This window comes from Trachurus trachurus, assembly GCF_905171665.1.
Source record: "Trachurus trachurus genome assembly, chromosome: 9".
Classification (NCBI taxonomy): domain Eukaryota; kingdom Metazoa; phylum Chordata; class Actinopteri; order Carangiformes; family Carangidae; genus Trachurus; species Trachurus trachurus.
In genome coordinates, this window is record NC_139895.1 from 20603393 (window position 1) to 20741624 (window position 138232).

At 39.9% G+C, this 138232-nt stretch overlaps 4 protein-coding genes across 5 annotated transcripts in view; all 4 read left to right on the forward strand.

The window, feature by feature from the left end:
- The window catches only part of egflam (EGF-like, fibronectin type III and laminin G domains), a gene marked incomplete at both ends in the record, with an annotated part of 20287 nt that extends 4016 nt beyond the window's left edge, over window positions 1-16271 (forward strand). Inside the window, 25 exons of one of the 2 annotated variants that reach the window (XM_083978318.1) lie at window positions 1-33; window positions 1428-1514; window positions 1985-2011; window positions 2231-2348; window positions 2456-2591; window positions 4579-4745; window positions 7601-7675; window positions 8300-8412; window positions 8603-8853; window positions 9583-9770; window positions 9878-9978; window positions 10069-10169; window positions 10847-10991; window positions 11114-11303; window positions 11849-11974; window positions 12441-12684; window positions 12795-12906; window positions 13414-13530; window positions 13712-13892; window positions 14328-14351; window positions 14533-14611; window positions 14860-15003; window positions 15139-15222; window positions 15877-15980; window positions 16120-16271. The exon at window positions 1-33 is cut by the window's left edge and continues 77 nt beyond it. In XM_083978318.1, coding sequence (XP_083834444.1) covers window positions 1-33; window positions 1428-1514; window positions 1985-2011; window positions 2231-2348; window positions 2456-2591; window positions 4579-4745; window positions 7601-7675; window positions 8300-8412; window positions 8603-8853; window positions 9583-9770; window positions 9878-9978; window positions 10069-10169; window positions 10847-10991; window positions 11114-11303; window positions 11849-11974; window positions 12441-12684; window positions 12795-12906; window positions 13414-13530; window positions 13712-13892; window positions 14328-14351; window positions 14533-14611; window positions 14860-15003; window positions 15139-15222; window positions 15877-15980; window positions 16120-16271 — 3099 coding nt within the window. The remainder of the gene's footprint in view (window positions 34-1427; window positions 1515-1984; window positions 2012-2230; window positions 2349-2455; window positions 2592-4578; window positions 4746-7600; window positions 7676-8299; window positions 8413-8602; window positions 8854-9582; window positions 9771-9877; window positions 9979-10068; window positions 10170-10846; window positions 10992-11113; window positions 11304-11848; window positions 11975-12440; window positions 12685-12794; window positions 12907-13413; window positions 13531-13711; window positions 13893-14327; window positions 14352-14532; window positions 14612-14859; window positions 15004-15138; window positions 15223-15876; window positions 15981-16119) is intronic. The other variant, XM_083978319.1, reaches the window with a different exon arrangement.
- Window positions 16272-19859: 3588 nt separating this feature from the next.
- LOC310991010 (putative defense protein 1) lies at window positions 19860-25093 on the forward strand (the record flags this gene model as incomplete). Its single annotated transcript, XM_083978578.1, has 5 exons — window positions 19860-19864; window positions 23071-23171; window positions 24191-24306; window positions 24549-24658; window positions 25063-25093. The coding sequence occupies 5 exons, from the start codon at window positions 19860-19862 to the stop codon at window positions 25091-25093; spliced, it is 363 nt and encodes a 120-aa protein (XP_083834704.1).
- A 5943-nt stretch (window positions 25094-31036) lies between these two features.
- opn4xb (opsin 4xb) lies at window positions 31037-36853 on the forward strand (the record flags this gene model as incomplete). Its single annotated transcript, XM_083978431.1, has 9 exons — window positions 31037-31200; window positions 33055-33188; window positions 33314-33517; window positions 33749-33920; window positions 34016-34177; window positions 35337-35444; window positions 35638-35812; window positions 36055-36201; window positions 36446-36853. The coding sequence occupies 9 exons, from the start codon at window positions 31037-31039 to the stop codon at window positions 36851-36853; spliced, it is 1674 nt and encodes a 557-aa protein (XP_083834557.1).
- Window positions 36854-40691: 3838 nt separating this feature from the next.
- On the forward strand, window positions 40692-104408 carry pdlim5a (PDZ and LIM domain 5a). The gene is made up of 17 exons (XM_083979320.1): window positions 40692-40806; window positions 41761-41846; window positions 47811-47851; window positions 48246-48485; window positions 61364-61515; window positions 78740-78779; window positions 80401-80822; window positions 85017-85037; window positions 85169-85186; window positions 85683-85855; window positions 86091-86127; window positions 95952-96034; window positions 99714-99915; window positions 101720-101900; window positions 103477-103597; window positions 103762-103877; window positions 104080-104408. The coding sequence occupies exons 4-17, from the start codon at window positions 48387-48389 to the stop codon at window positions 104167-104169; spliced, it is 1755 nt and encodes a 584-aa protein (XP_083835446.1). The 5' UTR covers window positions 40692-40806; window positions 41761-41846; window positions 47811-47851; window positions 48246-48386; the 3' UTR covers window positions 104170-104408.
- The last annotated feature ends 33824 nt before the right edge of the window (window positions 104409-138232 follow it).

Here is a 138232-nt window from a genome sequence, read left to right on the forward strand (position 1 = left end):
CGGCGACACGTCAGCACCATCACTGGATACAAGGTATTGCCACAAATTGTGCTTTTACATTAAATAACAAAAGACTGACCTAGTTGGACTGGTTGTTTATTCTAAAGTGCCCATAGATGTGACTGTGAGCGTGACTGGCTGTTTGTCTCTATATGTCAAACCTGTGATAGACTGGTGACCAGTATAAAAAAAGATACTGCAATAGGATTTGTGTTACAGCCGGTCACATATTTTATTCTCAATTTCTTCCAGCTTTTAACATTTTTATATAAGTCTAGTTAAGATGTTTACAACCCAGTAGTCCTTGCCTTGAGGGTTTACCAACATAACCTTGCCAGGTATCACACACCAAAAAAGGCACAAACTCTTGATGTTCCTTTTAAGACCCCTTTTTTCGGAAATGAATTAAAAGGTTTTCCACTCAGAAACAACAACAACAACAAACAACTTCTGAGATACTTACAAATCAGATTTCCCCTTTTTTCCTAACGTGTGCCCATTTCTGTCAGCAAGCCACTAACATGAATGGCCCCCCATATTTCTTCTGCTTTTAAAGTGCCTGTCAAAACCACTGTCCAGCAAGATGGCCTTGAGGGCCAGATTGATATTTTGAAATTTCTGGTGTTTTGATGGAACCCTTTCACTGCCAAATTTATGCTTTTTCAGAGGCAATATAGCTCTGAAAGATATGGTCTAAAATCTTTATTTGGTGTCCACCCCAGGCGAGCTGTTTTTAAAGTACTGACAGTATTTGCTTTTCTTGGTCGAGATTTAATGGACATAAATTTAGCAATATGCATCGGTAGGCTGTTACTCTAGGTTTCATGCATTATTGTCTGTTCTTTCTTACTTTTTTCTCTGACATAGCTTTTAACTGTACTCTTTGTTCATTCCCTCTGGTGTTTCTTTTTATATATATATATATATTTTTTTTTTACATGATATAATGTCTTAACAGAAACTAGTTTTCCTTCCTTCCTTCCCTCCTTCCTTCCTTGCTTCCTTCCCACCTTTCTAGTGTTTGTTTTGAGTTAACCATTAACAAAGTGAGGATCAGTATGACTGTGTGTGCTGTGCTTTTGACCATATGTCCGCACTAAGAGGATTAGTCAGCTACCTAGCTTCCCCACGACTCACAGATTTGTGTTCTTTTAGGCAGTCACTTTGGAAGTTCATAAATAATCCTGTTTCCTCATAGTATTTCCTCCTTACAATGCTTTGTTTACATTGTCACTACCAAGTCTTGATCTCTTGTGAAGTAGCTGAAAGGTCTAAAAAAAATGGTGCTTTGATCCTGCACAACAGATGTGACATTTGTGAATGTCAGTTGAACCAAACACTGCTCAAATAGGCTTGATTTTACTGGAACAGAAAGATGCTTTTTTTTCCTATTAATATGTGTTTGTATGTGTCTGGATGGTTTTCAGGTCTTCTATACAGAGATGAGAAATGGCAACCCAATGGGAACAGCATCTTTGTTAGAGGTGCCTCTCAGCTTGGACATGCTGACCACTGTGAGTGTACAGAAACATAAATTTTTTTTCTGTGTGTAACTTTTACAGAGTGTGTGGTGGCACCACTGCTGCTTTAGCAGAGCAAATTCTTCAAAAGCAGCGTAACCTTACATTCAGATGTACCGTAAATAAGCAGAAATAAAACACATTTAATTAAATTGTTAATTGTTAACAAATCCGACAAAGACAAAAACAAAGAATGAATTGGTCAAAATAACATGTAGTGTCTTGTGTGTGTTGCTTCATTACAGTGAAAACAATTACTTGAGTTTAATTTAACAGCTTCTCTTTTAGTCATGCATGTGGAAGACTGCCTGCCCAGGAATTATTTACCCAACAACATGACAATTAGAAACACAGCAACTAGAACCTTTGGTCAATGTTTGGATGAAGTTAATAGTATATCTTGGTGTCATGAATGAAAGATATAAAAATTCAATCCTTACTGTTATGTTATGTTTTTCTTGAAGGGGCAATTTGATGGTCAAGCCAGCTTTGTAAGTATCATTTAGCCTTTTTTTTTTTAATAACTTAGACCCTGTCACTGCTTTATCTAACTGTAGGCTAGTTGACATTTATAGCTAGATTTGACAAATGTCCACTTCCAGGCATTGTCTTTCACCATCTTTTTTTATTATTATGGCCATCCTGTTTTTCTGTCTTTCTTATCTATCTGTATCTTTATCCCCTTCCCTCCATATAAAATGGTCTTCAAGGATGTGGACATTGGTAAACTAAAGGTGAACACTAAGTACAGAGTCAGTGTCGGAGCTTACGGCTGGGCAGGGGAGGGCAGGCCCAGCATGCCCAGAGACATCAGCACCGCCACACATGGTAAGAATATGTGAGTAGGTTGAGTCCATTTTACAGCCATTGCTAATATTTCTGTTGTAGGATTATTAATAACTGTGACTGATATCAATTTTGCTCTCCACCATCAGAAATGTGCATGCCCCCATCGCCCCCCACTCAGCCTGTTGTCATGGCTGTATCTGACACAGAGCTGGCGTTGTCATGGCAGCAAGGAGAGAGCGAGGGTAGCGCACCTGTCCTTCACTTCCTGGTGGCTTACATCAGGTCAGTCATAAATTAGGCTGTCAGGTGATTCATGGAGACTCCCTCTGAAACCAAATGATTAAAACCAACTGGATACGTCATAATTATTATCATTATTAGTAATTTGTGAATGTTCAAGATGCTAGCTAGTCTGTTTTAGCCAATGGGAGAGAGACATGCTCCCCGTGTTCCTCTGCTCCCAGTCTTTGTGCTAAGCTAAGCTAAATGCAAAGCAAAATGAATAGAGACTGAGACAAACAGAAGCAGAATTTAAAATCTGCTTTTTAACTATGAGCACCATTATAATAGAAGTTTAAAAGGTGCACTAGAACACTTGGTAACACTTTACTTGAAGGTATCGTCATAAGAGTGACATGACACAGTCATGAACGTGTCATAAACATTATGTCAATGTCATAACGTTGTCATTAAGTGTTATTCGGTTAACCCTAACCCTAAACCTAACCCTACAAAAACCGAATGACACTTAATGACAACGTTATGACATTGACATAATGTTTATGACACGTTCATGACTGTGTCATGTCAGTCTTATGACGATACCTTCAAGTAAAGTGTTACCGAACACTTTGTGCTATAAAGACACCATGACTGATGAATTGTATTTTTTTGGGCAGAATATGTAGGAGTGCTTTATTGTCAGAGAGATAATCAGCTTTAAATTGCAACTTAACAGAACTTTTAGCATAGCGCATTAATGGAGGTAGATAGCTGTATATTTAGCCTCCTTAATCAGACTCTGTATTGTCTCACTGTCACATTGCTTTAATACAGACTACACAGCTCTCTTTTACAGTGAGTTTCATGAGAACTGAGCTGCTCTGTATAGCGTAACCATTTGTATTTTTGACATGAGGGTCAATTGGGACATGAGAAGAAATGAACTTCTTACTCTTGTCTAGTAGTTTCCAGCCTCAAACACACATACTCTCACACACACACTCTCTCTCACACACACACACACTCATAAAGGAATTTCCTATTTCTCAATGACAAGGAAGTTGAGGTCAGAAATAATTTGCTCCGAGTCCTCTGATGATTTGCCAGACACCAATAAAGAAGGCAGATTGAATTTTAAAAGGTCCCCATAAGAGTTGTTTCTGAAAGAAAATAAGAAAATAAAAAGTTATTAACATATAAAAGAAAACAAACTTTAAAACACCGTAGTGTTGCCCTTCATGGTGTAAAGTTAACACCCTGTGACTAAGCAAAGGGAGAAAGAGAGAGAGATGGAGGCAGAGAGACTGTCACTTAGTTTGAGAGACTGGATGTGAATCATTGCCTGTTTTTTTGCATGGAGTGGGGATTTTCCACACAAAAGGGCCGTGTCAGAGGCACATCTTTCCCCTCTCACATCAAAAAAGGTCTTGCTGAAGGGAGACATTGACTGATGATGAAGATGACTATTCAGCAGATAGCTATAGCTCCAGGCGCCACAGATCTGCACACAAACATGGCAGTTTGAGATGGAAGCTGGAGATGATAGCCAAAAATATAAAGTCCAGGAGATTATCACTTTATTTATTTTTTGTTGAAAAGTATTCAACGTCCTCTAAAGCGTAAAATAACATGTTGAGGCTTGAGGCAGCTCAAAATGAGTAAGATAATGAAAACTGCCTTGATCAATCGCTCATTTGGTTTTGTTTGAAAAGTGGTTCAGTATTTTCCTGACTTTGAATTTTGCAGAGCCACAGTTGTGCTTGTTCCTTTCAGGTACACAGAGCAGCAGGAGGAGCACAATCAAGTGCCTGAATAGAGTTTTGAAACATCCCACACAAAAGCATATCATCATCCTTACAGCAATTATGTTGAGTGATGATTTTTATTGATAATTTGTACCAAAACCAAGACCACTGTTTTGTTTTGTAAAATGCCACACACAGATGTAACAGTGTCAGAACCCAAAACTGTTTAGCTACCTTTATTAGATGAATTGGCCATTCAGTTTGTTATTATATATCTTATGTGTCCTTTTCCCTTTTCTCAGGCCAGAAATGGACACAGAGTGGACATATATTCGTGAGCCCATTGAGACTAACTCCATGGTTTTGAAGGGATTAATACCAGAGACGGAGTACCAGTTTGTTGTCCGGGCCGTCAACGTGCATGGGGTTAGTCCGCCGAGTCACATCAACAACCCTGTGCGCACTCTTGGTAAGGCCAAATGTTGATCTCTGAGCTTAAATCTGCTGTGATTTTACAGCCTTGAAATCTTATTCCCAGCTCCCTTGTTACCGTGGTATCAACTACATCGCAAAAACAAGTCAATTTCAGTTTAGTTTCAACATCACACCCACACAGAATTAAACAGACCATGCTCATTTTTGCATCGCCAAAGTTATCCTCACAATAAAACATTTACTATGTTCAACCGCACTGTGTAAACCCCAGTGTTACCGTGGAGACAGTCATCCTCTCCCAGCAGTGTGAAGCAACGATGAGGTTTTGAAATTGTAGAGTTGAGGCATAATTCACAGGGGACACCAACATGCAATGATTAGTATTTAGAAATTCACCCTGTATTGCACAATGTGCTTTACTTTATTCTGTCAGCATTTTACCTTTCCCACCTTTCAGCCTAACATTTGAATAGATTAAGCATATGTCTGCTTTTATTAATGTATCATCACAGTTCATTCCATAACATAACATCTAGATATCTTGACATTTTGATGATACAGTAGATTTTGCAAATTTACCACAACTTTGCATTATCTCTTCTGTCTTACCTCAAATATTCTCACAGAACCCCCTGCAAATCATCATGAGAAGGTCGTGCGAAAAATCAATAAAATAAATAGCACTAGACAGTTTGACTCTTTCAGCATTTGCTTGAATGTAGGACAGCACCTGGCAGTGTGTCAGTCCGTTTGTCCGACTCTTGCCCTGGATGATGGAGATATAGAGCAACAGAGTCATTAACTTTATTATTTTTGATATAGTCGGCGGCTGGTGGCGTGTGGGGGAGGGGCTGATTGATATTAAATCACACAAACACACACGCATTCACACAGGTGTGTGGGAGATGTACACAAATATGAAAATAAGCAGTGGTAGCAATATATTAATGGATTAAGGTTCATGACATTCAAGCACTTTACCTACAGATTAGTTGCCATAATGTATGTATGATTATTTAAATTAAACAGTCGAGTATTTATAATCACACACAGGCCACACTGCATCACACGCTCGGTCTGCCATCACACTGTTGTGAACTCCTCTGACGGCACTAAGTTCCTTCAGTCCTGCTAGACCGCACAGAGACCTACAGAGGACAGGGACAGAGATAATAGCACAAAGAAGTTAAGAATAATGTCAATGAAAGTTACATGAAACAAGATAAATGGAGTCAGTCAGAGGGACACGGAGAGACAGACGGACAGAAACGAGGAGATAGAGAAGCGTGGTTTCTCAGCAGGGGATAAAAGCGGGTTACGTCCGAGTCTCATCAGACAGGATTAAGGACGGAATGCCAGACCCCTTTTCTGCCTGTCCACACCCCTGATGGAAACACACACACACACACACACACATACACAAGCTATCACAGAGAGAGCAACAAGAAAAGTATGTCAGTCAGTCAAGCCCACCCCCGCTGTTCACTCAAGCAGTGGTGCATTGTGTGTGTGTGTTCCTAGTGGTTAGAAAGAGGGAGGTATGGATTGAGGGGGATTGTTACACAACAGCAGATTAGTTTTCTGAGGGATTTTTGGGCTTCTCCCCCTCCCTGTATGCCAGCAGTCAGTATTCAGGAGGACTTAATGTTATTAGACTTTACAAATTAGCACTTTAAATCTTGGCATCCATTCAACCTTAAAAGTCAAATTTCCCCGAGATGTTTTGCAGCTAATTTAAAAAAAAAAAATCCGTATCAGTTGACTGATATCACTCCACAGTGCTACACGAGGAATGATACTGTAAAATGAAGATGGACAGGGAGGTGGAATGGGAAGTAAACGAGGGGGGGGTTATGTTATGTAAGCTAAGATTAAGCGTCCCCAGCGTAGCGTGGAAGGGAGGGGAGGTGTTGCATTGAATGTGCACTTCATTGTTTTTTTCAACTTTTTGTACTTAAGCGCTCATCCAAGACTAGTAATAATACACTCAGTATATCTCAGTATTGTATGATATGAAAAAAATATACATAAATGTGTAGTGTACGAGTAGATTTAACATAGGGCCTACTACTGTATAATACTGTCCATCAAATGTATAACCAAATTACATGTAATTGAACTAACAGTGTAACTTTCAGAAGCCTATACTGTGCCATTTTGGTTTGGTTTAATGCTGAAACCACAAAAAATTGCAAACTATTTGCAAACATTATTTTTATTTTACCAATTGCTTCTCTACCGTAAAGCCATCTTTGACAAGACTGCCTGCTGTGAGCACACCCCAGACGATGCATTTGTCAGGCAGTCAGCTCCACGCACTTGACCTTTGTGCAGTGCGTGTGCCAAAGCCAAGGGCAGGTGTTGCCCAGAGCTCACACAGTGGCAACATCATTATGGATAAACCTCCTGATTCTCAGCCTGAATCCCCATGGCCATTTTCAAGCAGCTGTTGTACACAAAACCAAAGCTGGCATTCCTTTCTCATAAATAGCTGAGTATTTATTCCTTCTGGTGTTTGACCTGTGAACAAGAAGACACTTTTTGCAAAAAACTGCATCTTTTTTTTTTTTTTTGCCATTTAGTAGCTTTAATGAATTAAACTAGAGTTCTCCTTGAGTAGCTTTGCAGTTGTTCAAAGCTACAGTGTGCTTTCAAACTATCCTCCCCAACACTGTGTACAACAACACATTTAGGTATTGAGAACAGGGACATAGCAGGTCTGTGGGCTTTCAACTCAAGAACCCACTTACATCACATAAGTTAATTGGGCAAAAAAAAAGAAAAAAGTTAGCAACTAATTAATTAAAGTGGCTTTTGCAAAACATGATTTTTTGGCAGTTGCCTATCTCACTGTATTCACTGTCTGGCTTTGTCTTTGTACATTATGAGCTCCCTATGGCACTATTCTGTATCGAGGAGACACCTTTCAGTACGTGGTGCGGCAGCCTGGGTACAGGCTAACAGGTAGACCCACTCAGCCAATAGCAGCTGTATGCTTTCTCATCATCCCTATTATTATTATTATTATTATTATTATTATCATCATCATCATCATCATTTTTATCAAATATGGTCACATGTTTCACACCATGATCATTCGTCATAGAAAGAGCCATCATTCCTCAGCAGCTCCTTTAGTGAACCAGTCATCGTTATTTGTTGCGAAGGTCATGGTCATTGTCGGCATCACTTTGCAGTGACTGAAATGTCATTGTCATATGTGATACTGCAAATGCAAGAAAAGTCCAAGCCTGCACCACTGGCGCAGAGAAACAGCGATTGATTTTTATGAGCCCCTTCCGGCCACATAGGAAAGAATAATACAATAAAAGAAATGGGGCGTAATTCTAATAGCAAATGGTTTTCAATTGATGCAGTGGATATGAAAGTAAATATAGACTTTACTGTGTGTTTGCAGTGTCACCTCATTGACCTCTTTGCTCTCCAACCATGTGATTCTCCGACCTGCATTTACTGCATTTAACACGTGTTTTTCCCTTCATTTTACCGGTGTCACTGTCATCATTGAGGTACTTTAACAGCATTTAATAACAGGCGTGTTATAATCCTCTATGACATTCTTGACAGGCTCATCAGATGTTGGCAGTGGTGATTATGGACGCTACATCACAGACTCCGGGATCAAAGACGACGATGGCTTCGACGTTGATGACTCTGATTATGATATCTTTATTGAAGAGGTGGGTTTTTACGTGTCAGAGTTTGGATAGTGATTGCTGAAATTTTGAGTTTAGTTAGACTCTGTGAATCAAATTAAATTATAACGGTCGAATTAGCTGGAAAAAGAAGTGATGATAAAACACTTTTATGTCTGAAATATTACTCTATCCAACTTTTTCTGTTAATTCTTTATTCCTCTCTGCTTCCCAGTTGAAGCCATTCCCAGGTATCAGTCAGGATAACAAGAAATCCCAGCTCCGTTCGCGCTCTGGTCCCCCATCTGGTCGGAACGTTGTTTACCGTATGAACACCATCCCTCCACGCAACGTCACTGCCCCACCAGTTTCCACCACCACCACCGCGTCCATTCTGCCAGATTTCTCAGATCTGGTCTTCCCCACCACCTCAGAGCCCAGTACCACTCCTGACACCACAACTACCGCCCCACTCACCACCACCAGGTAAAATGAACCTTAAAAGCTCTGGTTTTCCTTGGTACCTTGGTTTTACTGACATTGTTGCACTGTATTTGATTGAAAAGATGTCAGTGCTGTTTGTCAACAGCTAGAGGAGTTAATGGCCTTTCTCTTTAAGGAAAAGTTGAACAGGGTTAGAGTCTTTTTTCTACAAAGCAAAAAAAACAAGACAAAACAGTCGTATCAGAAGGTTTTCTCAACAAAATCACAATTATTATTGATGTTCCTTTCGCTCTCTGATTGCTAGATTGTTGATTTTCCTGGCTTTCTGCTTAGTCCTAAAAGCCACCTCCAATTTGCTTTTTTCATGCTCGTCCACTTAATTAGTTGCTAATGACGTTGACTGGAGCAGTGCAGTGAAATATCACATCAATTTAAGTTGCTATTTTGGTCTAAATGCACAGCTTTAACTGGAGAAAAATATAGGCTGGCTACTATCCACTGTTCATTTACATCAGTGTGGCACTTCACTTAAAGTGCAGATGTAAAATGGTATTTACAAATAAAGGTTGAAAAAGCAAATGTCACTTTAGATAAGGTAGTTCAGAAAAGCACGAGGACAGAAGTGACAGTGCAATAAAAATGTTGGAAGACTGTTATTAGCTATTATTATTATATCAGCTGTTTTAGACTTTGCGGTGTAAAAACCTTGCTTCTTTTCCAAACCTGAACCTGAAACTTCTTCATCTTTCTTACTGTTTGCATCCTCCCCAGCATTACTTTGCCCACCACCACTACCACCCCAACCATGTCGCCCTGGAAAGGTGACGTGCCTCGTATGTACGACCTGACCTGCGACGACACCGTGTGTCCTCCAGACAGCTTCTGTCTCAGTGATTATGACAGCGGAGGTTCACGTTGTCACTGTAACCTCGGACGAAGAGGGGACACTTGCTCTGAGGGTGAGGGAGAGGCATATTCGACTGTCTGCCATACTTTTCGCAGCTACTCCCACCGGCTCTGCAACCATGAATTTATCATGATATTTATCTTTTTTGTTCTTCTCCAGTGATGTCAGTGAACTTCCCCAGGTTCTTTGGCTACTCTCACATGACCTTTGAACCCCTGAAAAACGCTTACCAGACTTTTCAGATTACTTTGGAGTTTAAGGTAAGTGAATGAGCTGATTTATAACTTTTTTTTTTGTTTTCATCCTGACAATGATGAGAATATATTTCAAACAGTTTCTCTCTGGTGTAGGCAGAGTTAGAGGACGGCCTGCTGCTGTACTGTGGAGAGAACGAACATGGCCGTGGAGACTTTACCTCTTTGGCCCTGGTGCGAGGCAAGGTGCACTACAGGTGAGGAATACAGTGACTCACATTTTGTTTATCCAGCGTATATAACTGACGGGTTCAGACCGAATTAAAAGCAACTGCACATTAAGGGCCAAATAGTGATTACAAACCACATTAATAATAGTTGTTACTCAGTGAAACCTAATGTCAAATAAAGGTGAAAAGAAAACTGTTTCAGTAATAAAGCTAACAGTTACCCAACAAGGGAACCAAACCAAATATAAATGTAAGATGTACATGCCTAATACAAGATTTAATGATACATTTCGACCATAATACATTGCACCTTAGATGTATTTTATTACTGAAAACTATATACCTTCAGTAAGCGGTTACAATACAGTAGGTACATACAGTACAGAATATACCTACAGTATGATACAGTAGGGGGAAAAGTTAAGCCTTTTGGGAAACACTCTTACGGAGAGTTAGATTAAAAGATTGATATCACTCTCATGCCTCTCCCTCCAATTTAAAGCTTTTTCCTGGGGAGTGTTAGCTTAGCCAAACACAAATTATGGAAGCCCGGGGATAAACAACTACCCCGGCTCTGTTAGACTGGCAAACTCCTGGGGTAAATTTAGTGTAAAACATGTTGCAGATGCACATAACTTTATCTTTTTACAGCATGTTCTCCATGAATATATACATAACAATTACCTGATTCTTTTCCCCTTTAGGTTTAACTGTGGTACAGGAGCAGCTCAGATAGTCAGTGAGAGTCGTGTAGTCCTTGGTCAGTGGCACACAGTGACTGTCTTCAGAGACGGTATGAGCGGCTGGCTCCGCATGGACAACGACACCCCTATATCTGGACGCTCACAGGTAACAACAATGGCATCTGTTAGTTTTAATAGCAAAGGATATGCCGTCTATTACTAACAATATTAGCTTAGTCAGTGTGTTTACAGTAATAAAGGATGTTCTCTTCACTCTTGCCGTCTCAGGGCCAGTATACAAAGATCACTTTCCGCTCCCCGCTGTACTTGGGGGGGTCTCCGAGCACATACTGGCTGGTCAGGGCAACAGGGTCAAATCGTGGCTTTGTTGGCTGCATTCAGAGTCTGACTATCAACAACAAGGCCACAGACATCAGACCCTGGCCTCTGGGCAAAGCTCTGAGTGGAGCTGATATAGGTGAGCAAGCATAACATGTAGCAGTGTCCTAACTACTTTGTTTGGCTTGATACATAAATTATTGTAGTAAATTTAGATGACATTGTTTATTCATTGGACCGACTGATGATATTGTCATTTAGTTCAAATCTGAGAGCATAAAGTGACACAGCATTCATCCTTTGGTTAAAGTAGCTGCAACAACAAAATACATACAAACATGGTAACACAAGAACAAAAACGTCTGGTTCTAATATTGAAATAGACGGTGACACATGGCACCATGTCAGAAAAATAACAATTTTTGATAAACAAGTTTTGAACAACTTGCCTCTCTTTCTAATGGCCAATTTCCCAAGTAGAAATGTTGAGGTGAATCAGCCTTCGCAGAGGACTTTTAATAAAAGCAATGAAAATTTGTTTTTGCCAGCTGGAAATAAAACCACCACTGAAACTGCTTTTTTTTTTCTAAATGTATAATTTCTATACGTGGTTCCAGTTCTATGTATGGATACATATGTGGAGTTTGGCCCTAATCACCTCATATCTCCTCTCCACTCTACCAGGAGAGTGCAGTGACACTGTGTGTGACCTGGTCAACTGTGCCAACGGCGGCGCCTGCTTTGCAAACCGTGCTGACGGCTTCATCTGCCTGTGCCCACTCGGCTTCAGGGGAGCACTTTGTGAAGAGAGTGAGTCAACTCAATCTTCCATTTTCTCACACCTACACATGTTAGACACACTTGTTTACAACAGGAGTTTTGTACCTCTGTGAAAGCAGAAAGTGAAATCTCTTTGAGGTTTGTTCGTACTTGATGGCTGTCATAGACTTTTCACACACACCTTTTAAGGTAATTACCGAACAGTTGAGTGCAATATAAAGAAAATTGGTTGAGATGAGGATTATTATTTCCAATATAGAGGCAGAGGGATTGATTGCATGTCAGACCAGCTTTCAGACAATACAACCTACCACTTTCCTTCCCTCCTCCACATGTCCCTTCTTTCCATTTTCTTCTGTTCTCATTGACTTCTTCCTTTTCCTCCCCTTCACTCTTAATCATTTTAATGCTCAACGCCTCTTCTTCCCCCATGGCCCAAATCCTTCTCCTTCCTTCTCGCCTGTTCTTTTCTCTTATCTTCTCTCATACTCCTCAGGTTTCTCACTGTCCTCGCCGCTCTTCAATGAGACAGTGTTTTCATACGCTGTCATTCCCTGGCCTCAGTCCTCTCAGAGTTATCTGTCCTTCACCGAGTTCGAGCTGACGTTTCGGCCATCGATGCCCGACGGGGTGCTGCTTTACAGCGATGACGCAGGCAGCGGAGACTTCCTGGCTATAAACCTTGTGAACAGATATGTAGAATTCAGATTTGACTGTGGCTCTGGAGGAGCGGTCATAAGGTACTTGATAAATCCACTCTCATTCTAGTCTGTGCCCCTTTTTATTTTCCTCTTCCACTTACATTTTCCAACTAAATGTCACATGCTGAATGTAATGGTGTGCGCCACAGGAGTGAGGAGCAGATCAGTCTGGACTCATGGCATGAGCTGAAGGTCTCTCGCACAGCAAAGAGTGGTATCCTGCAGGTGGACAGCCAGAGGGCAATGGAGGGCATTGCTGAGGTATTTTTCCTTCAGTTTACTGTAGTTTGTTGCATAAAGTTAATTTGTGTTATTTTTGACCACAAGAGGGCAGAAAGACCTCATAATGAACTCAGCAACGGCACAGTCACACACAACTTAAATGTGTGACATTAAATCATTTTAATGACCCCGTTTGGATCCTGAAAAACTCCAAAGACAACATCAGGCTCTTTGATGTGCCATATTAACTAACTCTCCAAAGTGAAAGACATGAGAGTTTTACCTCTGATAACAAAATACAGGTAAAATGCCAACACCTGTATGTGATTTGCTGCTACTGCATCTTCCATAAGTAAACTTCAACCAAGTGCAAAATATATGAGGAGAGGAAATTATACTATACATGGTCAAACATATTAATTCTTAAGCAAGTATTTTATAAGGAAAGCATAGCCTGAATGGCATTAATATTTATGAACATATTCATTTATATGGCATAACTAGATTTATTCATGAACGGATGACATAACTAATCTTTTCCTGCAGGGAGCTTTCACTCAGATCAACTGCAGTTCACCTCTCTATATTGGAGGAGTACCAGAGTATGATAAAACCAAGAGGACAGCAGGTGTAATAAAGCCCTTCACTGGAATTATACAGAAGGTACGGCTATATATATAATCTGTATACTGTGGGGTCCAGAAACCCGAGACAACGCAAGTCACCATATATAAATATATCATCTCTGCAGCCACAAAGCTGACCACTATGACAAGAGTCTCTTTAAACCTTTTCACCTTTTCTTGCTTCATCTCCATTTTCTGTGTTCTTTTCATCTCCCCAGCTGGTGCTCAATGACCGTGCCATCCCAATAACAACTGGCACAGCAGGTGGCGTCAATGTGGCAAATTCAGCCCACCCATGTGTCCAAAGTCCCTGCGCTAATGGAGGGACCTGCAGGCCCAAGTGGGACGGGTACGAATGTGACTGCCCCCTAGGGTATGATGGCAGGCACTGCCAGAAAGGTCAGTTGCACTACACCATTATTGTACCTACATGCATGTTGTGCATGGTACTAAGTCAGCTGACATATTTATAGAAATTATAAAATGGCTGAAAATCAGTAGTTGTTGTTGTTGCTGTTGGCGTTTCTGTGTTTGTTGAGTAAAACTAAGGAAAAAAAATGATACATGAACTTCTTGATTTAGTAAAAAAAAAGAAAAGAAAAAAAATGCTGCTGTTTTAAAATCAATTATGAATAAGGTAACAAAGGCAATGTTTTTTGTCTGTATTATATGTGGATTGAACCATGTGATACGATCTTTCCATTTCTCGTGGATTAAACCCTCTCTCTCTGTGTTATCATGTAGTGTCATGTAATGTCGTACAGAATGATACAGTGGACATAATCCCTTAAGCCTGTCTATGCCTTTTCTGTTTTTAATGCTTTCACTGAGCAGAGTGTGGGAATTATTGTTTGAACAGTAAGTTTGCTTGTATGATTTCGAATAGAATACCATATACTCAAATACACATATACCCTCCCAACATACATGTACCCTCAGAGTATCAGTTTTAGCTTTCACCTGAGCTTTGGCCACAGATACACAATGATGCTGCCACCTTGTGGTGGCATGACATAAATACAGTGTTTTCTCCACACAGCTGTGACTGAGGCCATTGAGATCCCACAGTTCATTGGGAGAAGTTACCTGAACTACGACAACAGCGATATCCTTAAGAGGTTGGTAGAGAAATGTGTATCTGATGATGAGCCTGCAAAGTGACTCTGAGATTTCTCATGGGGAACTGTAATTAAACACCAGCTGTAAACACCAAAGGTCTCTAAAACTTTCATAGCAAACCTTTGCAAACCAATTATAAGGTGAAAGAACCAGGAGTATTTCTTCTCACTGTTACGCCAAAAGTGATTGCTGTGATCATACTGTACTTGCTTATACATACTCACGTGTAAATGTGCTGTTTTCTCAGGGTTTCTGGGTCCAGGAACAACCTTTTCATGCGATTTAAGAGCACAGCCAAAGACGGCTTGTTGCTATGGCGAGGAGACAGTCCAATGAGACCCAACAGTGACTTCCTGTCCATGGGGCTTCAGGATGGCGCACTACTCTTCAGGTATTTTGTGTAAAATATACCACTACTCATTTGTTCTAAATATACACATACACATATTTTTCATCTGGGCAGTACCTCACAAAAATGAACCCACTGTACCTTATATAACTCCTTATAAATGTTTCCATGTTGCAGCTATAATCTGGGCAGTGGTGCTGCTAATATTATTGTCAATGGGACCTTCAATGATGGAAAGTGGCACAGAGTCAAAGCTGTGAGGTAAGCTCAGTCTAAAGAAAGTCCAATTTTTAGTAACAAATCCTGCTGAATCAATGTCAATGCTGTGGTGAACACAACACACATGTGGCCATGTTTTGTTTTCACTTGTCTTCACCAATGTATAACACTAAAGCTGCACCAGTCAATTTCCTTGCCCACTTGGGGGCAGCAGAGTAAGCTCTAAAGTCGCCACTGATGTACTTTCATTCATAAACATCATATGATTATTTAAACATCTTGCATTAACATTAAACTACTAAACTACTACTAAAACTCACTACAGAGCTGAAGGAAACTGTACAGTCAAGTGATGATATTTATCTGTGGTTATGTCCTTATGAGGAACCCCATTCATGTTCCACAGTCATTTGATCACTGTTACTTGTTACTCACATTGTTACTATAAATCTAATGATTAGTGCAGCTTTGAGAGCAGGATATAACTTTTCCTGCATGGGACATTCAGAAACACGTTGATTTTCAATCCATGTGGAACTTGGAAAACCCCCAAGGAGGACAGATTTAATCTCTACAATTATTTTGTTGTTTTGGTATTTACAGTCGATGTGATGCACCAGTCCAAGAATGACATAACTTAATCTTTGCACTGTTTCTCATGTTTATAAGTTGACCATTATCACTTCTTGTCTTTAGGGACGGCCAGTCAGGGAAGCTGACAGTGGATGACTATGGAGCAAAAACAGGCAGGTCACCGGGAAAGATGAGACAACTCAATATCAACGGGCCTTTATATGTTGGTAGGTATTGCTCACAACCCCCAGTCGCATAGGATGCTGCACATACATTGCACATCTACTCGAACCAGTTTTGATTTCTACATCTCTCTGTATTTTCCATCATCTCTCTTTCTGTTTTCTCTGTGCTCTCCTTCTGAAGGCGGGATGAAAGAGATAGCTCTTCACACAAACAGGCAGTACAATGGAGGCTTGGTGGGCTGCGTGTCCCACTTCACACTCTCCACTGATTATCACTTAGCGCTGGTGGAGGATGCTGCTGACGGCAAGAACATCAATACCTGCTCCAACTAGAAAATGGCCTCAGCAGATGAAAGCTTCAACACCATCTTTAACCGGAGTGAGCACCTCGACCAGCTGATTTGTCATCTTGAAACTGACTTGCCAGCACCAAATGAGTGAAAACGAAAACAATATCATTTTGGTTCAGGGCCGACATGGTATAAAGTCCAAAAGACTAACAACATTGTTACTTTGTGTGCAAAGTTTTCAAACCAACTCTAACCAGCAATGTAAGGTTTGCTTTCACGTTAACAACTTGATGAATTGCTCTGAAAACCAGTTTTGGCTCGTGGCAACAAAAAAACAAAAACAACAACAACCAGAGGATATTACAAAGCACAAGTACTCTGAAAGGAGAGAAAAAGCTTAGCATTATGGGTAATGAGGGTCTTTTGAAAAATCTTTTGAAGGACATTTTTTTCATGGGATGATTCCAATTGACTTTATCTTTATTTTATTTTATTTTGTTTTTTCTACTGTAAATCCTTATTTGATTGCTGGAAGAACCAAGTGATCCGAGGGATCAAGAGTCATCACAAGTTTCTCATGAACCTGACCTAGAGCAGCTAGCAGAGATAAACTTCTTTGTAGAGGATTTTGGTTGTGGCCCTAGAAGATTTCTGTTGTTTTTGTTGTTGTGGCATTTGTATTTCGTGATGTATTATCAGTCCGTAGAGTCTGAAGTCAGATTTTTTTTTTATAGGTTACTAGTTTTGGAGAGTGAAGATATCAGCTGCACAAAACACTTGTTTCTTTGTACCTTCTTTTTAGTTGACATGGTCCCTTTTTTTATTTGGAGCTCTCAGATGCTAGTCACATGAAAGTCTAATGTTGACACAGCGCAGCCACCAAGTCATGAACAAACTGGGCATGACAGTCTGCTGCTATCATTTGACACAAACTGTGGCCGTCAGCTTTTAAGATGAGTTGCTTTGTATGTTTTGTTGTCTCACCAGAGAAAAATAGGTCAGTACTCTTATTCAAGCATGTTTCATTGCCAGTTGCTTCCCCAACGCCTAGGCTTTAAAGGGATCTTTCTGCAAATGATTAAAATTTGAAACTATCACAAAAACAATTATTATATTGATTTACCACTTAGTTATTTCAGGACAGTGAAATTCAATATTTTCAACACGTGAAATCTAGAAGAGGAATAGTGAAAGAGGTTCCTCCGGTAAAATACATCATGTGACTGTGGCTTGTGAATGAACATGGTTTCCACTGAGCAATGACCCACAGCGTTGACTGTCTACTGTACAAAGTGTAGCATATTTTGACTGTATGTATTTGATGAAACATAGTAAGTATCTGTAGGCTGTAGAGAAAATGTTGATGTAGCTTCTGTATGTGTCTGAGGATCCATTCAAAGCTCTAAGTTTAGGTTTATGCTCATTGCCAACTTTTGTCAGTTACTAAAGCCAGATGATCCAAATTTGTACACAGGACTGACCTGGGTGCAGTTGAACTGGGGCGAGCAAACAGAAACCACTCCGGCTGAGTGCAGACAGACCAAAAAAAAAAAAAAAGTATAACTACTTGAGCCTTAATAACCCCATAAATAATCCCCAGAAAATAAAATAAAGCTAGTGTATCTACAGTAGGTGCTACCACTCGTATGAATAAAAAGTTAGTACAGGCGGGTCTGAAAGATTGTTTTTCAGGTTTGCAGTCACCTCCCATTCCAAGACAAGGGAGTAAATGAAGGAAGTTACAGTAGATGGTGGCAATCTTATTTTGCAAGTGTCAGCCTATAATTTGTTTCTCAAAGTCAATACAAGAAAGGTTCACTGTATTTGTAATAGATACACTGTGACAGCTGCCTGTCAAAAACTGAACTATTGAAAATAAACTAATCTAAACAAATAGACAAAGAAGTAGTTATATAACTTGTTAATCGAATTGTGTCATGTTTTGTCCTAAACAGTTATGGCTCTTGGTGTTTTCATATTTGGAGGACGGCTCAGTTCAAACACCCAGAGGTCACAGTTCACAAAGCCTCAGCTTACTGCAGCCACCATGCTTTTTATTTGATCAGCATCACCCTGTCTGTGTCTCTAATCACTTTACACATCGCATACCATGACAGCTGAGGTCAAATAGATTGTGTGTGTGTGTGTGTCAAGGAAGGTGAGAAACTGAAAATCATGGACAGAATTTGTTTTTATTGTGGTAACATTTATTCCAAGAATCTTTGTAAACAAATCCCATTGAGACCAGAAAATTCTACAACACAGTGTTCCTGCTTCTCACAGTATGGTCTCCCATAGGAGAGGCAGCACACGCTCACCTGCTCTACTGAGAGTTGCTGTGATCCTCAGAGACGTGGATTACACAACAGTCATCTGGGATTTTTAACAGCTGTTCAAACACTAACGTCCTTCGAAAGGTCTTCAAATTGTATCACAACGTTCATAGAAGAAGGAATGATTCTGCTGCGGTCAAACAATTCATGTGTAGGAAAAGAAATCCACTATACAGAACAAGTGAAAGCTGCTTTTTTCATGGCTGACAAATCCCCAGTTGCGGCAACAAGGAACCAAATAATGTGGGTTTCAAAACTCTCAGATACATGGAGGGAAGTCAAAGGCATGTTTGAAGACTTGGTCCAGTGTTAAGCTGTGAGGAAATCTTCTCCTATTACTTTACTTTACTGACTTTAATCAAGTCATTTTAGTAGTCTGTGCTTAACCATACCATCACCACATGGGTCATTTTGGAAACAACCGACCTCCAGTATTTACCTGTAATTGTGATCTGATGAAATGCTGCAAACGCTCATCAGCAGCCCACACAGATATAAGAAAATTCTTGTGCCACATTACATACTGTTTTTAAACAACAAGAATGTGTTCAGTAGAAGAATAGTCCCAGAGACACACTGAATACTGAATGCTATAATTTTCTTTTTACTCTCCCCTGTTGCCTGTTTTTATTGCAGTGTTGCCCTTTCTGGAGGACCTTTCAATCACAGGCAAAGCTACAAGATTTGACATTATATTTCAAAACATTCTGGTTGTTCTGTGACAGCCATGTGGCTCTGATGTTTTTCTATTACAGTTTTAAAAACAGGGCAGTTTGATGCATTTTCCCGAGCAGCATGTGGACTCCTTGAACCTCGACTTGAAGGTTAGAGATTGCTCCATTTACTGTACAGAGAAGACAGTGTTACAACATCTGTATTGTGCTTGGGTGAACCCTTTCACTTGTGTTGAAGATGTACTTTACGCTCCTGGTCACAGTTCAGTCATAGTTAAACAGAAAGAAGGACATTGTCTCACTTTAATTCAGCTCACAGCTCCATCATATTAATGTGACTATGTCACCGACTGTGTTGCTCAGTGGAATTTTATATTGAATTTTATTCGATTGTTCTGCTGCTGTTGTTCCCTCCTGTCACTTATAACTGAAACACACACAAGAACATGTGCACGCATCCACATAAACACATACACAAGTGTCCCCATTTCTCTGGGGCGGTGAGTCCAATGATACATTTCTACACCTGAAACCAGAGTTACATTAAAAACATACAGAGACTCCACACCGACTGATTGGCGAGGGAATCCAGCTGTTTGCTGTAGGTGAAACCTTTTAGTCATAATGAGGTCAGATCCCCATTTGATCACAGTTTAAGATTAAAGGTAACCTTCACTATAAACCTGCCCTATGCAATTCACTCATGGTAACGATCCAGTCACATGACTAATGGGTTATAATTTGGTTTTATGTGGTCACACTGTACGTTCTCCACTGTACCTTTTTTTTTATTAATGCCATTATCGGAACAGTTACCTAAGCTGCACCCTAACCCTAATCCAGTTTCTCACTCTGGTGGTTTCTCTGCTCGACTTGAATACCATAGAAAATCATATTACATACTAGCAGGAGCTGTATAACCTCGTGCTGCTCTAGTTACAACTATAATTTCCCCTTACATCTCATGCAGTCATGTAGATGATTTCGGACACAACCTCAGTTCCCTCTCTTTAAATGAACACACTGGCTCCTTTGAGTAGAGCAAATGAAAACTAATCAAAAAGCAGTGACAATTGAGTTTTTCAGCCGTGTTGAAAGAGATGAGATTATAAAATCAATATATTGGGGAAACAAAAGGATTAACATAATGAAGTGAAAGGTGGAGGATTGATTGTATTCTATTTGCACTTTTTGCTATGGCTGTAAAAGACGGACTGGGAGAACTGGATTAAAACCAACAACTGGAACACATTTGACATCCATTAGACATATTATCAAACTTGCGTGGAAATGGCCGTGCACCTTCTGCTGGTTGTTGTGCGTCTGTACTGAGTTGTTGAGCAGATTCAGAGTGCCTCAGGCTTTAACTTGAGGAGATGGATGGAAAAATAACAGGAAAAGTCACTTGACCTTTGTCTGTGTGCACAGTTCTTTTCTTTTTTCTTTTCCTTTTTTCATTCAGCCTCTGCTCACATCAGCTTTTAGGAACTGCGTTACCAAACAAGGGAATGTTATGTTGAATTTTTTTCCTCATGTTCAAGACCCCTAACATAGCAGACTGCAGTTAGGGGTGAAGGGGAGGAATCAGATTCAGTCCTACAAAAAAGCCATTTGTGTAACTTGAATCATCTCCATTGACCTCGGCCTACCTTTCATTGTTAAATCAGAGAAATGCAAGTACACCCCTGTTTTTCTCTTTGATATAATTTCAGTTTCATTAGTTACCGTCTTTGTTTCTTTCTGGTTTCTCATTTTAACTACCGTTCTCTTCACTGCGACTGTGAAAACGCCAACTGGAAGGTGTGCAGTAACAAGGAGAACAGAGCGTTCTGTTACAAGACCAACCCACTCTGAAAATGCATGGAAAATGAATAAGTTAGCATGTGCCCCATCAATGATTCAATTAAGGAATCAATGATTGATTAAGCTGGAACAAAACATTATCACTCAATGTAGCCTAAAGTCAGCCTGTAAAAATGATCGAACTGCTACAACTGTGACGCATGGGCCATAATGCTTCTTAATGTAACTTGTAACATGTAGCCCTCAATAAATGATGAAAGAGGAGAGCAATGTAAATTTAAAGCGATAGGAGCCAGACAGAAGGTATTCTTCTCAGGTAAATGCAATCCCCACAGCACTGAGTCCATCCATATTACTGTAAAAGTCTGCTTCCTCCTCATGGCATTGAGTTCACACCAGCTGTGAGATGTGCTATTACATGTAAAGCAAAATGTACATAAATATTCCACAGGCATCAACTGTGACATTAATCATCAAGTCAAATCAAGTATTTACCTTAAGTGATGCCTGCGTGACATTCAATAGTTTTTTAATCGTGTCTTTATTCTTGTTTTGTTGCAGACAAATCCCCCTTTCTTTCTTTTTTTTTGGAAAGAAAAGATTAAACAAGTTTTAAGAAGACAGAAAGACACAATCAACTCCTGCACTGCCTCACTCAGAAATACACAAGTACTACTGCAAATGAGACACTAATCCTTTAAGCACAAAGATTACACATGTGCATGAACTAAGAGGAGGGATATTTTTTTACTCTGAAACCCTTTTAGGATGAATGCAAAATCAGAGACTCAAGAGATTTTTACATACAGACATTCTGAGCGATATTGTTTATGCTCAGTATATGAATGGATGAAATTTAGCACTGGACTGAATCATAACATATTGATCTCCAAAAGTGGAAGCCATGCCATATTTTAGGTGGGCCTTGAGTGTAACGTGACACAGGGTCTGATTGAGGACACGCACACACACACACGCGCGTGCGCCAAAGACAAGCAGGAGAAAAGAACTCAGACTCAAACCAGTGTAGAAATATAAATCTTTTACTAATCATGACAACAGCGCATCAAGTGTCATCCACAATCAGGAGCAAATGACACTGGAATGTGGTTTTTATACATCTGCTATACTTGAAAACTATCATGCTACTATAGCTTTAACTTTCACTATGACCTACCCAGCTCTAGATAATGTTGTTTTTTATACATTCCCTTTAAAGTACTATAATGTAGGCTAGTTGATTGGAAACTTGAACCTACACCATGTGTTGTGGCTCAACATACTGTATGGAAACGCCACACATAGCTGTCTGTCAAAAACACACCAGTTAAATATTATATATATATATATAATTGTTTCTGAGAGATGTGGTGGTGCTGTACTGTTACCCACAGTTTTTCTTCAAAGTTCAAATCTTTGCTCTGTTTATTTGACAAATGGAAAATGTGCTGAGACATGAGGCGTTGAGCGTGAGGTTTGGCTCTGAGCAGGGGTTCTGGAGGATTAAACTGCTGCACTTTTCTAAACTTGCATATTATTTAACATAATGTACAGCCAGCAGCCCACGGCAGAAGATATATACTGCCAAGTCAGAATGTTCTCCTGTGGCAAATGCTCGCATTGTCATAGGATGATAATAATAATCCATCCTTTTTGTGACTTTTTTTGTTGTTGTTTTGAGCTGTGTTGTGCATTTAATGGCTTTCATAATTTTAAAAGCTGCTTTAGGTAAATGTTGCATTTTACAGACTACGCTTTCTCTTCCTCGCTCCAAAACACAAGTTATACAAATTACAGCATTAACCTTTGCATTGCCCTGAAGGATATGACATTGAGAGAGTGCATGTGAAATGTGAAAAATGAGTTGTTTTTGTTGTGTTACTCTGCAACAGTATCAGTAATATTTCCTGGCTCACTCCTGTGCAACATTATGAAACGCTTCTTTCAATCTGCAGCAGCTTCTCATTCAGCCTGATGGAGTTGTTGCTGCCTGTTCTCCTTGAGCGTCAAGTGCTGTGTTTTGTCGGTGTAGCCATCACAGCGGTGCTCCTACTGGTGCCTGCGAGGACATGCTGCCTCACTGGGCCATTGGGGTGATACCTCAGACTTCACCAACAGGTCAGCCCATTACAGGTAAGAAGTCATGGTTGCTCTAAGACAGGGGTCTTCAACGTTTTTCAGGCCAAGGACCCCCAAAATGATGGAAAGATGGAGCAGACTATATTGTATGAAATTGTGTTTTATATTAAACTACACATGTTTGTGCATTGGATACTAAGCTAATAAAGGTTCATATTTGAAACACGGAAGCTACAGTGAGTGGGGGGGCGTCCCAAACAGACCTTGTTAACTGATATCAATGCCAATATCGACAATGTCTGTCAACTGCATGGTAATTATGCAGGCTATTGAAACTGACGTTTTTATTTAAAAAAAATGTTGCGACCCCGCTGTAGTACATCTGCAGACCCTCTGTTGAAGACCTCTGCTCTAAGAAACAATACAAACGTTACAGTAACTATAAAAAGCTTTTAAAATCAAACATAAAAATAATAAATACAACAACAGGCAGATCAATGTGGATGTATTATTCATTTGAAGCAAGAAGATAAATAAAGTGAGTGAACATTTGCAGTGCTGAAATTGATCAAATTTCTAGAATTATTTTTTACATTTGACACGGTTGGGAAATGTATCATTTTTCAATACAAAAAGATAATCGCTGGTTTGAGTAATAGTATTAAGAGTAATCTTCAATTTATGAGTTTTAGTCTGAGGGATTTTATTCTTGTTTGAACACAAGTCTCAGGTTCTTCTGCTCTACTATGTCTATTTGGGTTTTCTGTGCTGTCTTCAGATTTCAGAGCAACGTTACACATTTCAAATGTCAAAATCCTGTTAAGTGAATATTAATGTTAATTTTGACAGGAGAGTAATATTTTTTACATTTTTACATGTATTCCTCTCTTTTTACTGATATTGATTTGCTATATAGCCTCATTATTATATTTTTCTTATTCATACTTTAAAGGCCAGGTTTTATACTAACAACTGTCTGTTGTGAGATTGTTTTATTTGAGTCCAACACACCAATATTTCAAAGATAATTTCTGTTTAGTATCATGTGAATGTTTGTGTTGTTTTGTGTGCAGTGACCATCAGTGGACCAGAGTACAGCGGTGTGCTGCTGGAAGCCCAAACAGGCGGTGGCACTAACACCCTGGGGAGCTGGCAACTACTTCCTCCTCAAGACACAAAGTTTCTTGAGGTCACTCACATGCACTTAAAGCTGGTAAGTGCTAAGAGAGGATATGATGTGCATGTTCAGGACCTAAACAAGTGCTAAACCACAACTACGTAATATCCCAGATGGCCTGAAGTCCTCCAAATGTCTCTGTCTCCTTGTCTCAGAGAACTTCTGTTGTTGTTGTGACTTGTTTCATAAGCAGGTTAGACATTTCCAGGAGGAGCCTACAGAGGCTGAAAAGTGTAAATGCTTTATGTTCATGGTGCTCAGGGACTCCACAAGGTGCTGTAACTCATTCCAACACCAACCTGAAGGGCAACGTTACCCTGTACAGATTAATAGCACCTAACTCTCCAAGCCCTGTCCACTTCATGTATAAGGGAGGAAGACACTTTTTCATCTGTTCTTTCCATTACAAACATGAAGCTACATAGATCACACACAGTCATGTCCGTAATAGCAAGATTTTCCAAATGGCTGAAGTCTTTGCAAACCTTGTGCAGTGTAACTAAGTAGGGTGCCATGTTGCAGGAAGCAGCATTTTAATCCAGGAACCTCGGAGGAGATTAGTTTCTTTACAGCTGTATAAACATGAAACATTGCTGCAGTATTACTTTGTGTTTCAGGGCCACGGTGGCTGAGCAGCACACAGTCCTCTGGGTTAATGTGAAAGCCACCACTCTGACATGAGGTAGGTACGGCAGGGTGACACATGAAAATAATTTCCAGGGAGAAACATTTGAGATTATTTGTCTTTATCCTCTGTTTCTCAAGAAGGTCTCGGTTTGGCAGTGAGTTCAAAGGCTGAAGTAAAACCTCTGCTGCTCCTCGTCATAGATTTTCTGATGTTTCAGGTGCTGGGGGTCTGTGATGTGAAAAGAAAATATTTCCAACAATTTATTTGAACACTTTCTATTGTATGCTGTGAAACGATCCTTTTTTGGTCTCATGTCAAAAAGCAGTGGCATATTTTTCAGATTTAGCTCTTGAACTTGTGAGCACATACTAAATATCAATGTGCTCCTTCCTTAAGTAATACTTTACCCTGTTCCTCTTAACAACAGACTTGTATCCACTCGCTCACCAAAGACATCAATTTTAAATGCACCTGGGCTGAAAATGCATCATGCAGTCTCATCCATAGCTTCTAGAGTATGAATATAAGAAGACAGGGTCAGCCGAACCACTGCCACTCCTATTATAGTTAAAGCAGATATCAGTGGAATGTTTTTGTTAATATAAGTCCTAAATAGTCCTATTTTCCGTCAGCAATCACTTACATGAAGTATTTCAGCCTAAACACGAGTCTCTCCGTCACTCTGCTCTGCTGTAACCCGAGGAGAAAATTTTCCTTGTGGGATACAAGTGTTATCCAATGAGGAGAGAGAACGGCATGAAGGGCTGTGTGTGCAGCCAAGGGATGCGCGTGAATGTGGTGACGTAGCACGAGGACCAATTGATGCCTGACAAGGGCGGGGGCTGCTAACTCATGGTGCGTTCAAAGAAACTCGTACTTTGTGTTTTTCCTTCCTGTGAAGTCATACCAGTTCGATCTGGTACGAGTTCACGGGTCGGAAGTTACGAGTGGCCGTTATAGGGAACTTTCACAGACAACAGGATGGTAAAAACACGAGCTACGGGTTACCTGGAACGCTACCAAGTCGTAGTTGTGACTTGAAGCTGTAACTTACGGTTTCAAAAGCCTGCCTTGAACGCAGCATTAGCCGAAACGGCCGTGAAGCTGATATCTGCTTTAACACTTAGCATAATGATGTAACAGCAGACAGGGTGCACTCTTGTTTATTCTTACTGAACTGAATCCCTGATATCTGAACTATGGCAAAATGTGTCTGTTTTGTGTAATGAAATCTTATCATATATTATCATATCTTATCATATATATATATATATATATATATATATATACTGTATATACTGTATATACTGTAAATATATATATATATATATACTGTATATACTGTAAATATATATATATGCTGCTGCTATACTAATAATAATAATATTATTAATATTAACAATAACAACCCAGAGAACGCAAAACAAAGACAGAGAGAGATGGACAGGAATAGTCAGGGCTGTGGTGGTGTGTTATTGACTGAAACTCATTCCACTTATCGAAGAGCGTGTTGTGACCTGCTTTTTCCACATGGTTTGATCTATAACCCAGATTCCTAGTATGGTAGTTAACAGAAATCCAGGCAAACACCAAAGAGGCTTAAGACATGCATTACATGTGAGATTTAAAGCCCTTTACCATATCCATCATTTCCTGTTTGACCCGCACTTCTGTGCTTCACATGCTGCTGCGCCTCATACAGTAACATCTGCGCCTGGAACCAGGGAGGCAAGTGGATGTCTAAAGCTGCGTTTTTTTATCCACAGACTGTTTAGTGTGACAAACTGCACATCATCACAATGAACCTCATACAACAAGTGCAATTTAAGATCGATAGCTCTATCTAAAAATACATGAAAGCAGCACTGACTGAGCCTTAATACTTTAATGATGGCATTGAAATGCAAAACTTGTGTTTGCTTGGAAAAATTCAACTCCTCTAACAGCTCCAGTGCAGCATCCAAACTAAATTGAAATCTGTTTTTGTCAGTGAAAGGCTGATTTTGTGACTCAATCCTCCAAAGCCAAAATGTTTCAATTACTCTGCAGGAGGTAAACCTTGTATGCTGTGGATAGAAAGAGTCTATTCTTGAGAGCATATAGACCACATGTTATTGTAAATACATTGAATTAGCGGCTTGTTTCCTCTCTCAGAGGTTAATATTTAAGTCTGTTTTTAACTGGCAGGACATCAATACTGTAACAACAGATTCAATTAAACTTTGGTGGGAAGTTAAAACATGGTATGTTATGGTTAGTTTTTCCACTTTCCACCTTCTGTATTCACCCTAATGCACTTGAGTAAAAAACAAAAAACATCTGTTAAATGCATCCCATTTAATCTGGATTAAGAACTGAGCCAGTAGTCGCTGCTGCAGAAGCCACTTCAGGGTAACAACAGACACCTGACGTATTTTTTGATGGCGCCCTGTACAGTATCTATAACTTGTTTGCCCCTGTGTTCTGATCTATTGATTTCTGACTGACTCATGTGCCAGAGGACGCAGTGGTCATACGACCAGTACTAGTCAATAGTAATCAGTCTCTTTCCACTGTGGGCCTAAAGCCAGCTGTATCTTTAAACAGGGTATTCGAGCCAAGGACTTAAGCACCAGCACTACCAGCTAGTTCAATAGTAATTGACTCATTGACATGTGGAATGCTGAACTCCACTGTCCGGGTCATGCTCCATGAAACACACCACTGGTGTGTTTTTCCATCAAGACAAGGTCATTTATCCAGATCAGAGGGGAGCTATGTGGAGGAGGAGAACACCTCTGATGACTGTTACACCCATCAGCATTTTCAATTGTATTTGGATTTTCATACTCATGTTCTTTGGTCATTCTTTTTTCATTTTCATATTTATTGTTTCAGATAATAGACAGACTGCCGCTCAATACCATTTGACCTCGACTTCGAATCATCACTTTATATAAAGTCTCGCGTGCAGGCCTTCTGGATTACTTAACTTAACTCTTTTGAGGCTTTTGTCATCATCTCTACCAGTTAGAAGTAGCCATTTTCCAAAATAACAGGCTACAACCCAACATGTTGTGGTCATTTCGAGCCAACGTTGAAGAACTGAAGTTGCCACCTAATGACCACCACAACCTGGATGACCTGGATGAAAATACACAGACAAATCATCTTGTGGTACTTTACAGACCACCTGACACTCATTCACAGTTTTAGGAAGAAATTGATTTGCCTACTACCAGTTAAACTCTCCAAAGACCTGTGACCAATCTTAAGTCCATAAACACCAAACATTATTCATTTATTCAAACCTTCTTTCTTTCTCAGTATGTTTTTACGTAATGTTCGTTGTGATGACATAAATCATCTTTTCTGCAACCAGCTGCGTACATCTGAGAGAGCTGAGAGCAGGATGAGGAGTATGACTGGCCTCTTTCATCTTTCTCTAATCCCTCTCTAACTTAAGCTTGTTGCACAGACTGCACTAACATGAGCCAGCCTTGTAGCCATAGTCAATGTGAAGCAAAGCAATGTCAAATTTCACTCATTTTGTGTGACTTTAAGACAAATGTGCATTTCAGCGTTTGTCTAGTTATTTTGTATCAATTTGTATAAGCTTTTAGTTGTTAACAATATACTGTATATATTTAAGTTTTTATATTTCAGTTTTAGTAGTGTACATAAACAACATACATGGTCTCTTTTTTTTTAATTACAGTTTGTTGATATCTTGGGTCAGAAATTGTACAATATAACACTGTGCATGTATAAAATCAGTCCTGCCCTTTATGTAGATTAGATGTCCTGTTGCTTATTTCCTGTTGTGGATTCCCCTGCTTTTCCCCTGCTCTGCTGACATGTAAGCATAAACACATGTGATTAGGTTATCAAGGCCGGCAGCAGAACCTTACTTCAGTAATCCCCTGTGATATCTTTGTGACATTCTGCACAAATACATATAAACAAGTACACATACATGCACACACGGACTGACATACATGCAGGCACATGCCCCCATCAGTTCCCCCACACACACACACACACACACACACACACACACACACACACACACACACACACACACACACACACACACACACACACACACACACACACACACACACACACACACACACACACACACGTGCATGTAGAGTATCATACAAGTTCTTATTCCAGGCAGATCAAACACTGATCTACATGCATGCACAGTGTGCAGATTAAGGCTATCCCTTGCTGTAGGGGCTTAGTTGGCATCTCTGTCTAAGCTCTGCATTCTTCAACACCCTCTATTCCCTTAATCTCTTTTTATCAACATGTCCAGCACCATAAAAAGCAATGACCAGCAGATGTGGCATTCTCCTGACCCATGTCCTACAGGCAGTTATAAGAATATTATTCAGAACAATCATGTCCCCAGTTACTCTCCCAAACTGATTCCGATTCATTTAACATCACTATTAATAATTAATGAATAAGACTTCTTTTTCACGCACCCGGAGCTTTTAACAAAGAAATGTCAATTTGCCTCAAATAGTGTCAGAGGATGGTTTCATAAATCTTTGTTGCAGTGTAAGTTAATAATATGAAATATACATTTCCTGACTTATTTTTAGTTGTTGACACTAAATTGGTACACAGCATGGTAAAATACTATGATCTTGTAAATAAATTTCTAGGTAGTTTTTGAGTGTTCATTTATAATAACGTCACGTATTTGATTACCTGCCTCTGGAGCTGATGGGACGGAGTGAAACATTGGAGGTGTGTGTGTGTGTGTATGTGTGTGTCAAAGCCGTGATAAACTGACTGTCTAACTTATTAGTGGACTGACTAATTACTTGGGCTGTGATCCGTGAGGAATCTTGAAGAGTCTGAGCTTGTTAGTGACATAATGATGTCACAGCAGAGCGTGAATGGCTTGGACAAGACAACATGCACGTTTTTGTGCAGCATGCATGGGTGCTTGCGTGCATGGAGGAGGTTTCGCAGAACAGTACTCATTGATGACTGCTGCAATGGGTTGCAGACTGACTGAAATCAATGGACATGAAAGCTGATGTGCATGGATCATCATCTAGCTTACAAAGTCTGATGCATGTCTGAGCTAAAATGGCTTGCAGTGTCAGTGAACATCATGACTGTTATGTAAGAAGCTGGTAGTTAAAGGGTTAGAGCTCAGGGCTGGGCCATATAATGTGGAGGATGGGTGGGGGGTGAGAGAGAGAGAGAGGGTGAGGAAGAGAGAAAGAGAGAGTATGGCAAGGGGCAGGGTTGAGAGAGCAACGCAGAGCAACAGTGAGGGTGAGAGAGAGAGAGAGAGAGAGAGGGGTTAGGAGTTGCTAGTTGGAAAGATAATCAGAGACAGGCCACTGATTCAGAGGCTGGTGCACAGCTGGTGTGACGAGTGAAGAGGCTGCAGGCTAACACTGAGTCGACGGACAGTGACAGTGTGTAACAAGTGTGGGATATAATGTGCTGGAGAGTATCATCAACTCACTAACCCAGGAGTCAAGCGGGAAAACATTTGGACACTGTAGGTGGAGGACACACTTTGGATCTGCAGACCAGAGGGGAATCACAGAGAAAATGTTGCTTTTATAGTAGAATTTGAGAAAACTCAACTGTGAACAGCTGTGGACGTCATCTGGTATCAAACACTACGGGACAAAGATGTAAAAAAAAAAAAAAAAAGAAGGAACTGTTTTTTTTCATGCTCTGCATTTTGCTGCAGGTTTTCTCTTACTAGTGAGAAGAACTGTCATTTTGTACAGAAAATCTTTTTCCTTCTACCATTTTTTTCTCAAGATGTGAGCACACGGACTTGGAATGGATTTTACATTTCACATCTTTACAAGTGAAGGTCACCTGGTTCCCAGCACTGGATGGTCGATTGATTAAAAGAGGGACAAAGGTTCCTTCCTTTTTCTTTGGGAAAAAAACTGAAATGTGAAACTTTATCAATCTAAACCTTAATCTATCTTAATCTAAATAAGATACCATACATGTCAAGTGCATCTCTTACAGCAAAAGATACAAATATGGAGGCCCGATCCAAGCAAAATGAAATGGATTACAAACTGGTAGACCTATTGCATCCTGCCAGGTTGGCAGCCCTGACACGGTGTTTGAACCATGTGGTCCACTGAAAGCATGGAGCCTGAGAAAGCGCACACCCAGAGCTTCTTCAGCAAGGTGGATGTGCCTGACCATGCTCACTACATTGTCGCTTTATTTGTCTTTGTCATCGGGACGCTGGGCATCACTGGCAATGCGCTGGTTATGTTTGCCGTCTATAGGTGGGTTTGTGTGAGTGTTTTTTGTTTTGTTTTGTTTTTCCTCCAGCATTTTATTTTGAGTTAATGAGTGTGTCTGTTTTTTCAGTGGATTCACCCTGAACATCTGACTGTATTAGCCCTAACCATCTTTAATGTGGATCTCCCTTACTCAGAGACCCTAAGGACATGTTATAATCACTCAGAGATGTTATGTTCTGTGAGGAGCTGAACAGATGAAGGGGCAGACAGAGAGCACCATATCTGTGTAGGACTGTGAGTTTAGATCCTTAGAAATGGTTTGGGAGATATTGTAACATAGTTTGCTGCTGTTAATGTTGGAACATGTTTGCAATCTTTAATTCACTGCAGAGTGAGCATCATCTCTGTTTTAGATTAAAGGGTTTTTTCAAAAGGCTGGCGATTAACAGTAAAGTAATCTTTGCATCTTAGTATCCAGGCTGAGAGATCATCGTAGTTGCATGGCAACAAAGTGAAACATAATGTTCATGGTACAGAATCTGTACTTAAACCTTGAGAAATCATGTCATCTACTGTATAGAAAAATATTCTATAGGAGGGTCTTATTGGCCTAAATATGCATCTGCATGACAGCTACCTGTTGTATAAAATTAACAACGGGGACACAAACATCTGGTTTTGTTTTTAACCATATGAAATTGTACAGTGTACAGTATGTATTCACTTTTTTCTCCAGACAGCAACATACTGTTCAGTAAAACAAATCTCTAGTATAAGCATGAACAACTGAAATGATAAGCAACTGTAAGGTTATTGTGCATTGCTCTATAGATCAAATGTACCATGCAGTTCAAAGCAATGGTGAATCACACAGTCCATTTACAGTCACACGCAACCAGGTAATTTTAAATGTAAAGGACAATATTTTTTTAATATAGTTAGTAATTGTGCGAGAGGAGTCATTCTTTGATTGTAAACTTCCTTGAGAAGCCAAGGAAGGAAAATGTGTGTTATAGCCTATGTTGTGTAATTTGTACAGCCATTGACCTCTTATTGTGCGACTAACATTAACTGTTTCACAGAAACTGGGTCAGGGAGAGAAAGTGTGTGGGTTGGTGTACGCGTTTGTTCTGGGGATTGTCAAGAGCTTTTATATTCCATCTGTCCATCACTGTAGATAGATTAGATTGGACCTCTATTGTGTTGGGCTGATAGTTTGTGTTAACTGAATCAGAAATGCACATGATGTTGTCAGTTCCCAGAAATTCATTCACACACAAAGACACACAGTGAGAGAGAAGAGAGGGAGCTAATTGTCTGTGAGGTGAGATGTCACCCGATATGATGATTTCCTGGGGTTGAAATGAGTGTGAGTAAGTGTTCAATGCACAAACATGCACATGTGACACTTTGTCAGAAAAACACACAGTTTGTGTTCTGACAACAAATACTCACAGAAAAGGGAAGTGCGACGGTTTGGTGTTCGGTGGGGGGGCTTGACGAGCGGTCATTTTTAATCCAGGAGGACACAGGAGCAGAGTTTAATCAATAAAATACTGTGGAGGCAGACAGCAGCTCAATATGCTGCTTCATCAAGCTGGTATGAATGCAGGTTCACACAGAGTTGATTAGTTCAGTGCAGGGTTTATATCTGATTCATTCTGACAATGAAACAGTGCTGTACTGTATTGTACTGTATATAGTGAGCTGCACATACAGTACAATACATACATACAAGAGACAAGTTGTCATGGTCATGAATTGTAATAATGTTTGGTATTTGTGAAATTAGTGGTAAAAGCAGACAGATTTGTATGTGCTGAACATAGCTGTGTCAGTACAGATTACTAACCCTGTTTTTTCCCCCTGGATGTGTGTGTCTATGTGTATGGGTAGTAACAAGAAGCTTCGTAACCTGCCTAACTACTTCATCATGAACTTGGCGGTCAGCGACTTCCTCATGGCCTTTACACAGTCGCCCATTTTCTTCATCAACTGCCTCTACAAGGAATGGGTGTTTGGAGAGATGGGTACATCTGCTTTTTGTTTTTTCTAATACAACAGACTCTGTTCAGTTCTGCTGTGAAAGTATTCGATGAAATACTGTTCTGCTGCTGAGTCATTTCTGTGTTTGCATGTGCTCCTTCCCCCGTAGGCTGTAAGATGTATGCGTTCTGTGGAGCCCTGTTTGGCATCGCCTCCATGATAAACCTCCTGGCCATCTCCATCGACCGCTACCTGGTCATCACCAAGCCGCTGCAGGCAATACACTGGAGCTCCAAACGAAGAACTGCCCTGGCCATCCTCATGGTCTGGCTTTACTCTTTGGCCTGGAGTCTGGCTCCTTTGGTTGGCTGGAGTGAGTGTTGTTGATTACCGTAACCCAAAACTTGCATCACTAATATTGTTGACTCACTTTCACAGTGACATAGCCCCCCTGTGATCTTAACCTACTACTCTCTCATGACTTTACATCAAAACATGACTCCATGTGTATTTATGAGAGCAAAGTCTTAATTCAAACATACAGAACCGTCGATGTTTTACCTGCTATCTTCCTGTAATCTTGATAAATATGTTACCCTTCTAGGTTCTTATATCCCTGAGGGCCTGATGACATCTTGTACATGGGATTATGTCACCTACACACTGGCCAACAGGAGCTACACAATGATGCTCTGCTGTTTCGTTTTCTTTATTCCTCTTGGAATAATCTTTTACTGCTATCTCTTCATGTTTCTGGCTATAAGGAAGACTAGCAGGTACCGTAACTATGTATGGAATAATAGACATCATATGGCATATGCAACTTGTATATGACATTTGTTTCTCTTTAAATGCCCCTTACATCCTGCAGGGAGGTTGAACGTTTGGGCACTCAGGTGAGGAAATCCACCCTCATGCAACAGAAGTCCATCAGGAGTGAGTGGAAGTTGGCAAAGATCGCCTTTGTCGTCATTGTGGTTTATGTCCTCTCCTGGTCACCGTATGCGTGTGTCACACTGATTTCCTGGGCTGGGTAAGACTTTAATTTAATGTATGAAAATCTTTATGATGAAGCTTTAATTAAACAATCAATCTTCCCAAGGGGGAAATTTGGTTTGTGGCAGTGGAATAATAGTTGGTTTTATGAGTGTGACATTTTTGATGTTTCTGCTTCTACTTCTTCATGTTCAGCATGTTCTATCTCTAATAACACCCCTGCTATGTAGTTAAATCTGTGTTCTCTGGACAGTCAAGCCAGTTTCTTTTTAATATGTATTATTTTACATATTTTAATTAATGTATTTCATTTTATGTAAATTGGAAACTATAATTTACTCATTATTGTTAAGGAAATGGTAAGGTCAGTGTCAAACCAAATGTGATATACTACAGTATATCTGTAGGAAATATCAGGCATCAGGGGTTACTGTACATGTGATCTTTCCAATATAATTTTCTGGGCTATTTTCATGCAAACAGTCATAAACTAAACTGTAACGCGAATATTTTTCTTAGTTTTTCATTTTATTTAGTTGCATCATTTAACACGGTATCTTACATTACAAGAAAATGTAATCTTAACAATTCTAGGTGCATCAAACCATTCATTGTATAAAGAGGAATCTATATACTTCAAGGTAACTGCGCTAAACACTGTGACTTCCAGTGAGGATTGTGCGCTGGCAGTTTGGATGAAAACCTCTCTAAACTGCTGCTGAATCCTCTCCAAACTGCTGCTGAATCTCAAATGTGTTATTACATAATGTTGTGTCAATTAGAGACCAAGTATCCCTGGATGAGTGACATACAAACAGACGGTGAAGTTGCTAATCCAAACTATCACAACATTCATTAAACCACATGTCTCTCCTGGGACATACAGTAGGATGGGATGGGGTTATGTAACTCTGAAATTACAATTTTTTAATGCTCATTCACAGGGGAAAGGTAGTCTCCCACACACACACATCAGCACATGGACTTAACCACCCCTCTGTGGCAGCTGGCACATTTTGGCTAATCCCTGGCCCAAAATGCCCCTTTCATTATGTTGCAAAATATAGGGAGATAAAGGGAACTTTGAGGCCCTGTTGTCACGCTACAGATAAACAAACTGAAGACTGCAAAATGAACAAGATTATTTCAAACTAGAGTGAAGGAAAGTTTATATTCTGCTGTTTTGTCTCATCCAGACATGCCAACATCTTGTCCCCATACTCCAAAGCCGTCCCTGCAATCATAGCTAAAGCCTCCACGATCTACAATCCTTTCATTTACGCCATCATACACAACAAATACAGGTAAAGGATCACTCAGAGCCATTGTTTCACCCTTTCTTTCTTTAAATGTATAAAATACCATAGACATTTTTAAAGAAATACACTCAGAAATTGTTAACAGCATTAACAAATTGCAGTTATTCACATATAAAAATAATTCTAAAGTAATTTAAGCCTACCTGCCATTGTCATTCTGTTGTCCTCTACTCACTAGGATGACCCTGGCAGAGAAGTTTCCCTGCCTTTGGTTTCTGTCTCCTACTCCACGGAAGGAGTGCATCTCCTCCTCCTCCATCAGCGAGTCCTCTTACAGAGACTCCATCATCAGCAGACAGTCCACAGCATCCAGGGCTCACTTCATTACTACTTCCTCCAGCCCCACAGACATGGTAATTGTACATCATTTCTTCTAATGAATTTTTAAAATTAACTTAACGTTATTATTTTTTAGAGGGTTTTATGTATCTAAAGCATGTGTAGACGCAGATAGAAGGACATATTCATTTTCACAGTTTTAGCTGAATCAGTCTTTTGGAAGTCAGATGACATGATGATCTGAGGTTGTTTCAACTTGAATAATTCCCATAGCTCTGTTCAAATTCTGCTCAGTCAGCTCTGCTCTGTCCTGCAGGTACTGAGGGATGTAGAGATGGAGCCTTTGGGAAGGAAGTCATGCGATTCCTTCAGAAGCACATCATCATACAGTCAGTCTTGCAGAGGGAGGTCTTACAAAAAACAATTAGAGCGGAAGCCCACCAAGACACACACACCAGAGAAGGTGAGAAAACACGTTAAAGTGTGAAATGTAATAATTTTGTGGTTATTGAGAAAACTGCTCAGATTTTTTTCCTGATCATGCCTGGAAGTGTTTGGATCATGCTACTTTTATTTTCCTGCATGCATTCTTGTCATTATTATTATTTTATTTTTTTGTTGGTGTTTGCAAATTATTTTAGTCTTTGTGTATTTGAGTTTGAACATTTTTTTGTTGTTGTTGTTTTTGTTTTTGTTTAAATTGCTAGCATCCATCTACCATGACTGAAACATCCAGCACCTGTGACCATGAACTGATCTCCACTTCACTGACCATCGCCACTCTCCCCTTACTAGTTCTTACCAGGAGGCGGAGCCAGAGTCTGACCAATGATAGTTCAGACTCTGGGATGGAGAAACGCAGCATCAGTGACAGGCTCAACAGCCACAAGAGCGACTCTTTTGATTCCCTCAATTTCAGAAAAGCCCCATCTTCCGATCCCAGGTCACCTCAGGCTGTTCCACGCATAATTGTCATCAGTCCCACTTCTGAAAGCAGCCTCATGAACCATGACAGCGTCTGCCTGGAGGACAGTGTTGAGGCAATGGAGAACAATGTTTTTGTCAGTCTGAACTTCTCATCAGAAGTCTTTGAGGCAGTGGAGCTGCTTTCATGACGAGCCCGACTACAGCCTTGTACTCTTCTCCGCTGAAACGATATTATTTATTTACATTTCAAACCACAGATCATACCAGGTTCTTCCCCAAATGCCCCAGACCTGCATCGGCTATGGATTATCTATTTGCTTACTGAAATCAATAACTGAATATTACTATTACTACTATGAAACTGCAATGCAGAAGAAAAGTTGGCATAGTATGAAACAGTATGACCTGGTTCCTGGTATGCAGGGTGCAATGTCAGACTTGGCAGGGACAGGGGCACCCTGAGGGGGCAGCATGAGTTGTAGCATAGTTTTGTTAGATCCCTCAAAAATGACAAGTGTAACATAACATATTTTCATGAGCTTGAGTGCTGAATCTTGGCAGACAGGAGTCTTCAAACTAAAGTGAAACGATTTAAGCTCAAAATGTCTATATTTCAGTTCTTTTAGATCCACACTGCAGGTTGTCTAAGTAAGGAAAGCAAAGCAATAACTTTAATGAAAAGTGTATGAAGCATGTACAGATTCTTCGATTCTTGTCTCGTGGTAGTAGTTCCTTTAGGCAGTGTGAACCTCTCCAACTTTTCATTGGCAGTGAAACAGTGGTGTAATGAAAAAGCAAAGCAGAGCACACTGGTCCAAAAGTTGGAAGAAAAAAAAAAAAACATGAACTTTTTAAATTTTCTTTGTGATGACTTTAAATGTGTCTTGCTAATTGTGTGGGTGTTTTGCATCATTACAAATGCTCCGCTGCTCACTCAAACTATTCCTACTCATAAAAAAAATCTGAATTGTACCATTTGTCTTGCTTGTGAACGCTACTGTGTTGTTACCCGTGATGCTGAGTGAGCGTGTGCTTTAACTGTCCCTTTATAGGAAGGAAGCACCAGTGAAGTAGATTTACATACAGTAGACCGTCACCTATGACCAAAGATATTCAGTAAAGATTTTGTTCATTTTGTTTATTGTTTGTTTGGATCACCCCAGTCGATGAATGACAGCTGCTCTTGGTCCTAACTGGCCACTTATCCCTACTATAATCCCTGCAGTGAGGCTCATTTGAAGCATGTTGCAAAAGCGGCTCCTGCCTTGATTCACAAAGAAAAATCTGAGCAAATGGGAATGAAGTCAAGTGTGTGGCTGTATCATCTGTGTTTTAACATTTGATACTTGTGCATTTTGGTTTTTATGTTATGTAGTAACAACAAGGCGGAGGACATTTTGGAGTAGCGCTTTTTCATGTTGGCTCATGTGGTGATTAAGCATTTCTGTAACCAACATTTGGCACAATTCCTGTGAAAAGTAGCTCAAATTAATCCAAAAGAACAGGGATGTGTTACCTTTAATCTGTTGTCTTAACACAGCACTGGTCAGGTCAACTCTGTCGCCAGTTGGCATTTATTCAATTCTTTAATTCGTAAATATCCACACAATTTAACTGCAGTATGGTTTAAGGGAACAACTGTGGCCATAAATAAACTGTGATTTAAAGTAATTTATGGCTAATCCTCATCTAACAATGTGATGGTGACAGTCACAATACCAAAAAAAACTCTAGATTTAACTCTGCACCATGAGTCATCAAAAAAAGACAATTTATACTGGTGAACCTGAATGTTTGATTTTGATGTATCTCTGTTGTGTATTTTTAATTTGTTGTTATGCTCTAGAAAGTCCAATAGTTGCTTGTTTCCACATCGTGAGGCTGAAGTTGAATGTACTGTACATTGAGCTGTCATTATGAGTGACAGTTGGTGCAGCTAATTTTGGGCTGTAACTGCCAAATGGACTAGAGCGGCGTAAAAACCACCTCAGATGGCTCACTAAAGATCACTTTGATAGTTATTTTCTATATTACACCACATTAATTGCTATGTGTTACCTTTTGTTTTAAGTATAGCGTAAATAAATTTAGCACCTTAGAGTTACAGTGTTGTTGAAGGGGCTGCAGTGTGACTTTTGACAAAATGAATCACCCTCACCCTCTTACTCATCATTGTGCTCTCTAAATTTAAAAGTGTCTAAATCCAGGTTCTGTATCAATGTTTTTTTGTTTTGTTTTTTAGATTAGGCCTACATCTTACCAAAAGTGACTAAAGCATACAAAATGAATAGAAAAAAAAAAAACATGTTCGTCTGTCACTTCGACAGCTGTCACCCACAGGAGACCTCAGAGGCTTTGAAGGGTGAATCAACAAAAATGTTTTTTCCCTTCTTCAAAGCCAAATTTGAATAAACAAATTTGATGTAATCACGGTGAATTATTGTAAATTAATTCCTTCTGTACTGTCTTGTTGACATTATCTCTGCCATCACTTGGGTCCATTTTCCTATGAGAACACCCTGCCAGCAGGCATGTAATGAAAACCACAGCTGACTTCACTTATGTCAGGTAAACAACATTGCAGGTGGAGATAAGTTCTCTTCTGCATCTGGATCATCCCCTCAACCTCCACAGAGCAGAGTCTGTTTCATCCCCTCTCTCTGGGCTGATCATATAATTTTTATTTTCCCACATTTTTTATTTTCTTTACTGTGCTGTTTAGTTTGTTTTTCATCCCTCACTGAGGTTTGTATGATATGCCACAATTTTACCTCTGGATGCTGTTTGTTACGCTTTCGTTTCCTTTGTATTGCTGTGATAATTCCACAACTCCCGCAAGCACAATAAAGTTTATGAATTCATTTTCAGCACTGAACATGTGTTCCCATCTGAAGGGAGCTACTGTATGGGCTCAAAGTACTTTGGTAACCTGGGTTCCAGCAGTGGCTTGAATTGATGTGAATAAATCAGAAGGACATACTCATACTTTCCTGGATCATTGAGACAGAGAAACCAACTAGCCTACACTTTTATTCTGCATGGATGTGCTTTGTTTCTTGCCCAGTGTGAGCTGGGATTGGTTTGAAATGAAATATTTTAATAGTAGTTTAAACATACTGTACCATGCCATACTTAATAACTAAGCAGAATGGATCATGGTTTTTAAATTTTTAATTTTTTTTTTTTTTTTTAAATTTCACCTGTAATGATGGTAAATAGCCACTAGATGGACCAAGGGGATCGTATTTAGAAGTTATTCTCTGTGAAAGAGGGTGCTCTATTAGATAGGCGAAGAACAATATAATCTCTCATTGCCAAACATATATTGCCTGACTGGTGCATGAATGCATGTGTGACTTTCTCTCTCTCCCTTGAGCATGTGTGTGTGTGTGACAGAAACAGAAGGAGATTACACCATCATACAGGGAAGCATAACCCCCTGCAGTGAAACCAGGGCTGCTTCCAACTATAGACTGTATCTCTCAACTGAAACTGGCGATCCATAATGACTAGTTAGCACAACTGGCTTCTGATGTCAGTCATAGCCTACCAGGCTGGGGACTCGATAATCTGCCGTAACGTGGACGGATGCTGCCAACAACAGCCAGTGCACGCGCACGAGCACGAGCGCACATCTGATATTTTCTAGAGGCGGTGTTTTCGTTTAAAAATGATTAAAAAAAAGAAAAGAAGAAGAAGAAGAAGAAGAAGAAGAAGTTGAGCAATTAATGGATTTTTCTCCTTATTTTTTAATTTAATTGTTGAATATGATCGATGTCCATTAAAAAAGGCACACTGAAGAAGCCACAAAAGCAGCACAAGTCTGTTTTATTCGGAACAAACTAATAAAGTAGCCTATTTAATTTTTCTAAACGCGACTTTCAAGGGTCTCCCTCCTTCAATAGGGTGCCTGGACACGATAAAGAAGCTTTAGGCTATATCAAGCGAAATTAATTTCACGCCGCGTTGAACCAGCTCTCTGGGTCAGTGCGTAATGACGTAGTGACGGACCTGTCCCACCGAGAGCTCAATGAAGTGCTGGCGGATATCAAACATCCGGAGAGGAGAGGACATGCAGGGCCAGACGACACCGACCAGGAGCCAGAGCGACATACTTTGAGAAGTATCTGCTTCACCCACCGTATGTATTTCCTTTTTTTTTTTTTTTTTTTTTTCCCTCCCTCAAGTTTGTTCTTTTAGACCACTTTTGCTTGTATTTGGGGGCTTTTCTTGGGGTTTCCTAACGATTTGCTAGGCTGTCACTGTTGGTGACAGGTGATGCTAATTGATGAGTTGCTGGTAAAAAACAAGACAAAACAAACGGGTGGAAGAAGTCGATTTTTGAAAAAATTTCAAATGGCCTACCACTTTTTCATTTTAAAATACTTAATACATAAAAGTAGGCTACTGCATTCAAAGCCATATAAAGTAAAAAAGAAAAAAAGAAAGAAAAAAAAGTAGCCTTCTCAATCAGCTCAGTTGTGTGTGGTTGACGTCATGTTTGATAAGCTCACTTAGGTTTTCCTGAAGTCTTCATTAACAAATGAGTAGGTAAACTGCAGCTGTTAGATACTTGTAGATGAGTAATAAGAACAAAATGCACTACTAAAATGTGGTGAAATAGTTAAATGTACCTAATTCTGTAGCCTCCTGTAAATGTGTTAAGAGTTACATTTCATTATGAGAAAGCTGCACATTACATTTAACAATTCTAGGCTAAATATGAAATGGTTATCAGTGCAAAAAGTGATAAAAACAGACAAATGGGAGCGGAGGTGTCGGAAGGTGTGGGGGGCAGGGTGGTATTGATGTTTGGACACGCTTTAGTCTGGGCTGAATGGGGCAGATGCTTTGAGCTCCCCTTGAGACTGTGCTCAAGCTCTGCCTCTGGTCACAGATATATGGGCTGGGAGGCAAGTGTAATCACACACACACGCACACACGCACACACTACAGCATTTGATTTCACATTGTTTGAGGTTCCATTGAGTCGTGAGTAATTTTGTCTTCTTTTCTTCCCATTATACTGTGATCTTATCTGCCCCACTTCACCTCTTTTTCTTTGATTCCTGTGTTTATATCCTCCTTTCTGCAGTCCAACTCAGACCAGCTGCTCTCTACTAGAAAGGAAGGAAGTGAAGCTTTGGAAAGACACAGACCTCTACTAAAATACTGTAAGAGGTATGTGTGTGTATTTTTTCTCTGTTTTGTCTATGCTTTGGGGTTTATGGGTACACATTTGCCTTAAGTGGTAGGAAGCAAACCATCCATCCATAATTCATTACCCACCAAAGCCAGTGTCATGACGTTGTGGCAGATATAATGAATGTTGTCTGAATGAGGAATATCCATCATGAAAAGTTATGACAAACTGTCAGATCAGAAGAGTTTATGCATTCTGGCAATATTACACACACAAGTACACAGTTTTTGATACATCAAGCACATGCCACAAAATATATTACAGGGAATTAAGAGCTTTATCAGTGGTAAGATTTATTTTGGTCATGTTACCATGGTTTAAATAATATTTCTTCATGTGACTCCAAACAAGACCAAAACCTTGTCTATATTATAAGCTTCAGTGCATACTACAAGTTAACATAATTAGATATGTTGTAATCGTTATTTTGTTGGCAGATAGTGTACAAAAATTAATAAAGAAGTAAATAAATAAATAATGATAATAAACAGGTGCCAGTGGCTGTCAATCTACTGCCAATGTCTACTTGGATACTTGACAAAGATCGTTTCCAAAAACTTTCTTATTCATATTTTATTCTCCAAGATGTTCCTGGAGCTGTCTCACTACTTCCTGCAATTAGTTCTAATTTTTCCAGCTGCAAGTTGCTGCCCGATTTCTGTTCTGCATTGCGTTGCAGGGAAATTGTGTACACATACTGCCATCTCTTTTCAGTGTCAACATGCTGTAATGTCAAGCCACAGATAGACACGGTGCACTGGAGTGTGGGAGAAGGTTTTTTAATAAAGAGCGACCTGCTGTTGTCCTCAGATGCTGCAGTGTTTATTACACACAGTTCAAAGGGACTAAATTTGAACAGAAGACTTATTAATGATTTAGCTCATCTCACAGTCTCACCAGTTGTGGGCTGGCCTGTGCAAATTGTTGTCTCGGTCTGAGAGGTGCTGAAGGAAAGCTCATGGCTTATTCTCTGGGGTTTAAGGCTGTGCTCACTAAAGTTCACAACAATCTGCTCAATAGATCTTGATTTATTTTGTTAACATGGAAATTTATCCCTGATGGCAGTGCAACAAAAAAGGAAAGGCAGTGACGCAAGTGTTTATGCATCTGCTTCCAAATAAGAGGTGGAAGGAACGATTAAGAGCAGCTGATCCCTTAAGTCTGAGGGGTTTTGTTGGTCTCACTGAAGTGTGTGTTCTCTGTCCCTCAGGCAACATTACACTTTGCCTTTAAATGCCTCGCTTTGATTGACCCGGACTTGACCCAAGCATTAGACAAATGTACCCACATTTGTGGTTTGAGAGAGCCTGAGCGTGTGTGTGTCTGTGTGCACCTGTGTGTTCATGTCTCTGGGAGGCTAAAGCTGGATTTTTCTCAGTTTATCTTTCTTAGGGTGGACAATCGCTCGGGCAGAGCTGTCTCCCAGTCTGTTTGTCTGTCTATCTCTGTCTGTCTGGTTGGCTGGTTAGCAGGGAGGAATATTTTCCACAGTGAAAGCGAGCGGTTATAAACAGTGACTGAGCTCAGAAAGGAGATACAGCCTTCTGATAATAAGCTCATCTCTGGATTCCAGGCATGCTCCCAGTATTTCTGTATTTGGGGACAAAATGTGAGACTAACTAATAACCTGTGACTTTGTGGGACATGTCCCCAGGTGTGTTTGCACTGAATTTTAAACATTGACATCTGGGAAGATCATTATATCTCAAATCAGAGACTGGACAAAGGCAAAAGGATAAAAGACAAAGAGAAAATCACATTTGCACATGCTGCACTTGATTCCAATTTATACAGTAATCTATGAATATGTATTTTGCGGTTTGTCTGCTACTTAACTACTACTACTCAATTTATGACAAGCTGATTTTCATCTGATAACTTTAAACTGCTTGGTAAAGAAAAAGCACTAGCCATGGCCCTAACAGTGCAGTATTTACAGAGATGGGTCGGGGGATTAGTTAGGCTTATATCAGTCTGGGGTCAGACTGATTAGATGGCTAGCAGACAAATTCTCTCACCAATATAAACAACCTTACTGCAGTTATGGAGCTTTTGGTCACTCTGCGATTCATGTGCATGCTCTCACTGTAGGTTATTCAGGCTGGCATGCTGCCCATTTCCTCCACATTCATCAGTCTAACTGAAGGAGACATGAAAACATCTCCAATTTCCACTCTTCTTTTTTCCATTTAACAAAACGACTTTCCTGAGGTCTTATGAAATCAGTTATTTATGTCTGCATCGTTCTGCTTTGTTCTGATTGTGCAAGACAAAAGCAGCCCACTTGTTGCATTAAAATAACTTGTTTTTTTTTTTTTAAATATTTTGAACATTTTTAAACTTGACTGAATGGGTTTTAAACTAATTTGGAATTAATGCTATTCAGACCACAACTGCTGTCTTGGGTTATGACCTGAAATATATAATTCACCCATGAGAGAGATGTGTTGTGTGCCTCCAGGGATAGGAGCCTCCCTTTTATACACATGGATGATGCATTAAATGTAATTTAAAAGGGCAGATTATCATACCATTAATGGGTGGAGCTTGTCCCCATGTGTGTGTGTGTGTGTGTGTGTGTGTGTGTGTGTGTTTGTGTGTGTGTGTGTGCGTGTGCGTGTGTGTGTGTATGTCTGGGGGCTGGTAAGCTGTGATCATTAAGCATGTGGAGAGGTGAGCATATGGGGACTAGAACAGACCATTTGACAGAACAAAGCACTGGCAGGGTGTGAGGGGTTTCATACTATAGCGCACTCTCTATTGTTAGTGTTTGATATCATTATCCCGTGGCCCACAGATCTCCTTTGTTCTCTCTGTTACAGTTTTTGGCCATTGGCCACTTTTGACAATACAAGCAATTGGTCAAATCTATTAATACAGTGAAACAGACTGGTGAGCCCATGGGAGGACTCACATTTTAGAAATTATATCTTCATGGGACCCAAAACCAGTATAGCTGTCACATAGGGTTGGGACACTGAGATGCGACCTATGCACTTTATGCAAGCCATTATTCTACACTTTCTATGCTTTTGTTCTGCAGAGGGTTCTTTCCTTATTGTGTACACTACTTGATAAAAACCCGTTTTTACATGCAAACTAGAATGGCACTCAAGTCTGCTACTAATTCATTTTCAACCACCAGATCCAGATTATTTTCCAAACTGTACAAAGTCATAGATCTCAATGCCACAAATGTGTCTGATACTTTTAACACCAACATCCATACATTATTTTCTAAGAAATCAAGAGAAGTCACAACATGCCCTTATTTTGTAATGTCCTAAAATAATTCCTGATCTGCTCCTTTAACTAGCTCCACACCCCAATCCTCCTACACTTCCTTTGGTGTGAGTTTGTGGTGTTCTTTTTGTGTTATACTGCTGAAAATAAACAACAGTCTCGTAAACAGACACAGATGAAAACATAAACTCCTTTGCAGAAGTAAAATGGTCATTAATGCTTCTATTAGTCTCTGCACTCTACAGGAAGATTGAACCCCATTCTTCCAGTAGATATTCCCTCATATGGTGTTGATTTGATGATTGATTGATGAGTGTCCCGTTAAAAACTATTAACTGACCCTTCATGCACTGTTGAAGGGAGTATCTGTAGGTCACTGTCATAAACATAAACCTCGACTCTTCCTCTCCCTTTCCGCCCACACCTGACTTCTTGTTGTTGTGTTTACCTTGGATACGCCTGGCCTTAGGTACACGCTATTAAATGTGGAATGTTGTCTAGGAAGGAAAGAAAAGGATGTTATGTGAACTGACTTGTGGCCTGTTGTAGTGCGATACAGTTTATTAACAATGAGTTTCAGTGAGTGCAGTTTGTGCAGTAATATTTAATTCAGCTCCAAACAAGGGACTCCATAAGAAAAAAAAAATCATGGTTGTCTTCTGAGTTCATGTCTTTCAATTTGAAAGATACCTGTATCTGATATTGTAGACAAGACAAAATGGGTTTAGTGGAAAAAGTGGATTTAATTACAAAAGATTACTTATAAAGGGATAATTTTTAATGACAAAGACAAGTTAGAAGCAAGTTAGAAGAAAGCAACGGTGATAGAACACAGGTGAAACACATCTGGGTGGGTCAATGGGACAGGAAGACAGGAAGCAACCTAGCCGCACAAAGGATGTTATTTCAAAATAAAAAGGGGAAGTAAAACAAACAGAATACACACAAAAACCCAAACATTAGTGTTCATCATATTTTTTGAGTTATTATTAAATCAGCTCAGCATAGGAAACAGGGTTAATGAGTCTTCCATCTCTACTCCTCCCAGGATTTGCCCTTTTATTACTAAACCTGGCTGTGCTGGAGGGGTGCACATAGAAACACTGTGGGAAAGCCCAGTAGGAAGCTCATGAAGAGCATCCTGTTTACAAGTGTGTGTTTAATTTGCTTATAGTTTTTACCCGTCAGGAAGTTCTGCATCAGTGGTCGGTGAAATTAAATATTCATTGTGGAGTTTGAATTTTTCATCTCACTTCACTGAACACTTCTCTCTGTCTTTCTCTCTCTCTCTCTTGTAAATCTTGAATGTCCTCCATTTCTGTCCAGGCGTCTCAATCTTCCACTTTGACCCCTAACTCTTGATGATGGTATTTTGACTGTGTATTTCAGAGGATGCTCTAACTAGCCGTGCTGAGCTGCGACTTGGCAAGATGAACTGTCTATGTGTTTGTGTGGTTAGGGCCAAGAAACCAATGGGAGGAGTGTTTAATCAAACCAGTATTATATCAGTCTAAATACAAAGTCAATATTGATCTGTCTGGGCTAGAAAAGGGAAATGGATGAAAGCCAGTGCAGAGTTGCAGAATGAGGAGAACTAGCAGCTGTCTGGACATTAATAATGAAGACAGTGGTAAATAAACAAAGTGGAAATCATCGTACTGCACTTGGGCACGAGATTGCTTTAAAAGACTGTGGCAGAGATATGTTAACTGGTTATGATTGTTTTCTCTAATTCGTCCGGAGCCGGAGGCAATGTGCACAGTAGATGTTTGCAATGTCAACTATACCAAATTAGTATCCAGTAAAGGTGATTCATTCAAGACCTTGGAACAATTGTTAGAAAGGAACATTTAAAGGGATCTAATAAGCAGGTTAATTTATTGGTGATTTAAAGACGCTAAAAGTCATGACCCATGCGTTAACTTCAAAGATGGACTTAAAAATGGAGTTAAACACACCGACCTTGGGCTTGTATACAATCACCATCACCATAGTGTATCCTTCCAAGGACCTTTGCAAGACCTTTTAATTCAAGCCTCTGGGATGGGGGCTCTTGTCATGATCTAGTTATGGCTGGCTCCATCTTAAATGAAGCAGCCTGCAGCACTGAGTGCATGTTCCCAAAATATCTGGATGAAAGATAAACTGACCCCTCGCCTCTCCTTTGCCTCTCACTCCCTCCCCTTGTCATTTTCTCTGCGCAGAGTGCTCCCACACTCTTCCTTAATCCCCCGTCACCCCCCTTTTCTTCTCCCCCTCCTCTTTTTTTTAGTGTTGTCTCCTCCCATCCCCTAATCTCAACCTTCATATCATCTCCTTCATTTCTCCTCCTCTTCTATGTTACGCTCACTCCACCCATGAGCCATTCCCCTCCTCTTTCCCCTCCCTCTCTCCTCCCATCCCAACCTCTACCCGTGCTTCCTCTTGCCTCCCTCTTATTCTCTCCCCTCCTCCACCTTTCCCCTCCCCTCTGTCATTAGCTGGTATATAAGAGCATTGTATCCCTCTCTACCTCTCTCACACACACAGTGTGTTAGCAGGGAAGGGGATAGTCCTGGGGAAACTAGGGATAACATTGTCTACCTTCCTGTAAGGGAATATTTTCCTCTCTGGAATTTCCATTAAACAGGTACAGCCTTCCTTTCACATACTATTAGCATTTAATAATGAGAAATGTGTTGTATTTTGATTGATTTCAGCTGTGTCCGTGTCCCTTGGTGAGGTTCTCCTGACGGTTATTGTAAGTCTTTTATGTTACTGAACTGCTGCAACATATGCATGTAAATGTGTTTATGCGCTTAATACTTGAGAGTGTGCAGTGTGTAATTCTCAACCATGGAAAATCTAATTTGATATGCACATTTTTGTTGCAACTATGATGTGTATTTTGTGATAATTATATATATATATATATATATATATATATATATATACTATATAAATGTGGTGATATATATTTGTGATGAGATATGCATATGCTTCATTTTCACTTGGCTTCTTATCTCTTCACTTTTACCCTCCATGTCTCTCTTTTGAACTTCCATCAGTAAATCTGTCCTCTCACTTCCTTTGTCTTATGTAACTATATATACCAAGTCTAATCTATGTTTTCTTTTTTTCATATCTTCCCTTAGATCTTGAAACAAAATCTCAAAGGGTGACGTAGCATTTTTGGCAACATTTCAACCCATCATCAAAAGCAGGCGACAACGTTATTATCACCTGATCCACCATCAGCATCATCACTCGCCCACGTTGACATTATCAGGGAGACCATGAGCAGCAACTACAGCGTCACTCTCAAAGGCCCTGCCCCTTGGGGCTTCAGGCTGCAAGGAGGGAAGGACTTCAACATGCCCCTCACCCTCTCCAGGGTAAGACTCTGTTCAGACCTGGCATTAACATCTATCGTCAGTGATCCAATCACAAGCAGGCAGCTTTAAGTATGTCAATTTATGCCTGGTATTAAAACCCATCTCCACATGTGTCTTGAGTGACAATGTTTGCCACTCTGAATCTGACAGGAGGGCCATTGTCCTTGTTTGTGAGAGAGCGAGAGAGGGTCGTGCGGCATGCAAGGGTTGAGTGAATGATTGTACTAGAGAATAGTATTAGCATTATTAAAATTGTCTTGGGACTAATTAGACTGTGGCAGGGGATGTGAGTTCAATCGGCAGTTCTTCATTGTGGCCCAGGACACATTTGAAAGGAATGGCAAGACCATGAATGTGGCGATCAGGCCTCAAATACTTCCACAATGCACCTTGGGTGTATTCACACCTGAAGTTACAGTTGCTCACTGATGATACGTCTGCTCTCAGTTGTCTTTCCTCACAGTTTTCAGTACTCTCTGTAAAGCAAAAGCAGCACATATATAGCAATTTATCTCCCTACAAACATGCACATTTGTACACTCATTCATCACAGCGAAGGCAGCTGTTCAACAATGCCATATGGCTGATAAGTAATGAAAAAGATGAAAACTGATTACCATGCTTCCTTCCTTACCTTCCTTCTCCATACTCTCCATCTTTCCACTATTTCAGCTGTCCCGTTTGACTCCGACCCAGCAACCACCACACTTGAGATAGTTCAGTTAAACTATCAGCCATCTGCCGTGTAATGACCGCACAGGAAAATTATATGCATTCCACTTAACTTTGAGTGTCTATAGTGAAAGTGCCCCAATCAAAGTCTGGCACATAAATCTTGGCTGCAGTCCCTCTGCCTGAACAAGTAACTTGATGGTCCCTTGGTTTCTGTGCCTTTCAGTGTGTAGCCTTAACCTCGCCTCCTCCCACTCTGCTGTTCATTCACACGTAAAAGATCACACAGAAAACAGTGGGTTTCCCTCATCACTGTAACTATAGTGTGATGCTGAAACATGATAATCCTTTTCTAAGTTTGGTCAAGCTTCTGTTCAGAGGCTGAGCAGCTTCACTGGCACGCACAAAATACCGTGAAGCAGGAGTATTTTCACACACCGCACACACACAAATCACTAAAACTGGCAGTGCACAGACTTATGGCAACATGAGACTGGTGATGAATGGCTTGCCAGGTCCTGTGCCAGTCCCCCTTGGGGCCGCTTTGGATTGCCATGCTTGTGTTATTACTTTTGATGTGATACTTTTCCCACTAACTGGGGCCATGTGAATTCCCACCACAGTTGTGTGTGTTTGTGTCTGGGATTCTGTTTATGGACACCAAATCATGGAAGATGCTATCTGAATAAAAAAAAAAGAGTGACAGACAAAATACAGAAATAGAGAAATAGAAAAAGAAAGAAGAAGAATGAGTCAAACCAAAATTACACAAAAGCACCGTATTTAGACATTGCGTGCACAATGTGGAATTTTTATTTGTGCTGCTGTCATGTCTGAAAAAATCAGACTGAAAATGTTCAGTCTGATTCTGCACTGAGAGAATAATGAATTCTTTATAGAGTTTATATGCTGCGTAGAAAAATGACGACATGATGCGTAGATGACACGACGATTTTGGTCAGTGAAGTTGGCAATCACTAAGCAATAATCTTCTCAGCAGCCCACTCTGAACTTTACTGGTGTATCACAGTAACACATATGGTTTGAGGTTTCAAGCGATTGGCCTGTGTGTTAGTGAAGTGCTGGTGTAGTTTTGGGTGCTGAAAGTAAATGTTTGTTAGTTCTGCTTAAGACAATGAAATATACAGAAAGTGGATAGGATGACTAAATTTCAGATTAGGGTTAGGCTAGTGTTTGACATTTTATTAATCCGTCAAAGTGAAACTAAAAGAAAAGAATAATCTTGGGATTGTATTGGATATATACGTAAAGGTCTAAACAAAAACATTCAAAGACAAAAAAAAATAAAAACAAAAAAAAAAATCAAATTTTCATTCATCAAGTTATTTTGTTAGCTAGTATGATACTCTATTGATGCAAAAAAAATCTGCAATATCATCATTTTGTTTTTGAGTGCCAAAATGCTGTTTGATTGTGATTGTGTATTTCATGGGGAAAAAATGGCAATTGTATCCCAAAGCACTGTATCCTGTTGCAGTTTCTTTCTGGGGAAAAAAAAACAAGACTGAGGAAGAGGAAGAGAGCAGGGGCCTGTGAATGAATGTATGGTGTTACTTACCGTATATATGCAGTGCATGGAAGTGAATCTATGTGGTGTACAGAGAGTCGGTGGGTGATTATGGCTGGACTATTTGACACAAACATATGAGGTGTTAACAGGTCATCAATCTAGAGCCGTCACTGTGCTCTCCTCATTCTTATCATACCCTCCTGTGTGTTTTCTCTATGTATCGCTGTCTCTAATCGGCTGTCAGTCGTTATGTAACACATGACTCAGTCCACACAAACAATACAGTTTTCAGTCCAGATGCAGGACTCAGACCAAACCCTAATCGTATCCCATTGAATTATGGTGATGATGGGCATGTGTGTGTGTGTCACAGATCAGCTGGCACACAGACAACACAACCACACACACAGATAGGTCCCTGCCAGTTTAACCATAGAGAAAGAACCACCGAGTATGGGTTATTAGAAAACCACACTTACCCTAAGTGCTGCTGTTGCTAAGTTATATGTGTACGTGAATATACTGTGTGTTTCGTAGTATTTGGTGCCCACGGTATTATCACATTGTCCCGGTATTGCATCATAGGTTGAGTCGTTGTAACCATAACTGTATGTCCTGAACTCTCTGCCCGGTAATTGCAGTGTATGCAAATTGTGCTTACCATTTCTCTTTCTTTTCCGTCTTTTTTTTTATGGTGTAGAAAAACAGTTTTTTAAGAGGCCAAGATTGACGGTACTGCTTCTCAAAGTGCCAATGAAACGTTTTACCACGGCATCACAGTTTGACTTAGTCTTATAAAAGGAGACGTTCAGAGAAGAAAGGGAAATATTATAACAAAAGCAGTCAGTGTGTAAGAGAAAGGTTTCTGAGTTGTCCTCAGGTATATCTGTCATTATCCTGAATCTTGGATGTACCCTGCATTGGTAATGTACATGCAGATTAATATGTGAGACCACAAGGGGCTGTTGATACGTTTAGTTTTAGTTTGCTTTAGTTATTGGATTTACTCTGTAAGCACTAGGGCACCTATATGCCTTGTCTTTTAGTGAAAACAACAATTTTATTGATATTTTGTTTAAAAGATTAGTGTGGAAAATAACCTGCAGAGGCAGTTGAGTTCCTGTTAATCCTCATTAAAACCATTTGTTGTGAAATCTATTTCCCCGATCAAAAGGTTTTCAAGAATAAGGCCCCTCATGTGTCGAGGCACAACATCCATTCGTGCTACTCCCAGTTACTATCAGTGAATCAATATTTAAACCTTTCCAAGGGCAACCCATTTACAGTGCCCTCCTAAAATAATTTAAGGGAAGGCAGCACTGGGGAATAGATGCATTAAGCTTCCAAGAATAGAGGCATCTTTTCATAGGTCAGCTCCCATGACCACGCCCACTTATGAGACAGAACGATCTCAGATCTGTGCTCATGTTGAGGCTGAATATCTCCCAGACTACATTTAGGGTATATAAAAACAATCAATAAATAAATATATCAGTATTATGATTGAGATGAAACATTACAATGACTTGAAGATTTATGTGTGTGTGTTTGTATTTGCTTTTGGTGTCACTCACCAAAATGTACTGTGTGTGTACTTAACGTCTGGCAAAACAACTGAATGTATTTATATAGCACTGTGAAACCAGGGTTTCAGATTCAGTTTAAACCCTTGGTTACTTGTTAGTGGCCTTCTTCTACCGGCTGAGTTCTCACGATCAATTGATCAGTAGGATAGTATCATGGCAGAGATATATGCAAAGAAAACAAAAAAAAACCCAGAGCACAGTGTATCCTTGAGAACAATCATATATTGTGTTTGACTGTTTTTATGTAACACTAACCCTAATGTATGCTTTTGTGATAGTTTAGCTTTTTATGAATTATCACACTGCATCATGTCCATAATAATGCAACTTAGTAGAGCTATATAAAGAAATCTCTGTAAATCTAAGAACAGGTTTTGAATAATTTGTTATCACAGGTGATAAAGTTAGTGCAGTGACTGCAGTAAAATGAATGGACAGTTAATCTATAATAAAACCTTTTCATGGAAGAATGTGGTTCCCGGAACTGCATCAGCGATCGCTGCCTCCCGCCTCCCCAGAGATGCTTTTCAACAGCCGACGATAACAACTGGCCACAGCGATGGGTCTGTTTCAAAGACTGTTCAGGTCTAAACATAGTCTCGGTCTTTTCTCTCTGCCTCTCCCTCCCCCTGCTTCTATTTCTTTCTTCCTCTTACAGTACCTGCCCTCACACTGACCAGGTCTCAAAACTGTGACGCAGCAACCTTCGTGCATTAACCTTCCATGCCATAGAGCCTGAGCCTGTTGACAGCTCCTCCATATGACTTAATAATACTTATGCTTAATCTGTCTTAATCAAACAAGTCCCTTGTTTCCCTATGAGTATCTGTCTATCTTAGTGAAATAATCCCAGAGCCAGAGTCAACAACTTATCATTTCCTCTCCCACAAATCAATCTGTCAGTGTTCATGTGTGTGTGCTGGCTCAGGCAGACTTGTTGTGTTTGGACAGTCAAACAGACGAAACCTTTCTGAGTTCATAGCAGCACAGCAATTCATCTTAGACTCCCTAAAATTTGTAAGATTTGATGTAAAATTTCAACATTAGTTGTTCAGATGACCTTTTGAGATATCAATGTTTTTCTATTTTTATTAAGTATTTATAAGCACTTATATTATAGTGATAAATTAAGAGAAAAGCAAGGGGTAGCTTTTTGGGAATATTTTTCATCACTCCATCCCTGTCTTCACCCGTAATGGACTGACTAATCCATTGTAAAAGCCATGTCAGTGCCGCACATGCCGATACAGGAACTGTGCTGAAATGAAAATCGCACTTAAAATACTTTCAGCAGCCAAAAGCAATGGCAGTCATATCTATCACAGTGGTGTTGAGCGATAATCTACTTTACTTTAATTAAGATATGAACTTGTTAAAAGTCTGCTAGGTCACTTAGGTCGTGACCAAAACTTTTTAAGCGATTTCATCAAGTAACTGATCTGTATTGTCATCTGAGGAATGATAATGACACTGAGAGAATAAGCCTTAAGAGGATGTGACACGCAGCGTACCTGGACAGTTTATTTCTTAATGAAAGCACACATTTTTGAAGAATGCTATTTCAAGGAAACTGGAATGAACAGATTTATTTGAGGCCAGAAATTTTTATAACCCTGGCAGACAAGCACAGCTAGGTCATAATGTGCTTCAGTGAATTCACAATGAAGAGAGTTGAATACCCTATTGTTTAAAGTAGCTATAATGTATTTTCCACAGTAGTTGCTAATCCTGCCGTGTCTCCCTTGCTTTCCTTTCAGGATACTGGCCTCATGTCTGGTATCATGTTTATTCCTAATAATTTTGGTTGACTAAAAGGTCTGACATAAATAAAACTGAAATGGTTGTTGGTAAGACGTCCAAAAGAAGCAAAAGTGAATGGCTAGTGTAACAGCAGTAGCTGTCCCCTCTCCTGTTTAGTGCAGTATGCCAAATGGCAGAATATCAGAAAAAGTCAATGATGGTGATATTTAAACCAGAGTGAATTTCAGCAAGCTTTAAATAACATTTACAAATGTTTGTTTGCAGTTTGGCCCTGAGAATTTCAGTTTATTGACGTTTACAGGAAGCCTTCCATATCTTGCCACAACTACAAGAACAATCATAAAGTTATAGCGGTGAGATTATTAGTGGTAATTATTCTTTATGTGACTAAAAACCAGACTCATGCCTTGTTAAATATTAAAGTCTTTACTCCCAGAGTCACTTGTACAGAGAAATACATCTCCCATCAGTTTCCTCAGACTATAAAGTATAATTGTTTTATATTTATTTCTCTAACACATCTAAATCGTTTGCCCAGCTTTATCCTTTCGGATGTTGACCATAATATTTAGGTTAGAATGTGTAAACACATGAAACACGATGCAATCTGTAACTTCCACCACCATTTTGGGTTCATTACGCACTCTGTAAGAAAGTGCCACTTATAGCCCACAAGTAACTGACTGTGCTTTTATATGGACAAACACAATCCAGTTGTGTGTTTATATGGTTGCCCAAGTCCCTCAGCACCATGAAAATCACATCACTGACTCTGGTCTTGAAGGCTGACTTGCTCACTTCTAGTTCAGCAAAGTGCAATTAGCTTTTACAATGCAAAAGTGCTGAGTGACTAGTGATAGCCAAGGTTTGCTAGGATTATCCCTGTTTCAGCTCCAACTCCTCTAACATCTGATCTGATGAGAGCCGTGAGCATTAGCATGTAAAGAAGCAAATTCTTCGAAGTCTGAGATGTTGGAGACATCGCATTGCTTCACAAATAGAGCAGCTCCTTCAGGAAGGCTCTTAGTTCAGTTAGCGGTATATCTGTGAATGTACAGTGCTCACCTACAGTCCAGATGATGACTCAAACAGAAAGTCTACACTGAGGCATGAAAATGGAGTGTGTCATTGTTGGTTATTGATACTTCTTGACAAAAGTGCTACTTAATATATAATTTTTTTCCTTTTACTGCACTTTTGTTTGCACAGGTTTAGTGTCAGTTCAGAAGAATAAGCCTCATACTTCTTCAGTCCAGAAGGAGAAAAGATAAGTTGTCCAGGCAGAGAGCAGCAAGATGCAGGAGAAATACTTTCAGGAAAGACAGGCAGCAGAAATCATGATACCAGGCACTGAATTTAAAAGAGATCTGCAACTGCTACTGTCATGAAATTATGTCTGGTCCAAGTCTGTCTGCTTCAGACGGACTCTCTGGTCCAGAGTCTTGATGTTGGTGTGGCTGAATTGCACACAGAGCCAGGGGGTGGGACTGTAACTAACAGCCGCCACATGCCACTGATGTATTGTACTGTATTGTTTTTATCTAACAACTCAAACATGTGACATATCTATGGGAATAGACAAAGCGCTGACTTTTACATCCCTCTGTTGGACACTATCGTCATCAGAGATAAGATTATATCGAAACATATCACAGGAGTAATGTGCAGTTTCTTTGGAGCAAAGCACCTGAATCTTAATAATGCGTGTCAGTTTGTATCAGAGTTGGAGTCTGCTTGAATGGGGGAAAGCTGCTCGTAAGCAAGATCTCCAGGTTCTCAATCTTGTGTGCAAAGTTTTATGTTTAATGTGTACAGTGTGTTTTTGTGAGTTTGGCAGCTGAGCTATCTATGGGAACTCAATCCGGTATAGCCTTTTCTTATTAGGGTTTCGAGCATTAACATACAAGTCAGGCAATGGTTATTACTGTAGAGACCTTTAGGGAGAGAAAAAACATTATTTTCAGATGCTTTCATTAGATTGAAAGTATGTGTGTGTTAGTGTGCCAGCATAGGGGTGCGCTTGCATGGGTACACGACGTGCACATGCGCTAACACACTGAATGCAATGCATATACTGTTACAGGAATGTTCAGTCTTTTCGAGTGGGCTGAGGCCTTTTAAAAACTTGCTGTATAACATTATATTGATTCTAGCTGGCAGTTGGAGCGCTGCCTTTTCTATAAAGAATATGATCTCCAGTGTCTCTATTGAATTCATTCATTCACTTCTCTATTTTATATTGTTGTATCATGTTTGGCATAGTCATACTGTCAATTCATTTCCGGGTTTCCCCCCCTTTGATAGATTACTAGCTCACAGAGGAGGGACTGTATGTTTCTATACATTAGCAATGCAACAGACTGCAGAATATTCCGTCTGTTCATCATTTTCAAGAACCTGACTTGTAAACCTCAAGCAATCAGTCAGCCAGTGGCAAAGAGGATCGAAAAGATGGATGTGACAGTTGTGAAGGAGCAGTGGATTCTGTCAGATGGTCCTGTTTCGTGTGTTTCCATGATGCCGCTGACATAACTGCTTGATTTACTTCGTTCAGGACCATGAATAGCAAATTTAATGTTACCCATCACAGTTTACTAAGTGTTACTGATGGAGCTTACTGTTGGGTTGAGTCCCTGCTTCTGTCTCCTGCAGGTTTTCAATCTTCCCATTCTCTCCCTGTTAATTTCTTTCCGTCCCTCCCTGTACCTCTTTCATTTGTCTCACTCCACCATGTGTTTCATCCACTCTTGTCTGACTAACCTTCAGTCTGTCTTTGCTTCTTCGTGCAACTTTTTGGTTGTTATTTTTGCTGTTGTCTGTGTTGCTAAGTGATCACGGCACTGCAGCTGTCTGTCCCTGTTGTGCCTCTTAAGTGGGGAGCTTGTGAATAAATGATAAGGGTGCTGATAAAATGTTATTAATAGAAAAATATTGTGCAATATTTGGACAATCTTTCCAAAGTACAGTTTTTAACATGAAGTACAAGAACATTTCCTGACGTGTTTTTTCACATTTAAAGATATCTTTTTAAAGATAGCCTTGTCTTGTGTCCAGATGCGGTAAGGTTGACGTGAAGTAAATATTTCTGAAGGCTGGCATATGGAAGCAGCTTTTATGGGTGTGTGAGTGAGGTAATTGTGTCTCCTGCTCTCAGCTTTTCAGTCATAGCGTGACATGAACCATCTGCCTGTCATCTCTGTCACTCCTGGTGCTGAAAGCAGCCATTATTCCAAGCTCCTCAACTGGTCAGTGTTATGCTCAAACCAGACAATGTTGCTGCAACTCCAGCAAACATTTACTGCTACAGTATGCGTGGAAAAGCTTTTTTTTTTTCAAAGCACTTAAATCAGACAGCATAGTGTTGACAACTCACATAGCTGGGAGCACAATGGCAAGTTCGTATGAACACACTTTAACACAGCTCATGTGTGTTTCTGATTCTTTTGAACAAGTGATGACATAAGTATTCACCCTTTCACTTTTGTATGAATATATAATGAGGTAGGGGGGGTTTGCACAAATATGGCATATTATGTAAATACAGAATATAGAAGATTTTATTGAAAAAAAATTGAATAACATATAAATGCAACCATAGTAATAGTGACAACTGCACAAAGACATTGATTATTATGGACATCTAAGGGCCTCACTTTGAAATAGAGGAATATTTCTGTTTGATTTATTCACAGATTCTGTGTTTCTATGGATGTTTCTCCTCCCAGGAAAAAAAAGACAGGATTAGTCGTTTCAGCAAATGTCCCAAAACGAACTTTAACGTACGTTGAAGTGACAAAAACCCTTGAGTAGCTGTTATAATATGCCTCCTGTTCATTTGAAGCAAAGGGAGAGGAGGGATAAATGTCACCTCATTGATAGCCCTTCTCCTAAATTTTTATTAGAGTGGGCTTTTCTATTTACTCATTCATATTTGCCCATTTTGCAGCCTTTTTCTTCCTGCTGTTCTCTTTGGTGCAAATTCAGGTTTTGAGATTAACAGGTCTCGGTCTGACAGGACCATGGTGAAGAGAGATATTTATTCTCCTCTTATCCCTTTCATCATATGGTTGTGTGTGTGTGTGTGTGTTTGTGTGTGTGTGTGTGTGTGTGTGTGTGTGTGTGTGTGTGTGTGTGTGTGTGTGTGTGTGTGTGTGTGTGTGTGTGTGTGTGTGTGTGTGTGTGTGTGTGTGTGTACATTCTTCTGCATATTATTCGCCATTGGAAATATGCATTGTTTAAGCTGCTGTTTTCTGTCATGGACAAAGCAGCAAAGCCAATAAATCAAATACTCTGAAAGTTCTCCGGCTTGGATTCATTCGATTTCTGTTTCAGATTTTTTCAGTGATTTGTTTCCCTCTCTTTGATATGAAAATGGAAACTACTTTGAGCTCTGAAATCTTTTTAATTAAAGTGATTGAAAACAAATGCTTGCTTTTGGAAACAGATCTCCTACCAGCAAGAAAATGATCCTTTAGACTTAACACACACAATACACATTAAATACAGATTAAATACTTACAGCATGAATTAGACATGTTTTCCCATTTCTGTCTGATGTATGTTCTCCTGTTCAAAATCAGTTGAACTCTCTTGTATGCGTGCAGTTCCTGTGATTCAGAGGAAAACAGAGCAGTGTTTCATGAGTTTGAGTGAGTGTTTCTCTATGCATGTAGAGAGAGAGGTAACATTTGTGTGGGTGAGGGGCAGGAACAGCGCACTAATTAGGGAAAACATATAATTGAACATTTTGTGGTGAGAGTATGGTCCGTAATAGTGCCAGAGTGGTTAGCATGAACACACCCCAAGAAATGGGTCCAAATGGACAGAAGAAAGAGCCCACAGATTCAAAGGACCCAGTAATGTTTTTTTCTCCCCTTTCCCTCTCTTTCTCCCCTCCTTCCCTTCTCCTACGCAATTTTAATCAATGTCAAGTCGATCCCTTATTACCCTCTTCTTCCTGCCCTCTGTGGTTGAGAGTGGTGGTGAGTGATGTTGCGTGTGTTGGGCTAATATGACTATAAAAGGTTGGGGCCACAGAGCCTTAACACTAATCCGGGTGCAGAGCCTCTTTTATTAGCCCTGCTTGTGTCTGTCTCTGTGTGTGTGTGGGTGAGAGACAAATATAGAGGCAAAGGAAATAGACAGAGAGGGGGCTATAACACACCAAAGATGTCTCTTATTCTAAACCCTTGTTACACTTTTTCATCCTCAAGTGTCACTTTACATTCAGCAGAAACCCATTTTCTTATAGAGCCACAAAATTCAATAACTACACTTGCAGTGTTACATGGTGGGTAAGATTAACAGCCAATTCTTAGCAAGAGCAACCACAAAAAGGGTCTGTGTGTGTATGTGTGTGTTCAGGGAAGTGGTCTGTGTGACCCTTTTTTCATGGTGTCAAAAGAAACAAATGACCTCACTCCTCTCTGGACACACTTGGACCTTGTATGTGACCAATAATGGTCAGAGCTACAGCTGCAAGCTGCCTTTGTTCTCTAATAACAATAACCAATATCCAGGTGCCATTGTATTAATAATGAAAACAAACACACAAAACCGAGCTGTTTGTCTGTTGTATTGCTTATACCTGGGCTGTACAGTATGCTCACAGCCTATCAATAACTGTCATGAAAGGAAGTTGTCATGGTAATGCCTTTGTGTCATTCCTACATACAGTGCTTTGGTGTCATAGGAAAAAGATGAGAGATAGAGAGCGTAACATCAGATGCATTGTACATTTCCAATTTTGTCACTCTTCTTCAGGCTGCTGCAAAGACAGACGCTGGCTTCTATGTCACATGTTAGCACATTGTGCCACCCATTCTGTTTGCTGCAGGAATTAAATTAAAATCTGTTGTTTCTCCTCATTTTTCCATGTGTGCCACCATTTCATTCAAATTATGTCTGTCTTATGTGTATAAATCAACTTGGAAAACACTTTAACTTTACCAAGGAGGAAATTAGGCTAGTTATAGCACAATGCACATAAATAGAGAACCCACAATTGCTCATTTAATCTAATTTGATTTTATTTTTCTACGGATTCAAGCCAATTTATGTGCCCGTTAAATGCCTAGTTGCCTCGCAACTGTTCTCTACACACATGCTTAAAAAATATGTTGAGCATTACTCAGAAATAAATGAACAACAATGCATTTTTTTTAGCTGAAAATGTCATGATTGTTCCTGCTGTATAATCCTAGTTATATACAACATAGCTGACAAGAATAGAATTGATAGAGCACAGGATTTGTGCATGTTGAAGCCATGTTGAACAGCAGGGTTGGTATTAAATACCAGGCCTGTGGTTCAACATGAGGTCTTTTGTGTGGCTTGAATCTGTTTCAAATTAACCAGCTTCCTCCAGAGTGGAAGTTTAGCAATTACACTTTGTTTAGATGCTGATATTTAAAGCATCCCTCAAAAATCATGGAAGACACTGAGACCAGAGACAAGAGAAATGGAGTACATTTTATGATGTGTGCAAACTGAGAGATGTCTGGCTTGTAATTGTTGTTTCCACAAAGCTCATAAAACTGGTGTTTGTCTCCACCATGTAGTGTCCCATTAGCTATTTGTCACCTTTTTAACAGCATTTTGTACGGTGAATAAATGGCATAATTGCTTTTTACTGGGACTAGATTCACTTTACTTGATCTTTATTGTAACAGTGAAGTATGTGTCAGGATAAGCTTAATTTATTTGCTTGAAGCAGATGTAGACATTACAAAACAGGAGTGGTGTAAACTCTTAAAGATGCTGTTGCTGCTGCTGGTGCCTTTGAAATTTGGCCCCACACTGAGCCAAAGCTGCATCCAGGAATTTTTGGTTTTCAATTCATTATTTCTGTATTTGATGTGATCTATTCAATGTTTCCTCAATCAATCGTTTTCTCCTAAATTCATACTGCACATATTGTGATAAAAAAAAGAAAAAGTTTCCATTTATTTAAACAACCTACCTCTGCAAAGTGTGATTGCTCTTCTCAGTGTGTTAAGAGACGTTTGGAACACTTCTCTTCTTTCTGAAAGCTGTAAGCCCGACATCACAACAGGTCATAAAGAATAAACAACAGTAAGTTAAAGATGAGGGTTCTGCCATTAAAAACCCATCACTGAATGTACAGTAGACCCTCCATTATGTGGTAAAGAACCTGGTCTTTCATTAGCTTTGCCCAAATACTTATGTTATGGAATGGATCCATAAATCTTGTGATAACTACAGAGTGGATGTGAAGCTTCGACATCACCTTGACCCACCCTCCTGCTTAATAATCCTGACTGTAATGTTGCCGGTGATGATTCAAGCTGTTTTGTGGTTTTTTGCAGCTGACGGATGGCGGGAAGGCAACCAAGGCTGGTATGGCTGTTGGCGACATGGTTTTGTCCATTGACGGCATCGCTACAGACGGCATGAACCACCTGGAGGCCCAGAACAAGATCAAGAGCTGCACTGACAACCTCACCCTGACCCTGCAGAAGTAAGCCATGACCTCAACGCTGTGTGTGTGCCCGTATGCGTCTGTAACCACGTCGCCTCACTTTACAATGATTTAACGTGTGAACGCCATCTCAAGTAACAACACAGGATCCATACACTCCCTCTGAAACCCTTCCAAACAACCAACCTCTTGGTCAAATTTAAAGCCCATGCTTCCCCTTTCAACTCCAGACATCCCGCATCTAGGCAGATGTTCAGTGGCGTTGTAGGAGTTAATCTCAGCTCTAACAAAAAGCAGCACCATTAGTTCTGCCTGATCTCCCATCCCCTAAAGGAAAGAGGAATCACAGAAATCACACGGAGAGCATCACACATGTGGACCACCCTCTGCTCCCCACTGGCCCACTCCTCACTATTTAGTGGAATCCTGCTGTACAGTGATTTATCACAAGTAGTTGTTTTCCACTGTGTGCCTGTCTGTGTGTGTGCATTTGTCTGGATTCGTATTGGTTTACATATGGTATGAATCGTGTGGTTCTTTGGCAGCATATGTGTGTTTTTATTCAAACACCATGAGGCATTTAGGGCTCCTACACTTGTCATTTTTGAGGGTAGATCACTAAAGACAGAGCAGATTTACAGTGTGTGGTGCACACACAGGTAAAATGTTGATGAATGCAATGTTACACAAGAAGTCAGAATAGACTGACGCAATAAAATTCTTAGTTTTATTTTATTTTTGTTTCGTTGTATCGCTTCATCTCCGTCTGTGTCCCTGTCTGGATTTCACATTCTGTCCTCCCTCGATGTCTCTTCATCTTTTCTTCACTCCTCCCGTCATTTGAGGCTAACTGAGCATGTCCTTTAATTTGAGTCCAAATGATGACAGACTGAAGATGTTTACTTTTGCTGAAGTGTGGCAGAGAACACATGCTATCACAAGTCTTGTAGCAACTCAGGGTCAGTGTGTGGGTTTCTGTGTGTATGTCACTGTGAGTGAAAGACATCCATGGTCAAACCCTTTTTAATACATATAATGAGAGAAACAGGTCTTAACACTTGGCTAAAGGTCATTGGTAGAGTTATTTGTCAATGTGGGGTTCATATTCCGATGACCGGCCAATGTTTTTACACCGAGAAAGGTCACCAGGTTTTGCTGACAACAACGTGGAAGATATGCAGCCACCTCGACTGAAATTGTTTTTGCAGGAAACAGAAGGAGTCATTAACTTAACTTTGAATTATTTAAAATACAAAATACAGCATGTCTCAGCACATCAATCAACGTTTGATACTGATTGATTTTCACAATAATGAGCTTTAAAGTGATTAGGGCGAGTGCGGTTTGTACTGAGAAGTGTTCCAAGCCCTGGCTCTTGATTTATATGATGGAACAATAGTGCACTGCATCACACTGCATCTGCTTATACAGTTTGTCTCCCTAAAGCTGCCTGAGAACATGTGGATAACTAATAGCTTCAACATTCCTGTGCTTCATCTAAGGTTTGGCGCAGTGAAAATGGTTGATATGAGAGTAACACTTTGCAAGTGTCTTCAGAGCCAGGTGGCGGTTTGCATAGCATAGCATAAAGAATGTCTGAAAAAAAAAAATCCACTTAGAGATAGTCCAAAAAACCACAACTTTCTTAGTAGTTTGCTACTTAGTGTGTGGTGATGTTGTCATCTAGAAAACAAGCATATTTCCCAAAATGTCTAACTTTTTCCTTAACAGTTATTAAGCTTTTAATTGTCTACATTTTACAGCAGAAGTGATGACCTAAATTGAAGGTCTTTCAAACACTGATGTTTCTCATTACCTCATTAAGGCCGCAAACGAGCTGCCAAGTGCCATTGTAACTGAACAGATGTCATGTAAGGGTGTGCTTGTTTGCAGGCTCCGTTACACAGTATATCTGCTATGCTTTGCTCTGTGTCTGAAGCAGGCTTGAAGGGTTGATTCATCATGCCCTATTGGAAACACATGGAATGGCTTGTTTCATCAAGTGGCAGTATTGTAATTTTAAGGCTGTGTGACCAGGCAGCCGTTCTGGGGACAGCTGGCTCCAGCTTCTGCTTTACAAGGATGCTTTAAAGTTTAGGGTCCAGCAGATTGACAGTCTTCTCCAGACTCCATTTACAATATGAAATAGGCTCTCGGTTTCTCTCTGTTTGTTGCTTGGCATCCATTGGCATTTAGAGTTAGATGTACTGTATATTCAAAATTTGTCATGCCAAGGTCAACATCTGGACTTTAATGGGTTTAGATGCGTAATGGAAACCAATGGAACCAATCTAGTCTCTTGTTTCTGTTAGTTTTCATACGCGTCACATGCTTCTATTTTCATTTTTCCCTTCTGTCTGTAGATTTTGATTGGGTTAGTCACTGGGTCAGATAGCGAAAGGAATGATAGCAGTGAGATGTGTTAACAATGCATGTGGCGTCTCTGTGTGTGTGTATTTTAAAAGGAGACAGGTTGTTATTCCTTTTCCAAATAAAGGGAAGATGGGGAGAAGAGATGGACAGCAGATGTGTGAAGGACAAGAGAATGAAAAGCTGTAAAGTGAAGTTGTCTCTACAAGAAAATGTAAACTGACATATGGTTGAATTTTCCCTGGCTCCAATTATTTTTTAAAGATGACATGGCAGATGTAAGGAGGGCCAAATTGTCCTGGCACTGACTCACCTCCATCCAGTAAAAAACCTGGAACAGACCCGGGATTTATTAACTATAAAGTAAAGCCAGATAAATGCATGAATGCAAACACCATGGTTACCAGTGAAATCATCACACACCAACATTTATTTAGCTGTCTGTGAGAGTTTCTTTATTTCTGTGGTGGAAAACATGTCGCATTAAAGCAGGCAATGCTCAAATTGCTGGCAGCAGGAACCAAAACAAAATCAGTTTGTTGGAAGTTTTGTTCGCCCCAAGTTCAAATTTTCAAGATTTCACCTTGATGAGCTGCTTATGAAAGGTCGTATGGTCTTTGATATACTCTGATTTTTGTGTAGGTGCCCTAGTAGTTACCCTTTCAGCTGCAAGATTACCCTCTTAAAAAAAAGTTTTTATTTAAAAAAAAATCACATAATAGACGATACATCAAAGGCTGTTTTTATCATTTTCTTTGATCCATGAACAATTCCCTCATAAAGGAGAAACTGGAAAGAGTCCACATCTTTCATCAAGTTTGTGTGTGTTTTTTTTTTTTTTTCTTAAAAGGATCAGGAAAAATACTTAGTTACCAGTTTAATTGTTGCTCTCACCATGATTTTACAATTGTTTAAGTTCTTATTTCACTTTGTTTCAGGATGACTATTACACAATCTGAGTTTTTCAGACACAGTTTGTGATTTGTGGTCATTCAGGTCCTACATCTATGCATCTTGGGCTGAACTATCTTTGGCAGCAGCAGCATGTGTCTGGCAATGTGGCGTGTAAATTGAATTACATGGCTGTAAGTCTGTCGCTTTACCTCTTATGACCAACAGAGTAGGTGACAGATTCTGTAGGCTTTCATATCACTATCACTCTTCTGCTTATTAGCATGTTTTTCTTTATCTGTAACAGTTGTATAGATGCTTGTTTAAAATACATTTCTCAAAGACCTGGACCAACTGAAAGGGACTAAATTAGTAATGGTAACCGATCCAACGTGTTTGTTCTTTTCCTTAACAGTTCAATCAGTGCCTGACTTTATTTTCTGTCTAGGAATGCACTTTGTATTGTTCTGTTAATAATAGCTCTCCAAACTTTTGCTTCACAACCTTTTAGGTCTCTGTGGCTTTCTGTCAAATGGTGTCAGTGTGTGTGCAGCTCTCCTGCTAAGAAAGTGAGGTTGAAAGAAACAAAAAGCAAGAATGAAGGATGGAAAAAGCTAAGAGAAAGCGAGGGAGGCAAATGGAAGTAACAACATGCCTGAGAGATGAAAGAGGGACAGATAAACTATAGATCACTTCACTTGATGGCACCAGACGAGAATGTTAAAGCATCACTGCTCCATGTTTAGTTTCTTAGATGTTCCTGAAGTTTTACTATGAATACTGACGCACAGCTGTAGAAAAAATGCAGTGGAGTTTCTTTTTTCAATGAATCACTTTGCCGTTCTTATCTTTAGTGTCAAACTGAATCCCATTTGATGAGACCAGTAAAAACAACCGATATCTTGTTCGCTCGATGGACTGTACTTTGGCGGAGATATCAAACACATGTGGAACACATGTGGCCATAGCATACAGTACACACGTACACACACACAGCTGGTTGATTCAGTTTTGGTACTTCCACTAAATGTTAGTGCAGGTGCAACTAATGATTATTTTGATAATTAATTAATCTGCTGATCCTTTTCTCATCAATGAGCTTGCGGATAGTTAAAAACTCAAAAGTGAAAAAAAAAAAGTCCAGCCGGAGTTCTTCTGCTCCAGAGTTCAGAGCTATCAACTGCAATATACTGAAACAAATAAGTATTGAGATTAACTTTCTTTCAAATAAGTAGCTGCATTTTCATTAGAGCAAGACAGAAAGTTAAATGTTAGTGGAGCGAGAGAGGTGGTATAGGCAGGAAACTGATAATACAGAGCAGAGGTTTGGTGTCTGTGTGCACTGAGGGGGCTGTAGTTGAGAAATGATAAAAGTTGGCAGAGGGGATGTATGTGGGAAGGAAGTATGGTGAGAAGGGAGGAAAGAGGAAATAGACAAAGAAGAATGGATGATGAGAAGAGGATATTTGGAATGAGATGGAGGAATAGAAATTAAAGTTAGGTTTGAGAGCAGATTAGAAGTGAAAGCTAAGAGAATGGAGTCACCGTTGGAATCCGAGGGATATTTCCTCCATGCTGATAGCTTTGTCGCGAAGCTGTCCCACTAGTATAATGCAATCACAACGTTTCAACACTTACAGTGAATTCTCTGTCGATATAATTATTCTCTGCAGAGGAACACTGAGGTACTAAACTATTCATTTCAACTAATCAACCCGTGCCTCAACAAAACCACCTTTGTGTTTCAGTGTTATGAACTGCCAGTGTCTGGCTTAATGCTCTATTCCCCACAGTGAAGTCTTTTCAACGCCCATTTGACTATTTAATGGGCCTCTCTCTGTGTGTGTGTGTGTGTGTGTGTGTGTGTGTGTGTGTGTGTGTGTGTGTGTGTGTGTGTGTGTGTGTGTGTGTGTGTGTGTGTGTGTGTGTGTTCACAAGTAGTGGCACAGTCGTTGTTGTGTTTGAGGTAGGGAAAAGGTACAAACTGAAACACGGTTGACCTGATGCACTCACCCGCATACACGTAAGCACATCACAGTACACAGCAAATGAAATGAAGCCATGATTTGGATAAACAAGCTATCATGCAAAGAAGAAAGGTTGTGAGACAGCTTTTGTGTTGTGCTGAGTTAATTGGTTCCACTTCTCTTTTTATCAGAGGGGAGATCTCACCCTGTTGAAAGGCCCTCAACCAGGATAATTACAGTGTTTGACTGGCCTTTTCTCTGTGTCTCCATGGTGGAGTCCTCCCATGCATGTGCTGTAGTGCAATCCCGTGCATTCAAGTAGAAAGCCACAAGGATAGGCCACAATAAACACAATTAGCCTGGATTGCGGCATTGCAGTGGTGTTTTTGTTTTGCTGCAGTGGCACTGATTTACGCACTCCCCTCCACAATGCACTAGAAAGAAAGCTTAGCTCACCTAAGCTTTAATTTTGCACATTAACTTGCACTCCTCATTGACATGCAGTACGCATGCAAAAGAGGCGAAGAAAATTGTTGCTTATTTGTTGCATGGGGTATCGTCTCGTTCACCTTAATACTTACTCCTAGTCAACACATGCACACAAACCTACACGTAGGCAAGGACACACACATACTCAGACCTCACACTGGCAGCTGCTTAAGCTATTTTGGGTCTGGAAGTTGGCTCCTTGTGCACTGGCAAGGAGTTGGGTGACGGAAGTTTATGTAGGGTTGAAGTATATGTTTTCATTTTGTTTACATTGTATTCTATGAATAGAGATAATGAGATCTGTGAGCTGTATGTACAGATCCTGATGCTTGTGCACAGCCACGTGTCCCAGGAAACAGTTGTACAGTACATGTATGTGCAATCATGATGTCAGTTTACCTCAAACTGGTGCATAGGTATATAGTCTGTTGCTCAGTTACTGGATATTTACTGCTGGATATGTCGGTGAAGTGAGATGTATTTTTGTCATTAAAATGTAGACATTTACATTCAGTCCACTATCACATTGATAATTTATGAGGTAATTAACCTCCCAATGAAGCGCACACCCAACAAATTGCATCTCATATTATCAGAAATATGCGAATGTATCAGTTACATAAATGGTCATTAATGGTATAGGAGGTATAGGTCAATTACCAGATTTTAGGCAAGACTAATACTGTCATCAAATGATCTATTGCCTGTTTTTAGCTTATCCTTTGAAATGAAACCTATTATGGGCAGCATGCTTACTTGGAACTGACCTGCGTGTAACAAGAACAGCATGTTTAAACAAGCCTGCATTTGAAGGAGGGAAAATTTGATAGCCCAGTTACAAAAAACTGGTGGCACCATGCTTTTACAAAAGAACATGTAAACATTTGGCCTGCTGAAGTGCGTCAGATGACGGAGAAGGGGGGACACAGGTGTGAATGGTAAAAAATATTAATCACCGTGATCAACAAATGATCAACTTCAAAAAGAAGTTGAAGATTCCCTGATCTAGAATTGGTGTTTCCATCCTCTTTAAATCAGGCGGTAATGGAATCTCTTTTGTTAAACCAATTCATCATGTCACATCTGTGCTGTAAGGTTACTGTACATATTTGATTGATTTGACTGATTTAGGCTTTCTTCACAAAGCAGGCAGCAGAAATGACAGGAAATGAAGGAGAGAGAGCCAGTCTCCTGCCTGTGTCTTAAGCCCTCAGCCACCAATGCGCTTCTTTTCCTGTATCTACAATTATATTAGTCTGCGATCAGGGGAATGTAATTCATAATTCGATAAGCCATTTTGCTGTGTAAGCCAGCTTCCACAGCTTGTCTGGCTTGTCATTTTTGTATACAGCATCTCTGCCCTCTCACTTTGTTCTCACCTGCTTTCACACTGCATATAATGGATAACACCACTGTCAGACCAGAGGCCAAAGAGAAGTATATAATTCAGCTACTAGTGAACAAAAGATGCTTTTTACTACTACTGTATGTCAGAAGACAAAATAGCAGTGAAAATATATCACCCACCAGTAAAACAACTATATTAATGGCCTGATCATTGTGCTGTGGATGCAGAAATTCACAGCTCTAGGTTAATCCTCTTTTCTAATAGACACTCTCTGTGCAGCTGCCATTGCCACTTACTCAGTTTTGATATTTGCCAAAGACATTCCAAAGCCAAGAGCGCTAAACTGGACTCACCTGTCTCTGTCTTTCACTGCTCGCTAGTATTTGCCAAAGATCTTCTAAAGCTGACGGCCATCGTGTCTGGCTAGGCCTGTAGTATTGGCCAGTAATATCCTAATACCATGAGTATGCAGCTACAGCTAAACACACCTGTCTCTGCCTGTCTTCTGTTAGGCTGTTGTTTTTGCCAAAGATAATACAAATCCCAAGAACATTAGGGGTCTGTGAAGGTAGCCCATAGATATTTTGAGGCCAAGAACACTGTGTTAAGCTCATCTGTCTCAGCTTTTTTAATTCTTCTCCACTATTTGCCAAATATATCTTACACTAAGCCAAGTGTTCTCATCTTCTCATCTTTAGGCCAGCCCGCACTGTTGAACAATACCCAAATGGGCAGCCGGAGCAGTGTGGAGAATCATCTGGACTGATTAAGAGAAAAATAATAATCACAATTTCACTGTTTCAGGGTGTAAGGCGTAGTTTGAACATAAACTGTACACTCAGCAGTTTTGTTCCAAATAAAATAAGCTTCTAATTATAGTTATAAATGGCTCTATAATAAATTGTAATCAACATGTTTTTAAACACAATACACTCTCAGACACTATTTGCCATCTTCTCTTACAGTTCTCACGTTAAGCTTTAAGCCTGCAGTGTTATCAGTTCAGTTTGGCTCGGACATGTTTAAATTCAGCCAAATGACTCACTGTGTATATATTTTTGCCCTGATTTTGTTGCACAATTAGATGACAACATATTCAACTCAAGCGGGCAGTGTAATCCTAAGGAGCATGTGTAGATGTGAACACATCCATGTGTGTTTTTCGGATACAAATGTGTATCTGTGCTACTTTCCAACAACTATATACTGGATGTTAATCACAAAATGTAAAATATAATGCATATCCCATATTTAATTTTGGGATTTAGGCAAGCAATCCCAGCGTGTAGCTTTTCCCCCGTCATACCTTCCTGCCCCATTTTTTCCCCTGACCATTTCCACCATCCTTCTTCATGGTCATCTGTTGAAAATGCTCAGATTTTATAGCGGAAAAAAGAACCTGAAGGAATTTCATAACTTCAGGTATTTGTTCAAAATCAGACCCAGGATCATTTTATGATCACTGTTGTATCACTGTTGCATAGGTCTCAACGGGATCTTTCAGATGACTGTGTGCCATTGGGAGCACATCTGGAGGGCAGTGTGTGAGAGCCAGACAGAGGGAAAGCAAGACATGGGCCAAGTAAACAGAATCAGAAAGTTGGACACCAAATGTTGTATCAAAAAATAATGATAGAAAAAATAAATCAGGGAAAATAAATAGAAGCCAGTAAACCTTGCATATCTTTGAGTGAATCCGTCTGAGTGATACTGACACCCATCTATATCCATAACCCTCTCAACAGGCCTAAGTCCAGATGTTGAATAGGGAAAACACTTCCTGGTCCAGCTGTGGATCATTTTGACAGGCAGGCTGTCTCAGCGCAGAGTGCTGCACCCAGCTGGAGCGCTGTCTCTTTACCATGTCCTTCTTTCTTCTGCTTGATCTACTGTGTTGTTTCTGTTTTTGTTCCTTAGAAAAATAAAAGTGAGCTGCCAGAGAGAAGAAAGGACGCTGTAAATTACACGGGACTAAAATGTTCTGTCTCTCTCCCTTTCTCGCTCAAATTAAATATCCATTTTAGCTTCCCTAAAATGGATATTTAATTGTGCCTTTCAGTTTTACACTGTTTATTCGCCTTGTGAATACACAATGTTGATGTAGTAAGTACACTAATTAAGACCATAGTTCAGTGCAGGATACTGTAGATCTTAAAAACCACAGTACTAAAAGCCCATTAATCCTGAATCTCTGCTTTAATTCATCCCATTTGGGACCCCCTAGAATCATGCAGCTGTCCTCTTGATCCAACTTGGGGCCCCCAGTACCACTAGTTTCCCTCACGGAGCCCCCCGCATATACAGTAGTTTCCCTTCAAGGCAGAGATTCCTAAACCTCTCCTGCCCAGGACCCCTACTTTAAACAATGCAGTCTTCATCATGAAATCACACACCCATATTGTGTAATTTAAATAAGTTTGAAGGCACTGACATGACGACCTTGATAAATCCAGTCTTGCTCTGGGGATCAGTCTGGTGTTTCTCTGCTCTGAGAGTTGTATGGTTCTAGTTGAGATTGTCATAGTGTGTTTGTCAGTCAGCTCCAGTGAGAAAGAAAGCTCATTTTGTGATTTCGGTAAACGTGTGGTTTCGGTGTGGAAATGTCTAGTGTGTTTTGCAAACAGGCTGGCTTCACTCCAGTTACTGTCCATGGAGTTGTTAGTTTATTCAATTACAATTTAAATCTTTTAAATGATGATGGCAACGTTCAGTGTGGGAGTTGCCATGAAGTGAGCAAAGAGGCATGACGGGACATCATCAGGTCAAGAACCATTAACAATGGGAAAAGGTGCTTAAGCGCAGTTTGCTTCGGTGTGTATTGAGAGAAGTACAGAGGAAATTTAGGGGTGTTTGTGTTTTTCTCTTTGTGTGTGACTGAATGCCAACGATTGCTGGCCTGTCCCTGTGCCCCCGTATACTGTACCTCCACGTGAGCTCCTCTGTTTATATGCACTGTTTTTGCTTCTTGGCCAGTCTTCTGTAAAACAAAGCTGTTAAAGTCTAAATTAGATTTCAAAAGACAACACAGGACTCTGGTCCTCCCATCTTCTGTTTTACTGCTTCGTGACTCCAGAGACAGAGCAGCAGTAAGACTAACTTTACTCCTATAGACACTGCCTTTAAACCAAACAGCTGAGTGACACTTTCATGTAAAAAGAAAACATCTGTCCTCCGCCTTTAAAAGATATATATTTGCATGAATGTAATGTTTCATAAAATTACTTTTATGATCTTTGGAAAGCATTTAAGAAGAATTACATGCTGTAACAGTACCCAGACTGTTCATCTGGTTTATTACCTCAAATTATGTAGAAGTACTGTATGGTGCACCATTGGTTGTATGTGATAGAGCAGTAACTCTTCTGCTTTGATGTTGCAAAAATGTCCAGTTTTTTTTTTGTTTTACATTTTGTTTCCAACATGTCTCCTCTCCCTCTCCTGCTATTTACCTTTAATTGACTTTATAGTAGCAGTATATTCTCGCTTACAGTACATCCCCCATAATTTCATGTTTTTACTGTTACTCATACATCTTTTCTATTCTCATGTATTTATTTTTATTGTATAGGCTTTATTTAGTTAAGAAAAGTTGGCTTCAGTAAGATTAAGATGTGCAGGTAGTTGGCATGTCCTCTTACTGTGGAGAGGTGAGTGTTAGCGTTAGTTAGAGAGGCACTTCTCTCCCTGTCTCTGTGCACTGTTGGGATTTGGATGCAGTATACTGTTGGAGATACTGCTTCCTTTCTCCTGCCCTGGTGGGGTTTAACTTAATGTGCCTGTTTCCTCTCATGGTCTGCTTTTAAGACTCCTTATGGTGCCAGTCTACCGCTGTGTGTTTTTGTTAAAAGGTGAGCTTCTATAAAAATCTTGCTTGTTTGTTGCTTTGTTACCACAGGAAACGCTGTTGTGATATGTGTAGGCATTTTCTGTGCGTTCATTACTTTCTTCTGTGGTAGCTTTACCCGCAGTATGTATAAAGAAGGACACTGTGCAGCTGTAATCAAATTACTTTCATAGATTTATAGAAAATGCATCTTGAAGTAGCTGTGCTTTAAGTCATGTCAGGTCTGGGCAAACTTTCACGCAAACCACAGTGGATTTGTACCCTCAGGCTACGCCAGAGGATATAGAAGAGTGAACATTATTTCAAGTACAGTGTATGACATAACACCTAATTTCTACCATGGGCTACATGATGTGGAGCTTGGAGGAGAAAACCTCATGGAAACACAATCCTGAAAGGAATCACTGAAATTCAACAGTGTAAATTAATTAAAGTTTTTCTTCTGTCTGCGACCGTGATTGGTCAAACGCTGCACTGCAAATTGTCTCCAAGTTTATTTAATTGAGTAATGTTTTTGTAGCGAAACCGCTGCAGTTTTAACATATTTTGCCCTTTTGGTCTGGCCAGTGTCAGAGTTTCTTTTAGGATCTCATGTGATGTCATGCTGAGCTGAAAGGCCTGTCGAGGCCTCTGTGGAGATAGTGGTGGGAGGCAGTGGATAAAGAACAGGGAGGATCACACACACACACACACACACACACACACACACACACACACACACACACACACACACACACACACACACACACACACACACACACACACACACACAGATAAAGAGACATGGGTTCACACGCACACTACACACAGACCTACAGTGCTTGCGATCTGTGAGTGACCTGTGTCTCCTGTGGTCTTTTTTAATGTGTCTGATAAAGACAGGCAGAGTCAGCCTCCAGATCTATTTTAAGGCTGTTTCTAGATAAACACACACATTGGTCTGGACATTGGCAGAGAAACGACACAGTTGTTTCATACCAGCAGAGGTGTGTTACATCAGTTGGTGAGATCAGTAGTATTAGTTCACTCAGGATCTGTCATTCTGAGCCATACTACATGATACCTTCATTGGCTCCCATAGCCACACACACACACAACCTCACTTATGCTGAACCACACGTGGCTGTTATTCTGCCAGTCACTGTTCTTTAGTGGTGCCCCGGCATTTTCTCCTGGTCACGTTGTTCTGTCTGCTTCAGTTTAAGGTAAAACTGAAACCAAACTAGCACTCTCTTTCCCCTCTTTTTTACCTAATAAGGCACAGAAAAAGAAATAAATACAGAAGAGCCCAGAGTGTGTGTCCCTCCTTCAAGGATGACGACTGCATACATTTTAGAGGGCTTTGTTTTAATAATCATTATCACTTTTGTTTAAAAAGAGTGATCTCATTTCAGGAAAAGGCAAAGAGGTAGGAGGGAGTAGGTAGGAGGAGGAGAGCGAGATCATTAAAACTGAATTTACTGAAAGGTGCAGAGATGGAGTAAGAAGAGAAGTTAACTGTAGACTGTAAAGAAGACCCTGGGTTACTGTTGTGCTTGTTCATAAATTACGAAGCTGTTCTTATTTTACAGAGTTAGTGGAGAGACTCTCTCTCTCTCTTTCTCTCTCTGAATCAGGTTTAAGTTTGATCTTATCAAATGAAAAAGTTTGATCTTATCAAAGTTGCATCCTTCAACCAAACTTGCACACATGGATGACAGACGTCATAAAAAAAATCTGTCTCTTTCACAGTATTTTATTTTGTACTGCCTAGTTACTGTAAAGCTAAGGACAAGGGAGAAAAATGAGGGAAGAAGAATGGAAAAACTTGAATTTAGATCATTTGTAAAATGACAAACATCAGGAACACATGATTTTTGATAAAAGTGTTTTGACTTCAGTTGGATAAAAGTATTCCCTTCTGTCTTTGGCTGGAATGCAAAAAAATACCACAAAAACAAGCAAGAGATGCCAAAAATGTCTCACAAAGACACATTAGGTGCAAATCTAAGAGGGGATCACAGCTCATGGAAAAGCCAGACTAGATTTGAGGCAAACAGAACCACAGTACAGTTTTGTGCAAGAAAAGTCCATTTTCACATAAAATATTCAGAAAGGTGCAGTCAATCTAAAAATAGAGCTGTACAAACAAACGTTGTGTCTATGTGTGTGTGTATGTTTAAACCTTATTTGCAGGTGCAGAGGCCATTAAATGTATGAACTGGCCCTTGTGGCCTGTGTTATCACACTATAGTAACATTTCCTGGGCCGACCTGTCATGCCTGAAATCACTGTCACCACACCCCTGCACAATACTTCACAGTGTGTGTATGTGAATATTTGTGTGGATGTACGTACATGTTAACTGGCCTGCAACAATTCTGTCATTCACATGGCAGCACACCTCATGAAAGACCCGCCTATTGCTGAAATATAATTATGTGTGTGTGACTTCTTGAGCTAGACTGAACTAAATGATTGATTGCCAGGAGCTACATATATTTAAATGTATGTAGTGTGGATGTATGGATATGTGCGCATGTGCGTAATTTTGAGTGCACCCACATGGGTAGTTTTTTGGTTTGAATAAACACAAGGTCACACACAAAGGCATCGAGTGACAGAATCAGCTCCACTTGTAAAATTTCTGCAGACGTGTGATGTTTGTCTCTGTGTATCAGTGCCTCCATTTGTGTTTGTGTCCTAGACAGTGTGTGTTCAGCTTCTACTGGTGTTACTAACAGGTCCCAGTCAGTGTCACCTAAACCACCAGCACTCCTGATTCTTGAACACCTCTCTCTCTCTCTCTCTCTCTCTCTCTCTCTCTCTCTCTCTCTCTCTCTCTCTCACTCACTCACTCACACACACACACACACACACACACACACACACACACACACACTCAACAATCTCTCATTGATTCAGTGCGCCTGGTTGCTTGCTGGTCTGGTGAAGCTAATGGCATGTCAGGGTGCAGCCCTGGAAACATCGGTCAATGATCTCACTCGTGTAAGAATAGACCAGGGAGATTAAACACAAATGCACAACAAAGAAAACAGCCGGGAGGGCAAAGTGGAGATAAAGAAGATGTGGCATCCTTCTTTTTTGACGAGTCAATTTAATGTGTCAATGTAGAAAAACACTGTGAAAAAATAGCACATTATAAATTATATGGATGGTAAACATGACAGTAGTTTTCTATGCAATGGGACAACACCACACAAAATTGACTTAAATATTAACATACTGTTGAATCATCAAGAATTTAACATTATTCTGTTGTGTCGGTTTTTATTTCACAATGGAGGAAGGACTGCTGTTGAGAGTGGAAACAGAACAAATACAATGTAACATCCCATGAAAGTATTTCGATGTTATGTAAAGGCATATGTACTGTATGTTACAAAAATAGTTAATTAGGAAAACATAAAACAATTCCACTAAACAAAGTAAGAAATTGTGTTTTAAATGTTTTTTTTACACATCCAAACCCTGATGACTAATATACAAATACAAGAGAAAAAAAAATTAAGAATGATTTTTATATATAATAAGATATGGAAACATGTTGAAACATGAATGGCATGCACTTGGATGTGGTAGGGTATCAAGGCAAAACCAAAATAGCTGTCACCACAAACAATTTTGGCGGAAACACAGACTCACACTGACATGTCAGGAACAGACGCGGTGCTGCTCTGTTATATAATGTAAAACTTACATGAACATGAAACAGAGAAGTGTAAACACAGACATGTAGAGTTTGACACTTAACATGGACCATGCTAAGTTACAAAACAAAGCACAGAGAACAGAAACATATTTTGTAGCAGCTGCTTTTAAACTATGAAATTAAACTGCCGTAGGGTCTCAGCGCTGAGAGGAGGAACACACACACACACACACATCTATGGCCCAGCAACCATTTCCATCTGGTGTGCAGGAGGTAGATATATGAACTGTTTTGTTTGTCACTGTCACACTGTCAGTGTCTTTATTGCATCCACTTACTCTATGACCCTCTCACATTTAAGTCATGGAGAAACATTCCTGTGGTGAAGTGTCTGATACAGTGTAAGGTCTTGTTGCTCCTCTGGTATAAATTCCCAGTGGAAGTCCCATATTCTGTTGACGTGCTCTGTTTTTATTTTTGGCGTTTTTCAAAGTGTAAACATAATCAGATTTGCTTACTTGGTTATGGCTCTGTTAATGAGCACAGTATACAACCAATGCAGGATAAACACATTTTCTGAGGCTCATTTGATATCGACAGCTACTTTGGTTTCAGAAGGGTGAACCTCGGTAGCTAGCGACAGTAGATCTCTCATAGGTTTTCCCAAGGTTGCACCATTTCCCAGTAACGTACTGTAAAGGCATTTTAATAAAACAATAGGTTCCTTGTTTAGGATCCTGAAATTACCTTAAAATCCCCAAAAGAAAAGGTTTAAAAGCGTCTGAAATAAATTAGACTCTGTTTCTCATTCACTTTCCAGCAGGCCTTGTTTTTTTTCTGACTCTTACCATATGACCCCAACACATTTCCATGTTTCCAGTTATAGCTGCAGTGTAATCGAGGCTACAGCACACATGGATGATGATGACGTACCTGAAATACCTACTCCATACCCTGGCATTTTCCTTCCTACTCTAGGTGCCTAATTTCAATACCTTTGGCTGCACAAGTGAGATCATTGCTGCCCCCAGATCAGCTTTGATGTCTGGGTAGTTGTTGACTTGTTGTATTTACAATAGTGCATCCATGGAAACTCACCACGTAGATGTAATGAAAAAAGGGGGCGACATGAAGCCATCAGGATTTTCTTTTATGCTTTAGCAGTTGTTCAAGGGAGTTCACCGTTCACAAAACCATTTTTGCTACATGACACACTGTAATTAAACCAAAATCAGTTGAGAGCAAAGGACATTAAGAAAAAGGACAAGCGTAGGTGTAGCATAAATTTGGAAGACTGCATTTCTCACAGGCGACAATCCAATTTTTAGCTTATAACCAAAATACAGTGGTTTGGACCAAACAGTATCCTCTGCTTCCCCGAGGGAGAATTTGTCAGTGATGGCAAAGCGACTGCTCGACTCAGAGTTGTCTACTGGCGTGCTAACTATCCTCCAAAGTTGTTTTCTTGTTGTTGTGTTGTGTTTCCTTTTCGGCACTCTCCTCCTACGTCATATGATATGATGGTTCTCCCAGTCACCTGCCAAGCGTTTTTTTGAGAGCACCTTCCCCCTCTCTACAGCAGTTTCCAATGATGCCTTCCTTCCCAGTACACCATCTGGTGTACCGAGTTAGAGTAGCTGTATCTGTGTACTGACGTGTTACTAGCTACTACTAGGCTGTCGGTTCAGATTTACTGAGGTGAAGGACATGCACCTCCCTGAGGAAGTGTCTAGAAGGGCTGCCCTGAGAGGAATGTAGAGCTGCTGGCATTCATACATCTTCAGTTGCTGCAAAGTTTACTTAACCTTTGATTATTTTTACCTTTAATATTAACTTGTGTATTTTTATCTTAATATCATAATCAATCAAGTTATGATGCACTGAACCACCATTCGAGTCAGGTCCATTGGTCTGTGTACATGTAAGTGAGGAACTTCACTCCTTCTATTGCTTAATATACTGATCCATCACTGCTGTAAATGAATTATTTCAGTTAATTCTGTATCAGTAAAGTACTGCCCCATTGCATCACTATAATCCTGAAACATGCAGGGCAATTAAAAGCACTTCTGTAGACAGAGGAAAAATGATATCAGTAAAACTGATATTAGGAGAAAGTGCTAAGCCACTTCTGAGTACATTCAAGAGAGTTAATAGTTACGGGCATGTTCCTCAGATGACCTTCTGGGGAGCTCATGGCTCAAAGCGGTATTAAGAGTATCAAATCAAGAGTATCAGATTGATACAGGGCTTTTTATACTAAAAGCAGCTGGCTTCAAAGCACACATACACTGAACAAGATCACAATTTTCAGCTCCAGCAACTCAGATTTCATAATTTGACTCTTTTGGATTGTGTCATAGCCGATGACAAAAACCTCTCCATGTAAGGCTCTATGCTAAGTCAGGTTAAGTCGTAATTCACCATAATTCACCATAACCACAGTTTCTCAACCTCAGTAAGATCTAAAGATTTTACCGTATGGGTTTAGTGGTTTAGAACAGCTGTATAAATATCAGCAAACCCTTCTGCAGGGCTTGTTTACTTTTACCCGCACGGTGTTGGCTAACAGTCACAATCTATAATGAGCATGAATATTCATATATTAAAACCAGACATTTTTCAACGTTGAAACGAAAAAGAAATGTGGTTGTGCAATCTTAACTCATACACTGTGTCTCTTCCTTCTTCTCTCTTTCTAGGGCTTCCAGTGTTCCCAAACCTCCTCCTGTGGCACCAAAGGTACTGTAACATAAAATGATAGACACTGGAGTGTACTGCATGTTTATTGATAGAGACAAGAAGATCCCATGATCACTGTTTTTGTAAAAAAGAGGTACACCAGGTGAAAATGAGATTCTGCTTGGGTGTACAGAGCAGTCAGAAAGTGTTCAGACCACTCCATTTCATATCGCAGCTTTATGCTGAACAGTTATCCATCACCAATTTACACTCAATACCCAATAATAATAATTAACAGGATTTTAGAGATAATTTTGAAACTGAATTATCAAATTCATATTCATTATTCAGACCATTTACTATGACACATCAAATTCATGGCAAACAATGCAAATCAAAGCAAGAAGTCGTGATTTCTAAGGAACTGTAGAGCTCAGAGACAGGATTGTGTCGAGGCACAGGTCTGAGGAAAGCTGCAAAAAACCTCTGCTGCGCTGAAGTTACCCAACAGCACAGAGACCTGGATATTTCTTAAATGGAAGAAGTCTGGAACAACCAGGACTCTTCGCTGTCTGGCCAAACTGAGCAATCAGAATGAGAGATGATCAAGAACCCAATGGTCATTGTGGCTGAGCTCCAGAGATCCTGTGTGGAGATGAGAGAGACTTCCAAAAGAACAACTCATTCTGCTATAGAAAGGCCAAACAGTTCAATCTTGGTTTCAGACCAGACAGCCTTGTTTCTCACAGTCTGAAAGTCCTTTTGGTGCTTTTCTGCAATTTTTCACTCAATATGATGATGATCAGGATGACCGTCAGCTTCTTGGCCAACAACATCATCACGATCATTCATATCTCAAAGATGAGGAGATGAGAAGCAGCAGACTAACGGGCTAAATTTGTGTCATTGGGTCTGAATACAATATGTCAATAAGATTTTTCTTTTAAACAAGTTATGTGCTTGTTGTAAATCTTGTGTTATTATAGTGAATTGAGTATTGATGAGAGACAACTTTTTTTTTAGCATTTATTTTTTTTTAGCTGTAACATGAAAATGAGACAATGAAAGGGTTTATGTATTATAGGTACATCTTTCTTATGTTTTTCCTTAATAATTTATTTTACAATGTCTTATGGATTTAGATTTTATCTTTTATGTGGATATATAAGTTTTCTAATCTCTTTGTAATCAGACAACTACTATAAGAAGTGACTATGGAACAGGAAATAGATACTCACCTGAAAGCAATCAAATTCTTCAGTATAATATCATAAAAACAAGAAAGTAATTCACCTGGGGTATGTTCAAAATCCTTTGAATGCTCATCTTTAGTAACTACATACACCCTTCTGAAACGATGCCATACACACTTGATGTTGCATGAAAACCACCTTTGTCTTGATTATTGTGTTTTTTTTTCTTGCATTGCACATTGGTGTTTTATTGTAAATGAAAGTTATACTGATGCATCTCTATTCAAAGAAATTCTTGGACCAAATTGTAAATTTTACAGAGATTTTGCATGTTTGGATTCTTTTGCAGCTCTTTAAAAACTAAATCAGACTTTATTTTTTGGACAAACATGTAAATCATGACTGGAGAGGCATCAGTATATTGAGTGCTGTGCTGTGCTGTGATTTATTTTTGTGTGTATCTGCATGCTCTCCTCCCATGCCGGTAGGACGACAGATCAGACATCATAAAACCAGTGGCTCTCACCCACCTGCCTCCTCCACCCCATCCTCACCCCCACTGCCCTAGTCCCTCCTCCGCCCCCTACATTAAAGCTCCCAGACCTTATGGGGGCTGCGGGTCAGAGAGTGACTACTCTCCATCACAATCACCATTTGCTGCTTTTATCCCATCCCCGTCCTCTGCCTTCACTCCTGCCTCCTCCCACGCCAGTCCTCCTCCTCCACCTCCCGTCTCTTACCCATCCTCTTCCTCCTCCTCCTCCTCCCCTGGCCTCGTTCCGCCTCAGCCATCAGTGTATAACACACCAATCAACCTGTACTCCACTGAGAACGCCTGTGAGGTGGCCATGGGGCAGAGGCGGGGCCTTTTGGAGAGTCAGGGTGGAGCCTTGCCACTGCAGTTTAATGGGTGAGTGGCGGTCTCTCCATCCAATCAAACAAATCAATTCCTGGTTCCTACCTCCAGCTGTTTTTGCCTCAGTTCTGTTCGAGCTATAGGATCCTTTACATGTCAAACATCTGCTTTAGCGTATTTACTTCATTTTCTGATACTGTCTGTTACTAATTTCCTCACAGATTCATGCAATTTTTTAGAAATGATTAAAGGTATTTGAAAATATCAGTAGCCCCCTAATTTGTTTGTGAGAAGGAGAAGATGAAACTGACACCATTGTTAAGTTTTGAGGGCTGCACTTAGTTAGACAAGTATTTGGTAACAGAAAAAATCCACTTCTGTAATGATTTATAAACATGGTGTGTTGCCAGGCCCATTTTGAAGTTCATGTTCCTGACTGAAAATTGTTTACTCCACACAGCCCCCTCCGCTGGCTTTCCAGACTCCAACTTAAAATTTTGAAATCTTGGCAATGATATTCAAAGTTCTTCTACATCATTAAATCAGCCTCAAATATCTGTTTGTGTTTTATTCTGAGAAAAACATTTAAAAAAAACACACCAGAATGGCACTCAGCAGAGCACATAACTCCGCCAAGGCCAAACAATCCTACATGATTTTTGTTGTCAGCTATTGCTATATTTATTTGTTCTTAATCCTGACGCAAGACAGCTGTATGGTTTTATTACCTGTTGTGTGAAATGATGACATCAGCCTTATTCAATAGTACTACAGCTGTATTGAACATTTCTGCGTTAAATGAAATACTGCTGCATTCCTAAATGCTGCTGGTGCCATATGCACTGTTACTCCCCATTAATAATAAGTACAACACTGTGCATAATGTAGATTTAGTATTTCTTCCACCAGATCTGGATTATTACTGTATGTGGATCTGTACCAAACAGTATGAACTCATCGGTCTCATCACCCTAAATGTTTTTGCTACCTCTACATCCATACATTTCTTGGACATATATACAAAAATGCCACAATCTCACAACCTTAAGGAATGTGCAAATCAGTCATTTCTGTGTAATTCTGCTGATGAACAAAGAGATCAATGTGCAAATGGACATGAAAACAAGACCTCTTTGGTTGAATTGCGAAAGCAAGATACTCAAAACACAATATTGAGATCAGTGATTTAAGATAACAAATCAAGACTGATCATGCTGCCTGAGTTTGTCTTTTTATTATAGTGTTGATTGAAACGTGGCAGTCTCAACTTTGCTCTGTGCAGCTGTTTTGGTTAACATTTTGACCAAACCAAAAAGCCAGAGTCTCTGTTAGTTATTTGTGTAACATGTCATGTTGAATAACTTAAACTACCAGTCTGGAAACACTGATATGTAAGCACACTAAAGTGGCTTATTTGATTACTGGTGCAACTCTCCACTGAAAGTTTGTGCAGAGAGACATGTGATATCTGTTTTCTTGTGAAAGAAAACATCAGACCTGATTGACTCTTAATGAGCTTTTGGAGTCTTCTTAAAATAACAAAAATATACAATGCTGTAAAACATCACCTGAAGTTGTCTGTGCTTAGAGTCAACAAAGTGAGGATTTTTAACACAGTTTATATTAGATTTGAATATGTGTGGACAAATAGAATATCCCTAGCATGATGGTAATGGTTAAGCTATTGAAATGTACTCGCAAACCCTTTTACTTGTGGCTGCTCTTCCTATTTCTTTGCTTTTATTTTATTCTAAATCATTCATGATATGCTATAAAGACACATCTTTGCTCTTCTTAGGGAAAGTGGACCTCTCCACTGCATTCTTTATTTTGAATTATGGTGGCGTGTCTGAAGACAGACCCACATTTCAACTATATTATTCGTCACTAGCCTTTGAAGAGAACCCTTCTTGAATGAATTACTGTTATGTTTGCCCTCTCTGCCTCTTCTACCCCCCTTTTCTCTTTATATATCTGTTAATCCATCATGTTCACTTTTTCTCTGCCACCCTTCACATCCAAGCTGTCCGTTTCTGTCCCTCTCAACATAATTCCCACAATACCCCCCTCCATTTTCACTCACAACACCTCCTCTTCCCTCTCCAGAAGCATAGTGAGTATAACTATGCAATGATGCCATGACTAAGCTGTGTATATATAGCCTGCATTGGTAATTCAAGCTGTGTGGTATTCTCTCTGCTCTTCTAGAAAACCAGTCAGTCAGTGAGGGATTCAGCCTTGAATCCATGTAGATTTGCAAACTCACTGTTGCCCTTCACAGTCTAACGCGCTGTCATCAAGCCATTTTTCTTCACTTCTTCATTCATTCTTTTTGTAATTTATCATAAAGCTACTGCGTATTTGTGGATGTTTTTGATTTGTCTCACTTAAGATGCCAAATGGATTGAATATGCTCCTTTTCTGACTCATTTCACCCCATGTTTTCACTCTGTCGTTGCTGGTTTCACTGGGAAACACACTGACAAAAGGATCAACGGTCTCTTTCTGTGAGACTTAGCAGACACCAGCCATCTGCACAATATAATCTTACACCATGCAGTCATTCTCACACTCAACAAATACTCAAGATGAATTTCAGTTGGGTACATAGCCTTCTCCAAGTATTACAGATGACATTTATTAACCCACTTGATCTTGCTCTTTGGCTTTTGCTTCTTTCACATCCACATTTCTATCTGAATGTTGTGTTTATCTTTCCTCATCCTACTTTTATTCGGAATGATAGACAGCTCAAGTATTTCAATAGTTATTTAGGTCGTCCACAGACGATTGTAGATGATCAAGTTGTATGGTATTGTCATGAACTGTAGTTTATGCAATGGCTCTTTTTACAGAAAGCACTTTCAGGATGTGTGGTACAGAATTATTCTCACTCTCTATATACAGTACTAATCAGTAGGTACATATTTCATGATCAGTGAATCACTTAATTCTGATACTGAGGTGCACACACACTGACACTTTTGGACAGCACGTGTCCATCCCTGCGTTGGTTGCATGCTGTAAATGTGTGGTGTGGTTCGTTTCAGAGGGGATTTTAAATAAAATGGTGAGAATTGGGAAATATGTATGTCAGTTTTGCCTGTCTTTCTTTCTCTTCCCTTTCAAACCTTGTTTTCTGCTTTGCAGACTGCAGCACATCATCAAGTTACAAAGTTAGTTTCTGAAGCATGTCAAATTACGGCTGTTCGCCTTTTCATCTGTTCATCCCTGCATCTTTGTGTGAATACACCTAACATGACATTTTGCATGAATTAACTTATTGGCTTGCCACACAAAAAGCTTTTGTGTTACGTAAGGTTTTCCCACACACAGTGACACACATGCATTTAACTAATTAAAATGAATCAAAACCTTTGCATGTGATGTGTACAATATGCTGAGGCTTCAAATATATTTTCCCCTCAACCATAAAGCAGACACACACACACACACACACACACACACACACACACACACACACACACACACACACACACTACAGTCACTGACTGTACTGTAACTGTATGTGACCAGGCTCACATAGAGCTGTCAACACTCCTACACCAACATAGCTGCTGCTGTGACAAGAATGTGTTGAGAGACGTTCATAAATCTCTCTATTCAATGTGCTAGGTGAGTGTGTTGGTGGGCGTGTGTATTTATAGGTGATTTATTGACAGCAGTGCCAGAAAAATCCTCAAGTCTGCAATACTTCTTGAGTGTGCGTGCGTGTGTGTGTGTCTTGGAGCTGAGTTATTGATGGCCAGTTACAGTAATAAAGGGCCAGTCAGCACCCTGTTGCCAAGAAAGATTGTGGCTACACATGCATATTAGCTTCTCTTCATGAACACAGGTAAACACAAGCCACACATGTTGAATCACAACTATGCCGCACACTCATCAAAATAAAAGCGCATTTTTCGAATCATTCGAATAAAAACATAAATTTGTCCAAATGATGAACAACTCCACCTCTATGCAATTACACATGAGTTAACAGCACCACCATGTGGTTAAAAATAGAACTGACTTCTGCTAATTGATCTTTTTAAATGTCTCCCTGAATATTTTGGCTCTATGTTTTGCATGTACCAGAAGTTGTGGTCCATAAGTTCATGCTGTCTGTTTTCCCCCATTATTTTTTTCTGTAATTGTTGACATTCCTCTTAAATTTATTCTTCATAAGGAAATCAATTTCTTACATTTCTATCTCTTCGCTGTCTTCTTTCTTTACCTTGCCAATAGTGGACCTCACAGTATTTTAAAGTAAGTCTCTTCACATAGTTCTCACGTAATCCTTATGAATGTTATGGATATTGTGGTTTTATTTCCCCCTGCCTTTATTGAGTCTATTTCTGTTTTCTTCTGCCTGTTTTCCTCTGTTATTGGTTTTCAAGAAAACCCCAGCCACCAAGGTATCACATTGGTGTAGATCTTGTCACCAAATATGTTTAACAAAGTGTGCTGTGGTTTTTCCTCCTTTTGTTCTTGTCTAATAAGCATAAATTATATTTTTACCCCACATTATTATTTTAAGTGTGTCGTATAATGTGTAATCATCTAACAGTGTTAGATCTAACAGGATTACTCTGACTGAAATAATAATGTAATACATATAATGTATGTGAATCTAAGCTTCCTTATTGAAAGTATCCTCCTAAAAGGAAATTTAACATGGCTTTGGCTCATAACACACACTAAGTCTGGAGTACTAAGGAATATGAAATGTTTTATAGCTTCCTGTGGAATTTAAAGTTATACATTTCACTTTAATAGCTTATAATACCTCAGAGGAAATTACATCAGTCTTCATCTCTGTTCTACTGCTTTGATCAATATACGAGAGGCCGTATGTAAAATGAAAAGCATATTTTCTGATCTCATTCATCCTGTTCTGCCATGTTCTTCCAGAGTTCCCAGGAAACACGTTGTGGAGACAGACATCCATTTTTACCATGTGCCCACTCATGCTGATGCCAGCAGGAAGCGCATAATGGAGGACACAGAAGACTGGCGCCCGCGTACTGGCACCACCCAGTCCAGATCATTCAAGATCCTGGCTCAAATCACCGGCACGGAGAATGGTACGTTACTGACATACGTCAAATGCAGTGACTGTGTTTGCAGAGTCATTACATAGACTGTTGTCGTTGTTAGTTTACCTGAGCTAGTGATCACACACCTGAGTACCTTGCATCCTCCATATGTAGGACACACAAGCTTAATCATGACGCTAACTGTTTAGGGTTAGCATTTTTGTAGATGATACACATCATTTTTCAGGGTGCAATCCTTAATCTTTCATTCTTTCCCTTGTAGCCCAAGAAGAGGAAGCTGAGAAAGCCAAAAAGACAAAGTAAGTACTTAGCACAAAAAATGCTGACACATTGAAGATTGTGGTTTATTAAACCTGGCCTCCCAATCTGTTTTTGTTGTTGCTATGTTGCTGTTGCTTGTATGACTAATTACATTGTTGGAATAACAATACATATTCCAGGAAATCTCATCTTCTCAGTTGATTTTCATACTCAGCTGGGTGCCTCTAAAACAAACAGTAACATCTGCATTCACGCAGAAGCAGAAAATCTCTTTTAAAAAACTCTAAATCTCTGCTACACCGTTCTGGCAAATGTATTGATGCTGTGTGGGCTCTTCCTGTCTAGACAGAAGAAGAAGGATCACATGTGATCCGTTAAGTCAAAAGCCAGACCACTGTGTGCTGTACAGTATGTCGATTCTCAGTAGCTTCAAAAGATCAGAAAGCAATTTTGATTAAATTCCTCTCAGGTTGCTGAAGGTTGATTTTAAATATCATCATAGGCCCCAAAAGTGCATCCATCTGTGCTTACCTAGCAAAGCACAGCTATGTGCAATCGTTCGTGTGCTGCCTGTGGTTGTTTGTGCATTTGGTTGTGGATGTGACAGCATTGCAGTGTTGCATGTTGTTTAACATGTGATTGTGATGTTGACAATCATGGCTTTACTGTGGTCTCGTCCTTGTTGTGCTGAGATCCATTTGCTCTCCATTTGTCTGGGTGGTTTGTGCTGGTACACATGATCACATGACTATCGTGTGTCTGTGACTGCTCATTGTAGCATGTCCATGTTCCTGCTGACTGTGGGTGTTGGTGTGTGGCTTTTGTGGTTGAATTAATTCATAACTCGATAACTGACCATGACTCATGGGGCAGCATGTTGACAAAATGAAGATGGACTCTCTGGAAATGACAAGTGAACTGTTGTCTGATAAACCTTACAGTTCACTTTCTGCTTTCTTCATATTGATTTATGTCGTGTTTTATTCTGATGATGACCATGCCAATGACCATACAGTACATATGTTTCCTGTGCATCATCAGCTTTTTGTTTGTTCTGTATCATTGAGCTGTCTTTGTGGCTCGGCTTACAGTGTGTCTCTCTCATCGCTCATCGCAGGGCAACCACTTTCCTTAAATCCTTCTTATTTCTCTCCTTTGGTGTGTTTTTCTCTTTTTTTCTCTCCTCTTACTCTCCTGACGTGGATGGCAGAGTGAACAAGACCACCACTCGGATGGTGATTGGCCCTAAGTACAACGAGCTGAGAGACTCGCACCACCGGGTGTCTGCTCGCACCCTCAATGTAGTCCAGTAGACTACGTGTGTCTCTGTGTGTGTTTGTCTACCTGTGTTTGTAGACATTGTATCAGTTTGAATGCTATAGATCAATGTTAATTCCTTGGACTCTTGTGGGAATATAAGCTTGTGGACTAATGGGAATATATAGGAAGCAAAAGAAAGAAAATTGCAGTTGGAGCTTGCAAAGGAATTGTTGGCCATGATTATGTATGTGTGAATGCGTATGTGTGTGTGTGTCAGTGTTTGTTATTATGTGCCTGCCCTGCACTGTGTCTGCTTCATTCAGACATTTATTAAAGCATTGCGTATGTGCTGGGCCCACTCCACCGATTCCAACCCCAAAGGTATAGATAGATGCCTAAATACACACTCCTATCAGTGTGTTTACTTTCACCTCATTATACTTACAGTACATTTTGAGTTTGAGTTAAGTGCATGTGTATGCTTCCTTTTGTGTATACTTTAAATCATGTCAGAGATTTGAGTGAAAAGATACTATATTCATTAACACCACCACACCAAAACATGATGGTGATGGGAGACAAGAACTACAGCGTTTTCATAAAGTGTAAAACCCTGAGGGCTCTCATCAAGTAGTCTCAACATGCTGACCTCTCAGTCCACATCTCTGCTCCCTCAGCCTTCACTAATATACACATGTAATGAGAAATGGAAAGCAATCTGAGTCAACCTACTGAAAGATGTATAGACATCATGTTATGTATCATTCGTTTTGAAGCATACAGTAGAACAAGAAAATTAAAGATGGAAATTCTGATCATGCACTATATATTCAACCCCATATCCATACAGGAACTGAAATGCACTATAAAAGGACAAACGCATCACATGACTACAGTGTTGTTCCTTCCAGTGCCACAGTAATGTAGATAGGACATACATAAGGGGTGTGTGTGATTTCGGAGGGAGGACAGCATTAGAGAGTTAATTGGGCTGTTGAATAAGTGTATTTTACAGAGGACACTTGTTTAAAAGCTTTAATGGCTTGTTTACATCTGTTGTATTTGCTAGCACTGAAACTATTTAATAAGCACAGTAAACACACATCTGAAAAAGATATCCACGTCTGAAAAAGTGGAAGAGATTTCAGCTTGTCGTGCATGTATGTACAGTATACTGTATATAGACCGGTGGTTTACATGCTACTGTAACACTTCCGATTAGTATGGTAGAAGGATTATGAAAGTGGAGGGCTGTTTGGGGTAAGCAGGTTGCAGTAACAGAAATAATATGATGCCCTGACTGTAAAACACATCTTTAGTGCCTTTACATTTATTTGATCCCCATGTTTACTTCCTGCAGGTTTTGCTAACTCCAGTTAGAGTTTGATCTTTGTGGAGTCTAACAGTTTTAAAACATCTGGAACTCTAGAGGCTGAAATTTTATTTATTTGTTTTGAGTTTGAAAAAAATTCTAGTTAATAAAGTGATTAAGTTTTTCTCCTGTTTCCCTTTCTCTTTTTTGTTGTCTCATTCCTTCCTTCCTTCCTTCCTTCCTTCCTTCCTTCCTTCCTTCCTTCCTTCCTTCCTTCCTGCCCTGCTTCCCTAGTTCCTTTCCTCTTTCGTCTCCCAGTTATCTCACTGACTCTGAGACACACAGTGGGAAGGTCAGGTATAAATCATCACCTCAGCGTGTGACACGTTTTCCTCTTCACCTGTCACTTTGAGTTGTCTCTGGACACAGTAGTCACTTTAAAAGAAAACCATCACATACTGTAAAGCCCTTCCATTGATTCACAGGAACTAACTGACTTTTTCTGACCTGTAACGCTGATTTCACATTTCACATGCATTTTATTATATTTTTCACACTTTGGGTGACTCAACTAAAACAATCTCAAATTTATATTTAAATTACTGATTCACCAAAAACATAACATTTACAAAATTTGACATTTTGAACAAAATAACATGATTCTCTGCTATTTGACATCTGCCAGTGACAGGTCTCCAGCACAGGAATGCGCTCACCAAGCAGTTGGTTCACTCACAACGTTCACCACCATGGGCGATGCAGAGACCACGTCCACATCTGCTCACACTGACCAATCAAAGCTATGTCCGGCAGGCTTATCAGCCAATCAGCAGTGGCCAGAGAAAGCCGCTATAATCCCTAATGATGTTCTCATTTCCAACCCTGACCACTTCCAGAAAAGCACAAATCAAGACAACATATCACCCACATCACACGTCCGTCTGGTTGCCATCCCAATATCATATTCAGGTTCTGTTGACACATTTCGTCAAATACCCCCAACCCATTTGCCTAATATGAACTATTCATTAGCTCCAATGCTAGTACCTTTAACATACAATGGCCCAGCTCTGAACCCAATGGCATCCTCTCACACACACCATTACAACTTTTCAGATTCCCATAAATTAAATGACACTTCCGTTGACGCAGCTTTTTTGCCAGACAGTGTGTCCCAATCTTTTTATGAGCCAAGTCCTGATTGTAGCCACACTTCACCATATATGCCTGTTATTGGTGTAATACCTGCCCAGACAGTGGGAGTATACTCCTCATGTGGTAGCAGTTCTGTACCAGGTCAAAACCAAGTACCAGGGACCCTCTCTGATCCAGCCCCTGTCTATAGACCATGTACCTCAGATGTTACTATGTCTCAACCAAGCGTCCAAATGCCTACGACTGACAGGTAAATTGTGTTTGTGTTATTAAAGTATTACCTTAAAATACAAAATAGGTTTAATGATTGAAACGGCTTTGTATATAATGAGAACAGTCACTTCCTCTTTTTTTTCCCCTTTTTTTTTTTTTGCCTCGGCCGAGCAGTTCCCATGTGATGCCACTAGAGGGCAGCACAGATTCGGAAAAGTTTGAGTCCATGAACTGTTTATGTGGCCTTGGTGATGACAACCATGCATTAAATTATCCTGCTGCAGCAGCTCTGAGGGCAGAGCAGAGTCAGTTTCACCTTTCACCTCAACACAGGTGCTACATCAATTTCTCATATTTCCAAACAAAGACTTTATTGACTTTAACTGTTTCAACTTTCCTTGCAGTCTTTGCAGCTTCTCCTCTCCTTGTCTTCTCAGTTCCCCAGTCCAAGTCAATTTACCCCATTTATCAGCACATCATCATGCATCCTACTCTACCAAACCAGTCAGGTACTGGGTTATAATTACTTTCAAATTAGTTCACTTTCCATAGTAATAGAAACAGTGCCAAACTGCCATGTTTTTGGTTGAATTTTTTCAGTATTTTCAACGGGGACATTTTTATCATTAACCATCTGCTTCTGTCCTCTGCCATTGCCTCTTTGAATGTGGTTGTGCTTTGTACGTGTGTGCACATGTGCGTGTGTGTGTCTGTATTTGTAAATAGGAGAGATCTCCTGTCAAGTCCTCTGGACTTCTTGCCTAGAGCAGCCCCCTCACCCCCTCCCCTCACCCCCAGTGCACTCAGACAACCCATTCAGCAGCCACACTCTGAGTGCCGTAATCCAGTGCAGGCAAGGTAAATGGAGTGAACCCTGTCATTTAGCTATCTCAGTGCCCTCCGACACACTCCTACAGACGTCTGAGTGACCACTTCTCAATCCTCTTTTTCTCTGTGTCGTTTTTCTAATGTCCAACAATTGGCCTCCTGGAGTCATCATCTGCCTTTTCTGGTTAGAACAACTTATCAGAACAACCCTAGACCTCCTGAGAAAGCAGCGTCTCAGTCCTTATTGGAAGCTCTGCTTATCACTCCACTCACTTCAACTCTGCCACTACTACTGAAGAAAAAGAAGAAGCGTCGCAGTGTCAGTGAGCTACACCTTCCCAAGAACAAAAGGTAGACTGGGCAGATCTGGACAAAACTTTTCCATGTCAGTGGTCTTAATCACTAGAAAACAAGTTGGAAGCATTGGTAAAAATAAGAAATTTCAGTGTTCAATTAACAAACATTGGTCTTATCCATCTATTTATAAAAAAAGAAAAGAAAATAAATCAACAGTTTTGTTCAGGCCTGGGTCCAACAAATAGTAATATCATCATGCAAATAATGACAAATTATGTGTGTGGGCTCTTTGCATAAGTAACAGTGTTGTGTGGTGCATGCAGCTTCTCAGTCATATTGCTAATCGACTAACACTCTGGTAGTGTAAGCATACTCAGACGATGACTTTTAGATTGAACATTTTGTTTTATTTATTTATTTTACCAGTGGATTTTAGCAGAGAAGAAGGTTATAATTTTGCTTGCACGGCTAATATTTCCATCATAATCTTTTAGAAGTAAAACTACTTTTAATTCACAGTGTAAACTAGGCATTTGTGTCCACTGAACATGCCATTCATTGCAGTTAAAACCATGTTTGTTCAGACCATGCCAGCACCAAAAGACACGGTCCATATGTTTGTGTCGTTACAACTCATACCAACTACGACATTCTGTGGTCACTGTGAAACAGCTTGGCAGTATCTCACAGAGATCAGTCACTGGCTAGTGGACACAACTCTACACATTCAAACCATGAAGTATGAAGAGCTGGTGTGTGCGTGTGTGTGAGAGACTGAGTTTAAGTAGGCGACTGGATGGATGGATGTCCTTGTCATTATGTGTGTGTGAATGCACATGCATGGATGGTATAGTATGTGATGATTGAATTTGATCCAAAAAATATCACAGTGCTAAATTATAGACCATCTGTTGTGTGGTGCAGAAAGCTGCTGGACAGCAGTCAGCTATGTTAATAGACCATTTGTTCTATGTTCAAACAAAACCAACACAGTTATGAGATGCATAACACAAGTTCTTGTTGGAGCTACAGTACACATGGGGTTACTTTACATGTATAAACAGTTGGGGGACTGAATTTTCTAGCTTTTTCCTCATTATCGCTTAATTCCAGCAAACAAGTAGTCTCATTATTAGGCGGCACACAGTGCCGAAAATAGAACGTGAAATAGATAAGACAAAGAGAAACAGTGATGGAAAGCAAGGCCACAGACTGCGCAGAGATGCAGTACATAAGAGTCAAATTCAAGGATGCACTTAGTGTGAAAATGTAAAAGAAAGAGTACAAAGATAGACCAGGAGAGAAAATGGATTAAAAAAAGAAAATAAATGTATTCCTCTCTCCCTCCTTCCTCCAGTCCCTCTTTAATTATCCCTTCAGTTAACAAGGTTTATATGTGGCCCAGCATGTCCAGATGGTCAGAGCTCTAACTGGATGCTATTGAATCAGAACAGCGGGACTCGCCATTAATCAACCAATCACAGTCTTGCACAATACAATTAAGGTGCTGTGTAATTGGCCTGATTGGTGGAGAATATTAACGAGCCGCACTGTAATTGCCTTTAATGAATGAAGGACTGGGGACCATCTTATTTCCTGCTCTATTTGTCACCTGTTGTTAGCCAGTTACAATAGCTAATGTAAATTAATGTTCTTAGCTTGTTCACAAAGATAATTTGAATAGATGGCACTATAGCCTTTAGTCTCATGGCGTTAAATGGTGTAAAATTATGGCGAGGATGAGGTCTTTCCGCTTCTTTACTGGACACATTATTCTTGATAACAACTGATGCTTTTGTTTCTGTTTCCATCCAGAGAAAACAGTGAATTAGTTTGGCTGATTGGACAGACAGCATACTCATTCATATGCTTCTTTTACCAACTTTGCTTGCTCTACAGTGTCACATGTTGATATATGAAGTTAATCCCACCAGTTAATTGCAAAATTAAAAGATTCAGATTGACTCCTTTCACTTACGTTTAGAAACAGTTATAGAAATATGATTATTTTGAGGAATTTGTAAAATCACCTACCATCTAATTCATTATCTCTGGTTGTAAATAAAAAAAGTTAGTTTGCACCAATACTAAATCCACCTGTCACATGGTGTACAACATGATAAACTGATAAGGATTAATGAAGAGAGATGCTCTGCAGGCTGATAGTCGTCTCCACATTGAGGGTATTTTCAGTTGTGACTGTACCAGCTACACATAACAGGCTGATTAGCTGGAGTCAAGCTTAACACAACAGACCACAGGATGTACTTTTCACAATGCTTGTCATGAGAAGGGTGGGCATGGCATTTTTGACATCCATCTTACCAACTCTCTGTTAACTTGTGTTAATGTATTTGTTTTTACATCTTATTCCTCTCTCTGTTATGTTTTTCTTCTCACACCAAAGGGTGTCTTGGCATCAGTCTGCCACAGAAGAGGGAGACCCTAACTTCTCTTCCCCCGTCAATGCTGTCTATGTTTTTAGGTAAATTTAAGGTCTCCTCCTCCCCTCTCCTTCCCTTGTGAGTTGTACGTCTGACACTGACTCATTGCTCAAGTGCAATTACACAGCTATGTAGCTGAGCACCTATTCAGAAAGTTTGAATATATCATTTCAGAGGTATTCCTGAGTGGCAAACCAAGTGACCTCCCTGCTCTGTAGGGACCATTTCATATTATTGGTGTCCTGTGTGTTCAAATGAATTGTGTGCTTTGAGGAATGTCACAGCAGAGGCAGGCAGGGCAGCTGAAACACCGAGCATCGACTGAAGTGAAGCCAGTACACACAAGTGTGACATTCTTCTGATATCTCTCCCTCTCTGTCTCTATCTGCCTATTTACGTCTCATAGTCTACAGTATATCTCTCTCCCAGTTCTTCTCTTTCTCGCTCACACTCGCAAGCACAACTCAACGTAACTATGGCTGCAGTTGCCATAACATTTGTCTCCCATGAGTCCCCTAACAGCCAGGCACAGGGAGAAAACAGCAGTGATCCAACTGTTGGCATCAGGAGCAGCTATGCATTGTGGGTGTAATACGTCTGGGGAGAGATTGTTGGCCCACCCAAGCTCCTCAGCTGGCACGGATGAACACAAACACACACTTAAGAGCACACATACACATCCACACACTTGATGTAACTCACAGAGAGGTTATTCATTTTGCATCATTTTACAAGGCGGTGGAGAGTTTGAGGCCCCAGGGCCATGTTTGATTGAAGAGCAGAGACATTTTGCTCCTTTCCACCACAATAGCTGGACAAGCTCTGGCATCAGAAAATTAGTTTCAGAGCCTGTGTTGTTCTTCAGTACAAACCTGAAGAAATATTTAGTCAAAACAACTTCATAATTCTATTACAATGAGACAAAACAGTGTTTCTGATATACAGTATATAAGGCAATTCCATTACGACACACTTCTTTAACTTGTAGAGAGATTTTTGCATCACAATGAAGTGTTTGGCTCAGATGTTTTCCCTTCAAGATAGCGTTTTGACCCAAGAGAGAGTGTGACCCTGAAAAAGAACATGTTGTTTTCAGAAAATGTGTGTTGCTTTTTATTTCTTGTCAGACCTTGGGGAAGGACTCAAAACAATGCCACAGTTATTATACTGTATGTTTACGTTTCTTTAGAGATAAAATATATCACCCTGTTCTATGAAACTGCATATGAACAGCTGACCTAGCATAGCAACTAACCACTGGTCCCATGTGGTGATTTTGTCTGTTTCCTCATTTGAAATCAGTGTTCTGGCATCTTCTGAGGTGAGTGCCACTAAATTGTGCAGCTGAGTCTCTTAGAAGTATTTATCCTTTGACCCAAATGTGAATTTTAGTTTTATTTCCTTGGGATATGTGAAAATGGACTGCCAATGTTATCATGGGGACCTATTTAATTTGTCCCTTCATAACCTCAGTGAAGTGTCCAAACCCATATATTGTGCATGAGGGGAAATTTAAACTAAAAAGAGAATTAACGGTGTAGTATATAAAAAAAATATACAGGCAAGTCGCTCAATGTAGTGAAATGAATGTGTTCAGACTTTGAACTCTACTAGCAGAACTTTGTCTCCCCTGCATCATTACTGGTGGTGGGCTGGCATCTGTCTACGGGGCAGGAAGGGGCACTTACGTTCATTACACCATGCCGTATTTCATAACACTGTAGTCATTTGCTCTCTGGTGAATCATTTGAATTGATGTCCTGGCATCAGTTCTGAATGAGTGGTCTATATTATTAGTACAGTGCAAACCAACTCATGTCCCATCCATCATCAGGCTGGTGGCCTGGACTCCATTCTGCTACGAATGTGACACATGGGCAACATTTTTGTGCATACTGTACTCAAAAGTCGGAAGTGCACCGTGAAGTTGAGCACTGTACTGTTTTGGCTGTAGCTGCTTTTTGTGTTTTGGTTGGTGCCATATTTGTCTCAGCTCTGTCAGCAGGTAGGTGGCCTGGAGTCTGTCTTACTGCATTTAGACATGAACTTGAAAAATGACACTTTGCTCACATTTTTTCCCCTGTTCTTTTTGTCTGTTAGAATGCAATTGCTGTTAGTATATCAAGCTAAAAGATATTTTGCTGGGAATAACATTTTTTTGTAAATAACAATTTGCATTCTGGTATTGTATGGCCTATCCCTTTGAATGAGCAGGATGCAAAGTAAGTATTTTGTAATTTAAACAGTGAAGATATGAGTTTATGATGATGAGTTGTTTAATTAAGAATTTAATTACAACATTTATTAAGTGATTTCCATATCATTTGTGTTTCCATGGTGTCTGTCTGCGCAGTGAGGAGAGTGAGGAGCCTGAACTCAACAGCCATGACTCTGCAGTTGTCAAGACCATGATCAAAGGACCTGCTGCAACCCAGGGTAAACACTGTGTGTGTGGGTGTTTTCTCCTGTCCCCTTGTGATAGCAGCACACTTTAAAGGTTTCTTTTTCTCCAACTTTTTCACAGTGCTACATTCCCAATTAGCTCTGGCTATGATTCTTACTAGGTCTCAATTTTATACATTCTCAAAAACTTTGGACCAAGACACATTTGGCTGGTCTCTTACTAACTTACTGAAATAATATCTGCCATTGTGAGAACATGTTAAAGAATACAGTATGTATATAATACATTGGTTTCAGTGACTAGAATATATATTTTTATTCATCATGAAATCTGTGGAATAGTACATTAGGTTTACAGCCAAATCCAACAAAAATATATCTTTATGGCTATGTGTGAGTTGTTTTTACTGTAGGCCATTTGTGGTATTTTTTCACTGAATTAGCTACGGGGGTACAATCAAACTAAGGTGCCTGAGCTGTTTTCTTAGCATAAGTCATGGGGAATGCATGAATACCCAAAATGTGACTCCCCTCAAACAGAATCCTAAAAATAAACTCCTTCAGGAATTGAGTTAAATCTTCTTTTAAGCATGTTTTTGATTGATTAATATATTCCCTCTTACAGTGTTATTTCTTCTCATACAAAAAATGTTTGGTTCCCAATCCTGGCACACTATGAAACTGATTTACTGCTGTTGGATTGAATGTTGTTGCAGCCAGTTAGCAAGGGGAAAGAGGCTTATTTTCCATGGTTGAGGCGTGACATATGTTGTGAAATAGGTCATTGCAGACTTTCTTTTTCTTTTCTCGTCTTTTTCCTCTGTGGAAGCCCATTAAGCAGGCGAGCAGGCCCTGCTCTGCCTGTGGCGCCTTGCTCAGTCACACGTGCGGCAGTTCTACACTGTCAAAAAGATAATATTGACTGAAGGGACCTGTCGGCAAGTTGTGAATAAAGTTTTAAAGGCAAGTCACAGAGCAGCAGTATAATGCCTGTGCTCCATCTGCAGTCAGACCTCAGATTCTGAGACTGTCAGTTCTGACGATTACTCTATTTATCACGTAACATAAATGATGCTTTCCCTTTTTTTTTTTTTTTGTAAGCAAGATTCCTCTTTAGGATTTCTCAAGTTTCAAGTGTCTTTTGTATCCTGTCTCTGAGCACAAGGTTGTCCCTCTCATCCATCTCACTCCCTGATGTAACTGCTGCTCAACAAAAATCATAAAATATAGTCACTTACCCATGGACTCAGGGTTGTTAAAATATACTGCTAGCAGTATGGTGCCACAACAGCATGTAAACCGCTGACCCAGACTGAAGAATCCAGGGTTTCAGCAACTTGCTTGTTGCTCATGCCTTTGTAAAACAATATCTTAACTGTTCAAAGTTGAAATCATAGACACACACTTATGCATCTACGTCCCTCACTTACCAACTCCCCTCATTCCATCAGCGTGCTCCATCTTCAACATAAAGCCTTTTGTATGCTAGCAGGATTAATGGCAGCTTCTCTAATAGACTGAAACATCAAACTGCGTAAAAACAAAAACTTTGTTTTCCTCACATGAAACAAATTAATGCCACTTTTTGGTAGGGAACTTTGGCCCAGCAAAGTTATAGTGAGACAGCATTCATACTGTATCTGTGGCATCTTAAAGCTGTGTTTAACTTGACTGTCAAACATACGTTTCAACTTAGGCCCTCTACATTTTTATGATGGAGTTTTAAATGAATACCCTACTGGTTTCAGCATTAAATGTAAACCCAGCCCTGTTCCTTGCCCAAACAGACCCACTTAAACATGACATGTAATGGTAAAACCAAGCTCCAAAAGTAGCCCTTCCCACACCATGCACACGTACAAAAACACATCACCATCCACAGTGTGGAGATCAAAGGCCAAAATACATGTTTGGCCAGGTGTCTGAGTTTTAGTTGGGGGAATGTCTTGGTGGTCTATGTGTGTGTGGTTGCATGTGTTTGGTCATGTGTATGCATGCACATTCACCAGAGGAATGTGTTGAAGGTCGAGTGGAATATTCTGTGTATTACTGAAGATTGATGTGGTGAATCCATGGTTGTGACAACAGCAGTCAGCCAGCTGCATGCACTGCCATGACACCTGCTGGGTGTATAGACAAAAAGGGTAGAGGTCAAATAACTTATACACCTGGGAAGAAAACACGGGCAAACACATCTATTGTGATGGTGTGAGCTCACTAGTCCAAGTTTCCATCTATGAAATAAAGAAAAAATCCGCACACCATAGGAGCTCCCTTCAGAGGATTTAATAGCGTGACGTTTCGAGCAACAATGCTCTTTTTCAAACTGCTGTGTAGCTGGTACAGACAGGAAACTGCTTAAATACAAAATGACCCCGCCCAGGTGAGCAATCAACCAAATTGGAGTCAACCATTTTGAAAAGAAGGGGGGTGTGACTTCCACAAAATATCCATATAGAAGAAAAAATGAATACAGGCAAAAATACATTTTCCATGAGGTAAGTACATGGTGGAGAAAAACATTTTTTTGTAGACAAAAGCATCATGGATCTATAGAGTACAAACAATCATCATTCTGTAGAGAATAAATAAACATTCTGTAGAGAATAAATAAACAGGCAGAGTCGTTGTATTATGTAGTAGGGACACAGCAACCTAACTACAGTAAAGAGGCGCCTCTGTCTATAAATTCAAGAAACAAATGACCACCAAAGGTGGATATACCGGTATACAGAAGATATACAAAATATACACATACATATACATACCAGTAGTAAAAAAAGTTAGGTATACCAATATACATTTACACATATACTGGTAGTAAAAGAACATCCCACGACAATGACCATAGTAAATAGAAAGAACAGGATACATATATATATATTTTTTACCTACAGTCAATCAGAGAGAACCGTAACGGCAGGAACATTACAGGCAGGGTCTAACATCAAAATCTTCGTTGAGCCCCCTAGGAGATAAAGTGTCCAGAGTATGAATCCAATACAGTTCTTGTTTAAGCAACAGAGTGTTGATATCCCCCCCTCTGCGCGTTTTTTTAATTGTCTCAGTCCCTACATATCTTAAAGTGGATATGTTGTGTTTAGCCTCTGCAAAATGAACAGCAACTGGGTTTGTGGCAACGTGATTTCTAATGTTGCTCCGATGTTCAGATATTCGTGTCTTCAGAGGTTGGATGGTTTTGCCTATATATGCTAGGCCACATGGGCATTTCAGCATATAGATAACATTGGAAGTGTGACACGAGATAACACCTTTAATGTCAAATTTTTTACCAGATCGAGGATGGTAAAAATGCCTGTTTTTTTGAGAAAAGTTGCATTGTTGACAACAGCCGCAGGGATAATATCCTGGGGAAATATTAAGAAAATGTGGGGGGGCTGAGAGGGGAGGGAGGTCAGCTCTCACCAGTGTATTTCGTAAGTTAGGAGGTCTTTTGTATACCACACGTGGGGGGGTTGGGGAGACACTCTTTTAAAATGGGGTCAGTGTCAATAATGTGCCAATGTTTTTTAATAGTCTTTTCAATACTATTGGCAACAGGTGAGTACTTGATGGCACAAACAACCCTGGGTGTATTGTCTTTTTCTTTCGTGATAGAGAGGCATTCATCCTGTGACACATCTATACCATTATCCTTGTACCTTTATTTCTGCATCTTTGTTTTATTTCTGTCCCACTGTACCTCCTATAGGTCACGGTCCGCGGAGTGGTTTAATCACTCCATCTTTTGGGATGAAGGGTAACAGCAGTGCCAGTGTCCCCAGGGGTCCAGTCCCAACCCGACCAGTACCTCAGCCTCACCCTAAAGACGAGGACACGCTGGTCCAAATGGCAGAACACATCCCTGCTGGGACACGTACGCCCATGTGTGCCAACTGCAACATGGTCATCAGGTAAGATAAAACTGATGCGTCAGATATTTTATAAAGCTTTTAAAAACCCTTATGAAAGGTAACAGACAGCTGTATAGAATGAGCATTTTATCATTCTTAATAGGCAGCACATCGATAAATCCATGTCATCAGATATGAAAGAGGCTGTCATCGCTATCCGTTTCTAATTGTGAAATAAAACATGCATGGTGTTTAGTTCCATCATATCATGCCCTATGCTACTTGCACTAGGATAATCAAAAGAGTGGATGTCTTCAACTTGACTGCACAGATAATAACATGTAGCTACTCAAGTAAATTAAAAACAGGAAAGGAAAATATGTCCACTCCTTAATTATTTAGTGACCCAGTTAGGCACTTAAAATAATTAACTCGAAACACCATGAGTAAATAATCTGCATATGAAATTGTAGAACTACAATGATCTGCCTGCAGTGTAGATAATGATAAGGGGAATTAAGTTGCACCTGCAGAAGCTCAAACTGTTGGATGATTTTCAGCACTCTGAATACACACACACACACACACACACACACACACACACACACACACACACACACACACACACACACATACACACAGTCTTACAGCGGGATGATACCAGATCTTGATCTTCCTGTTGAGTCATCCTCTCCGTTTCCTTTTTAAATATAATTTGTAGGTTTGAGAATCTGATTAGGAGACATCACTGTATGTACTAGTGGCATTGAAGTGAAGATGTCATCGTGTGTATGATACTGGATGTGGAGTTCTATCTGATGACTTGACAAAATGACTGCACAATGTCATAATATTTACATGTGCTATAAAAGTATAAATAAGTGGTAACCAACTGCCCTAACTCCAGCATTGTCTTCCGACTGTGTTACCTATACATTACTTATCACTTAAGGATAGGATTTCTCACATCCTAATGACTGCCAAGCTATCTATCAGTGTCACTATCAGAGTATTCTCAGATAAGCACAGCTATTGAGAGCAAGGAGAGTATAGAGTAAATTAGTCTCTGTTGTTTTACCACTTCACCTAATCATTGAAGTGGACAGGGCAGGGGTGGTGTCTGAGTAGAAGCAGAGGATGATGGTCACAAAAGACCTTTAGTACTGGCACAACACATTGGATTGGTGCTGGAATGTGCTCCTAGTTTATCAAGCTCTTAGTGAACAAAATGAAGTACTAGAAACATTCAATGAATACATAGCAGAAGTATAATCTAACAATTATTTAGATCATTTGTTTCACTCTTGACTGTCCTTGCCTAATACTATTTTATTTGAGGTTTTGTGTTTCGTTGTGTGAAACAAAGCAACCATCATACAACCATCACCACATACTGTTAATAGACTTTTTGTTTTTGTTCATCTGAACTGTCAACATTTTTAAACATTGTATGATTCAGAGTATGCATTCATACAACAACATATCAGAATAAGTTAAGTTAAATCAGAGGTAAATTGTCAAACTGTAACTCTTCTAGAGGAGGAAGGACACAGAATAAGAACTTACTGTAAACTTAAATCAAGAGAAGTTAATCAAAGTTAAATTACTTACATGTCATTCAGTCATTCATACATTTGTGGTTTGCCTATTTGCCCTCTAGTGGCTGTTTGTAGACAGTAATAAAAACAAAGAATGGTGACTTGCTGACCTACAGTATAAGCACTACTTTCCAGGGTATAGGATACATTGCCTCAACAGTTTATGTTCATGACATGCTGCCTTTCTTTAAATAATTTCATGGTGATGCAAACAGGGTTATTTTTGCAACAACGTATGTTGATTTCCATCATCTCTTTTTTTTCAGAGGGCCCTTTTTAGTAGCAATGGGTAAGTCATGGCACAAGGAGGAATTCAACTGTGCCCACTGCCGCACATCCCTGGCAGAGGTGGGCTTTGTGGAGGAACAGGGATTTGTCTACTGTGAACACTGCTATGAAGAGTTCTTCGCTCCAACATGCAGCCGCTGCCAGGTTAAGATACTGGGGGTGAGTTAAAACAAAACAAAATCACACAAAAGATCATAAAGAAGATAGCTAAAGTTAGGTTATAGTGCAGAGAAAGAGAACACAGATAGTTTGCCATTTGTCTGCAGATTTTACATTGGTACCATTCACTGTACAGCTGGCCCTGACATTGTATGTGTCTGTTGTTTTCAAACCCCACCACCTGTTGTTTGGAGACCAGCAGTGATAGCCCCCCTCTGTGTCAATCAGTGCAAATCTCTCACACATTTCAGCTTCTGTCTTTATTTGTGTGGCATGTTCTTCCGTTTCCTCTTTCAGTTTCTTTACAGTAATATCTCACTCAGTTTTGTGCTTACAGTAACTACATTAACAATGGGTCAGTGTAATTCTTAGTCTGAGTAAATTGCCTCTCTGCTACGGACCAGCTGTGTACTGAGGGGTTTGAAGTGGACATTTGGTTGCATGATTATATCCAAATGCATATGTGACTTGCATATGTGATATGACTTGTATAATGTGACTTTCAGTATTGAAATCGGTAGAAGTAGAAGTAGAAGCACAACAGGTTTCTGGAGTCTGTTTCTCTTACTCTTCTCTGTCTCTCTCTGTACCTTATTTTGCCTTATTTTCCCTCAACATATGTCATCATAGCATTAGCCCTAGGGATGCATGATGTATGATAATGAGAAATGTACTGATGTTGTGTCAGATTCATCATAGGGTCACTGTAAACTTTTACCACAGTGTAGGTCCAAGCCCAAAGATAAAGGGGACAATACATGGAGCACCAGAGTAACAAAGCTTTAGGTTGAGGAAATTTCAATAGTGCCCACCAGTGAAACACAGGAATGCAGGATATGTTCAGGTGTTAGGAGAACAAGGCTTAGAGGCCTAGAGGCCGCAGGTGTAGCTTGAACCCAGGGTGTCAGGAAGCTGAGATCTTTGCTCTTGTAGCAGTTCTGACATTCATCCCTCACGTGTTCTAACCTCTTTAGCCTCAATCCCTTTCAACCCTCTATTTCTCACACATCTTCAACCAGCTTATGGCTTCTTATTAACCTGTTTTCTCACTCCCTCTCTCCTAATCCTTCATTTTACTCTGACCCACCAACTTTCCATTGATCCCATGTCCTCTCTTGTTCTCACAGTTTAAGGGTGGGAAAGAAAGCAGTATATCTATTTTAAGCTGGGTCATGTGGCCCCACAAAAAAAAAAAACTCAAGTGCAACAAAAGAAAAGGTCAGACTGTATAAAAGGCTATACATTCTGCACATTTGTTAAACACATACATGTATCTGTAAGTACTGATAATAGCAATAGATGTGCTCAATGATATTACAAACAATGACCTACTTCGCAAAGTGGCATCCCTTCAAACTTCATTGTATTAGCTCCACTTCTTGGTAAAGTGGATCTAATTTGAACACGCACACGCACACACACACACACACACACACACACACACACACACACACACACACACACACACACACACACACACACACACACACACACACACACACACACACACACACACACAAGCAACAAACTGTATTGTGCCTCCAACCAACCACACTGTTTTTGCATTTGCACCCAGGAGGTGATAAATGCTCTCAAACAGACGTGGCATGTCCAATGCTTTCTGTGCGCAAGCTGTCAGCAGCCAATCAGAAACAACACCTTCCACCTGGAGGATGGAGAACCATACTGTGAACGAGGTAAGTGATAATGACTCTGATAATGCGTTGATTAGGCCAATGAATGGTTTCTCAAAATGAGACATAGCTGTCTGCCTCTGGAAGTTTGATTGGATCTTGCTAGAATGACTATAACCCGTGGTTGATTTGTTTTATGTGTGCCATCATGTCCTTTTCTTTAAAAGACTTCTACAATTTGTTTGGGACTGGCTGCCATGGTTGTGAGTTCCCCATCGAGGCTGGAGACAAGTTCCTGGAGGCCCTTGGTTACACCTGGCATGACACCTGCTTTGTTTGTGCCGTAAGTGTGGGACATAATCATCAATAACAGTTCATATTCTTTTTTTTGTATTGTTTCAGTGTCTTATTTAAGGTCAACCCATTTGTAGCCCAGTTAAGTGTTCTCGACATCTTTACTTATCTTTATTTAAACTTTCTGTGTGTGCTTGTGTTACCACCCCCCCCCCCCCCCCCCCCCGTTCTCTCTGTATGACTTTTTACAGGTGTGCTGTACTGCACTTGAAGGCCAGACCTTCTTCTCCAAGAAAGACAAACCTCTTTGCAAGAAACATGCTCACACACTGAAGATATGAATCTTAATGTGTTAGTCTAGTAGTTAGTCTGTGCAACAATACAGCTCGAGCAATAGTCATTCATGCATGGTGGTAGCTCCAGCAGATGAGCTTATTTAGTTGTATTCATCCACCCAAACTCATAATAAAGAAAACACTGATTTGATTTTACCTTGTGTTCCCTACCAGAACAAGCAATAAAGCTAACAGTTAAAGGGATAGTTCAACATTTTGGCAAATTGGCCCATTGCCATAATCGCTATAGTCATAGCAGTAGGTTCGTTACCTTTAATTGTCGGTGTAAGCTAATTTTAGAACGGCGGAGCGGAGCAGCAGGCTGCTCAGAGCTACACTATGGAGGCTAAAGGAATTTCTTGGTTTCCCTCATCAAATACAAAATCCCAAAACTCCAAAACGCTTTCGTGGACAAGTTGTGACCTGCACAATCACCACGCTATGAGATAATAATGGAACGTTAGAGTCTGCTTGCTGAAAAACTGTCCCTGAACGCAACGCGCATCAGCAGTTTTGAATTAATTTACCTCTAAAACAACTCTGTCTCGTAACGTTCCGTTATTATCTCATAGCGTGGTGATTGTGCAGCTCACAACTTGTCCACGACAGCCTTTTGGAGTTGTTGGGTTGTGTATTTGATGAGTTTGATGAGGGAAACCAAGAAATTCCCTTAGCCTCCATAGCATAGCCCTGAGCAGCCTGCTGCTCCGCTCCGCCATTCTAAAAACAGCTTGCACTGACAATTAAAGGTAACGAACCTACTGCTATGACTATAGCGATTATGGCAATGGGCCAATTTGCCAAAATGTTGAACTATCCCTTTAACAATGGGTATTTTTTTTAGTTTTGACTGATTTGAAATAGAAAATACTTTATTTGAAGCAATAATTTGGAACTGATCTTCTTCATCTAGATTTTATGTGCTCAGTGATGCAGAGTAAAACAGTTATATTATCAACTGGAGTGTTCGTGTTCTACCACTGAGCTTCGCCAAAATTAGTAATTTAACAATGCAAAAGATTCTGTTACCATAGTGTATATTTTCTTTATCCAGAGTTTAATCATGAGCTTCTTAGATGAGATATTTTCTACTCACACATCAGAAATGTGGGAAAATATATATTCATACTCATACTATATGAATACAGTTAAAGCAGGAGTTTATTTTTGTTCTTGGTGATGTTTGTTTAGCTGTATCAAATTTCAAATTACAGTCTAAGCAGCAGCTATTGGCAGTCTAAAGGATGCTAGTTGTTAAGTTGTCTGTGTTCCATGAACAGCATTTCAACTATCAGAAACGCCATCAAAAGTTTTTAACAAGGCCATGTTATATCTGAGATGATGATTTAAACTGTTACATTAAATAAATCATTATGATTATTTGAACCTTTCTGTATTTTAAAAGGGGTTCTTTATATTTTATTTTCTCTTTCTTGTATGAAATTGGTAACACTGGCAAAAACATTACCTGTTTCAAAGCGTCACATTAATACACTGCCCGTCCCCAAAAAAAAAGTCACCACTTGGATTTGACTAAGCTAATAGGTAAGAGCCTTCCATTGGATCATTACTGCATGGATGATTATGTTCCAGCTGGTAAGAACTTATTTAACCCTAACTGATGCAGTCTCATTTCTAAAACAACCATGTTAGTGGTCATGGAAAAGATGTTAATCTGTTTCAGAAGGGTCAAATTATCGGCATGCATCAAGCAAATAAAACATCTAAGGAGATTGCTGAGACATTGGGTTAAGAACTGTCCAATGCATTATTAAAGACTGAAAGGATAGCGGGGAACCATTATCTTCAAGGAAGAAATGTGGTCCAATGTGACCACAGAGTCCAGACCTTAACCCCATTGAGACTCTTCATCCAGTTTTGGACGGGAATAAATGTTTTGACATCGCAGAAGCTTATTGAAATGATTTCACAGCAAATACGTGCCGTAATCAAAGCTAAAGGTGGTCCAACAAAATATTAGAGTGTGTGACTTTTTTTTGGACGGGCACTCGGGCAGTGTATGTATTTGGAACTGTAAGGCACTTGAGAAAGAGTGACAAATAGAAAGACAAGTGGTCTTGATCTTATGGAGGAAATAATTGGCCTTAAATATAAAATAACTGCACAATAGTGCATATAAAATCAGTGAATAAATGTATAACAAAATGTAAAATCCATATTTGTATATTCATGTATTTCTTGCTTTTTGCCACGGGCAAAGTCAGAAATACATTCTCCATGATGAGTGCCATATAGTTTCATGAATCTCATTAATATTTTAATTTAAATTTTTTTGTATTTCACTTCACGTCATTTTATGTAGTAGTGATGTATTTTGACTCATTGCATTAATTTACTGGTTAATTCAGTCCTCTATACGCTTCATAATGGAAGAAGCTGTTTCTGGCCTGCAGGTAAATAAGGAGTGAAACACAGATACTACAGTATAATCCTTGTGTAGTAAACTCTGTATTTTATTTTGTTTATAGAGGGAAGAAATGTCTTATGAGACAATATGTATTTAACTGTTTGGGTAACTATTGGTCTTTGCTTCTCAGAGACTGGTGCAGGGAATGAATGCCAGGTAGTTTCCTCTGTGTTTTAGTGTCTCACTTGACTATCAGTTGACTTAACAGTCTAAACAGGTTGATTTGGCAATTATTTACTTTTCATTGTGGTATTTTTTGTTTTTCAAAGAACAGAGCAAATAGCAACAAACACTGTTATCTAAATTTCATATAATTATCATAAAAAAATCTTGGTTTTTACTGTATGGGATAAAATGGGGTTGGTACCATATGTTGTGTTGATTAAATGTGGTTAAAAAGGAAAGAATCGCCTACGAGAATTGTTGTTTAATAAATTATGTGCTTTTAAACCTCAAACATAAATATCCTGTGTTCATTATGTTTGTTTTCAGTACACTATCTTCCCTGCCGAACATCTTGTATTGTTTCTTGACATCCCTCGTGTCAGCACAGAGGAATCTGATATAAGCAGTGTGAAATGTAGATTTCATTGCATGTCTGCACGAAGTGGAGAAAGGTCAAAGGAGACACAGAGAGAAACGGAGAGGTGAAGTGAATACTATTGAGACAAGAGAAAAATAAAGGGAGGATGTTATAGTTTCAACCACGTTACTAATGTTTTATTTTTTTGTCAGCAGAATTACAAAAATGGTAGGCTATTCCAGACTTCGGATTCACTTTCCTTAACATTGCAATGAGGCTTTAATCAATTTCTGAGGAATTCAAGTATGAATATTGATGAATAAATAAAATGTATTTATCGAGTTAAATGTTTAATCTATCAGATACAGATAACTGTCTAGATCTGGTGGACAAAATTGCTGAGTCTGCATTACACACATGTTGTTGATAATAAACAACAGGCCATATGGAACCAGCAGCCTTTAGGACTGCTTACATCAGTATTTTATTGAACATGCAACTTTTAAAAAACACACTGTCAATAGTGGTGGTGGCATAGTATTGTTTAATGCTGACATGACAGGTAATAAAACCACAGAGCTGTCTAGGGTAAGGATTAAAGACAATAAAAACAAATCTTTAGTTGAGAACAAAGACATATATGTTGGTGGAGGTATACAGTACCATTCTAGTCATTCAGATGTTTGTATTAAAGTTTTATAAGACAAATCAACAAAACTAATACTCGCACAGACCCACAAACCTCACATACAAACATCAGCCTATAACACATTCAAAAGAAAACTTATCACCACATTTTGGTTAATATTTTAATACAAAACATATATATATATATATATATTTTTTTTTTACTTTAACTACTTACTCATCAGAGGCTCCACTGAGATAGTCTTAGTCAAATAAATTTGTTATCGAAGAAACTATAACACTTGCATTCTGACTAGCAGACCAGCCTACTTCTGCTCCTTTGTTTTTTCTTTCTCTTTTGCTTTTAATTATTTATTAGACAGGCAAGGTGAGTGGCTGGAGGAAGTCATTCAGAGCAGCAGTAAATTTACCTCTTGACTGCTAATGCACTGCTCCTCTGTGGCATTAATCACCTCTCATACAGCTGAGTGAAGTTTGAAGGAGAAGAGGAGAGCTTTACTTGCGCGCGTGACCCTACGTTTGAGTGCGCGCGACAAGAGAGCGAGGCAACAACTTTGGTGTGGAGGAAACAGACCGACTCGCATCTGCCCGGCTGCCCGGAGTAACGAGTGCCGAAAACTTTTCCTCTTCACCGAAGCAGGGAAATAAGAAAAGTGTCCTGAGGTGAGTAGCTACACTCCAAGTGAAGGCTGGTGAAACTATCAAATGAGTTTGCGCGTAGTATTACGTTTTCTTTCTTTGTATTCACCCCCTTTTTTTTTTATCGCAGCGGTTTTGCTATCATCTTGGGAAGTTTGACAGTGTTTCGCTCCTTTTTGTTTGTTGGCTTGTTGACAATCTGCTTGTAGCACGTGCGTGCATCGTTACTACGCTTGAAAGTGACCGTTGACGTTAAGGAGGAAAGTTTACGTGAGAAGAGTTTTAAAAAAGTTTACGCAGCATCTTGTTCTTTTAGGTTTACTGTTTCTAAGACAAGAAAGGCCAGCAAATGAGTTGACATACGCCTATCAGTCGTAGCTCACGTTGATACGTTGTAAGGTCACAAGTTTTCATTAAATGTTCTTGGTTGTACTCAAATTTAAAGATACCCTTAAACCCTGTTTGTTGCTGTTGTATACATTCAGAAAAACGTCCCTAGAAATTAGCCAGCATCACTCTTAATTTGAGAGCGGTAATAAGATAGGGCCAAGACCTAAATGACTGTTTAAGTGTTTGCATGTGTGTAAAGTAATATATAAAACAACAACTATTCATAGTAGTAATGTTTATACAAGCTAACTTCACCTGGACAAAATGGCAGGACTAGATGCCAAACTTAAAGTGATAGCCTACTAAGTTTTGCTGATGTTACACATTAGGTGACTGTTTTCTCCTAACAGGATGTTTTCTTGATTTGTGTGAGAGAGCACACACACAAACCCTGACAGCAAATAATTAAAAGCTTAAACCTTTAATTTCCCTCCACCAATGTTTTTCAGAGCTGTCCTTTTTTTTCAGGCCTACTTTTTTACAATTAATTGTGTAAAAGTAGGCCTCTTACTCTGCAGTTGGTTGAAAACCCTTTCTGAAGAGATTTTTTTGTACTTTGGAGAATGGGTCAACATATTATAGTAGCAATGACCTACTGTGAGCCCCCTTCTTCAAGGGCTCAGAAAACAGAAAAAATGAAATAAAATGAACCTCACCACAGCCTCAAGCACTGAATAACCTACAGCCCAGTATTCCCCATACACCCCACTAATACGCACACAGTCATGCACACAGTATTCAACTCTCCCTCCGAGTCCAGTAACCAGGTCCAGGTGTTTGTCAGTGTGGGTTATGACAAGAGTATATCTGAATGTGTGTGTGTGTATGCGTGCACTTGAGCAAGCATGTGTGAATGTATATCCAGATGGCATAATTCTGTGGCTCCAAATCTTACCTCACCTCATCTTAGGGGTCTGGGGGCAGTAACAGGGGACCATGCATTAAAACACTCAGCAAATATGAATGAGAGAAGCAGAGGACCAGATGTATGTGTGTATCAGTGTGTCTGAGCGTGTGTGTGTGTGTGTCTACTGTTTTCCTTGTCTGTCAATCTAGAAACTATATGCAGTTGTTGGAGCTTTACTGGGAACAGCGGTCTTATTTAGGTCAGGCCCACATATCACGCAAATCTGAGAAACAGCCACATTCTCAATTGGCTGTGTAATTGAGTTTCACATAGCGGCTGTAAACAGAATGTTTCCCCCCTTGCTTTTTTTCTTTGTGTATAGGTGTGTGATAGAGATCAGCTGAGACACTTAACAGTTTCATACACCTCGTGATGTGAGAGGAGGTGTCTGATACTGACTGCTGGAAATTCAGATCACATTGCTGGAGCTTAATTTACGTGCCAAGAATAGCTAATTTGCCAAAAACAAATGCAATTTCTGTCTGGGGAAAAGATGAGTGAAACACAAAGAGGAAAAGACTGACAGAGAATGTAGTTAAAGATGAACCTATAGAGCAATATTCCTGTCATTATAACATAAAGTCGGATTGCTCTAAATTTACTAAGATCAAAGTCACAAAAAGAGGAAATAAATGTTAATATCAATCTATAGATGAACTGTAAATCACTCAATGGACATCTCAGTATTATTAAAGCAGAAGTAAGCAATATTTTTGAGTTAATATAAGTCTTCAATAGTTATATCTTCCGACAGCAATCACTTACATAGAGTGTTTGGACTGAAACACGGGTCTGTCTGTCACTCTGCTCTGCTCTGAGCCGAGGAGAAAACTTTTCTCGTATCCTACAAGTTTTATCCAATGAGGAGAGAGAACGGCATGAAGGTCTGTGTGTGCAGGGACGAGGACCAATAGATCCATAACGAGGGCGGGGGCTGCTAACTCCATCAGCTGACAAGACGTTATGGTGCGTTCAAGGCAACTCGTAACTCGTGTTTTTCCGACCTGTGAAGTCGTACCAGTTCGATCTGGTACGAGTTCACGGGTCGGAAGTTACGAGTGGCCGTTATAGTGCACTTTCACAGGTAAAGCAGGTCGGAAAAACACGAGTGGGTTGCCTGGAACGCTACAAAGTCGTAAGTCGTGACGTGAAGCTGTAATTTACGGTTTCGGAACGCAGCATTAGCCAAAACGACCGGATCGCTTACTTCTGCTTTAAACTTATGTATGTATATACTGTATATATATATAAGTTCACAGATAAACTTAAACAGGATATAACAATGAGGGTTGCTGAAAGAATTTATAAACCAAGCAGCTCATAGAAATGGTGAAAATGAGTGTCTTCATGCAGCCAGTGTGAACAAAGACCACAAAGATGAAGCATTCAGAATATTATTATAAACCTGTTAAATTCTAAACCTTTTCCATCTGATACCATGGTGGCTGCATACCAGATCCCATTGCAGTTCATGCCTTTCCACTTATAGAGAGAAACCTTACTTAGAAATACCATAAGCACCTGAACTCGATTATAGTCGGTACGTTATTTTGTGCAGGTAAAGCATCTTGTGAGATGTTGTTCTGTATGGATGGAAGGGCAGAGATTTAATTCAGTGTGAAAACAAATGTGCAGGTGTGTCTGAGGACAGTTTGACAGTGTTAAGCTTATCTAATGTCCAGTTTCCTCCACTTAGAGATTGAGTTGATAACAATCAAAAATAGATAAGAGCCTAGAGCCTGAGGCCTTCTTCTCAAAGAATCGTCTTTCTGTATTCTTAATTACAGTGTCAATGTGATTTATAGAAATGTCCCATTATTTATCTTAACCCGAATCCTGAAAGGGATATTTTGATAGTTTTAGCAGGGTTTTCACCGTATGCCTTGAACGTTCCTCAAAGCTCATAGATTTGAGATAATAAACAGCCTTAGAGGTTTTTCATAAGGAAAACGTACTGTAGCACATTCATCATCATACCTCAAATCCCTGGGTCTGTTCTCCTGCAGAACTTCAGCAACGAAGAAACTCAGGAAAAGGAATCGCTTGCCTTAATTATGTGTATTTGCAGGTTTGAGGCTCACCCTGACTGCTCTAATCTCCTGCAGCTCTTCACCTAATGAGTTCCCTTTTGTAAAAATTATCCAGCTACAAAAAGTGGCTAAATGTCCAAAGTATTGATTTAGACCACTTTCTCGCCTCAATTAAAACCTAACAAATCTTTGCTAAGCCATGGCCAATTATATTCCCTGAAGACTTCCTGCTGTTACTGCATTTGCCAGTAGACATTTTCTGTGTGTAAAGCCATTCAGATGACAGCATGGCTTCTCACTTGTTATCTCCTCTGCATTTCTTCATTGGCAGTGAGATGTAATGGTGTTTTTGTCAGTGCCTTCTAGGCCGAAAATAGTATGGCATCACTAAACTTGAGGTTTGCAGTTTAGGTTTTAGGTAAGTTTTCAGACATTTTTTCTTAATTTGTAAGGTAGTGTAAAACTGAGGGAGTTCTTTTCTTCACACACCTTTTGGATCTATTGTTTACTTACAATAATACAAATATGTCCACTTCCCTAAATGTGTTATGTGGTTGTCTTTTATGTCTAAAAGCCTGTCCTGGTATCCTTATGATAACAATTAATTCCAGTATGTGCATGCCAAAGTTATGTATTCAATTGATTGCGTAAGCCAGATCATAAATCTGTTTGTGTCTATGTGTCTGTCTATGTATGTGTGTGTGTGTGTCTGTGTGTGTGCATGTGTGTGTAGTCTTTGTTTTCATACACATGGATCCCATCAGGTTTTCTTCTGTTGTCCTCTGATGCTGGGATGAGTTAAAATGTGACACTTGACTATTTAGGTGGAAATTGTGATCTATTGCCTGTGCTGCTTTGATATGGTCAGACAAGTATGAACTGACACGCACACACAATTTGAAACACACTTTTTTACTCAAGAAATATGTTAGTAGACCAGTTATCTAACTATCCACTATATTATGCCATTTCTGTAAATAACTCGCTTTTACTAAATTTGAAGTCATCAGTTTCAATTCAATTCATGAATTGTATCTAAAATAAAGTGTGTATCCTTATTCAACAGTGCAATTCTTTCTTTCTTTTTATCATTATGATCATTTTTACACTATTCTACTGTACAATATAATCTAACCACTCTTTTTGTTTTGCCTTACATTAGTGACAAAGTACTTTACTCAGGGCTTTCTAAAACATAAAGTGTGTTGTACTGCACAGCCATGGCAAACTGAGCACTGGTCTTACTTGGAGTGATCAGTGTGTAATGCATTTGTTTAAATACCCCTCAATTTAAAAAGATTTGTTGCAGGGTGTGTGCCGCAGAGACAAGATAGCATCCGACAGGAAATTTGCCTACTGGGTTAAATGCAGCCGGTGTCCTGTGTATGAATGATGAGGAAGACATTGATAGAGCCACAGCCAGTCCACAGCAAGGTCTATCCTGAGGGCTCCCAGTAGCTATTATACAGGTTGTGTTTGTCTGTGCTGCACTATGAGATGAAGTTGTTGTGACTGGTTGTATTAAGAGTGAGGTGTCTGCGATGAACAATGAATTTGCATACACTGCATTGTGAGAGAGAGTCAGGAATCAGAGGAATATGTCTGTGTGAAATGGTGCTAGTTTGTGTATCCACTATCCACATACAGTACATATATAGGGCACATTTACTTTCATCATGCTTAATAATTTCAGAACTGGATCTTCCAGCTACACAGTTTCATTATCGTAATCTTTAGCTCTACAAGTCCTCCACTTGCCCTCAGGGTGGACATTTAAACACACAACGTCTCCTGATCTCATGATAGAGTTATTCTGTCCCTGTACTCTGTAATTCACACAGTGCACAGTTCAGCCACTCCTTTTCCTTTCCCTTTGAAGGATGTGGCAAGAAGTTGGCATGAGCACCTTTTAAGAAACAATACTTCAAATGTTCCAGCCCTCTGCTTATTGAAGACCCAGGAAGAGATCATAGTAATCAGCAAGTTACTGTGACGAACTGTGCGGCTGAAGTGAAGCTGCTGGCCGTGATACTGCACTACTACACAGAATCGGGTGATGGTTTGAAGCATTTATTAGCCCGACTAATAGCCCACAGAATCAGTTTGGGCCTGCATCCCACTGGGTGGATGTTAAAACATACTACCAGCCAGCTTCTGATCTCATGATTTGGCTATTTTCTCTCACTGCTCTCTAATTCACACAGGTCGCACAGCTCAGCCACTCCTCTTTTCTTTCTTTTCTCTCTGTGAGAGCAGTGAGTTTGAATGTCCACCTCTGTCATTTGCTGTTCAGTCATTTCTCAGTAACAATCTACATTTCAATGACTAATAGAAAACAGTGTATGGCTGATAAGAACAGCCCTGATTACAAACATAAACAGGTTGAGCCCTGAGGATGCTTAAACTCGCATACTGTTTTTTTGCTTTGAACTGTGTGGCTGTTCTTTATTTCAGAGACCACAGCTTTGTCTTCTAGTGTTTGGTTTGGCTCAGTCCTAACCAAAGTAATCACCAGGTCTGCAGTTCATGAGAGAGAAATGACGGAGTGATGAGTGGGGGACTGAGGGTGGAAAAGAGAGAGGTTTGAGGAGAGAAAGATAACATCTGGATCCACTTTGGGACAATTTCATCCCTCCTGCCCCCCAAACCCAAGACCCCCAATTTTCACGGTGCCTCCTTTTGAGGTGCCATTCCATCGGTGATGAGAGAAATATTTGCCTAAGAGCAAGTGTCATTGTTTCAGGAAGAACCCTCACCTCTTGGTCTTATGGTCTAGACATTTAAAAATTTTAATAAAGTACGGAAAAACAGGTTAACTCAGGCTTGACTCTGTTGATAGACGGCAGCATCAAGGGCCAGTTTTCAGCTCTCCTTTTTCTATATGCGCAGAGAGAAACTGCCTCAAGTTGTAGCCTTGCCAATTAATAATTTTATAGAAAATGTCTAGAGAGGTTAAAGGTCAGACTGCGTGATGGAAAACTCTTGACTCCCTGTTTTAAAAGACAAGCTACAAATAATACAAGCCATTCTGTTTCACTGAATAGTTCGGCATATACAGTAAATATGTCTGTGTCTAGTTACAACAAAATAGATAACCAGTTGCAGTCGGTCAGAAATCAAAAGAGAAATAACTGAGGTATTATTTGCTGTTTCAGTGGTATGAATTTGCATCTTTGACTTTTGCTCTCTTTATCTGCCTGCCCTTTTTAACCCAGGTAGTCTTCACTTGTCCCATAGTCCTCCACATGCATGCTTTTAGGTCTGATGGAAGGTCTGAATGATTAATGGCTTTTTTTGGTGTGCATATGTGTTTGACAAAGGGTGAGGTAATGTGTACTACCGTATATATCAAACTCATAAGTTACCCGTTGTTGTTATTCTTTTTTCTCTCTGTCTCTTTCCACGTCTCCCTCTCTCTCCATCTCTTTCTTATTATTTTTTCTCTTTCTAAAAGCCCATCACTGCCTTCGCACAGGCAAGTAGCAAATGCGCCGTTGCAGATGTGCTGCTTTGTGTCACATCATTGAAACCATCCCGGCCACATTGCCTTGTGCAGACACACCTTCTCTTGAGACGAAAATTCATGATGGGCTCGTCAATGTGTTTTCCAAAGTCATTATTCCACAGTAATTAAATCCGATTGATGCTAAAATCTAATTTTCCTCCTAAGATACTGAATCTGATGCATGTGAAATCAAATCTCGAGAGGGGCCTGTTTCTTCACTTACATATCCGGTGTATTTATACATTACCATCTCACAAAGCAGTTCCAAGGCCCCTCGGAGTCTTAGTGTTGTATACACTCCAATCAGCTTGCTGCAGCTTGAGCAGCTAGGGGCGACTACGTTGATCACAGACTTTGGCCGCTGAGATGAACACAAATAGGAAAGAGATTTAGGATTTTTGATTTAGTTTGGTGCATAGTTTCTTTAGAGACTCAGAGATGAGTTTAATTGAAGACCAGAGACAGGAAGTAGATGGAGGAAATGTGAGGAGGAGGTAAAAGTTATAGATTGCATTATACCAGGCAGGCTGTTGTTTGTAGATTTAATAAGGTGATATAAAAAAAAATCAACAGTGCTGACCAGATGCCCAACACTGAATCAGCTGTGTCAGATCCAAAATGAGAGAGAGATTTACAGTAATATAGAGTCCAAGAGAGACCAGATGTCCCTAACAGGCCAGTGCAGATTTCTAGCCAAAACACCATCAAGCAAATGACTATATATCAAAGTCAGCCTCACACACACACAGTAATTGGAATCAGTGCCACTGTAGTCGGCCCTCACACAGGAAGCATCGGTCATCAAAAGGGCTTGAATTGAAAATATGGACTATTCACTTGTACTCACTCTTATATCACTTGGATTACTTTTTGTGTTTTTTTTAGATGTTTTTGCTGCTTACACAAACACATCCTGAATATAATATTCCTGCATGCAAACACGCAACAGACCAGCATCCATAGCTTCATGTTTATAACCAAACAGGTGTGCGTGCATACACACAAACCCACACCACATGCTAACTAGTTTTATATTCAATGTGATATGCTGGGAGCTGTGTTTTTACAAGCCAAAACCCCTGAACCATGTCCACTCAGCTTCCTGTAGGGGGGGAAAAATCATCCCCACACCCACCCCCCTCCTACCTAGCTGTATAGTCATATAGCAACTGATGCTTGCTTTTAAAAGCTATTTTGTGACTTTTCTACTTGGCATACAGTAGCAGATGACACAAGACATATAGAAGAATGGGAATGGTGTAAAGGTTAAGAGTCCAAGCCAGACTGAGCTTCTGCCAGACGAGCCACCAGGAAAACCTGTGCTGTCTCAGCTCTGTAGATGTACAGCATATAAGGCAGGTCAGTGTTTGTATTGATATTTTGTAATCACTTTAAGTTACTTGTTTGTAGTCTTTTAGAAGCTATATTATATCATATATATTACATGATTACATTATGCTCATATAGTTTTTGCAGAATAAGATGTTATGAGATGCTTCATCTCATTCAAAATTGGGAAACAGTGAATAGTTGTTTTGCTAGATGCTAGTGTTGCATTGCATTTATGTTTAATTTATATTTCATCTTATTAGAAAAAGAAAGTGTATAAGTCCTGGGGTGGAGTCTGCCCTCTTTAAAATACCATTAAGCCAAATCAAAACGACAGAATCTCTCGTGAACATTGTAAAACACTATGCAGTTCTTTTTTGAAAGCTTACTGACCAAGTAATTCTTTGTTCTCTAAACCTTCTTCCTATATTGCTCTCTGTCCAAACATAACTGGCTGCAGCAGGCACAGTGCACAGGGATTAATGGTAATGATATCACTGCAATGTGTTTTTGCGTGTGTGTGCACACATTTTCCTGAGGCATCTGTTGCAGGTTTCAGACACATGTTGTGGGATTAAGGAATTAGCCATAACAAATAACCATACACACACGCCTACACACGCACTGGCCTGCATGCAGTCATGTCACCACACAACACCCCACAATTACAACCTCCAGACCACTGTACTCATCCACACATGTTTCTTTAGCGTTGGAGTTTTGCTAGCTTCAGATATATACTGTATATTCTTCTCCTCTTTCTTCATCTTTGTTCATCCTCCACCTGTTGGTGACAGTGAAAGAAAAGGTATCTCAGTAACATAATGTAAGCCATAATGTTTGTAAAGATAAGGTAATAGGCCAGGGGAAGCCAAGTCGTCAGAGACTCCCTTTCTCTAGAAAGGAAACAGTAAAGAACTCTGAGCTTTCCAGCGTTGCCCCTGGGTTCAGGTTCTAGCTAATCAACGGTGCACACAGCCGTGACTGTTCTGTTCCAGGGGACTGGAGATGGGGGGGTGGGGGGATGGGCTACACAGGATGAGGGTCCTGCCTGAAATAGGGGGCATAAAGGGTGGAAGGAAGGAGGGAGTGAGTGCATGTGGTGGCGTGATTGAGGTGTGTATTCATGTGCCTCAACGACTGTGTCTTCTTGCCTGTGCAAAACCGCCAGGGGCCTAAGAGTGTGTATGTGTGTGTGTCTGTGTGTGTGATTCTACGTGTAGATGGACAAATTATGTCAGTTGTACCAAGTCACTTAATGGTGGAGAGTTAAGTGAGTTGTGTTTTTTTGGCTGTGCTATAATCACTATCAGATGTCTGGGTGGAGGAGATGGACAGAGGGAAAGAGACTCTGTGTGTATGTGTGTGTGAAAGAGAGAGAGAGAGAGAACAAAATAGAAGACAGACAGAAAGGGAAACAGAAAGAAAATTGATATGGCTGCTGTACGTGCATGACAAAGAATGTTATTTTAGTGTAGGTTCATGATGTCTAGATACATTCATCTACAGCAGTATAGCTTCATTAGACTTTACAGGGCATGTGTTTTTCAGTCACAATATTATGACTATTCTTTTTTGTTTTTGACATGGTGCAGTTCAGTGTCAATACAAAAGAAGTATTACAAGCTATCGAAAATGATTATTTAAGATATAAGCTTTGCAATACCATCTATTGGTAATTTGTTCTGTCCCAGTTCCCCCCCCCCCCCCCCCCCCCCCCTGTGTCTCCCAACTTTAAAATAAAGTTGACCACTACTCAAACCTTGCTGCTGAATGGCTTCTCCATTCCTCAATCTAGAAACTTGTGGGTGGCATGTTTAGTTTTGCTGTATATAAAGGTGTGTTACAGCAATTGAGTGTGCAGGCTCTACTTGTATTCAGCGAGGCCATGTCCTAATCATTGTCAGATGGTGGACACAGTCTTTGCGTCTGGAGCCATTTACGAGGCCTATGGCCGCCTGGGGGAGGAGGGAGGGAGGGAAAAAGAAAATCCACCCAACGAGGCTGTCCTTTGTTGTCTGAAAATGTGTGAGATGGAAAATAAGGAGCAAGCGATGGAGAATTAGTGGTCAGCCAATAGATTTTATATGACTAACTAATGTTTTGTTGAGGCTTTAGCAATGTTATTTGTGCTGGATTATTATTTCAGTTTGATGGCTCATGTTTAGATTGTTGAGCGGGGAAAGTCACTTGTTACTGTCCAAGCATTCTTGTTCACTTTTTTATAGGAGCACTTGTGTTGCATCAGATTAGGGTTGTAGTTTGGTTTAAAAGATTTCCTCCAGCTAAGATGACTCACCTCTCAAACAATAACATGTTATTATCAAATAAGAACAAACAATAACACCAGAATTATCGTGTTAACTTGTACAAGAGTTACAAGATTTACAAGATACAAGATTTCATTTATGAAAAGGCTTTATGTGCTGAATTTCTTTGTGTGGAAGAAAAAAAAGATGTAACTTAATTTTGAAATGTAAACTGCTTTGCAAATGATTGTCATCCATCGTGATGATTGGTGTAAATGAGTTATGGTTTCAAAATTATGGTTTGAAGATAATTAGATGTAAAGGGAGGCTTCCTTGATCACTAACTCCAGTTCATACTTGGCTCATGCAGAGGGAATATTTTTTCTTTGCCAGTGATGTTATTGCTTTTACATTCTAAATGCGTTGGTGCCAAGAACCTGGCTCAGCTACATGTGCTGTATGTTGTTTGACATCTTGTCATTTCAAAAAATAGAGAAAAAATGGTTTTAGAAATGAAGCACAAGTTAAAATAATCAGCTTGACCAAACAACATATTCTGTTTTAAGATTTAATAAGCTTAGCCTGGCACGAACACACGTGAGGGCCTCTGCTGGGTGAACTTTAACTCAACAGAAGTAGGTTGAGGATGTCAAATAAAATATAAATGGAATATTCAACATGCAGCTGTTAAAACAATGAATGCTTTAAAGGACTGACTAAAATGGTCTGTGTTAAAATAGTGAATAGAGTTTTTGAGGCATTCCTCTATTATGCTTGCAAAAAAGGGGCAGTTACATTTGTGTAGGTGTGTTCTTTTTCTTTTTTTTTCTTTTCTCTACCAATCACCATTTCTATAAGCGCGCGCACACAACCATACACAGCAAACCAAGCTCTGTTGGTCCTCTTCGTGTCTTGATTGGCAGGGATGCTACTGTGTCCTGCAGATCTCAAGGGCCGATTACAAACCTTCTCCTGACCCTGAGCAAATGTATGTAATGAAGCAATGAAAACTAGTTTGAGCTGCGCCACAGCCAGGTCCTCTGCTGCAGGAAATTAAGGATAATCTGGTGGCTGTGGACGTTCTTTGTTGCCACAAGGCGTTCTCAAGGTGAAGTGGCTCTACTTCAAGATTGGTTTTCATCCCGTATGAATTAGTTTTGCGTTTCTGGCCTCACTGTGTCCTTGTTACCTCTCAGCGTTTGTCTGTCTATGTTCCTGCTGTCTGTTTTTTTAGTCTCCTACACATAATCCTGACAGACCCTCCAATTGTCATCTATCCATCCAAAAAAACATGTGTTGTTCCTCTAGCAGGGATTAGATCTTGTAAATAAATCTGTATCACCACTTCTTAAGCAAGGTTCACGCTATATATTTTATGTGTCTGATTTAAAAAAAAGAAAGAAAAAAAAAGGTTAAACTGTTGAGTCTGCTGGTTTTCTATTAGTAGCTGAGTATGTGTCTGATTACCGATAAAATTCCCGACGGTTAGTATTACTGTTTCAAATTTTAATTATCGTTAAAACCGTGATTGATTACCGAACTCTGCTTCGTGAAAAGTGAAGGAAGCCTGTATGTGAAAAGACGTCGCCTCCAAGATGTAGAATGTGTGTTATAGAAGAGAAACCCACATTTCAGGACCGCTGACGTATCATCAGAACAGACATGGCTTGGGTTTTTTTTCAGCCTCCTTTGATATGTGTAATTTATACAGTATTGGGTGAACAAAAATTTGAATGCAAACATAAATTGTAGACTGCTTGCTGCGCCACCTGACCAAATCCAACTGCGCCAAATAAGATGTCCCACGCTCCTCATCTGTTTAGGGTTTTTTCTGTACCTGAAAAAAATTCTAGGGGAAACACTGGTGTGTATATGTGTAAGTACTTTTTGAACATTTTGAACACATTCAACAATGCCGTGATAATAATGATAACCGTGATCAAAGTCAGATTTAGGGTGCTTTCACACAGGCGTCGTTAAAGCTTTAGTTCTCTGAGTTTAATTTTTCGGGACATGGTACATACAATATGTAAAAGTATAGTATGTATTGTATTTCTTAATATTGCAATATATATTGCAGAAAAAAAAATCACAATGTTAGTTTTTTTCCAATATTGTGCAGCCCTAATATAAACTTCTTCTTATTGTTTTACAGTGTCATTCTCTCTTATTTGAACATTGTGTTTAATAAAAACACCAGTCTTTATCTGATCCAATTTATTTAATTCTGATTTATTGAATTACACCAGACAAAACTTTTGATAAAGGAAAATGTGAATGGCATGAGCATGCTGCTGATTTAATTCCAATTGAAACTGTGAAATTAACAGGGTTATACTTTAACAAAACCATGAAACAAATTAAATAGAGTATTGCCTTACTCTGTTTATGGGCCATAATCACATTATTATGCACTTGAAAACATAACTGGGATTCAGCTGCAGTGTGGAAACATCACAGCAAGGATCACAATAACAAAATGTAATTTTCCCCTGGTTTTGTTGTTGTGCCATGATTTATTATAGCTGATGTTAGGAGTATCAGATATTTAGACTTCCTTTTCTGCGTCTGCTCCTCTCCACATTCTTGGGGATTTAGTCAGACTTAGGTATAGGGAAGGCCTAACATGTAAAATGTTACAACACAGCAGTGAGCGAGACTACTGTATGGAAGTAAGCGATGCTTTCATAGTTCATGATGTTTTGAAATGAAAGAAGCAATCCTTAAAACGTTTGCACTGTTGATTTCAATGTCCTTCAACCTAAATGAGTAAAACTTGCATACTTTGGATCCACCGTCTGACATAATGCCGTCATCAACCATGTGCTTCGATTCAGCGAGGACAAGTTGAACTTCCTCGACTGAAGTTCAGTAGGGGACACAATTTTTGGTTGGAAAACATTTCACTTTCTCACTGATTTGACACACGAGATCTTAATTAACCAGATTTACTCAGGAGAAGCATGTGATTTCACGTCAGGCCTGCCTTGCTGTTGGTTTTGTGAGACGACAGAGGAAGAGAGAGAGACATCAGATTAATTGACAGGTACCTCTCAAACAAGAGGTCAGTAATTTTGTAAAACAAGAACTTCCTGAAAAGTATCTTAAAGCAGATATCAGTGGAATGTTTTTGTTAATATAAGTCCTAAATAGTCCTATTTTCCGTCAGCAATCACTTACATGAAGTATTTCAGCCTAAACACGAGTCTCTCCGTCACTCTGCTCTGCTGTAACCCGAGGAGAAAATTTTCCTTGTGGGATACAAGTGTTATCCAATGAGGAGAGAGAACGGCATGAAGGGCTGTGTGTGCAGCCAAGGGATGCGCGTGAATGTGGTGACGTAGCACGAGGACCAATTGATGCCTGACAAGGGCGGGGGCTGCTAACTCATGGTGCGTTCAAAGAAACTCGTACTTTGTGTTTTTCCTTCCTGTGAAGTCATACCAGTTCGATCTGGTACGAGTTCACGGGTCGGAAGTTACGAGTGGCCGTTATAGGGAACTTTCACAGACAACAGGATGGTAAAAACACGAGCTACGGGTTACCTGGAACGCTACCAAGTCGTAGTTGTGACTTGAAGCTGTAACTTACGGTTTCAAAAGCCTGCCTTGAACGCAGCATTAGCCGAAACGGCCGTGAAGCTGATATGTGCTTTAACTTCTGTATCGCAGTCACTGTGCAAGTTCACTTTGCACAGCACATTTCAACCTGTCAGTATGGAGGTGAAAAAAGGTTCCACAGCGAATAAGCGGAAAAGTTTTGTTAACCTGGCAGGTAAATAGATTTGTTCCTTGTTTTAAGGCTGCAGCTAGAGAGAGTACAAACTGAGGGGTCTATAGAGCCAGTAATGAGTCATATCCTTCAAACTGCTGTTCTATATCTCACACACCTCCTAAAATTCACACTGCAGTGACTCTCACACACATTATGAGCACTTGTAGACACACAGCTTTAACCTGTTCATGACTCCATACTGTACTTGACACCTCTGGGGGTGTTTTCTGGGGAAACACATCACGTCAGTTACAAACGTCCGTGCGTCAGTCAAACTTCTGCAAACACAGTTGCCGTTTTCTGGCAGGTGCAGCCGGCATGGGGAGGTCGACTGACAGGAAGAAGTTTTGGTGAGTTCCCTCTGTGGGCTGTCATCGAGCAGCAAAATAAATTGGGATATTTTCAGTGACAACATCTTATAGAGAACCATGTGTGCTGGAAACACGGTATTGAGAATACATCAAAAAGGTTTGCGTAAAGGGGAAAAGTTCAGCTGAGGTCAGGCTGCACGCTGAATAAGGTTGCCTGGGTTTTATTGGAGTTGGCAGGAGTTTGTCTAAGACAATTAAATCTCCCTGTTTTGTGCCGCTGGCATCGATATTGCCATTGTCTCATAAATAGACCCTGAGAATGTTTTTCATTAAAGAATAAAAAAAAGATGAACATCGTTGACACGGTGTTCCACTTTGCATAACTCTTTGAATTTTGAATTGAACTGTGAGTGTGTATGTGCACGCAAACGCAATGTCACTTTAATTTGACATGGAAGTTAAATGAAGCCTGTCTGTTTGCAAGATCTGTTTTGTAGCAGAAGAAAAACATACTGTGCTCCTTGTTAAAAATGATTAAAATATCAGTCATTTTGTCTGCTTCACTGCAACTCCCTCTCTTTCCCTAGTTCCTGCACAGAATCTGTCTTTCTCAAGGGCTTTAAGGGCAAAATCTACTTCCAAGAAGAATTTCAGTACTTTGTTGTTGTGTCTGCACTTAACATACCATCGAGGGGGAATACAGGATCAATGCACTGATCAAAGGATTTTGAATATCAGACATTATCCTTTTTATCAAGTTATCCGACAGGGATTCAGAAATTCTCCTCTCCTCTGATTTTCTACCTCCTCCTAAGTTCCTCTATAACACATTAATATCAATCAGAAATAGTAGCCTATTTGAATTTAGCAGCCATGGTTTGTGATGCCTTTCAGGGGGAGTCTCTGGCCTGCAAATGAGTTGGATGGTTTTCATTGTAATCTTATCCAGCCAGGTTGCTAAATACAATTACAGAGCTTCTGCTGGCTGTGGAGTGCAGCCTTCCTGTGGATGTGTGATATAAAGGGAGGTAAAAACACAGAGAAAGGGAAGGTGCTGTGTACATTATGCACTATACTGCTGGCTGTGCTGGAGTCTGCTCTTACTGAGGTTTAGGTCCATGTTGATTTTAGATTTTGTCACAAACGTTGAGTGTGCATGAGTTCCTCACTGGAAGACCTGGACACTGGGCATTGGGAATGCTGCCAGACATACAGGTTTTAATATCATTGCTAGTGAGCACTTTTACTATGTAGGTGGGGTCCATGTGTGTGTTCCTGTGTGTTTGTGTGTGCGTGTCCAAGTCCAGCTAACAGAAGTGCCTCAGAGTAGTAATGTGTGAGTGCCGGCTAAAAGGGCTGGCTTGCTGAGTGATTGCCACATTACCCTTAAGTATGAATCAATCGTCTGTTCAGACATTTGGCTATTTACTGACTCACATGAATTTGATCATGTGTTTTCTTTTAATGGTTTTCTAGGATTTACCGAAAACCTCTATAGCAGTACTGTTTTACTGGAGAGCACTGCAGATGGTGGAGAGTGGGTGGTATGTCTCCTTGTAGAGTGGTCTCAGATCAGAACATCGTTCATGGCAAATTTAGCTTCGGACAAAATTTGATCACAATATTATTAATGTATGTGTGTTAATATTTTTTTTTCTCACCATTTATATAATTTATTTCAGCACATTTCAGTGTGTATGTGTAAACACCTAAGATTGAGAAGTAAATATTAGAGCACGCAGATGGACAGCCTTCACTCTGTATATAATGTTGAAATATCACCCTGCGTCATCTACTACCCCCAGTACATAATGAAGCTTTACAATTACTCATAATATTGAGGGAAATTGGAACGCAAAAATGACCCCTAGAACTGTGACTCATCGGATAAATTAACATTATGTTTGGCTGTGTTGGCAGTGATGTTGTCCTTGAAGTGTTTGTAATATCTGTGTTTCAGTTTTAGTCAAAAATACAATACAATACTGAGATGGATTTTTAATTTGATTACTGACTTAATGTTATGCTTCTTATTCGATACAGCAAACTCAAGATACATATACGTATACGAGTGCATGTGTGTCTGGATGAGCTTATGTTGCAGTAGATTGAATTGTTTCTCTTGTGTGATTGCAGAGTTCACGCTGCAGTCAGTGCGTCATCAGAAAGCATCACCTTTACATCAAACAGCGCTTTTTGCTCATCTGTTCACCAAGATAATATTATAACAAAACACATGCAGATGAAGGACACGACTCTAGAGGAAATGTTTCTGTGTCTGCATACGCGTGTTTCCACTGCAGGCGGCTTCTTTTCTCCAGTCATTCTACCTGTCAGTGTTTTCAGTGGCTATTGTGAAGTGGAGAGCGAAATGACAGTTTTTCAGGGACTCAATGAAAGAAGGGATTTAGGCAGTAATCCGCCTCACTGATCCTTTTTAGAAACAACCAACTGTCTGGCACACCGCCTAGCTCTCGCCATGACACGCCTGCTTTTGATACCTGAAAGCTGGCCTGTAAAATGACACCCACAGTGGCATTTTCTACTTCCCACATACTTTAGATCAGGCATGAGGTAGACTGAAGCCATTTCCCTTAGTTGATAAAAAAAGATTGGTTGTTGGATTGCAGATGAGCTGAGGCGTGTAACACAGCAGCAATAACCACTGTAGCGACTATTATTGTGGAAATTTATGACAGTTTTCTCTTTTTCACATGTATGCCAATTGCCAGCAAACTATTATTGGCAAAGATGTTTATACAGTGTGCCTGTTCACTGTTTAAATGAGGTCAAATAGAAACACATAGGATTGTTTTGTTAGAAACCATTCATTAGTCCAACCTCGGCAAACATTGCCGTTGGCTGATATTCATTATTGCCTTGTGTTGATAATCGGGGTTAGTTCAGTTCAGTATGGGTAATACTTGTGATCCACCATGACTATTATAGCATGTAGGGCCTTGGTCCTGGGGGTTATATTTTACTGGAGCTATGTGTGAACTAAAACAACTATTATCCAACAATTACTGAATGGCATGTAATTTCTTTGTCAGGAACTGAATGGCGCCATTATTTGAGAAAATGTAATAATTTTAGATTCTTTTTTCCACCCGTTGTGGTTTGAGAGATGCCTTAAAGTTTGTAGCACTTTGATTTATGGACAATGTGGCTGTTTTAACACCTAATATGAATTGACCTCTTTGTCTAATGGTGGTTCTGACTATGTGGGATAACACATTCAGAAAAGACACACACACACACACACACACACACACACACACACACACACATACGTGCATAAAGCTGGAGTGGTTTATAGGGTGGCAATAAAGAGAAACGTTGTGTGAAATGAATCCAGTGTGAGTTACAGTGTTTTGGAGGCTGTATTTTCTCGGAGATGAAGAAGTTGACCCGCCCTGAGTGTCATGTTTATATAAAGAATTTTTATTTGAGTTTAATTTTCCAGCTCTATGGGTGTGGATCTGTACAACCTGACCGTCCAATCACAAAATCTAATAAAATGTGCAATCTTTGGCATGTGTGACTGCATTAGAGAAAATAAAATGTTATAAACTAAATCAATATGTATCTCTTATGTAGAATGTTGTTTATGTTTTATTTAATTTGATGCATGGAGGAAACTTGTTGGATGTGATGCTTTTGGATAGATACCACAATCATAGTTCACTTTGTAAGTTAAATACATTGCAGGTGTACAGAGTAATGATGACAAAAGGAAACTTACTTCAAGGCACAACTGGTTTGTGTTTGTAGAGAATTGTGTACTTAACCCTATCTCTTTCAGTAACCATATTTGTCTTTGTTGTCTTTGTTTTTGTGTATGCATGCAGGGATTGGAGAGAGCTGTGTGACCAGTCTCATCCGTGAAAGTAAAACTCCATGTAAAGGTAAGAGATAATTAATAATATGAATTACTCAAAAATGGACTGGTACTTTCAAAATTGGACATTTACCCTCCATCAATAAGTAGAGTAACTTTGATCATGTAGAAACTGCAGTTAGATAGCAGGTGATGATCGGTGTGGTCTATTATTACAAGTTGCATGAACTCAAAAGAATCAGGTTCTGAAGCGTCAGGACCACCTCTCTCCCTTCTCTGTAAATACTTGATTTTGGAGCCAACTGTACCAACCAAAATAGCCCAGAGAGTGCAGCTACAGTATATATGCCGAGGGAGGAGGAGGAAGGTAGTGAAGGGGAGACAGTCTCGTGTTGCGTGTTTCTCTGAAATCCAAACTTGCCAAGAGCAACACACACAGTGACACCATATCCTTAACTCCTTGACTCCTATCCATAAATTACTGTATATTTGACTTTTCCTAAAATATCTAACTTGAGCTGCAAAGACTCCCTTGTAGCCTAAATTATCACTGGTATTTTGCTACTTGTTCTTTTTCCCTAAAGCACATTGTCTATGAACAAAATTTAGTATCTCTGAGTCTCTATCTCAGTGGCTCTGCACAAACAGCTGTTCTTACTTATTTACATTTTATGGACAGTTGGCCGTAGAAACACAGAGTTGTGAGCACTGCTTGCTTGCTTGCAAATATAAATGTTTCCTGGGGGACAGCAATGTGTAACCTTAGCCTGCACTAACACAAGGGATTTAGCCTCAGTGGCCGAGAAGAAATTTATTAGCATGGACAACTACACCAACTGAGAAGGTTTGTGACATGTAAACGCACCATGAGCTGAACCATGGCTTATTTACCATTTGAGTACATCTGTGATGCATAATCACATGCTTTGCAAACAGCCTGGTGCTTGTGACTGAGAACAGGCCTACCTCTTAAAGCAAAGACACTATCCATAAACCAAATATGCAGTGCCACAGGTGATCTGCTTATAAATTGATAGCTTTTGTTAGTCATTAGCATTGATGCAAGCCTGATACAAGATACTCTCCCAGACTCATTTCTCACATAGAGTGGTGGCACAGGTGCACAACAAAGTGCAAAGAGGCCCTGGCAAGTGTATCAGGGAGAGCTGTCCATGGCACAGCTGGCATCTGGACAAACACATTCTCCACCAGCACAAATTTGTTTCTCAGAGGCCATTCAGTCAGGGGAGCCAGGTGCTGTTAAATGTGCATTTACATACGAGTGTTTTTAAATGAGGACCGTTGCAGTTTGGAATATATTGAGCAGATGGTGCTTGGTTTGCAGAGTGAGTTGAAGGAGAGATTCTCAGTGGGATTTTTTGAAACGGATAATTCCTCCGACAAGGCGCATCCCAGCTGATTGATTTCACATTGAATATAGTATGTCATCGTGCATGCTTTAAAGCACAGTATGTCTCAGTGTGTAATCAGCTATACACAGACATTGTTGAATTTATTCTTCTCTATCACAGACACATTCAGAAGCAGTTAGGCATATTTCAGGATGCCCTGACTCAGGAATGATGTCATTATGTTAGACAGAGAGCAAGGTGGTATTTGGACATACAGGAGAAACACACAAATACAATGAATTATGGTGTATTTATCATTTTACAGCTCCTAATAGGCTAGTGCAGCCTTAACAGCATAATAATTCGAGATTTACTGTCGTGATTTCTATATTTTCTATCTGTATTGTGTGTGCAGATTGACAAGTGTGGGTCAAGGATTTATAAGACTGTCTACATGCTGTATACCATGCTGTCCAACATAACTAGGCCTTTACTAGTAGGTATTATGTAATAGTTATTTTGTGGAGATTGAATAAACAATTGATATATTGTAACTAGCAGGGCTTTCAAACTGTCAAAAATGAACATGTAGCTAATTATTTTATCAAATCAACAATACTTTAATTCAAATACAATTGGTGGCCCCACTGCAGACACATACAGTACTATTACTATTCTAAGGAATCTCTCAATACAATAGTGTAATTTCTCAAATTCTGTGTAATGTGTAGAATTATCTATCATAATAACCAGTTTAATCAAGCTTATTTTTGTTGTTACATGAACTACTCTTTGAGGTAGCTGACCCAGCCTCAGCTGTAGAGGAAACACTGCTGTGTATTGACTGTATTAAACAGCAGCCTGGAACCTTTGACAGAGAGACACGTTTCAGCAGGGCCATTACTGCTGTAACATGAGAAGGTGTTTTCACGTGCAAACTCACAAACACACTAGCTCGTAGAAGGAAATGCACGTGCACATACACGCAGGTGTGCTGGCAACAGCATCTTTCAACATGACGGGGCTCTACGCTAAGATCCACACTGCAGAGTGTGTGTGTGTGTGTGTGTGTGTGTGTGTGTGTGTGTGTGTGTGTGTGTGTGTGTGTGTGTGTGTGTGTGTGTGTGTGTGTGTGTGTGTGTGTGTGTGTGTGTGTGTGTGTGTGTGTGTGTGTGTGTGTGTGTGTGTGTGTGTGTGTGTGTGTGTGTGTGTGTGTGTGTGTGTGTGTGTGTGTGTGTGTGTGTGCATGTCGCTATTGGTGAGGTCATGAACTTATGTAAATGGAAAAAAGAATCTTCCATGTGCTTTTCCATTACATCTCACTCCAAGGACTTCAGTTGTGCATTTGATATCAACCAGATTGTGCATAAATATTCTCTTCAATGCATAAATGCTCTTGTTCCTACTATTCATCATCAGAGACATAATGTGTCCAGTGATTGAAGCATATAAAAATTTATGTGAGTCTTTTTAACTTCAGCACATTGAGGCCATATTGATATTTCTTGGGTGAAGATGATTAGAGTATCATGGCATGGCATTGCAACAGTATTGTATATATTGTATATGTTGTGTGTATGTATGTATCTATTTATGTGTGTATGTGTGTATTAATGTATCTATCTGTATAACAGAAAAAACACCAAACAAAAAATCAAAGGGGGCACTTTCATCAACCTGATGATCTTATATCTGTGATCAGATGTTTATCAACATTAACATTTATGTAAAGTAATGCTTGTTAAGTAGTTTGCTTTGTCCCATGAGTATGTTACAGCCAGTGAAAGTGTACTGCAGTCAAACTTTTACTGAGTTTTAAACATGCAGTAAATATATTATAAGGTTCCACTCAGTTGCTTAAGCCAAGGTTTTATCGGACAGATCTCAAGTGCTGCTCACTCGTCACTGTGTGTGAGCTGCTGTGATGACGATTTTTCTCTGAGTGCAGATTTTCTTGCCGCCTCCCATTTTCTTTCTCCTATTGTCTCTTTTTTTTTTTTTTTTTTTTTTTTTACTTTGTCTCTCTTTTTTCTTTCTCTCTCTCACACTCAGACAGCTGTCCACATGCTTCAGCAGCCTACTAGCATTCAGCAGCAACAGAAAGTACTTAGTGGTCTAAAAGAGGGAGCAGTAGCTTTGTCATAAGCCCTGTTTGGGTTAGAACAGACTCCTAAATAAACTGCTGCAATGGGACACCACTGTTTACCAGCAAGACAGGACTGTATGCAAAGTGTAGCAGTGTTTTCTCAGTCGTTGAGCCACAACAGAAACAACGTTGGCAATCTGTGCTGCCATGACGGAAGTAAAGGGGCTTTCACAGAAGCATGAATAATGTTGGTTGATGCTTGGAAATTGCTCATTTAAGATAATAAACTAACCTTGGCATTGGCATTGCATTGTAGTGCAGCAACTTCTGATGATCCGAAGTGACGTACCAAAATGCCCAACATGAAAACAAACTAATTATTTCCATACCAGCAGTGCCACAAGATGTCGGTGTAGGAGAGATCTCTAGCCTTGTGAGCACAATGAACATAACACAAACTTTTCATCATGTAATGATTTCTTCATCTTTTATATAAGGTAAAGGGACAACACTGACGTGTATGTCAGATATAATGTTTGCAGATTGTTCCAAGTTAAAATTGTAATTTAATAAAATGACTGTATTTCTGCTCTATTTGTAACATTCAGTCTCTCTACTTGTTTTCTATTATCAGGGGAATTTGTGTTTAAAAAGAAGGCTTAATATAATATCTTACAAGAGAACTGCACCAATTTACATTGCATTCCTGTAACACTGTTGGAAATTTTATAGGAGAAATTGACTTGCTCAATATTTTCAGCAGCAGATAAGATGTTGAATAACCCTTTAAACTTACTTAAAGTTTAGAGAGAAAAAAAAACAACAACAACTAAAAAATGACCATTAAAAAGTTTGGAGTATATCTGTCTGCATCTTCCTCTGCACAAATGTGCACATGTGCACATGCCAAAATTTAGACATACACACACACGCACACACATTGACCTTGAGGGTGTTAGTGGTGTTGACGTTTGTTTGGATGGTGCTTCAATTCCTCAGACTGCTGCAAGGTCACATGGCTTGACATCAAAGAGAAGAATTTCTTCCTGGGCGACACTGAGAGCTCCGGTGTTTATTCTAAAAGTCTGACTGTCTCACTGTCTGTGTTTCTGTCTGTCTGTGGTGATGGCTAGCTTTGTGCCTGTCTGTCTGTGTGTCTGTCTACCTGCATTTGCCTCTTTCTCTTTGCGTATTATCTTCACAACTCTTCCTTTTCCATCTTACTCATTCTCTGTGTTGTTTGTCTTTGGCGATCAAGAAAAAAAATACTTGGTGTGCTTTCATTGTAGAGAAAGATGAGCTGTGGGCCTCAATGGAAATGCATTTATTTGTTGCCATGCATATTATGTTGTCAGCCCACCGCCTGTTAATGTGGAATGACTGGATTTGGCCAGTTCCTCTGTGCTTTTCAGTTGAATGACATTTAGAGAAGACTGGTGATTGCTCCATTTCTCTCAGTTTTAAACAACTGCTGTTTTCTTTAGAAACAACTTATTTAAACCACAGCCAGCTGGACTGTTATTGGGAAATCCATAGTTGGTCTTTGTGGTTTGGAGTTTTCCACCTGTCTCTTGTAACTCATTGTGTGAGTCTTCACTCTCTGGTCAGGATGAGATGATTTGTTATTTGGTTCCTGGCTGCAGATCAGCTCAATTTCTTTTTTTCTTATTTTTAAACACCCACAAGTGGTGATGAGCAGCAGAACTGTATGTATGCATGTAAACTATAAAAACAGAATGGGATTCAACCTGTGCAGCATATAGTAAAAGGCTAAAGGATGACAACAAGGGTGCAGCATGAATACTAATAGGATCAGTGTTTTGTGAGGAACAATATGGTTCTTTCCTACAAAACCAACTTAAAATGTATAATGTAAGAGCCACATTTAACAGGCTGATTGTATTGTCACAGCGTTGGAAGCACCAAGCTGTGTCTTCACGGCAAAGTAATTCAAATTGCATGGTTAGCTGTGAGGGTTTTCCCCCCGGGGATGTGTTTTGTTTTGATGTCCTCCACTGCAACCAGATGAATGGCCACATGGAGAGCCAAGGGGGAGGAGGGGACCTTGTGGACATGTTAAAGGACACCTGTGGGGCTTTAGGGGGCCTCTGCATGATGGACGTGGTTCCGCTTCAGGTGGCAGTAATTTCTCTAAGCCACAGGGAGGGGCAGTGGGGTCGGATTGTGTGTGTGAGTGTGTGTGTGTGTGGAGGGGGGGGGCTTCCTTGCCCCTTTTGGTGTCACAACTTTGAAAACAAGTTAGTTTAATAACTGTCAGATTGATGTATTGCTGTGTTTTGCAACAGTTATTGTATTGGTTTTGCATCCTTAGCAGTAACTAAAATACTAGTTCCCTTCACGGTGCACAGCTGTGTGTATTATGCATGTGTGCTTCTTATGTCATATACCTTGTAAACACATATACTGCCTGTATGTGCTTGTAGGCCTACCTCTAAAACTGTAATTGCTTCTAATACCACCGGGCACACCACGCAGATCGTGACAGAGTCTCACCCACAACTAATGATTATGTAAATACAACCAGCCATCTGAAAACATAATTGTGTGTGTGTATGTGTGTGTGTGTGTGTGTGTGTGTGGGTGTCCTGCCTGATATACTTTTATCTCTTATCACATGGAGATCAGCTGTTAAACAAATGTGGCATTGTTGAGGGCTGAGATAGAAGCCAAACGTGTGCATAGATGCGTGAGTGTTTCTGTATGTGAAGCTGTGGTTCAGAGCCTCATCTGTTCTCTGCACCTGATACTGAGCTGGACCAGGTAGCTCCAGGTATTTTAGAAGAGAGGACCCGAGCTTGTTATTAAATGTCACAGGCTGATCTTCTAGAATATCCAATAATGTTTCAACAACTAGCTCAGCCTCAAAACACACACACACACACACACACACACACACACACACACACACACACACACACACACACACACACACACACACACACACACACACTGCTAGTCTGTGAATAAAATGGATAAGAGAACTAAAATTCACCACAGCTTATGATCCGTCTGTTTGTGTCAATGTTGGCATATATCCCTTAAAAATGAAGTTAAATACATCAAGGTGTGAAGATTTCTACTGTGATTTAATTAATAGAAAACTATTGACATGGAAGTTTGTACACAAGATACCAAGCTGACTGGGGATGCTTTTGTGGTAGCCGGGTCCACTAATTTCACACCATTCAACACGCATCCACTCCATCAAAAAGCAATCACCATGACTCAAAATGTATTAACAGACTCTTTGCTTAATTTTAAAAGCCGTTATCTGGTATACTGCTGGAGCACCAATAATGTGTAGAGGCTACAGAGGTCCAGTCTTAGTAAATAAGGGCTAACGTATCAATAATAATAATAAACTTTATTTATGTGGCACCTTTTTAACATTGTTACAAAGTGCTTGTACAGATAAAATATAAAGTAAGACACATTAAAACAAAAACAATGACAAACACCACAAGAAACATAGAATAAGTAAGTAAAATCCTGTGACCCAAGATATTTATTAATTAATGCATTATGAAAGTATTGAAAGTACTGATAAAGATAAAAAAGTGGACATTTCTTGGCACATTAGAGGCAGAGTAGATAATGTAACAATTTATTGTGCAATCACATAATTCATGCAATTGTAACTTAAGGACAAACAAACTTAGCCCATTAGTACAAATCAGTATGTATTAATTTATCTTCATTGCACACACAAAAAAAAAAACACGTCAGAGGTCCCTGTGTGCTCTTCAGGGAGTAATCACTAGATTGAGTTACAGTGAATGACTTGTGCTTTTGTTGATACCTTAACAAATTTAACTGCATGTTCCACTGCCTAACCTTGACCTTCATTACCCCGTGCTGCTGTCAGAAGAGCAAATAAAACTGCTGTCCAACATAAAATGATTTGTTTAGACATCATGATTTAAAATTGTGTTTATAAAACCTGTTTGTGTTGAATATGACTTTGAAACATTTAAAGGCGACTCCTTAAATTCTGACAAATAAGCCGAGCATGACACATTAAAGGTATGAAATGATCAAAGCTGCAAAATTCACACTCACCCTCTCACACACACACACACCCTGACGCTCTCTCTCTCTCTCTCTCTCTCTCTCTCTCTCTCTCTCTCTCTCTCTCTCTCTCTCTCTCTCTCTCTAACACACAAACACAAAGAGAGAGAGAAAACCACCTACATGATTTTACAGTAATACATTAGTTGCTGAATACAGGTTCTTTAACGGCTCTCCAATGACCTTGCAGCTGCAGGGATGTATAAGAGACCACCCAGATTATGAAATGTGACGATGACACTTGCGCACAAAGAGAGAGAGAGAGAAAGAGAAACTTTTTAGGAGTAATACGACAAAGTCAAAAAGCCCAACAGAAAAGAGACGTGTACAATGTGAGGATATCTGTTAATATAACACTGTACGCTCCATATGAATTAACATCATGTGGAGTCAATAAGAGGGTTTGATTTAAGGAATGTTGTGGAAGTCCAACACTCAAGCTAATTCATGCATACATTCATATACACACACACACGCACACACACACACACACACACACACAATCAGATTAAATGGTGCGTTGCAATATTTTTGCACAGGCATGCGCTTCCAGTCAGGGGGAAATTGAATTTAGGTTTTCGTAACACAGCTGTGTGTGTGTGTGTGTGTGTGTGTGTGTGTGTGTGTGTGTGTGTGTGTGTGTGTGTGTGTGTGTGTGTGTGTGTGTGTGTGTGTGTGTGTGTGTGTGTGTGTGTGTGTGTGTGTGTGTGTGTGTGTGTGTGTGTGCGTGCATATAAACACACAGTTGTGGTCGGTGATAATTTCTTGCTTCTCCTTAGTCACCCACAATATCACCAACGGCAAAGCAACATCGTCCTTGATGGTTTTGCATGCATATCTTTTTTTGTTGTTGTTTGTTTGCATGACTGACAAGGTGAAGTCATACTGAAACAAAAGTTCACAGAGTGATTTCCAGTCTAACAATTCGCTCTTCTACCACATGCTGTGCCAATCAAGAAGTGCAAACCTCAGACAGTGTTATTCATAAGCGCATGACTTAAAAAGCTGTCTCTGTGCCATTTGTTCCACAGATGTGCGATTGATGTTCAGATCAGATGCTTTGCTCCACTCATTTGTTTCTCAGTGGGATTCCTTTCACCAATTGTGTATCAACTCTGACATCGCCTCAGCAAATTGGGAACTAGTGTTAGTATTCCTGAATACATTTATGCACTTAAAGCCAAAAACTGTTGGTGACTTTTCAGTCTCATTTGTTGCTGTGTCCATCATTTCACAAGTCACCCAAATTTTTTTTTCTTGAGTGTGTGAATAAAAGTGTATTGATACTTCACTTTGAAGCCCAGGAGGATACATGATTTTTTTCTTGTGAAGTAGTGAAATCTCTCTCTGCAGTATATACACTCAGATTTGCGCAGGCAGTAAGGACATATACTCATACTGACTGCAAAGCCAGCAGGGGTAAAGACCAGTATGTGGTTTCCACACGGAATAAATGCATACACACACACGTGTGCGCACATAGGCATGTTACTACGTGTCAGAGGCGTTAGCTTGGAGTGCAAAGGTCATCCTGAGGGGTCAGAGTGTCAGGCTTATGTTTCAGCGATAGAAGAGATCCTCTGTTAAACACTGAATAGACACTGTGAATAGTGTCTTCCAAGAGATGAAGGAGATGGTGAGTGTCCGGAGAGAAGGAGAAACAGAAGAACAGATATGCAAAAAAAAAAAAAAAAACGTTGGGTATGGTTAAAGGGCTTGGGGAGAGAGGAAATGAGCATTCATGTTTTAGATAGCTGGAGATAGAGATCTTAATGATGTGTTAACAGTGTGTGTGTGTGTGTGTGTGTGTGTGTGGGTGTGTGTGTGTGTAGGTATGCATGCCTATGCATGTGTGAATAATGCTCTAGTATTTGGCCACATACGTGCACAGATGTACGCACGCAGTGTATGCGTGTGAATACTTGTGCTGGAGCGGTGTGCATGCACAGTGTACGCACAAATGAATGCGTGTTTTGTGTGTTAGGTATGTCTGTTTCTCCGTGAACATAAAGGGTTGATGGTGGTCATACGAGAACTGGTGGTGAACTTAAGGATCCCTGAATAGTGGCTGCTCTATATTTGGGAGCTGGACCGAGGCTACTGGCCCTAACACTGACCCCACACCTGCCCTGTATGTGTGGGGTTGGAGAGAGCTGGGATACGCAAATGAGTGCATGTGCTTTGTGTGAGTGCTTCTGCCTTTCTCTTGTGTCTTAAAATGCATCATGCCCAGGTGTGTATTATGTGTCTGTGTTGGTGATTAGTTTTGCTTAGTGTGTCAGGTCATTCTCTGCTTTATTCAACATTTTCCTCAATGACATTTTCCCGCCAAGTGCCTCTGCTTGCGGTACACTGATACAGGAAAAATAGCTCTTATTCACTATAGATTTGAATAGACATATCACAAGTGGCAGTGTATGAAAGAAATTGAAAAAAAAAAGTGAACAAAGTAATCACGTTTCCTCTTTTAACTTGGACATTGAACTCAAAGTTGATGGGCTTGTTACCATAGCCAAAACAAAACTGTAAATCAATGGTAAAAAAAAAAAAATAAAATCATAGAGGTATTTTTGCTATTATTGTCTGCATTGACTTTAAAAGGGTTGTTTTTGATATTTTACTACTGTAGGTCTCTGTCCAGAAGAGTGCAGTCCTAAGAACAGCTAACAAACTAAACTGAGTCCTCAGACTCCCAGGCCTCTGAAGCTTGACGGAGACGAGCTCATTTTTATTCTATCATTTATTCATCTATATAAAGGGTTGAGGATCAGCAACATAGCTTGTTATGTTCTGTGATATGGTATTCCTTCCTTTTTAAAGTTAGAAAATTGAGCACTCTTTTAGCTTTCTTGCTTGTGCCTGCGTGAGTAATCACTGTCAGCAAATGCATGATCGGTCTTTCGGTTCTTGTTCCGTATTTAGGTCTCAGGGTTCAGGGGTCATGGGGGTCGAGAGGCAGTATGAATGACTGCTTGTTATCAGGTGGCAAACAGAATGAATGTGTATGTGTGTGCGTGTATTCGAGAGAGAAAATCAGGAAACAAAGATTGATTGAATGACAGAACAAAAGAGACAAAAAAAGAGGGTTTGTGTGATAAATGGAAATATAAACACAAAGCTAGTTTATTTTATTTCCTCCATCTGTATTTATTGTTTAGTCATAATTCACATTTTATTCCCACACTCTTCAGAGGCTTTTAGAGTTATTGTCTTCATGTGCATGTAACAAACACAATCATTAATCATACTAGTTTTGGTTTAGGATTTTGTTATTTTTTTTAAGCATGCAAATCAAACATGACCTATTTAATAGTGAATGAACATATTAGTGCCTCTCCAAACACACCTTTGCGTCAACTACACAGGAAGTGTTGAACCTGAGCCTGATCTGGGTTAAAATGGGAATAAATTGGATTTTTTTTTTGTTATTCTGGCCATTAGTCTCTACCTCAGTTTGAACTCCTGCTCCCCCGCTCAGATTTTATATTGTGAGTCTCTTTTTTTGTGTATTTTCATCCTTTCTCTTTCCTCTCCCACCTTCCTCTTCCCCCCCTTTCCTGTCTCCTAGCCCCTTTTACCCCCCTCCTGTCATCTGTTTTTCTCCCTCATTTCAGACTCACCCGTTCTTTTCTCTACTAATTGCCACCTCGTTGTAGCATCCCGGGAGCCGGGAGCTCATTAATTGGTGAAGAGGAGACAGGTGGCGCCACTATGTTGTGATGCTTCCTGTTAGTTGTGTGTGTCAGTTTATTGTGTTCATGTTGTGTTTGTGAATTCACATTTGTTTGCATGAGCTCGTTTTTGTTTGTGTATACGCGTATATCTTCATATGCCTGTGTTTGTGTGCGTGCATGTTCCTGTACGTATGTGACTGTGTGCGGGTGTGTGTTCGTGTTTAAATGAGTGTGTGTGGTGCCCCTGCTTGTTAGCGGCACGGAGCCCCTTCTCACTGTAATCTCTTTGTTTAT

Bases quoted from the DNA above. Each gene is read 5' to 3' on its own strand.
- pdlim5a (XM_083979320.1), top strand. From the start codon at position 48,387: ATGAGCAGCAACTACAGCGTCACTCTCAAAGGCCCTGCCCCTTGGGGC. The intron at 48,486-61,363 runs GTAAGACTCTGT...GGTTTTTTGCAG, and splicing joins TGCCCCTCACCCTCTCCAGG to CTGACGGATGGCGGGAAGGC. The intron at 101,901-103,476 runs GTGAGTTAAAAC...ATTTGCACCCAG, and splicing joins GCCAGGTTAAGATACTGGGG to GAGGTGATAAATGCTCTCAA.